The 144,179-nt window shown below is 37.5% G+C and overlaps 1 protein-coding gene across 3 annotated transcripts; it reads right to left on the bottom strand.

Moving 5' to 3' along the window:
• Positions 1-50,155: 50,155 nt before the first annotated feature.
• LOC122791719 (ATP-sensitive inward rectifier potassium channel 11-like) lies at positions 50,156-141,001 on the bottom strand. 3 transcript variants are annotated; one of them, XM_044059617.1, is made up of 2 exons: positions 140,576-141,001; positions 50,156-52,655 (listed from the first exon to the last, which is right to left on the bottom strand). In XM_044059617.1, the coding sequence occupies exon 2, from the start codon at positions 52,639-52,641 to the stop codon at positions 51,442-51,444; it is 1,200 nt and encodes a 399-aa protein (XP_043915552.1). In that variant the 5' UTR covers positions 52,642-52,655; positions 140,576-141,001; the 3' UTR covers positions 50,156-51,441. The 3 variants fall into 3 exon arrangements, with proteins under 3 accessions (XP_043915552.1, XP_043915550.1, XP_043915553.1); XM_044059615.1 differs by having other exon boundaries at positions 140,506-141,000; XM_044059618.1 differs by lacking the exon at positions 140,576-141,001 and adding an exon at positions 117,987-118,146.
• Between the last annotated feature and the right edge of the window lie 3,178 nt (positions 141,002-144,179).

Raw genomic sequence — 144,179 nt, 5'->3', positions numbered from 1 at the left:
AGAAGCACCGCCTTTGTGGAGTGGGACCACAGTTGCCGTACGCCATTCTTTGGGTACGTATCCTGTAGTAAGGCTAAGATTAAACAGCAGCCTTATGTGTGGGTTTAGTTCCTCATTGAGTTCGTGTAGCACACAGCCGGGGACACCGTCCGGTCCCATTGATGCTGTGTTTTTTGCTTTAGAGAGAGCAGCTCTCACCTGGGCATCTGAGATATTTGGGAGGCTAGACACTGGTGGGATAGATATTTCTCCTTTTGGGGGGGAGGGAGGGGAGAAATTTGCACTGAACCTGTCTGCCAGTATGTTGGCAATGTCTGTGGGTTCAGTGATTTTTTTTATCATTTTGGACTAATTCTGAGCATATCTGGGAGTTTCCACCCAGGTTTCTAACATAGCTAAAGAATGCTTTATGATTGTCTTTTGTGTCATTAGCGATTTTTCAAAGTTGGCCTTGGATGATTTTATGAGTGATCATAGTTTTTTGCTAGTATTGATCAGAGATGCCTTCCCATTTAGGGATTTTGCTCTGTCATGTAGTAGCTTTCTCCTCTTGTTGTAGAGTTTGTTTATGGCTGGAGTCCACCAGACCGGGCGCCTGCCTTTGGTGGAAAAGGTCTTGATTTTATTAGGGATTGCTTGATCCATACATTCCTGGAGGTGCTCGTAGAAGGCATTTGTAAGGGTTTCAGCAGCGTGGGTTGTGGTTTCCACTGGCTCGGGGCCTTGAAGGATACCACTCCAGTCTTAAGAAGTGTGAAGTTTGCTTTTGAGAAGTTCTTCACTGTGGTCTTTTTGCTGGGGTGGGGCGGGATGTGGATCTCCAGTGAGATTAATTTATGGTCTGATCTCACCAATGAGGGATATACTTCTGGTGTGGAGCATTTTGTCCCCATGTTTGTGATGATCAGGTCTAGTATATTTTCTCCTCTTGTGGGAATGGTGACTAGTTGTTCCATAGCATTTGAGGTTATGAACTCAAGGAACCTTTGGGCTAGGGTGTTGGGGCTTGAGTAATGTTCCCAGTCTATGTTTGGGTAGTTGAAGTCACCCAATATGATGGTGTTTGGAGAGACATTTATACTCTCCAGTGTCTTCAGGAAGGCTGTGTGGGTTTCCTGAGTTTGAGAAGGTGGAATGTAGCATGTTACAAACTGTAGGGCAGTTTTACCTATGGTTAATTGCACCTGGATGGTCTCCGATGCTTCGGGCATTGCCACTAACCTGGAGGTGTGGTATCCTTTATGAATATGGATACTCCCCCTCCTTTTGTAGTTCGGTCCGGATTTTGGGGCCGGAACGCATGATATGAGGTATAACCTGATAGTGCTGGGGTGCTCTCAGGAGCCTTAAACCAGGTTTCAGTCACAGCACAAACATCGATGTTCACCATACTGAGGAGGGCTTCGAGGGCGTGCATCTTGAGGTTTAGACTTCTGGCATTGAGCAGTATTACCCTTAGTTTTTCTCCATTTTTGTTTTCTAGGGCGGTAGGTTTATCATTTGAGCCTTGCCTAAAAAAGGCACTATGGGGGTGGCAAGAGCCTTTGCCAATATCCGGAAGCCCAGGGTGACAGGTGCAAGCCGTCCCTTGTAAGCAGCGTGGCTTGTCAAGCATGTCATCCCAGGCAGACAGACATTGGATCCCCTTAGAATGACACCAGTAATTAAGCCAATTATTAAAGCTGATCATTTTGTCTCTGTATTGTGGCATCATTCTTGGTGAGGGTAGGATACTGCTCAGGGTCAGGGTCATACCGGCCTGGGCTACATAATCTGAGAGCTCCTCTATGTCTCTTTTCATGTAGTCCAGGGAGGTACGTCTCAGGTCGCTCACACCGGCATGGACAATGACTGAGTCATACTTGTACTTGCTGTGGAGTGACCTGAGTGCTTGTGTTATGTGGCAGATTCTAGCGCCTGACAGGCAGCTAACTGTGATCTTTTCCTTGTTCAGTCTGGTGAGTGGGACGTCAGTGTGTCTGACTATGGAGTCACCTATAACAAGTGTGTCTGGCATTGTGTTTGGCCTTAAGGGCTGTGACTGTTTAGCACACTGACTTTGAGAACTATGTGTTGCATGTCTTATGTCTTGAGGTGGCAGTTGCTTGGGTGTCTGCTTTGGAGGCCTCTGTAGTTTTGGTAGATTTTTGATCAGTGCCTCCGAGTATGTCTTTGTGTGTTTATGTGTTTGTTTTGCAGTTGTGATAGTTCTATGTGAAACTGGGTTTGTGGTGTGCGTGGTTTCCTTCTCCTCCTGTCTGGTCTTGCCAGTCCTGAGTTGAGAGAGCTCAGCCTCCAGTTTGGCTATATAGTTGCATCTCTCACATGTATTTGTGTTTTGTGGGAGAAGGAGTGGGTTGTCTGTGTACATGAGGCAATTGTAACATTGCCTCAAGATGCCCAGATTCACCAGCTGAACAGGAGAGGACGCTAGCAACTGACCCTTCGACATGCTAGAAAAAGTGAAAAAGTTTGCTGTGTAACTGAGTCAGAAGGGACCTATAGGGAAATGGGTACTCAAGGGGATTCTAGGCTAATGTAGTACTTTGTTTAGTATACAAGTACTTTACCTATATAAAAATGCTTTAGGAGCAAGTGCTGAGCTATTGAGATAGAGAATAGACTGTTTAGATTGCAAGTAGAGAAGTTCTAAGGGAAAAATTGAAGAGCAGACTTTACGGAGCCAGAAATAGTTTAACCTTGTTTAACAGGCGCTGCCCGATGGTGCTCTATGGGCATCTCCGGTGTAAATCACGCCAAAGCGCCGCTAAAGCGGGCTTTATAGCAAGGGTTGAAAAGAGCTAGGAATTGACCCAAAATGGCCAATAGACTACAAGTTTCTGGCTGGATCCACTCCTCTAGGGACAAATAGGCTGCTCAGTGCTCCCCACTCCCACTGGTGAACAAAGAAGCTTCCCTTTATCCAAATAAGGATATGGAATAGCACAGGAACCAAGACAACGCCCAGAGATCAGCAAACTCTGAAGACTGGTCTATTCTAGTTCAGTAAGGTGGGAAAACTAGATTTTTTTTTTTTTTTTACTGAAAACAGAGGAAAAACAGACAGTAAATGCTATAAATGCTTTTAAAAGGCTAGCGCACTTGAGTGTGTTAGCCTACAGGTAAAATTAAGCAACAAATAACTTTTTAAAAGTGCAAAACAGTTAATCAACACAAAAACAGTTTAAATTAAACACCTTTAAGGTATTTGACATTATAGCAAACATATTCCAATATTTAAAAATAATGTCCTTGATTTTTATGGTGTCCTGAAATGAAATATAAGTCTTTGTCACTGGAAACATTAGGGGAAGCCACACTGGTTACTCCATTGACCCCAGGCGGTACTGTGTTTGAATCAAATTCCTTAGCATTAATCAGCGGAATATAATTGGTACTCCATCCATCAAAATCTCTTTTTTAATTGGGTTAATGAGTATTTTAGGGTATTCTCTTAATATAAATAGATTCTCAATAAAGTCTAACTCATCAATCAGATCTTCTCTAAGGGATGTCATTCAGGCAGCTCAAGCCATCTGGTCCTTAATAATATTGTTCTTTTGAAAATGGGGATGGTTGCTATGATAGTGCAAGTATGAATTGGAAAACTGTTCCTAAAACTTCTTGACACATATTTTAGATTGACCACATCTTTTGTGATCTGCACATCCAGGTATTGAATACCCAACAAACCAACTTGGTGGTAAAAGGCAAAAATTTAGTAGTCTCACCTATATAATTCATACAATTTGCCAGATCAACTGGTCCCTGTCAAACCAATAATATGTCATCCAGAACGTGATAATAAGCTTTTATATATTTATAATACTCCGAATTGAACACCATATAATGTTGAAATAAACTGAAGCACATAAAGCACCTGTAACCAACCCATCTAGCTGTTTATAATATTCACCCTGAAAATAAATAAAATTGTTCTTCAGTATGATTTCCATATTCTCTATAATTAGTCTTAAGTCCTTCTGTGAGAAAAATAAAACTCAATAAGTGTTTCTTCAAACCAAGATAGCCCTATATATTGGGGAATGACTCAAAAGAGATATTTTACATCTATGGTAACAAAAACCAAATTTGCATCAAAGGCTAGGTTTCCTACCTTAGTTAAAAAATCCCAGGAATCTACCAAACTATAATTGTATAAACTGTAAAATGGTTTTAATTTTATATCAATATAAATTGCTAAAGGTTGAGTTTTGGAACCTGCAGATACACAATCAGTCTCAACTGGGAGTTGTTAACATCCTTATGTACTTTTGGAATTCCAAATATCCCGGGAATAACAGTTTTTTTTAACTTTCAAGTAACTATAGAATTGTTGGTCTATCGCCCCCTGTAAAAATTATCCTCCAAAATTAAATCTATCTTCCTATATGCAACCTCAATCTCATTGCAGGAAATTTGGGAATATCTTCCATTTGTATTCAGTATGTCTAATATTTTTCCAGTGTAGTTCCATTGTTCCACTTTAACTACCCCACGCCCTTATCAGGTTTCATAATCCTTAAGTCACAATTTTTACTCAAATCCTGCAACATATTCCTTTCCTCTCGAGTCAAGTTAACTTTGTACTATCTCTTAGTTTTAAAAAAAGTTTTTACCTCATTTTCCACCAAGGTTCCAAAATTATTTAATACATTGTGAAGAGGTGGATTAAAAGTACTTTTATATTTAACTTGATAATAGAAAGCATGGGGAATGACTCTGCTAATAGTTCTTCCAAATTCAACTTTCTGGTAAACATCTTTATATCTATTAAGGTTTCTGATAAATTTTCCTTTCTAGCAGGGATGAAGGTGAACCCCTTATCAAAAAGTTTAAAGTGGGAAACAGTTAATACCATGTCACTATAATTGAAAACATGAATATTATCATGAATGTACATACAACCCTCCTTCCGAATGAAATCTTGATTGAATGATTCATTCATATAATCCCCCATTAGGTAACCCTCCTTCTGTTCCGCTGTTCCCTGTTGTAATTGTTGGGTCACCAATTATGAGTCACATGGGCATAAGAAGGTTGAGTTAAGTTCTGAATTCTAACAGATCTCCTTGGAGTGGGTTTCCCTAAAGGGTCACTTCCATGACTGGATTCACCCTCCTTACTATTCACATTTCCATCAGCCTCTGTATAATTGCCCCCCTCTTTATTGAAAGATTTACCCTTAGTCTTAGGTAAAAACATAGAATAGGCTTTCCCCTCTTGGTATTCTTTCTCATCCCTCTCTAACTTGGATATTTTTCTTATTCTTATCTACAGCCAAATCTACATCCTGAAAAGTGCACAAATATTTATTTTTATATTCACTTATAGAAAATAACAAATCTTGCTGAATATGTTGGCTTAATTCCAAAATTTCATTATGTAAAATGCCCAGGTCTTTTTCATTATCTAATACAATGACCCACATAATTACTAGCCCACTCTCATTTAACATATTCACAATTTCATTAAACATTTGTGATCCTTCTTATACATTATTGGGAATGTCTCAGACCCCTTGGTACACATTTGCATGAAATGCACTCCTTATGGAACCAATTGTCCAACACCAAAGATTTATATTTCAGTAAACAGTCCTTGAGTTTATAAACATACCTTGGTATGACGCAGCTTTGTCCATGTTCTTGTTATCAAGTTTAACCTCTGTGCATGTCAGCCATTCATTTATATCCAAGTTTGTATAGTTATTCATTGTATCATAACCAGAACAAGCCGTAGTTGCAGGAATATTCAGCAAAACTGGTCTAACCCTCTTGGAAACCTCCGAGGATGATGGAGACACCATAAACAACCTCCAGACATTCCGGGTTCTGAAAACAGAAGTGACATCACATCACTTTGCGTTGCTGGAAAGCAGGGAATAGAAGCTTCTGCATCAACACTGTTGGAAATCAGTTGAGAAAACATTTGAACAAGCCTGGTTAATTCCCCAAGCAGTGACACATTTTTTGAATTAACCGAGATACTACCTCAGACATCCTGTGCTGCCATAATCACCAAATCCAAACAAAACAGCCAGTAACCCAGTTTGATCTATTAATAAATTACATTTTGGACTATTTATTGGAGTGGCTTGTTGTTACCGGAGACTGGGGTGCATCTTTCATTGGCTCTAAGTGCTGCCCTTATGTGTATTTTGCTATATTAGTGGACTTTTACTCATCTTTTCACCATGTTACTGGTTGTTTTGTTTGGATTTGGTGATTATGGCAGAGCAGGATGTCCGCGGTAGTAGCATAGCTTTAGTTAAAAATTCCACATTTTTACTCCACTGGTGCAGATTATGGGGTTAAAATCAGATTGTGGGGTGTATGCAACTTTTCTAGTGCTCTGCTGTAGGTGCAGCCTATGTGATTGGCTAACTATGATGCAATCCACCTGCCAGGTACTTCATATCAGTGTTTTAATGGCCCAGTTTGAGTGGTACAGGGGTCATCAGTAATTGTTATATGATTGGCTTTCCCAGGCAATTTTTTTTAAACAGCCCACCCTGATAAGAACTGTGGCATGGTGCTCAAACCTGTGTTGCAGATATAAACAATACATAGCACACAGTGGACACACCCCCATAGACAGGTATGCTCAGCACAGTGGCACACGACACAAACATACTCAACTAGCTAAAACATGTGCTGCAAAGTTAAAGAAAGCTTAGCAGGCACTGGACACACACCTCTTCTCGGCTCAGTTGCATGGCACACCAAAAGGTGCTGTTGAGCTTGAATGTGCTTAAAGAAATACATGAACACCCCCTTTTGATGTCAGCTATTTCTTCTCTGGACACCAACATGGTTCTGGGGCTACACAGATGTGATCTTCAGCCACAGATACATATTTTTGCTATTCAGTAACCCCTGCTCATTTGCATATAGATCTATGCACACAATCAGGAAACTACACTATTCCAGACCCTGCCTCCTTAGCAACCACAGAAATCTACCATTGTAGATAATACATTATAAGGCCTTGCATGGAGTGTCACATATTTAATTTTTTAGTTTTTACACCTTTAAATATTTTATTTTTGCATAACGGCATGTTTGCACACTGCTGCACACTGGGCAAACATAATAGGAGTATTAAAAAATTATTATACATTGTTTTCCATTACTTTCTGGACACACAGGGCATAGTTTTACACATATCTGTGTCTGCTATGCTATTTCTGTCCTTCTAACTGGGCTTTTACAGCCCATGTTCAATTTTTTATCCTCTGTACACAGAAATTTTCTGTGTACACTTTGGACACCAGCACAGGGTCTGCAGGGCTGCTTATTAGCTTGCTGGATCACTCCAACACCTTAATTTGCATGCATTTCACCTGCTTTATGAGGTGATTTGCATGCCACTGACACTTCGTTGTTTGCACACTTGTGCACTCCCCTCAGCTTTGTTTATTGGGTTGCATGGCTGCTTACTTCTGTGTAAGCTCCATGCCACTATGCATACATGGAAAATTAATCCATGTAGGCTTTATTGAATTCCCCCTACATTTCATACAAGTTATTTCACTTCTTCTTTCTAAGTAATGTATAACACAGTTTAATACATTGATGTTGAACTTTTTATGTTTTACTAATAAACCTAGATTAGCACTAAGCCATCACCTAAAGAATTGGACTTTAGGCGGTATTGGACTTCCAGATATAAAAATACATGCATTGTCAACAGTTATTAAGACACTATGTTTATAGTTAAACTCTAAAAATTCTCAATGAAAAGAAAATACAAGAAATAATTTGATTAGTGTTAAATTACTCAAAATTAGTACAATTTAGTGATATATTACCTAATATTTTTTGCTGCTTCTTAGGAGAATATATTCTGGGGACCAAAAACAAATCAGTATATTCTTGATATATAGCTAATACAGTAAATATACTTAAACATTTTATAAATAAAAACCCAGGATTAAAAGCACTGCCATTTTTATTATTTCCTATAACTTGTATGCAAAATGAACTTAGACCCTATAATATCCCATATATGACTGAGCTCAGGGAAAAAAATCTACCATATTGGCATCAACAAATGGATTCCGGGAAAGTACATTGTATGGATTATAGTATGGTTAAATATGACATAAATAGAGAAAAGTGGTTAGAAATGGAATCTCTTAGACAATTTATTATTAATAAACTTGAACTAATGAAATCAACTATTAAAGAATCTGTTCCAAATTTAAAGAATGCATGATTATTTTAGGAGATCAATGTATTACAGGGAAATTGTACTTATCTAAAATATATAAAATAGTTAGAATTATGAAATTATATTATAAAGAAATTTTTGGGGATTATTACAGATTAATTAATAATCAACTGCCTACTTAAGAAGATAAAACATTAATGTTAATATCTTCAAAACAGACTGCCTTTCTTTGCAATGGAGATTATTTTCATGGAAATTTTACATACTCATCATAACATGGTATTAATGTTAAAAATATATATTGGTTGTTTGAGATGTAAATTACAGTTAAACGCAGATTGGCAGCATATGTTTTATTAATATATATATTACTCAAGTAATTTTGGGTAAATTGAACTTGTTTTCAGGCTATTTTTAATGACAAATTTAATTTAATTAAATCATTGGTTTTATTAAATGTACCCATATGTAAATGGGTTCCCAGCTCAAAATATTCTCTTGTGTAGTTTATTAGCTATTACATATAAAGTCATTATCAAGAACTGGAAACATGAGAAAACACCTTCATTCAAAGAGTTCCAAAATATTCTTACTAATGTTTCTCACTTGCAGTTATCTGCAATCAAGATGAAAACAGATAGAATCACTTCATATTATAATTCTTGGTTGAAAGTTATAGATGTATTAGGGAAAATTAAAGCTAATATGACTTAAAATAATATTATAAGTTGAATGATACATAATTGCCTTGTTTAAATAGACACCTTTTGTCAATAGTTTTTTATATACTTGGTGTTGTGAAATTTTTTGCATTATATAAGTTAAGTCTTGTTCTAAAAAATAGTTTTATGTTTAGAATTATTACATATTTTAAACTTTAATAAAACAAGATTTGGAAGAAGAGGATGATGCTAAGTTTATTTAAGGATCAGTTTGGCTCCTGAAAATGGAACGCATTTAACTGGAAGATGTTATACTACAAATTACTACTGCTTCCATATAGCACTAAAACTTTCACACACTGACCTCATTTCTGATTTTGTGGTGGTGTGAAGACAATAACCTAGATGACATCTTTTTTTTTTTTTTTTTGCAGATCATTGTATCTTTTTGTGAGGAGGTCGGAAAGGAAAACATTGACTACTTCTTCTAAGAATAACACATTTGGTTGGAATAGAGAAATTATGCCCAATTATGCCCTTTAGAACAATGTTTTCTTCAATTATCCATAACTATGAACTTGTGATGTAAAATTTCTCTTCACAGTGGGTCAGAAATGCATATCCTGCAAGGAGAATTCATCAAGTCCACTATCAAATCTTAATGGATCTAAAGATCCCTGAAGGAACTTTTACTAGGGGCTGAAGCTTGAATCAGTTTGGTAAGAAGGCATAAAAGCTGTTAATTATTGACTAAAATGTCTGATGGTGTTGGAGGAAAGTAACTAAAATTCCCCTTGCCTAGTTTCAGTTAATGGATTTTAGAAGGAAAGTTCAGTGCATGTTAAACTGAAAAGTAAAGAATATACAATGTGTTCTTGGTGCTCTACCCTGAGGATGGCAGCAGTTCTAACATTACTATGTCAAGGGGTTCTTGGAATGTCTAGCCTTAAGACAGTGATTAGAACATTCTGTTTTATAACTTTTATATAAATATGCTATCTGACAAAGATATTAGTGTGCTGTAATTATTAAAGTGGGTTTTTGCATTTATAAAATACAGCAAAATTTGTTCTGGCCTTTTTGCTAACTAAAACTATAGACTCGATCTATATATTCCAGTACATGGATTATATATAAAGTTAACAATGTAGACATTACATTCGTTAGCCATTTAGAACCTTTAGACGAACAAGACCAAACAAACGATGCTCAGCATGACGATCTGTCCTTTTCCTTTTTCTTATCTTATACGGTTTACCTGAATGGTCTACAGGCTAGCACTTTACTGCTTAATTGTTACATTTTCTACCAAATACTGAGACAATGGTATACCAAACTACTATCAATAATAATTGTGAATAAGGACTGGGTGGCTTTGATCCCTTATCCTTCTTTTATGCCTACAATTATGGCACATTGCCTTGAATTAAAAGATTCAAATTCTCTATTTTTAACATCAGTCAATAATTTGGAAGTGGGTTGGGTGGGGTGAAACATTGTATAGGATCCATCAAACACATTTTTTAATTGAATTTCCAAAACTAAAGGCTTTCATAAATCCAGCAATGTTTTTGTCTGTTCCATAGCTAACAAACTGGATGCCCCTATAGAAACAAATCCAAGTCTAAATGCATAAGTGCATGAATTAGATTTTGCTACAGTTATATATGTAAGCTTTGCTGATCAAAGTACATTTCATTAGAGTAGCAATCAATCAATAATACCTAACAGGGTGGGTGTTACTGGGAAAATAATGCCCAACCAGGGAGGAAGAGTGTCTCTACATACCCGGAATGCTGCTATTTCCCCCAAAACACCCACCATAGATGCCATTTTTATGCCTAGACCATGGACTATCTGTTAAACATTTTCATATTTGCTGTTGTATAACAATATACTTTTTTTAAATATGTTTGATGGAAAATAGTTCCTCCACCTAGTATTTCAAAGTTGTTATGGCATACGTAATTGTTGGTGGTGAAAGTATTTTACATCCAAAATATAAATTATGTAAGTATTTAATGTCAGCACACAATCACACAAGCACATACACACAGAAAGTAAGACACACAAGTATACACATAAACACACTCTTATGCACGCACGCACACAAACACACACACACACACACACACACACACACACACACACACACACACACTCACACAAATGTGCTTGGCAATTGTAACTACTTTCTTGAATGAAAACAAACACTCTTGTCATTGTGATGAAATGAATAAAAAAACTCAAAGTGCAAAATATTATAAATTCCACCAAATGTCCCTGATGCTGAAAAACATCCTTGATTTGCCTCCTTGCCTTTGCTGAGGATTACAGTTAGTCAATAAAGGAAGCCATCCTAGTTTTGTACTTCTTATTGTTCAGATAATGCATGTTGATGAAAAGCCTCTTGGGATCCAAATTCTTGAACATGGAAGTCAACAGGTATGCACATTCTCACTCTCCCGCTCTCTCACTCTCTCTTCCTATAACAAGCGCACACACACACACACACACACACACACACACACACACACACACACACACACACACACACACACACACACACTGCACAAAATCATGGTCAAATTAAATTTTAAATATTGCTCATATAGAATAATAGGTTTTGTGTTAGCAGATGTTTTCTGATGGATTTGAATTATCAAACTCGCATGTCTTGTCATTATTTAGTGACTTTAGCCCTCGGTTATTTGCCAGAAAACCATACATTTTTTGAGGAACAAGCCAAAATTATAAGAGCAAACTCTGGACATGCTGTGAAAATCTGGACAGTTGAGAAGCATGGTCAACAGACTGCGAACTGGGCACTATTTCTTAAGGTTGTTAAGCACTACAAGCTAGGTAGAGTTTAAAAAGGCAGAGGTGGTTTCACTAAATTAGTTATCCAAGGCATGCAAGCTGGTAACAAAACCCATAATTAAGATATTTATATACCTTGAAGTTCTGCCCATAATATGCAGTGAAGACCAGGTTGGGTTGTCAAGTGGCTCACAAATTATGCACACACTATCAAAGTGGGTGACTCAACATCAACCAGCAGACCTGTTAGCGGAAGGGTGCCACAGGGGTCAGTGCCTGGCCCCCCACTGTTTGCTATATACTTCTCAAAAGTTCAGGTCAAAACTAAGGGGTTGTGGCTGACCAAGTTTGCAGACAACTACGAACTAGGTACAATCAGTGAAGCCCCAAATGATGTCAGTATACTCCAGGAGGATCTCACACATACCAATGGCTGTTGTATTAGTCACAGTCTCAAACTTGAATGCAAAGAAATACATCATCATTCCCTTCGGCACAAACACTGTCTCTTCACACTATCAAATCAACAACAAAAGCATAAGTACCCATGAAGTGGTAAGGGACCTGGGATCACAAGTTGACTGCAACCTTAACTTTGACCGCCATGTGTCTACTGTAGTAAAGAAGGCTTTCTATGTAGACACTTGATTAGTAAAGGCATCTCCTCAAGAGCAGAAGAGGTTATAACCTCTCTATACACAGCACTAATCTGGCCCATAATTGAGCATAACACCCTGTTCTGCATGTATAGTACAAAGCCCCTGCAGCAACTGGGGAGACCTCAAAGCTTTCAAACAAAGAAGATAAAGGTGTTACAGCATGTGCCTTATACAAACCAACTATAGCCCCTGTCACTACTCAGTGTCATGTAGACTTCTTAGGGGAGATTTATGCTTTGCCTACAGAGCAATCCAAGACCCAACCTAATGAACTTTCTGCATATCAATAAATCAAACAGGACTAGGGCTACCCATTCTAGGAACCTAAATATGATCTGTGACTTAAATAAGACATGCTGGAGGCACAGATTTATCTCCCAGTGACTGCTGCATATTTGAAACAGGCTACCAATTTATGTGAAACAGAATACCACTGTGCCATTGTTCAAGAGGAACCTGGATGAGTGAATGGTGCACCATGAATTCTTCCCTGGACTAAAACTGTATGCCAAAAAGTGTATAATCATATCATTTGACATGTATGACTTCCCTTGTAACTATCACATCAACAACACACAACTGAAAATTGATCCTGTAGTTAGGGATCTGAAAACTTGTGTTGATAAGGAAATGTTCTTTGAGCATAATTTATCCAGTGTTGTAAGGAAATCTTTTTTCATCACACAGCTTATATCTAAAAGAACTGTGTCCACCCATGGATGTAGTCATTCACCTGTACTTGGAACTCATTAGGCTGATCATCAAGTGTAATGCACATTTTGGTATGTACCTTTTCAAACGGTTATTATAAGTGGCATGACCATAATGTTTCTCACTAAAAAAAAAAATCAATAAATACAAACATATATACATACATACAAATATTTCAAGCATAGGCAATAACGCCCTTCTACAAACCAAGATTTAAAATACAACAAGCCAGTGACAAAACAAACTACACTGAAAAATAATAAAATATAAAATTTGTCAGTAGAAGAACAATTCACCTCTCTAGCAGTTTGTTTGAGGAAGTCTGGTGAATCGACCAGATGAAAAGCGCTTTACATTACCTTTTGTGCTGTTTGGAGTTTATTAAAACTTTTATTGGATTCATTACCTCTGGGTGTGTTCTTATCCAGTTTGAGCCTTCTGGAAGTTAACAGATATAAAAAAATACACCATTAAAAAGTCAGATCAATTAACATTTAAAGCAATTATCCAATAAAATAACTAAATTACAAAATAGCTTTCCAGGTACATTCTCTGTTTAAACCCTTAGGTGTCAGTGTGCCAAACTTCAAGAAAAAATAGTCTTTTTAAATAATTTACTTTTCAGCTAAGAAATATTTTCAGCAAAAACTTGTTCCAATATACATCCCCTTAGACAAGCAAAATTCCCTCCATGAACCATATTATAGTGGGCAGCTACAGGATTTTTCCCATTTTTTGTTCTTAATATCCCTAATATGTTCCTGCAATCTTACCTTAAAAGATCTTTTTGTTTCCCCATTGTAAAAAGGACTGCAGGAATATTTCAAAACATGCACTACCCCTTCAGAATTGCAAGTATACTGCACTATGGGATTATATCTAACACTTGGCCATTTTTGAAAAAGTTGGTGAAATGGACATAAGAGCCTTGCTATCAAAGAGTGTTAACATAAGTATGCAAAGGAATATTACTGCTGATGAACTTGCTTTTATTAATCTCCTTAATGTTTGTAATGTCTGAGTCATGAAGCTCTATAAGGGCAGAGGGCTTGTCTTTATGGATCAATTTGAACATGTGAATAGGATGCAAGCATATTTGGATAGCGATGTATATGAACATGTAAGCCTAAATGAAATTAATGGGGCTTATAAACATATCAATAACATGTTTAATGATTTATTTACTTGAAAGGAGGATTGATATGGATATACTTCAATATCTAACCATGTCAGCACTCGTGACACCTATGTTATTTTGGGCCCCAAAGTTACATAAAGACGTAAGGAATCCCCCATTCAGACCAATAGTGGATGGGAGGGGCTCTATTACTTACACAAGTGTGAAGTACATAGACCATAAACTAAAAACCTTTTGTTAAATCAGAACCACAGATATGCCATGATTCGTGGAGTTTCCTTGATGGTATTAATAACTTAGAGTATGATGATAATTTTGTCTTTCTCACAGTTGATATTAAGGATCTCTACACTGTCATTTTGCCCAGCTTAGGAATGGAGTGGGTTAGATATTTTTTACATATGAAAAGGATGGATGACAAAGAGATTTATGTTATTGAAACTCTTTTGGAGATAGTGCTGACTAACAACATAAGTTTTAATGGGCAAATATTTTTACAAAAAGCTGGCATAGCAATGAGCTCACCCTGTGGCAGTAGTTTTGCCAACCATGTAATGGCCTATTGGGAAAGAGTGTTGTTGTTCAATAACCCAATGTTTAAGGAGCATGTTGCCTGGTACATAAGGTACCAGGACAACATGTGCTTCATTTGGAAAGGGGATGTGTTGATTCAACCATTTATTACAGCTATTACAGCCCTAACAACATTTTTGGAATTTACTTTCCAAGTAGGCCTTGATGCCATTAATTTTTTGGATGTACACTTATGTAAAGATAGCCCTAACTATAGGTGGAGAACTACTATTTTTCGAAAACCAACTTATTCAAATGCCTTCCTGCATTTTCCGAGTAGCCACCCATACCATCAGAAGAAGGCAGTAGTAAAAGGGCAGGAAGTTAGGGCAGCCAGAATGGTTTCAAGCTATGATGATTTCCTAAGTGAATGTGTTTTGCTTAAAACCATGTTCCTTAAAATAGGTTATCCTACAGGATTCCTTTAACATATTTTTGAGGAAGTGAATAGCAAAAGGTTAGTAGGCTATTTTTGCTCCATAGTGCATAAAGGATATGAGACAGAGGTAACATTATTGGATGTACTACCATCACAAAGAAGAACAGACCCTAGTTTGGACACGAATATTAGATTTTTGACAACATATTCTTTAGATTCTAAACTTATTAGGGACACCCTTACAAAAAAAATGAGCCTTCATATTGGAAGATAATGGGCTCAACAAATCTTTAGGACAGTCACTGCAGCTACATTTTAGAAGGGGCCCTAATTTGAAATGTCTGGTTGAGGAAAAGTAAAAGAACCATTAAGGGCTGTCTCAGAATGTCTAAGTGTGGTAGATGTCCCCAATGTAAATACATTAGAATAACTAATAAAATAAAGATTAGGGACAGGTTATATACAATTGATGGGAAGTTCAACTGTGACACTCAGGGGGTGGTCTATGTTGCTTTATGTGAGGACTGTGATGCATACTATATTGGCAAAACCGAGAGGAAGATTAAACAAAGAGTTTATGAGCATCAATATAGTATTCATAAAAAATTTAACCACTAATGCCCTAGCTAAGCACATTCTGGGGCATCCTAATCATAAATTCTCTTTTGTGGTGTTACAACAGGTTGAACATAACTTAAGAGGAGGTCCATGGGACCTTAGGCTTGAGGAGTGTGAACTGAGGTGACAAAATCACACATCAGCCCACATCCCACCAGGATTAAATGAATCTATATCTATTAAATGCTTGCTTAAAATAAAAGCACTTATCAGGTAGTCATTAGTTAGTAACCTTTGGTTTCTTGGGTATTTGTACATTTACACACATATGATGTAATATTTATTATACCTTACATATGGCAATGAAGGTTTCTATTTATTTATATATATATATATATATATATATATATATATATATATATATATATATATAAAATTAAGAAATTGATAGAAATAATAAACCCAGTAGTTTTTATTTATTGTTATATATTTTTATATTTAATAGGGGCTTGGCTTTTACTTATTTGCCTTATTTATTTATTAATTTATTTGTTTTGGATTTGACCCTTTTAGATAGAATAGTTTTATACTTTTCTTTTTTTCATGCATGTTTAATATTTTATCATGGACTTGCAGATAAATATTTCTTTTAGTAACATTATTTGTGTATATTTAACTAAACCTATCTTATTCATGTTTTTATGGGCCCACAACTTGTTTTATAATGAACAATTTAAGGTAGTGAGCATATATTGTTAATGCACTCATTATATATGTGGTAAACATCAATTAGGGATGGGGCCTAACTGATTTATTGGTGTTTTCAACACTATATAAAGTGTTTTTTGTTGTCTTAGATTTTGTCTGAAGAAGTTGGAGCATTTTCTCTAACGAAAGCGCTCACATTAATAAATAGTGTTTTTGTGTTCCTGGAGCCTGCTCGTTTTTTTTCTTTTACCAAGTTCTTTTTGTTTGGGAAGTTTTCATTGTATCTAACACTGTTAATCTTAACAAAAACCTTATCTACATACTTACATACTGAATAGCTTCCACAGGCATAAGTACCCAGAGTCCCTATTATTTTCCCAAGACCCTCTTTCAGTATACAAAATAAACTATGAACTACTATACCTTTAATACTCCTACCTTTCTTACAAGATACTAGAGGGGTTCTATATACATTTTTAATATGACTTCTACACTACAAAGGAAATGACCAATAATACTTAATAATATTAACTACTTCCTGAGTTAACACATTAAAAACAGCAACAAAATACACTCTCCTCCCTTCCCCAGACTAATATCTATCTAAATTACTATTATAACATTTACCTAAATAACTACCAATCCTATCATTACCATCTTCCAACTGAAACAATTATATATATATATATATATATATATATATATATATATATATATATATATATTAGTTAAACTAAAAAACACTAAATCAATCACATAACTAGCCGAAGGACACTCTCCTAAAAAATGTAAAGCTTTAAGGCCTACAGAGTGTTTAATATTAGTATATAAACTTTTCACATCAATCACTACCCAGAAAAAAAATATCCCCCTACACTACTGACTTGATCTTCTCTAAAAATCTAAAGTGTCTTTAATATATGAATCCAATGTTACTACAAGCTTCACTAAAAATGAATGTAATATCACTCGAATATTATGTAAAAAAAATACATATCAGCTGCCACTATTGTTGGTCTGGTGGAGGAACTAAACTTTTATGAATCCTGAGTAAATGATAAAACCTTGCCAAAGTACATCATTCTGCATTAAACTTTACTTCAATATCCAGTTTTGATAGGTAACGTAACCTATACTCCTTCCCCAATAACTATTAAAATTTTTAATAGCTTCTTGATATTCAAACATACTAGATATTTTATAAACCTTTTCATCAGATAAATGATCCATACACATCTTCAAATACTGAAAAAAGTGTAAAACTATTTTTGTGGCCTTTATCTTAGGACTTTATAACCAGTTCCTGCCTCCTACTTAGTTTTTGTAGGGCCTTCCATTCTTGCTTCATTAAATTAAAGCCCTCTCTTCTCTTTCCTTCTTAAAAATTCCTGAACGCTATTATCTACTGCAAAATTAATCATAGAAGAGAACTGTTCTATCTCTTCATGCATAAAGGGTGGGTAAACTTGATCTTATAAGGAACAACAGAAGTATCAAATAGGAAATGTGCATTAACATCATTTGAATTAAAAGAATATTCTAAAGAGGAATCACAAGAATCATATCCCCTTCATCACTTCCCCCCTCCTCAACATCAAAAAAAGCATCAGAATGAAAATCATATTTAGTATTAAAAAATTCTAACAGATGCAATTTCCTAACCAACTGGAAACATTCCATTTGTAAAATACATTTTCTGGGTAGTACCATGGGTCACATTTCAAACCAGATTGTAAAGCAGACAATTCAGCATCAGAAAGTATCATACCAGACAAATTAACAACAAAGTTATCACAATTAACAGCAATAACTTTTCTAATCCAAGAAAAAAAACAATGTAACATCAATATCAAACCCTTTTATTATCATACTTTTGTCCATCTCTATTTCCTTCTTAGCAACCTCTTTTTCTGCCAAAGTCATCGTTATTTCCATAACTCCAAAAATTCTCTCTTAAATAACCAGGCTGTTTAAGTGTAGGTAATGGGGGATATGCATTTTCTTTACCTTCAGACTCCCCCATAGTGTTAGTCATTTCAGAAGAAGCAAATGAAACACTTGCCTTCAAATTCTTCTTACCGGAAGAGAATTTACCACTTCCTCGATGATCCTGATTGGCCAGTTTTTTTAATGCTTTTCCGGTATTATAGTCCTGAATGCCTCTCTCCAGTTTATTAATTTTCCTCTTTATAATCTCATTAGATGCTTCCTCCAATTTATTATTAAAACTGCAAAGAACTTGTTCAAAACAAGCAGCATCCAAATGTCCAGACAGAGAGGAACAAGCAGCAGCGATATCATCTTTCAACTTACGATGCTTAACTACATCTCTTTCAATAACAATATGTAGCCATTTACTTACACATCTATGTGCTGCAGAAATACATCTATTTTCAAACTGCAAATCCATCGGATCAGAAGAATCAAAGGGTGCAGTAGGATTTTTTATAAACCTTAGACCTCGAAGTGTAACGTCCAGGTAACATTTTAGGCTTAAGATGATAAAATGTACCACATTTTCTTTCAATAACAATTTCTCCAAAGACTCAATATTACCACAAACATCAGAAGGAACCTGTACCATCTCAATTCGACCCACCCAATGGACTGGTTTACCCGATCTTTTATGTCTACCTTTCTTCAGTAACCTTTCTCAATAATGCCCTTCTATCCTGCCAATATACCAAAACAGTGCTTCCCATGATGTGCCCATGTTGTTCTTAAAAATCTTTAAACTAGTGCTTGCTTTAATGTAATTTGGTAATCTGTTCTATGCATCAGAACTCTGTCATAGAACCAATTAGTACACTTCTCATTCCTATAGAATCTTCTACATAGATTGTCTGATGATTCTCTACTATGTTTTGATAACCCCAAACATTACCAGAAGTAGTTGTCTTTAAATGCCCTATATACCTAAATAAGGTCTCTTCTTATATCTCTATATGAGACACTGTATCAGTTCAAATATTTCAGTCTTTCATAATAACTTACATTTTCTCACCCATGGATACCCTTGGTATATTTCTGCTATGCACTTTCCAGTTTACTCATGCTAGTTTTCTCATAAGATCTCCATATTGTTATACCACAGTCAAGTCTGTGCCTAATATAACTAACAATGACTTCATAATTTCTGATTCCCTAGACTTTATGAATCTTTTTTATATATCCTATAGTTCTATAATTATCATTAACCAATTGGTTGACATGATTAGAAAAATTCAAAGGTGGATCTCCCTATATACCCTGGTCCTCAAATGAATCTATAGTTTCAATCAGTGTGTTCTGTATTAAGTATTCATCTTTAAATTTACATCTCCTAAATCTCATATGCTTAGTTTTTGATGTATTTATCAGAATATTATTCTCCTGTGCTTAAATAGCCAATTTAGTGAGCTATTTTTGCAGACATGCCCTATTTGTAACACACATAATGAGTTTACCCTTTTTCAAGTAATTTATATACTGACTGTAGAACATCTTAGATGAAATAGATAGATTTAAAACAATCTAAACAAGTAGAAGAAGCTCTGTGGGCCTTCCTGACAATAACCTGGAATTTCACCTGTCCAGTTACTGTATGACACTTGTCATGTCCTGCTTATAGGCCATGTAGCTAAGTATTTTATCAAAAATGCACCAATACCTAGTTGTTCTAATTTATTCATCAGCATTTGTGAGAATGACCTTATCAAACGCTGAAGTTAAATCTATATAAATTAATTCACAGCACAATTTTTCATTCATAGTTGTTATTATATTGTTATAGAACATCATGTTTACAGGTGGTAATAGATCTCTATTCAACATATACATGCTGATGTATGATTTCAAGTCCCAGTCTTTCCAATTCTGACAATTTATCCGATAAAACTTTCTCCATTATTGTTCCACAACATGAAAGCAAACTTATGGATCTGTATGACTATGTTTTTGTCCTACTTCCCATTCCCTTAAAGATAAATTTAACAAATGCATATCTCCAGTCATAAGGAATCTTTCCATATTTATATAACCTAGAAAATAACAGATATAACCGTACTGTAAGTTCATGCCGAAGTGTTCTTAGGTCATTATTACTAATTCTGTCTCCTCCCTGTGCTTTGTTTTTATCCAGTTTGTGCAGTTCTTTTTCAGTATAATCTAATTTATTTTCAGTATCTGAGGTTACCTGGATTTCAGTAGGATAATTTATCATCCCCTTTGTGAAGACAAACTTCTTTGTATAAGATTTTGTAAATATATTTATAATCTGTGGTGTCTGAGAATATTTCTTATAATCTACACACAGTTTATCAACTTTTATGTCTTTACTCCTACCACATCTTATGTATATATAAAATGGTTTCCTATTAAGCCCATTTTCTTTCTATAAATTTTCTTTAATTTTTTCTTGATCTTGTTTCACACTATGTTTAATTTGTCTATCCAGCTTGTTTATTTCAGTTTTCAAACTCGAAGTTTGACATCTTTTTTCATTTCTTATCATTTTTTGTTTCTCACTACATTCAAGTATCTAGTTCTTACGGAAATATATTCTCCTGATGTTGTGTCCCTATATGTTGATGTTAAACTTTTTTTTCTGATTTTTTTGCATTGAAACAATTTCTCTTTCAGAACTTTCTACATTCCTTCTGCAGTTTTTCCACTGAACACATCACTCCAATTAGTTTTACATGACTGTTTTGCTTCCATATAATCTGTTTGTGATGCCCGTGCCCTGGCCCAGCAATCAAGGAGCCTCAAAATCCTCACCACTAACACCAGAGAGGGCATTTCATATATGAGAAAAGGATAACAAATACACACAGTAAAGTGCAATTTCCCTTAAGAGCACACAGAGATCACAGTCAGTCCAGGGCTGTTCACTCGCTCTCCAGGTCACCAATAAGATTCCCCACTGGTACAGCTATAGGGTCCAGATCTCAGCCCAGTGGGCAAGCTAAAACCTCTAGCACACTCTCTGTCCAAACAGTGCTTCGTGTCCCTGCCCAAGTAGCTGACACACACACATGCACTTAGAGATAAGAGTTTATATAACCACATAGACACCCCTGGGGAAGGCTGGCATGGGTTCTCCAACTGTGTCCCTTTCTCCCAGACTATATGGTAGTTCCACTTGCCACCACCCACTAATACTTATCAGCTACTCAAAGGCCCTCAAAAGGGTGTCCAGTTATTACTGTGCAATATTATTATCCAATATGTAGTATAGCCCAGGGCTAAAGCATTAGAGTGGCCTTGTACAGTTTTACTAAAGGCATGCAAGTACTCCTAAGAGATTAAATAATTTCTACACAAATGAGCCACAGTTAAAAGGTTTTAAAATATTTAATAATAAATAATTAAAACCACAAGAAAATACTTTCTATTATACAGTCAGTGATAGTCAAGAGTTCAGAGATCACACAGAAATACTTAAAATAAATCAGTAGTAAAGTTCTGACATCACAGAAAAACACAGTCTAATCTTTCTAATTTTCTAGCTATTGCTAAAAGAAAACACACTTCTAAAATAACTAATTACATAGAGCATAAGGTAGTGCTGAGTTGGATGTTCAAGACAAAACATGTTTAATGCATTCTGGTTCTCTCTGTTTAAATTGAAACTGCAGTTCTGATAAAACATTACATCATTTCACACTTTCCTTGTGTTCCCAGACTGACAAACTGCATTTACATTCTTTTACACTTTGAGCAATAAAGGACATTCCAGATGTAAATTCTGGTCATTAACTTTAGCCTTAAAACAACAGGCAGGAAGCCTTCATCTAGCTGGACTGGAGCCGACTTAAAAAAACAAGCTTGTAGTTCAACATTCATATTTACAAATGATAGAATTATCTGCAAAATTTTATCTGGCTAGGCTGGCATCTCTACCAGTCTTCACACTGTTATTAATCTTCTGTGCATTGGTTAAGATTTCACTTTGAAATAATTATCTAGAACCAAATTAACCTTTATAACTGCATGATCACTGCATGTCAGCGGTGGTAAAATTTTACATGAAGTAACAGTAATTTCTTTAGGAATACAGACAATGTCTAGTATGTTCCTTTCTCTTGTAGGCTTTTTTACAGTCTGAATTAATTGTTGTTCCTGAACATACTTTGTAAATAATTTATTTCTAATCCTGTTGAATTAATTTTATTCCAGTCTGTTTCAGGTAAATGTAAGTCCCCAGCCACTATTATTCTTCCTTCCTGTGTTTCATGCAAGAAATATATAAATTCCTCTAGGTCAGCAGCACTTGACTTTGTGGCCTGTACACTCCCACAATTGTTATATGTTCCAGGGTTGTCATTATTGTCACAGTTATACAATCTACAGTATCAGTGTTATCATTGAACATGTAATAATCACAGGTCTGATAATGTTTTTATCCCTATCATAACACCTCCACCTGATTTTCTGTTTGAATGTTTGTTACAGTAAAAACACTCATACTTTGACAGAACTGGCTTCTAGTCATTGTTCTTTAAACATGTTTCACAATTAAAAATATCATCAATCTTATTATAACATAGCAAATTTTCTAATAAAAAGCTTTATTATTAAAGCTCCTAACATTAACAACCATCAGAGATGCATCAGATGTTGCTATCTTTGAAATGTTAAATTTTCAAGTTGGCAAAAATCCTGCATGTGTTTGTGAAATATTATAAAATATCTACTGCAGAAATTATCTTCCCTGATTTTGACAAGTGCAAGTCACCCTGTCTAAACTTGTGTGCCCAAGATTAGGCTTGGATGCATTACACATTTCCATTTTATAAAATGGGACATTTTTTCATGTAGGTGTTCCCCCCAAAAATCTCTTCATTCATGGTGACTTGACTGTCATTTCTATATGTGATTTATGAAAAATACATCTTAAGACCTGTACAATGTATGCCACCTAACAGAGCTGTAAGCTCCCAAGTAACAGACAGCCCTCGCAGATGAGATAATTTTTACCAACATAAATAAAAACAGATCTATGCTTCCTTACTTTAAGGTATTCTAAGGTCTTTCTCAAGTCTATAGTGGAACATTGAATGTTTAACAGTTCGAATCACTAAAGGTTGACCCTTAGTGATCGAACTGTTAAAACATTGAACGTTCCATAAAAAAAAAATTAAAACAAAACAAACAAAAAAAAACTAAATGGTGTAGGCAGGGGTCAAGCCCCCCTCCACCCCCACCCCTGCTACTTAAATATACCAACTCCGAGGCCACACTACATTGAAGCAAATGGAAATCTCCCCTTATGGAGATTTCCATTTACTTCTTTGACATTCTGCAGTTTCGCTATTCTCATGTCGACAATGTCAGATTCGACATTGTCGGCTTTTGAGAATTCAATATAGACCCGTCTTTCTCACATCCTTTATTTAATGCTCCTGGCAAGCATAACACTATTTAATGTTCATTATCTTCTCTGTAAATGTAAGTATCAGTTCCTCAATTAATTGAATCTCCAAGTGCAAGAATATCTTTTTTCACCAAATCGGAAGTATCTTCAACTTCTAATTCAGTAATATCTGCTTTGTCAATTGTTAGAAACTATCTTCATCACCATTGGTTTTATTAATCCTACTGTTTTCATTGCTTACTACATTTGCCAACATACAACTATCATCCGGCTGGCTTTGTACCTGCACAGGTTGAGCCATGTTGCCAACTTCTGTCTTTCTCCTCTTTTTTCTTACAACAATGTTCTTCAATAATTCCACATTCAGTTCTGATTTCTTCCTTTTCAGCTGCCCTTTGCCTGTTTTCTCTACTTTCTCTTTTGAAAAAAAAAATGATGCCTTTTTTGTGTAGATAGAAGGTATTTGGTAGAAAAAAATGTTATTTCATAGGTAGGTACTAGGCTATTCATCCTAGGGCCTATATAAGCCTAGCCAAAAAGGTACCCTGGCTTTCACCTCCCAAGAAAATAATTTTGTTGTGCCTCTGCCGAGCAGAGCCACAGAGGTGATCTCCGTTGTGAATTTCCTACTTCCTAACCAATCATCAAGATTTTCCTTGAAGAGTGCTAATGAGGAGCTTTGTTTGTTATAGATAGGTAGTTTGTTCCAGAGTATGAGAAGTCTCTGGGACAGGAATCTATCCTCCAGCTTTTTTCTATAATCTGTGTATTACATAACAAAACAATGTCCTCTTACTACGCATTCTCTTTGCCCTTATTTGCTGTGAACTTCTTCCTTCCTTTTTTTTTTTTTTTATTTTCTCCTACATACTCTGAAACCTCAGACTGCAGAATACTTGTATCCAGAACTCCAAAGTTGTCAGTGGCATTATCTTTTTCAATAGGGGTTGAGTGATCTTTACTAACTATAGACAATTACATTCCTAAATCTGTTCTATTTGCTATTTGCCTAACATTATTTATCTCATCCATCCAGTCATTAATATATGGAGCAACAGGACTCCAAACTGTGCCAATTGCACAAGTGAAATCATCATCAGTAAGTCTAGATTTACTTCTAATGTTGTTGTCTTTCAGCTTTTCCTGGTTATGGGTCGCCACAGCGGAACACCGGTCCGCTAATGATTGGCAGTAGATTTTTACAAATGCTGAGGTGCCAGCTTGATGTCCAACCTTCAATGAAGGCATGCCCATTTACGCATGTCTTTCAAATGCCCATCCAACTGCGGGGAGGACATGCAGACTCCAAACAGAAGGCACTCCCTGCACTCCAGCCAAGAATCGAACGGGAGAACCTCTTGCTGTGAGGCAACAACACTAATGGTAAGCAAATCACCCAATGTTTGGCAAGAGGAACACTGATTACCAGTGTTATCAAGTGTTACCTGTAAATAAACATAGCATTTAGTACATTGTAAAAGATCATTGTGCTTTAGCAAATCATTAATGGCATACTCATTTAAGGAATCCATTTTCAGCTGCAAATGAAAAATGAACTCAAAAAGAAAAGGAGGTACTTATGTATTATCCCAAACACGTTCCAAATGTGTCATAATTCTTCAAAGTATGGAGAAATGAGTCATTGTATTTTTGCAGGGGTGGGTAAGCTACTAACTAGGTATCTCTCAGACTGGGAAATCAGGAAGAGGAACAACTTTCAAATTAATTTTCAAGGATGGAGATAATACACAAGTATGCAAAGCTCCCAAAAAAACAACACAGGATGATTATGTTAAGGTCACGGGATTTACTGTAGTGACTGTACACTTACAAGTTGGGACTTCAGTAACATATAGCAGTCTCTTTCTTGTTATAGACTGAGTGGGAGGATTATGGGGAACAGTTGAACACAGTCTCCAAAAATATGAGTGCTCCCTTTACAAGATCGGGGCCCTACTACAATCAAACAGGAGTCATGCAGTCTATATGTTTCTAAAGATGAGTATGATTCTAAGCCTTTTTTTTAATAATAATTCACCCTTACAGTTTACTCTAACCATGTGCAATTCAATAACTGATACAGAAAAGTTTGTGAAGTATACACTGCCTGCAACCAGCTTTCCACATGACACATGCCTCAAATGTGATCAATTTTCTTCAGAAACATATACTCAAAACACAGCTGCTGACATTTAGAAAATTGACACTTCACCCCGGCAGCAAAAGTTGGACTTCTAAAGTATACAGTGGGCACACGTAACACCACTTCTGTAGTATGACAGTCTCTGTTAACAGCAACTAAGAACGGAAATGACCCGCAACTGAACGTCGATCACGATGTATTTTATCACACACATCACGTCATTCAGGGGTTGTGGTCCAAAAACAAATTTTGCACTTCTTTTAAGTATTCATACCTGTCAGATCTAGAAATAGCCAAGCCCTCATTCTCAACAGTTCCTCCTTCTCGTTTGGATTCCAAAAACGGCACACTTCCCATTACCTGCCATTCGAACTTGGTTGCGATAATATGTAAATACCGAAAATGATAATCAAAATCACTTACCACAGAATTCATTTAGATTTTAAACTAACTTCTAAGAGAAAAATCACACAAACAATATACAACCAAATATTAAATTAAGTTTAATGCAGTCACTTCTTTGACAGTACCAGTTGTGAAAGTTACACAAAATCTGAAATTTTTTTCACTATTGTTCACAGCTGCACCTCTTTTTAGCAATTTAGATCAATAAATTACAAAGCAAGAAATGAATAATTTAAGTAATGTTGCTTAGGTTATATGACATATAGCTATATATGTGAAGCATAATGTTTGTTATGTTAATATAGTTTGATTACTTTTACATGAATGTAAATTTGGCTATGTCACAAGTGATAATTCAATAAAGGTGTTTGAAAAAAATAAATTACAAACCATCATTCTGGTAAATCTTCTTGTCTATGAACTATCCCTTTCTTCTTACAAAGAGTGAAAACTGGTAAAAAAATAAAATATAAATCAAAACAAATCTTCTGTTATAAGGTAACTGCAGAATAACAAACTAACACAGAATTGTTTAGACAAACTATAGATTTTTCTTTTTGCAGTCTGTGTGAATTTACAGCTGACTAAACATCTTGGTATGGCTAGAGTTTGCCTGTCTAAAACCTATCCCTTTCTAACAACAAACAGTAAAAATCAGAGGTAAAGCAACACAGTATAAATCATAGTAAATCTTCTTTTCTAGAAGCTATCCATTTCTTCCTACACAGTGAAAATAAATTGGTAAAAAAAATAAAATATAAATCAGAATAAATCTTCTCTTACCGGGCAACTGCACAATCAATCACAAACCAACACAAGATTGCTTAGATAAGCTCAATTAATAGCCTAACTCATGAAAGCTATGCAGACAATCTTAAAGCCTTGTCCATCTTCACAGTATCATGCAGAGTGAGAGGCAATCTGTGCCTCATGCAACTTCTGTTATGTAATAATTCCTTGTAGATTTTATTGATATTTCTGTATACCTTGTTGTGGACCTTTGTGGATTTAGATTCTGGTTAGAACATGCCCAGGGTGGCTTTAATTAGTTTGCATACGGTATATTAAAAACAAAACATAACTCATAAGTTGCATACGTTAAATTCATTACTGATTAAAGAAAGTTAAAGATTAATTAAAGAAAGAAACCTTATGTGCACTGCTAGCAGGATACGTCTGATTTGACTGAAAAGTACGAACAAGTCAAGAAGGCAGCACCTGTTGCAGTCAGTAATGTGAAAGCTTGGATGGGGGGGGGGGGGGTTGAAAGTGCTATGGAAAATAACTTTCAAATTACCTTAAAGAGGTTTCATAAAACCTTACAGAGAATCAGAAGTGAGGAGTAGGGCTTTGCCTATGCTATCTCAGCAAGGGCAAAGAAATGCTGACCTTACTTAGAGACATGGATTGATGGTTAAAGTAATACTCTGAGGAGCTTCTGAATCTAGTGGTCATACCCTCCTTTGAGAGAGCTCTGCCTGAAGCAACTGGTAGAACTGGTTTCATTTTGTAAATGAGATCCTCTTGTCAAGGCTGCAGGAGAGGATGCAATCTAGCCAGACATACTGAAGGCACTGGATGTTAAGATTTGTGGTTAATACATCTTTTCAGTGTTTCATGGAAGAAGGGAATAATACCTCCAGTATGGCAAAATGGGTCAATGGCTAATCCTTTTAAAAATGGTACAGAAAGGTACGTCTTCCAAGAGTTGACCCTCTGATTTAGGATCAGTTTGAATTCTGCCCTAATTGTTGAGAGGTGGACCAGCTCTTTGTCCTTCCATATATATACTGGAATGTTTGTAGGAGTTAACTAGTATTCCTTATGTGTGCTTCGTGGGCTTAGTGAAGACATATGACTGTATACCCTGGAATGTTTTGTGAGAGATTCTAAACAAGGGTGCCATGACTACTGCTGCTGCTGCTGTATTCTGTTGTTCCACATGTTAGTACAGCAAGAGCTACATACATGTTCTTGGTTTAAGTCATGCATATATATTTATGATGATCAAAGGACTTTACTAAGCCTTTGTCTTTTGTCCCCTCCTACATGTGTTCTTTATGACTAGGGTATCAAAGCACAGCCAAATTTGAAGAACTTGCAGTTCAGGACCTGTGGGTTGGAGCCTTATCATTTACATCCAATGTTGTTCTTTTGGCCTCAAATTACTGAACTCTAACATACACTGGTGCAGTTTGCTGAAGAGCTTGAAGTATGTGAGATGGAAAAATCATATCCTCAATCATAATGCTCTTGCAGAAGAGAAAAACTACTCATTGCAAGTGAGGAAGAAGCAACTACCTCAGATGAAGAAGTGCAAGTATTTTGGGGTCACGCTCATCAGTGAGGGCAGAATGGATAACAAGAGTGACCAGTGGATCCATGCCATTGAAGAAGTATTTCAGCTGTTACACAGCACAATGGTGGCAAAACAAGAGCTAAGGTATAATTTGAGGATATCCGTTTACAGATCAGGCACAACTGACCTGATGTTTGCAGTGACACAAACTGTTGAGAAGAAGCTACAGATGAGGAAAGAGTCAAATAGGGAATACCTTGTCTTGGAGAAAACATATGATGAGGTTCAAGGAAAGCTGATTTGGGTAGTCCTACAATAGTTTTAAATCTAGAAACATTTCTAGAATTAGTGCATGTACAAGGACCCTGTGACACAAATATGAACAGTATTCCGACTCACAGATGGGTTGCCAGTGGGAGTGGGTATGTATCAGTGTTCATCTCTTAGCCCACCACTTTTCATATTAGTGATGGACTACATTAGCAAACAGGTCAGAGGAGATGGATCAACAGAGCTCCATGATGTGGCATTATTGACAGACTCTAAACAAGAACTTCAGCAAAAGATAGGGGAATGGAATGCACAACTAAAGGCACATGGGACAAAGCTGAGTACAGATAAGATGCATGTAATGGCAGCAAATGGGGGAAACCAGAAGAAGGTAAGAATAAGACAGAAGGGAAAACAGTGGAACAAATTAACAGCTTCAAGTATATGGGAGTTTTTTTTCAGGAGAGGATAATCTGAATGAGGAGACCAAAGCTAGAATCAGAGAGGGTGCAGCCAACTTGCACATAGTGTCAGCAGTACTGTGTGACAGATAAATACCAAAGAAGCTGAAAAGTAAAGTATACAAAATGATGGTATAATTAGTACTACTGTATGGTACAGGAACCTGGACATGAAGGTAGAGCAATTGAGGAAGCTAAAGGTGATGGAGATGAAGTGTCTGAGATGGGTGGTAGAATGCACACTATAGGACAGATGAAGAAATGGGGACATCACAGTAAAAGTCCAAGTGGATCCAATTGCGGAGAAGATCAAAGTGAACAAATGATGGTGGCTCAGGAAGATGTACAGGAAAGCAGAAAACAAGATAATCTGGTGAAGAAGAAGATTTGATGCAGACTGGAAGAAAGCAATAAAAAAATGTGGGAATCCAGAAAAGTGATGGATGGAATCTGAAAGAGAAGATCTGCAACAGTCGGACATAACTGCTGAAGAAGCTAAGGCTGTGGCACCGAATCAAGAGATTCAATCCAGTGTAGTCATGCGCTAATGATGATGATGTGTTTAATGGTCAGTCTGTGCCCACTTCCTCAGCTATAGCCACTGGCTTAGGGTAGTGATCAAAAGATTGAGATCATGGATACAAATAGAATAAATGTTTCTTTACAGGGTTGTTAGGCTCACTTTTTGCGATAGAGTGGGAAGCACAGCATTTACAAGGATCTCATAATATGGCTAGAGCTTGTGTTGGTTAAAAGGAATCACTTGAGCTGATTTGGGCACCTAGTGAGGATGGAACTGTCTGCCAGGGATGGCTCTGAAGTAGGCCCAGGGGACAGTGGAGAAGTTTTGACTTATACCTGGTCTTGCCCTGCATGGACATCTGCAGGATGAGCTGTAAACTGTTGCTGTGGAAAAAGGAAATCTGGTCAGCCTTACTCATCTTGCTACCAAAACAGCCGTCATCAAAACAATTAGTTTAGAAACAGATTAATTATTTTTATAGGAAGAAATACCCTGATCTGTATGCTCTCCAAATGGACTATGAATTGCCATAATTAGGGGGTGGTGAAGGGGTCTGCTGCCTCTGGTGTATTCTGTTAGGAGGCAAAATCAGCAGGTGATAATATATTTATTTTTAGAGACTATATATAACACATGACTGGAATAGCTTCCCTACAGGAGCATGAAAGAAAAAAATGTCCATAAACATTAAACGCCAAAGTTAAGCAGACTAGGTAAGTCTGAATTAATTTTCCAAACACATTAATGTATCTGTAAAATTTCTTACATTTTCTAGATGTATTTAGAATTTGTCAACCATATTTACACATTTGTACAATGCATTACTAACGCATTTATCTTCCAGCCATATCATTTTTTATGTAATGTCTCCTTCCTTGTTATTTTTCTAAACTAAACTCTTAATATGAGAGATGCATCTCCATTGGCTAGAAACAGTTTACATTTTCGGAACAATCTAGCACTAGCTTCTATGGGAAATGACTATTGGATACTTACATGCACATTAATGGAAGACTCCCAAGACTTTATTTGCACTACTTTATGCATCAAGCACATTCCTTTCGGGAATCCCTGTGGTAGATTTTAACTCTTATTAATAACCCAAAGACAACCCATAGAGCAAAAAAACTCAGAGGCAATGTATTATTTTAATTAGAAAGACTGCAGAGGAAACAGAGTTGTGACTACTCAGGGTATAACCCGTGTAAGTCGTTTTGAAGTAAATCTACTCCCCTGTATCAAGTAAAAATTTGAAAAAGGGAGCTGTGACTGTGGTGGTGGGAGGAGGAGATGAAGCAATGTGTTGTTGTCTTTTTTTTTTCTTATGGATGAAACAGCAGGTCACTACTATTTTGCTGACCTTATGGTGCCTGACAGATATCAGTGAAACAAGACTCAGTAAATGTGCACCCACCGCATGAGCTGCAGAATTACAAGCAGGTGAGTTTGGCGATGTGCTTACTTACCATGGCACTATTACAGACTTAAGGGGATGTGGTCCTCATCAGAGTGATGATGTTATGAAAATCTCCCCACAGTCAGGGTTTAAGCCTTCAAAGGTTAAGGTTTTGATGTAAGTGTATCAGATGGTCAATGAGGAGGCTAGAAAAGCTGGTGTGGAGGTAGTGTGATATTTAAAAAAAAATACTTAAAAAAGTTCAAACTAGCCCCTTAAAGGAATCTTCACTTAATAGTAAAACTTCAATACTTGCTAAAGTCATATTGTCACCTGGGAAAAAAATGTCAGTTCATAACTTGGAGCTACACACCTAAATGGCAAAAGAACACAGACTCTATACAAAGTGAAGAGAGAAAGTGAAATATTAATCTTCTCAGAATGCAATGGCTCGCACAGTCATTTAACATGCCCTGTTTGTCTCATGAGTCATGTTTCAAAACTAACAATGACCACTGTGATATAATACCAGTTCACAATTATAATGAGAAAGAACTTAGCCCAAATGAAAAATGACCTCAGGCCCTCAGAGCACTGGTCTGCTAGTATGCATCGAGTTTCATTGTTTCTACTGTAAGACATGAGATGCAGACAAACCCCTGGAAATGTCAGGCTAAAACCAATATGAGACTTGATATTAATGAAAGGAAGGTTAATGTGGTTATTCTGGAAGCCTGCATTCAAATCCTTGTCAGTCACATAATGGTTTTCTCCCCCTCACTGTAGTCTAAAATGATATTTTTAAGGCTGCCTCCGCATTTAATAAATATCTGCCACACTAATTCCTTTAAGCTTTGTTTAATGTTAGCTGTTGTAGTTGCAAGGCATGCAGTCTCTGGAAACAAAATGTATTTGAAAGATTCCAGTTGAAAGCTACATTAAGCCATAGCTTCAATGGATCAGCACTTACAAGATGGTATTTCTGTGGCCTGGTTTCAGTTCTAATTTGATTATATAGCTTCCTTCCCATTCAGCTGTGTCACCTAAAGGCTGAATCAGCAGATATATCATGTTACACAGTCTCATGAGTTATTACACATTGTACATATACTAATAAAATTCTCTAGAGACAATGATGTTTTAGTAAACAACACACAAATTCCTCACACATCAGTTATAGGCCCCATATCAGCCAAAACGTTGAATTATGTCATATGTATTAAATATTGTACGAAAAGTAGTGTCTGATCACATAAGAAAAAGAAACATGGAAATTGCATGCATGGTATAGTTTACCTTTTTAAATTGCAGATATTGTCTTTTGCATATATTCTGTTTAGTCTAGGTCACCACTAAAAATGGACCAGAATTCTCTCAGTAGGCCAACCCCATCATTAAAACTTAAAGAGTATTCATTAGCAGCTTAGTGTATTCCTCTGTCTGTCTACGTTTGTCTTGCACTGTATTTGCAGTCGGTATGACAAATCACTTGTCCTGTAACAAGCAGTTTAAACAGTTAGAAAACAAAAGATCAGACATGCAAAGACATTACTGAATTGTCCACAGTGTTCTGAGTGTTCTGTTACTTTAATGTCATCTGAAGGCAAATCTGGAGACTGGAACTAATTATTACACACATAAAATGATATGAAAATATTAGTAACCCCTCTGCCTCCACTTTGCTCCTGCCCTCTTCCATTTTGATTTGCCCCAGGCATCTTTAAATATATGTAGTGACTTGCATTCTACTTCAGTTCTTGGCCAAGTACTCTCATTCGCCATCACACTACCTGTAAAACTGCTTCACTCAGCACTAACCCATCACTCTTTCATCTGCCACTCTTGTCCCTTTGTTAACCTTTATCCTCTCAACTAAACCTCTGCTACTCACTCCTGGTAGCCTGATAATGTACTGAAATATTCATATTTTTGTAGGCAATAAATTAATTGTTTACTATAGCTTAAACATTTAACTCTGCACTTCACATACTTAACTTTGCTTTTCATAATGCTGCATAAGTGATGACACTACATGTAACTGCATTTAATAGTAGCCCACAACTATATCACTATATACATTTGAGCTCGCCAACAAGCAATGGTATCACATGTCCTCTTCATTTTGCTGCATCCACAATACCTTGCCTAATTATTCTAAAATAAAGTTCATTATGCATCTGGTAAACTGTAACTGATGGTTCACTGTAATAGATATCAACATGTTTACATTTCACAGTATACATACCAGCACACTTTCTGCCCATCGACAGCCACGGCCATCTTTGAAATGTGTTTCTTACAGTGCTTATTAAAATAACCTTGTTGACCGAACTTCATACTTTCATTGAAACAAACAGTCTATTTGTCTAAGTCAGATCTGCACAGAAGAGATAAGATATCACTTAGTGACAATGATATGTACATAAAGCTCCTGGCAGCTTTGTTTTGGACTTGATCAAAACATCAAAAAGAATCCATAAATTCTGATGCCAGAGATATCAGTATATGATATGTGCAGAAACACGGATCCAGTGTATATATTTTAGTGGTTTAACTTAAATATTAAGACTGCACCCAATATTGGTATTAGTTTGATACACTGGAATTAATCAAACTATAAAAGAATGATAAAACAATTGTTTTCTTGCTCTTTGGCATTCCAGTTTGCAGAAGTGCTTCTTCTATTTCTGTAATTTAGTGTAGTCTTTTCTTGTATGGCAAAATGCAGTACATGAATATTGTGGAATACTATTTGAATGGACATAATGATTAGCTCCCTATCAATGTTGAGAATCATAATAGTGAATCCTGAAATAAAAGAAAGACAGAAAACACAGCAGAAGAGTAAATGTCAAACACCATTTTTCCCTTTGAAGTTGTTTTTTGTAGGGGGAAGAAAGCTGACCTGCATCTCCAGTGGAAGGGCAAGCACCCCATATCCCATGAACTTATATAACTCTTGAGATTGCCATACCTCTGAGAAAAGGGAAATATTTTGAGAAATGGTAATCTCAGACTTAGTATATGTAAATCCACAATGTTCATCATTAAGATCACTGTGACAGTAATGTTGGCTAAATGGGTTGTATCCTACACCTTCTACTCTCCCAAGCCATTATTTAGCCTGAGCTGAGATGAAGAAAAAGAGTGGTTTGGGTGCCAAGCCCTTCAGAGCTATGCTATCACTGAAGAGTGGCCCTCTTGTGGGCTTTTGAGGATCGATAGTCAGCTGATGCTTTCCATTGCTGAGCATATAAATTTCCTTCAGACAAAATAACTTCCATTCTTGCTTTTTATGACAAAAGCGAGATTTTTCCTGTGAAAATATATATTTTAAGTTAATAAAAGACATTTAGGAACTTTTAAACAAGAGTGTTACCTTTTATACTTTTTTGGAAAAAATGTGTTAAAACTAATTTAAAACTACTTTTTCTTTGAGGGGCTGTGGTAAGTGTTTAAAGTATTTTTTACCATAGTTTTGGTGGAAAAAGTGACTTTTACTACTTATCTGTTTTACTGACTACTGCTGCCAGGCTTTCCTAGGAATCAGGCACCTTTTTTGGTTTTACCATGCTATAACCTACCCATTCATTGCTTCTTCCTTGTTCCAGCCACAAAAAAGGATTAATAAATAGTATGCTGCTGAGCCACCTCAGCTGAAGATGAGTGACTCCACAATGGCTGTTTCTGGTTTCTCAAACAATTCATCTTTTTTCTTGGCTCCCTCTGGTGTATTCCCAACAGTCACCAAAGACTGGGGTTAGACATGTCCTCTACAGTGGTTGGAGTGCCCTTGTTAGCAGCAGTGAACCATTCTTCTTGGTCCTAGAAAAAGAATTGGGGAATTCCTCTCTGCATAGCCAAAATGGTTTACTTGTCCCAAAGGAGGCTTTGCTTCCCAAAAGTGTGTGTGCTTCTTTAGAAATTCCTGTCAAACAGAAGCAAAAACTTAAACGTATACCTTCTCCTGTTTAATTAACTTGGGTCAGGAGTAATTTATTGGACTTACCTCATGGTTTAGTTTAGGCTCTTGACCCTTAACATTCAGGTGTTTCTGGTAAGAGAAAATGGCATTCTTTATTTTCTGAAGAGGTTCATGATTTTGAACTACAAATGGTGGTAAAGGGTCAAATGCTATTCTGTCACCTCAGGTTTTTGATTCAGATTCTGAGCAGATTGTGGCCTCTGTTAGTCCCTTTGAAGGATTTACTTTTTCTGAAATGATTTCTGAGATGAATCATTCATTTCAGTTGGAAAATAATGACATTCCATTGTGTCTGAAGAAGTATTATAATTTATTGCATCTGGATTGTCTTGAACCTACTCCTGTTTCTTTAGCACTGGAAGATGTTTTTGTCACTGCCTGTAACTTTCCTGACAGTCAGACTGCTGCCCCCAAGAAGGCAAATAGATTTATTAAAGTTCCTCAGTCTTTTAAGATTTTATATTCTAGCCTCAGATCAGATCTAGCAGCTATTGCTCTAGTGAACACCATTGCTGCTAAACATCTGGTTAATATTAATCCCTCACTTTCTGACAAGAATGGGAACGCTTTTGATAAATTTGGGGAAAAGTGTATTCTTCTGCAACACTTTGAATTTTCAACTATCAAACTCATATATTAAAGTGTATGCTTGTCTCCTTTGAGAAGATGAATATTATGGCATCTGTTTCCTCTTCTGAGGAAAAATTTTATTTGTTGAACCATATTGCTTCTGTGTCTCAAGCAGCCACCCACTGTTTGAAATGTGCTTATCATTACGTTGATGCCACGTCCAAGGCTGCAGCCACTGAAACTGTCATGAGGAAATTTGCCTAAGTGATAATTTAATACAAGTGTTACAAAAACTTCCAGAAGATGTTAAAGCTGAAATGTTGAATTCTGCCTCAGATAGAGAGGTAGTTTTGGGATCATCTGCTGCAGAACTCCTTAAAAAGTGTGATGAGAGAAGTAAGCTGAGTCAAGAAACTCTTCAGATTTTTCAGCCCTCAATCTCCATGTTTACTATGGGGTCCAATGGTATTCATGCAACCTTTTTCAAAAAAAAAAAACAAAAAAAAAAAAAAAACAAAACAAAAATAGATGGGTCTATGTTAAATGTTCGAACATTGCATGGTCGAGACCATATGTTCGACATTTGGATGTTCGAACATAAAAAAAAAAAGAAAACACAGAAAAAAACACTAACAGTGTAGGCTAGGGTGGCAAGTCCCCTGCACCCCCCACACCCCCCTACTTAAATATACCAACTCTGAGATCGTACTTTAGTACAGAAAAGGGAAATTTTCCCTATCTGCACTGTACGGTGACGTTGAAAGTCTATCTTCGAGCACTCAAAATTTCAAACGTTTGGTCTCGACCATGTAACATTCGAAATTTTGAGCGTTCAAAGATTTGACAGGTACCCAAATAAATAAACAAAACACGGTACTGGCAAGCAAGCATTTAGAAAACAATGAACCAAGGTTCCAAAAAGAAAGGAGGGCCCACCTCACCCAGAGAAGAAGACAGTCCAATATGTTTGCGTGACAAATTGTAAGACTGCCACCCCATCTCACCCTGAAAGTCTAAACCTTCATTTCTCTCTTTAGCAACAAATAGTTTCAGACAGATGGGGTCTGAAAACAATCCATGAATGTTATAGATGGCAGTGGGAGTCTCTCCTTACTTTTCAAGGGATTCTCCCCCATCTGCCAAATCAAAATCCTCTTTTTCCTCCAGTCACTCACATCTGCTGTCTCAGGGAATGAAAGAAGTCTCAGTTAGGAGAAGGGTTTTACTCATGAATGCTTCTGGTGCCAAAGAAAGAAGATTTATGGAGTCCATTTCTGGATATTTCCTTTCTAAACCAGTTTGTGATAGTACCCACGTTTAAAGTGGTATCCCTTCACAACTTGTTAAATGTTATCCCTTCACAAATGATCTCTTATTCTCCATGAGTTTTCTAGTGACCTTAGATTTAAAAGATGCAGATCATCACACACCTACAGATCCAGAATTCATATGCTTATGGTTTTCTGTGTCTGATCCAGTGGCGGCTGGTGACTTTAAATCAAAAGGTGGCTGCAGGAGATAGCTGAATGGGTGGGGTCAATGGGAAGGGGTGCGGCCAACCAGAAAGGGGAGGAGCTACACTCAAAACCACAAAAATTTACTTTAATTATATATGCTGCCCTGGGTGCCAAACCCTCATTATGAGAGTCCAATCAAGACAAATGAAGTATAAAAGAATAAAAATAGTTCAATGCATTGGCTGCATGACAGCTTACTTAATATCTAGATGGAAACAAAAAGGTTGTGAGGCATGAAAAAATAAATTACTTTTTAAATACATTACTGGAATGCCAGTCAAAATCAAGTATAAGAAAAACAAGCAGCACTCAACTCAAACCGCTTCTCCTTGTACTGCAGTTCTAATTATAATTTATATTCAGCTTTATTAAAGTACCAAGTAACATGCTGAAAGTAACAATCTATGTGATGCCCTCACTTGTAAAAATGTTTCTTATCCAAAAAAGACCTGCTGCCTGATAACTATCTACTTGTTTCATGGGGAAAACATGATCAAAGTAAAAAATGAAAAGCAAACAAGAAACAAGCTCAAGATACATTGCTTAAAGGAATACTGTACAGGTTATGGACCACACATGAATGGCATTCTGTTTAGTTTACAGGTAAAGCCCTCAGAGATCACTGGAAGTCTCCAACAAGTGTAATAAGCTTCTTAAAATAATGTAATCCTGCCCTTTATTACAAATACTGTCATATGCATTTCAATACCCAACACTTATACATTATCTAGTTAAGTATTCTCTGCATGGCAACAACAGAAAGGCTTTCAATGTTGGCAATTCTTTAACAGTATGCTTATTAAAGCTTACTTGCATGTTATGATCTCAGACAAGCTTACTTGATGTCATTAAAGCATTGCTACTTAAAACACAGAGCAACAGGCACTTTCTGAGTTGTTGTGTCTTTTGGCTTTTCCTGGTTAGGGGCCGCAACAGCGAAACTCTGGTCCGCTAAGGATTGGCAGTAGATTTTTGCGTGCTGAGTTGCCAGCTCTGATGCACAACCTTCAACGAGGGTACGCCCATTCATGCATGTCTCCACACTGAGAATCGAACAGGACAACATCTTACTGTGAGGTGACAATGCTACCGCAGCACCACCACTGCAGTTAGCAACAGGCACTTTGAGTAATAAGCATAAATCAACAGTACAAAGATATGACAGAAACCAGACCATTCTGCAAAATCAAGAACAGATGAAAAGCCGCTGTAGTACTTGTGTCTACCTTGGATGGGGGCATACCCTGCACATTAACACCCTGCACATTTAGACTGCATAACTGCTCCTTGCCTTGCTTGGACACATCCAGAGTCACTACATGGGGGAGTGGGGTGCAACAGGTATGTCACAATTTGAAATGTCTCTGGCTGACTGTGATGGCCCTGACACATTTGTCATACCTCTCAACCTCAGAGCAAGAAAACTGGACAAAGCCATACATAGAAGTGGGATAAAGGCCCAAAAATAAGGACAATTTTTAAATATTGCTCTTATAAACTTAGAAAGATAATAGAATAGTAGGTCTTGCATTAGTATGAATTTTCTGAAGGATATGAAATCTGAAACTCAAATGTCTCATTATTTTCTAACTTCAGTCTTTAATGATTTTTACTAATTTGCCAAAAAAAAAAAAACTAAATTTTATGAAAAATGGACCAAAAATGTGATGCAAAAATATAAAATAGCCACACAATACAGCTGGGAACCTGTCAAAGAAGGGACACTTTTTTAATATTAGTACTGCTAACCTGAGCAGCTGACAAAATAAAAGAATCTACATGCATTTCTGAAATAAAAGTAATCTATAACTCTGATTATTTCAGTTATTTCTTAATTGTAAACCCTCCATGTTCTCTTCCAAAATTGTTATTTTGCGGAGGGATTACTAGGGGAAGAGCAACATTTTGAGCCAAATTTGGGGACAGTTGAGAGGTTTGGCTATGCCTAATTCTATAAAGCAATTTACTTGCATGTACCTCTCAACCTGTTAATGCAATAAATCTGGACAAGGCCAAATATATTGGGGGAACATATAAACAGTACTAAAAATTGCTCTTGTATAAACTAAGACAGTTGATAGAATAACAGGTCTTACTTTAGCATGCATTTTTCTGAAGGTTATGAAGTCTGAAACTCAGTGTGTCATTATATAGTGACTTAATTCCTAAATGATTTTCCAGAAAACCAAATTTTATGAGGAACAAACCAAAAATAAGAAGCAAAAATCTATTCATTCTGTGAAAATCTGGACAGTTGGGAGGTAGAGCAGCTGGGGCTGTCTGAGTTTGCTGCCCTTCCCCCTCACAAAATCATGGTTGAATGGAGCCCTCCCCCGTGCAGCCATTCCAATGATCCATTACTTGGCTATTTCACTTCATTTACCATAAACAATAATGTGCATACTGCTTTACTTCTATGATGATTTGGATTTAATTTGAAAGTTTTATTTTGTGTTTTACAGCACAAACACTAAGACATCTGCTAAACAAAGCAATGCAGTCTCACAATGAAAACAGGCTTAGCATTGCAACTTCTCTGCCCTTGAAACTCACATTCAATGAAACAGTACTGAAACCCACATTCAAAGAAAATGCATTTTGCCAGTGGCAGATAAGATTAACTTTGGGCTGTTTTCAAATCATAGGCCCCTTGCACATGAAACATACATGTGCTCTTTGATACACCTTCCTGATTGTACTAAATTATATTCCTTGTACAATACAGTACAGTTGTTAGATGGCATTTTAAATTTATTGTTTTGAACATTTTTCCAGTAAACAATAAAAGAAAATGCATGCACCAATGACAAAACTACCAAATTCAGAACATTTCCATCATAAAAGTCTACTCAACCTTCTACAGTCCACCAGTATCAGTAAATATGCACAATCTCTGAAGTAGTAAAAGTCATCTAAATAATTCCACATTAAAGAAATCTGTAACAATGAAGAGGTTGCTGCTAGCAAACAACTTTATATGTCATTGTTTATTCATCTACAACTAAAGTGCCTGTTGCCCTTGAGGAATAAATTGCCTATGTTGCATGCATAAAAAAAAATGATAAGCTAGTAATATCACAATAGGGACTGTATGGCAAACTGATAACAGGTTCATAGTTACTACTCTAGGTATCTTTGCCAAAAAGGACTGCAGCATCCACCCACTTTACAACACAGTACAGTATCAGCAATGCATCTATCTACTGTGGGAGTAGAACCCACAGCCTTCTGCATCAAAAGCAAGTACACTACTTGTTGTGCTATTAACAATGCAAGCAGACTCAGAATAAGCAGCACTAAAGTTTTGTTCCCCTGCAGCTCTCAGCTCCTTGTAAAATCTACTTGACACGCAGTTGTATCTCTGAACTTTGCAGCACAAGAAATCTGGAAAAAGCAGACATTTATTGGGGGGGGGGGCAAAAGCCCAAAAAGCAGGGACACATTTTAAACATTGCTTGTATAATGTTGGAAAGTTGCTAGAATAAAATGCTGTGTTACCACCATACATTTCACTGCCACGTCTTTAACCCAGGGGACCCTGTGCAAAACAGTCAGAGAAACATACCACTATGCCAAATCAGCTGTTTTGTGAAAGACAGGAAGACGAACTTAAATGGCTACCATTTAGTGAATTCAGTTCTCACCATAGCTGTCAACCTCTTGGCACAAAACACCTGAACAAAGCCAATAATGGGGGACTACAGCCCCCCAAAATATTCAGTGAATTCAGTTCTCACTATAGCTCTCAACCTCTTAGCAAAAAAACATGTGGACAAAGCAAGTAATGGGGGGAATACAGCCCCCAAACATTCAATGAATTCAGTTCTCATCATAGATAACTCAACCTTAGCACAAAATACCTGGACGAAGCCAATAATGGGGGAATACAGTCCCAAAAATAGGGGCAAATTTCAAATATCCATGTTATAAACTTAGACAACTGCTAGAATAAACAGTTGTGTGTTACCATGTACTTTCTGAAGAATACGAAGTCTGAAATTCAAATGCTGTTATTTTTAAACATTTAACCAGGAAACTAGTCTGACTTGGAACAAAAGACCATTTTCAGCAGAGCAGGGAGAAATGCCAGACACATCTTTGTAAGATGGGAGGACATGCAGACACCACACAGAAGGCACCACAGCCAAGAATCAAACCAGAGAACCTGTAGCTGTTAGGCAGCAATGTTACCAGTGCACCACTGCACTACAGACTTTGCAAGGAAAAATGTAGATACAGAAACCACAGATTTTATGAGGAACAGAACAAATATGAGGCAAAAACCTGCAATTCTTTTTAGAAATGGTGGTGGATAGGGACTTCATTTCCTTGCCACCTGCATTCAAGGTACAGGGTTCAAGCCTGAGTATCTCTACCCACTACCATTTGTTCTCTCTAGCCACCAGTACATACTAATTGGGGCATTTCACACACACACACACACACACACACACACACACACACACACACACACACACACACACACACACACACACACACTTTGTCCAGGAGTATGAAAGCCCAAAATACAGCCAGTGACTGAACGAACACCTACCTGGTTTCATGAAGCAATCCAAATCCAGCCAGTGACTGAATGAAGCAAGCCCACAATCCAGACACCTACCTGAAGCCTTTGTCCAGCAGTAATCCATGAATGAAACTTGTGCAATGAAAGTCCTGCGAGAGCAGCTCAGTCCTCCTCATTAGTTCTGCCTGCAGCTGAAGCAGTCTGGAGCTCCTCTGTTCTGTGTGGTTGTCACCGCACAGATTCCTGGGTATGTCACAGCAATGATTGCTGGGTACCTGTTTGTCCATATCCGGTCTGTTGATAAAGGCAGTCTGAGTTCTCTCATGCGCAGAGGAGTCGGGACTCGTGATTTTTTTTTTTATTTTATTTTTGTTTTTTTTTGTTTTACAGATTTTTCTTTTGTTTCTTTTCTATGTGGGAGGGCTGCAATCCGGCAGTCCGATAGCATGAGCTGCCCCTGGTCTGATCATATTATCAGTTCTCTGCATTACCCTTTGGTCTTTCCACTGCTCCAATAGTACTGACAAAGTAATTAGCTCTGGTGATTGCCTATCGTAGACTGAAAGGTATTCAGATTTTCCTTATGCAGATGACTTGCTTTTGTTTGGACAGCCTTTTTAAAAGTGTCAGAAATCGCTCAGTTGGGTGACAGACCTACTACAAAATGTGTGTTTATTAAAGGGTGAAGAAAAGCAATAATCACTTTCATCTTAGATCACTTCATTCTTAACTTCTTTAGGCTGCAGTTGGAAAAAGTCAAGTATTAATTAATCTATGATGAAATCACTTACTGCCTGGTTTTGATTTTTCAATAAGCATACTTTTTGTACTTCACTTCAGTTGCACAGTTTGGTGGCTTTCTACTAGCATTTTACATATAATTTAAGATGTCTGGTTTGCCTCTATTTTGGTGATTTTTTTTACTGCTTGCATTGTCATATGACCTAATGGAGATACCCCAGCCACTAAAATGCCAAGATGCCAGTCATGTATAAGTGTCTGTTATCTGTTGAATTACGGAGCAAATACTTAGTACAGTAATGAACATTATCTAAATCTTACATGCTGGCAGTCCGATGCCCACCCCCCCTCGAAGCCATGGGTCCCAAGTGGCAGCACAAAACAACCCTATTATAATCTGACTCTGGCAATAGCTCTACTTCTTGTCAGAATAATTAAATCTGGTCAGGATATTTTGAAGCATTTCAGTGAACTAAATGTATAGGGTTCTGTTTTAAGGCTCTGCTTCACAGATATGCATTGCATTTGTGGATACATTAATTAAAATATCTAAATCTTTTGCAAAATTGAGCATAATTTAAACAATCAGATTATATTAAAGTCTTCTTTACACCCTAAATACTTGTTATATTTTATTTACTGTGATGCTTTTCCTGCTTCTGATGGTGTTTTTAAATAGTGCTTGTTTTGACTGATGTACAACTTTAAAACATAAGCCTGCTGTCAAAATAACCACAATTGCATGCCGATCTTCAGTGATGCATGTAAGACAATAAAATTAGTATGTCAGAGTGCCAGAGCAGCATTGGTAACATAGCAGTTCTACATATGGGGATGCTGCAAATGTTCCAGAGTCTGAAACTGCAAACTAGTTGGGTGAGGTCCATTACATGAATGATACTTAACCTTCCTTTTCCTAAAAATAAATACAAATAAATAAATAAAATCAAATAAATCTTTCAGTGAAAAACAAACCTGATATCATCAAAGAAACCATTCATTAAGTTTCAGTCTATAAACTAAAAAGTAAAGCTGCATTCCATCCCATCCAGTAAGCTTGCTGCCTGAAGCTAGAGCAGATCTCCTTGAATAAAAGATACTGATTCTGTTCCAAATCCCAGCCCTTGTGGCCAGATAATTTCAAATTAACCAAACATTTAATCTTATTCAATGGACTAAATCTCACCTTTTATAATCCCAAGAAATCATCAAAAAAAAAAAACACCTTCCTTCTTTGAAATTTTAAGTACAATCGTGATTGTGTTGCTTATTAATGCAAAACTGACACCATCAAACTAAGAGATAAGCACAAATCAATGAACTGCAAATTTTGGTTTAAACTCATTTTGCTGTCACTTTTGGGAAAATACAATTCAGCCATTCTGTAATATGATAAGTTCAACACACTTTAAATATACTGTTAACTTAAGAATAATTTTAGTGGCAACTAACATACAGTGGTCATAGAGAAAAAAACTTTGGTTAATTTTACTAAAGTTTTGTTTCGTGAGCAGTTTGATGGAGTATTCTTAGATTACAATAATAATGACTACATGCATAAGGTGTGAAAATATATTAATATTTTTTAATTCAAATTTTTGATGAAAAGTATTTTGGGAAAGAAACACTGCCATTGAGGGATAATTGTAGTGGGATACAATTGTGCCGCAAGAGCTTGGAAATATACAACTTCGTTTGATTTGACACAGAGACAGGATATGATACAGAAATTACTTTCTAGGACTGTGAGGGGGATAATGCTGGTTAGTGGAGTTAAGAAAGCTGTACTATGGTGAAGATTAACCAATGGCATTTAAATATTAATGACAACTCTGACATGTCATATTTATTAAGATGATCAGTGACAGCTTTGACATGTCATATGTATTAAAATGATCAATGACCGCTCCAACATGTTATGTGTATTAAGATGGTTGAGTGTTTGATAGGACTTAACATTTCAAGTCTTAATTCTCTTGTTAAATGATCAAACTGCTTCTATGTGCAGTGAGATTAAGATAAACTGCCTGACTGGGGTTCTTAAATTCCACTGCACATTCCATATTTAGCCTTCGTCTTCCCACCCTTTCTTTTTTTTTTTTTTTTTGGAAATGGCAATAAACACACTTCTTGGCTGCTAAGATTTAAGCACAGTGCTATGGTTTTTGCCCTCAGATTTTGCTTTGCTCTTCCTAGAGTTACTGATGTATTTCATGCAGTTTGAACTGTTTTAGTATATACACCTTATTAAATAACTAAACTGTTATAGACATTAATTTTCATTAATTACAAAGAGTATGGTATTTGATTATTGCTTATACTGAAAAATAAGAAAATTTGCCTCTTTCTGACTCCCAAGGTTAAGACGTATGAGAACAAACGCTTTAAAAATACATGCTTACAGCTGGGAGAATCACTTTCCTCAAAGCAAAGCACTGGATGCCTCTGGATACCCCTGAGTAGCAAAATGAGTGAGAAGAAAAAGGCCACTGGGTAGCTGTGTACCAGGAAGTACTATAAACATAGGTTCATAGGTAGGTACTAGGCTATCGGCCCAAGGGCCTAAGTAAGCCTAGCCAACAAGGTTCCCTGGCTTATGCCACCCAAGAAAGATAATTTCCTGTGCCCCTGTTGAGCAAAGCCACAGAAATGATCCCTGGAGTGTATTTCCTATTTCCCATCCACTCATCAAGATTTTTCTTGAAGAGTGCTAATGAGGAACTTTGCTTGATATGGATGGGTAGCTTGTTCCAGAGAATAGGAAGTCTCTGGGACAGGAATCTATCCCTCCAGCATGTCCTGTTTATTTTGTTGACAAGGTTTAGGTCACTAGAGTGTGTAGCTCGGAGGGATTGCGATTTATTTAGGTGTAGCATGTCTAACAGCTGGGTTTAACATAGCTTTATATGTTAGGCAGAGATCTCCTTGGAGTAGGCAATATGCTACAGAGTAAAGCTGGAGTTTTTTGAGACGGTCAGTGTAGGGCATCTGAGGCCAGTAATCCTTTTTGTGAGATACTTCTGTGGCCTTTCCAGCTGCTGCAGATGTCTTGTGAGGTACATTCCAAAAGGGGAGTTGTACTCTGGTCTAATGAGTGCCGAGCAGAGGGGAACAATGACCTCTTTTTTCCTGGATGAGAACCCTTTTGTGATGATGTGTGCCACATAGAATGATTTCCTGACTACTGTGGTGATGTGATTATCAAAGGGGAGACTACTGTCAACCTGGGTCCCAAGGTCTCATCACACATTTGGAGTTAAGTAGACTGCCATTTATGTGGTAGTTCATGGGTACAGAGTTTTTACCAAAGGGGTGACAATGCACTTTTTGGCACTGAGCTTGAGGCCTTGCCTCTGACACCAGGCATCTGTCTCAGTGAGGCCCCTCTGTAGGATGTCCACATCATTTGGGGACTCGACTATGGCTCCTAGTTTGCAGTCATCTGTGAACTTCATTAGCCAGAGGCCTTCTGTGTTAGCCTGTACTTCAGAGAAGTAGATACCAAACAGGAGAGGTCCCAGGACTGAACCCTGTTGTACTCCACTTGTCACTGGTTTGAAGTCAGATTTGGAGTCTGCAACTTTTACAGTGTGGGTTCTGTCAGTGAGCCAGTTTGCAACTCATCTTGTGATGCAGGGATTTATACCTAGTTTAGTGAGTTTAGCTATAATTCCAGAATGGGGGATGGTATTGAAAGCCTTGGCTAGGTCAAGATAGGCTGTGTGAACCACCTTACTCTGGTCTACGGCTTTGGTGACTGCCTCAAAGAAGTCGATCTGGTTCAGAAGGCATGATCTGCCTTTCACAATCCTGAAATGGGTGAGGTCCGGAGTTTGGAGGTTACCAATGTCTTTGTTTATGAGTTTCTTGATGATACACTCCATGGCCTTGCAGACCAGGCTCGTCAGGCTAATAGGGCAATAGTTCCCAGGATCAGTGGTGGCTCCCCCTTTGTGGAGTGGGATAACTGTTGCTGTGTGCCATTCAGTGGGCACAAAGCCTGACATGAGACTATGACTGAACATGGTGCTTTGGTGGGAGAGTCAGTTTGTTCTGAAGTTAGTGTAAAACACAACCTGGGATGTTGTCCGGTCCAATGGATGCTGTGTTTTTGGTTTTGGAGAGTGCAGCTTTTACCTGCATAGATGTGATTACAGGGACTCTGCATTCTTCCTGTATAGATATGGGCCCTTTAGGGGGTGAGAGGGGGTAAAGTTAGCACTGAACCTATCTGCCAGGATGTTGTCAATATCAGTTGGCTCTGCAATTTCCATGCCGTTGTGCTGTAACTCAGAGCAGATCTGGGTGTTGCCATTGAGATTCTTGACATAGCTATAGAATGCTTTGTGGTTGCCCTTAGAATCAGTGGTGATTTTGTTTTCATTGCTAGCTTTGGAGGATCTTATAAGGGAACTCAGCTTCTTACTGAGGTTGACCAGGGAGCTCCTCCATGGGATTTTACTCTCTTTTGCAAGTCAAATTATGCACTTTTGCCCACTGGATTGTTGGTTGTGCTTTTTTAACATTCCAGTTAGGAATCTTGAGTCAGTTTTGAAAACAAGATTCCACTTTTTCAGATGTTCATATTTTTGTAACAGTGCTTTAAAGATGGACTGTGTTGCTTCTCTCTGTGGTGATGTATTTATTACAGGTCATGCCGCAGAAAATCACAGGACAAAATCCCCTGAAGAACAGGCTTATGCCCAGCAAACAAGTCATGCTGCCATCCTAGTTCTTCTCAACTGAGCAGCTTGTCCAATAGCCTTTTGAACTTGTTATGTATGCACTTAAACTCATTCCACTGCCATACTCAGGTAAGCGTATAATGCTAAATGCTAAACAAATCTGCCTGATTCATTTTTAAACAGGTACTATTACCTGTTCAGTCTGTCAAAACACTGAACTAATTCACTGGGTAGAAACTTGTTGCTGGATGCATGGATGAATAATTATAAAACAAGAAAATTAAAATCCAAATTACTAATACAGATTCTACTACAGATTCTGTTGAAGTGTGTAGCTTTCCATTTTACAGTTTCAGTTAATGCTTCATTTCGCGTCTATATTAGATCACCGACCGCTGAAAGAAGCGAATGGTCATTAATCGACCCTACGTAAGTGAAAGCTTACAATCTCAAACTGTCAGAACAGCGACTTTTTTCCTAGGGAAAAAAATCGCTGTTCCAAAACACATACACACAACACAACCACACCAAACAAACAGTAATCCACACACATACACCTACAATCTTACAACTAACCCTACACTAAATTATACACACACCACTAACTATCCACTTACCTTAACCCAAACCCTAACATTAAGGTCCATCACTATCGCACACTCGCCTCACCTGCTCCCTAACCCTAACTCACCTAACCCGCCCTAACCCTCACATCCACACAATCATACACATACCTAACCCGCACCCTAAGCCTAACTCACCTAACCCGCCCTAACCCCCACATCCACACAATCGCACAGTTACCTGATCCCGACCCGTAACTTTCCACCACAGTGCTGAAAATACCGAAGCAACAGAAACGGACAACCAAATTCTTTCCCTAGGAAAGAATTTGGGTTTCTGTTCCTTCAACATTTTCAGCTTTCGTTCCGTAGGGTTCAATGTTAGAACATTCAAAGGTTTTAAACCTCGATGTTCTAATATAGACCCTTCATTTTATGGCCTGGCCCTTTGTAAAACATTGTCACTTTGTTCATTTACTGGCAAGCATCACTTCTGCTATGGATAGCTTTTAATACAATAGATTTGTATACTCTTAAACAAAATCATCAAAATCAAGGCTATACAGAACTTAATATAGCAGGTGTGATGCAGCACAACTGTCTACACAAAGATAACAAAAAAGATAACAGATTGTTTTCCTTCTTAGCATCACCCGACAGAAGAAGCAGCAGCACTGTGCATGCATTTAGCATCACCTGACAGAAGAAGCAGCAGCACTGTGCATGCATTTGGATCACCTGACAGAAGAAGCAGCAGCACTGTGCATGCATTTAGCATCACCTGACAGAAGAAGCAGCAGCACTGTGCATGTATTTGTATCACCTGACAGAAGCAGCAGCACTGTGCATGCATTTAGCATCACCTGACAGAAGAAGCAACAGCACTGTGCATGCATTTGTATCACCTGACAGAAGAAGCAGCAGCACTGTGCATGCATTTAGCATCACCTGACAGAAGCAGCAGTACTGTGCATGCATTTGGCATCACCTGACAGAAGCAGCAGCAGCACTGTGCATGCATTTGGATCACCTGACAGAAGCAGCAGCAGCACTGTGCATGCATTTGGATCACCGGACAGAAGCAGCAACAGTACTGTGCATGCATTTAGCATCACCTGACAGAAGAAGCAGCAGCACTGTGCATGCATTTAGCATCACCTGACAGAAGAAGCAGCAGCACTGTGCATGCATTTAGCATCACCTGACAGAAGAAGCAGCAGCACTGTGCATGCATTTGTATCACCTGACAGAAGAAGCAGCAGTACTGTGCATGCATTTAGCATCACCTGACAGAAGAAGCAGCAGTACTGTGCATGCATTTAGCATCACCTGACAGAAGAAGCAGCAGCACTGTGCATGCATTTGGATCACCTGACAGAAGAAGCAGCAGCACTGTGCATGCATTTAGCATCACCTGACAGAAGAAGCAGCAGCACTGTGCATGCATTTAGCATCACCTGACAGAAGAAGCAGCGGCACTGTGCATGCTTTTGTATCACTTCTTATTTCTGTGTTTAATCCTTAAAGACAAAGAGAAGCAAATGCCTCTAGAACAAATATATGTATTAAGAGGGAGGAACGTTCCTGAATGAGCTTCTTACACAGGTCCCAGAAATCCTATGTCCTCATCAGATTGCTATCACACTGTCACCCATTCCATGGAGAACAGAGACTTTCTAAATGTTACATCACCTTTTCCTAAATTCTAGCGATATCTCTGATGCACAGTGGTCTGCTTTACCTGAGAAAAGTCAGAGTAAGCCATGCAACTTCCCTGCTGTCACTGTTGCCAAATAAACTCCTCAATTCAAGGGCCCTCTCCCCAGTTTAAAAGCATCACTCTTTCACTGACATCTGACTCTTTGTGAACTGATGTGATAGACTGTGGTATGAAAAGGGATGTCTCCAACAAGCAAATGACTTTGTGTTACTGGTAAGAATGAAAGATTAAAAGGAGCTGCAACAAGGTAAACGTGAGAGGATGAGACAGAATCGTAGTGGCAGCAGTAAAACCAATGATCTCAGAGATGTGAAGTTATTTTTCACAAGGGAATAAAAGGGTTCTCAGGACAATATATTTTTACAAGGGGATAATGGGATCAAAAGGAAATCACAGAATAAAGTATAATAACAACTACAATGGGATGAGGGATGTAATACAACAAACACACCAGCATAATGAGTAAAGCTTAGAAAGCAGAAAAGAATTGAGCAAACCTGGAACAACTGGCCCAGAAGCCAGTAATAAGTACATCACTGGCTAACAAAATGTATCTGTCCAATTAAATCAGCATGCCAATAATACATGAGACAGAGATACACTAGCAGGTGGGTAACATAGATTTATTAGTACCTTGCTGTCAGTTATGTGCACTACAGAAACTTGGTCATTATGGCTTGCAAAGAATGTCACAGAGAATTGCTAATCTGTTAAGGCATGAAAAATTTTTCTGCAGTCATTTGCCTGATCAAGGATACACAACACATAACGATCTGTTCATTGGGCTTACTTCAAGATGTGCTAGTCTTCCCCACACACGAAGATTCTTCAACTGAACAGAGCCCTACATTACTCTACAAAGAAAAGGGTTTACTCTGTCTTTAGAATTCTATATATATTTTCACACAATGTTTTTATTATTGGACATAAGTACTTAACACAGTCATATTTTTTGAACCATCTTTTAAGAAAATACTTAGTAGCAGATTTTATAGCCTGTTTTATAAAAACATTTCATTGAGAGTGTAACCAAGGCTTATGGAATTGCATAACCACTTCCATAATGTAACCTTCCACACACCAGAAACACACAAGTGTAGTCCCATTCCCACAAACGCAGGGAGCATGTTTCTGGATGGTATGCTTTATCAATACTAAAAAAAAATTCTGAAATGACAGATGTAAACAAAGAAGTCCATTCAACAAAACAGATATTCTTAAAAACAAAAAGGCCACTAAAATGTTTACCATAGCATATGTGATACGTGATTTACACTTTGCTAAGCATTTACAATTCACAATGCATTTAGCTAAATTACATTATAGTGCATGGTATAGTAATGAACAAATAAACAGTTTTGTCAGGTCTGATAAAAATGAATCAAGAAAATATTATAGTGATATGGACAACTAACTAGCAGGGTGATACAGTGCCTGTGAATATTAGTATTTTATTTTACGTACTAGTCTACCGTCTTTGTTTTAGTTACAAAATACAATTGGGACTCAGATTCCTTTGGTGCCTTGTTGATGCAATTTATTTAATAAATGGAATGAAAACGATTAAAATTATTTGCAGGTTCCCTCAACATTTCATTTCTAAAGCCATGTGACATATTATGGCAGGAAATATGGTATTTTGTGCAGAAGAAGATTGTTTTAACACTGTGGTGATGATAATTTTGAAGTTCTTCATTGTGGTAAAAACAGTTTGTTTTACCTGTTTACCTTATGATTTAAGGGTCATCTGATTCTGACTGAGAGTTAAGTAAAAGAATCCTTGAAATTCCAAGATCAAGAGTCAATGATTAAGTTTTCACATGGCTAAAAATTCCATTTAAATCCATATTATTTTAATCTTTCATCAAACATACAAAAAAAACTGTTTTGGAATGTCATAAATCTAAAGACTCAGCCGAGGCAAACAGAACAGCATGCTCCTCATACATTTCCGAATTGTTCACCACATTATTATTGTTATTATATTTATGTTTCTTAACACAGCCATTTTGTGAAACCCATTGTGGAAGATGGGATGTCCTCTTAATGTCTAAGTCTTGAGCGCTACACAGTGGTGTGGACACTTTCACTGCATTGCCAAACTTTGAGTAGTCCACAGAGTACCTTCCATCTTCCTCAGATACAATAGGAACAAACCTATAACCCCAGAGAATTTCATCTGGCAGGTAGGAAGTCCGTGCCTGGGTGGTTATCCCAGTAGTCTCCACTACCCCTTCCAATATGGCAACCACTTCTAGGTCTAAGCTGTGAAGCTCAGATGCTGACACCTCATAGAGAGGGCTGTTCTTGTCAATAGTGTGGCTAATGATAAGGGGAGACACCAGGAAGATGGAGTTAGTTCCTACTTGATTCTCTGCTAGAATATCTATTTGGGATAGTGGTACCACCTCACCTTCAGCAGTGACAGCCTTCTTGATAATCTGCATCTTGATGGAGGCACTGATGATCATACTTTTCCGAAGATCACCCACCCGAAACATAAGGCAGTACTTGCCATTCCTGCAGGCTATAACAGCATGTTTGCTAAAGATGATCGTCTCTGCCCTCCTGTTTGCCTGGGCCGTCTTCATGAAGATGCATCCCAGCATAACAGCATTGATAATTAAACCAGAGATGTTCTGGACGATAAGAACTGTGATAGCTTGGGGACATTCCTCTGTTACCATCCGTCCCCCAAACCCAATAGTAACTTGGACTTCAATGGAAAATAGGAATGCTGAGGTGAAGGAGTGAATGCTGGTCACACAGGGTATAAAAGGCTCCTCCTTTGGTTCAAGGTCACCATGTGCAAAGGCAATAAGCCACCATGCCATTGCAAAGAGCATCCAGCTACAGATGAAGGACATTGAAAAGATAAGGAGAGTGTGGTGCCACTTAAGATCAACCAAGGTAGTGAAGACATCCTGGAGGAAACGACCTTGCTCACGGATGTTCTTGTGAGCGACATTGCAGGCTCCATTTTTAGCAACAAAACGTGCCTTCCTAGGTTTTGTGCGATATGTTGGCTGGTTGTTGTCTTCTGCTAATCTTGTTATGAGATATTCTTCTGGGATGATACCTTTTCGGGCAAGCATTTTATTATTTCACCCTGAAAAAGAAAATAATTTTAGTTAGGGACATACATAAAACCTTCAGAATTAATTTATGTTCCATGAGTTCTGTTTCTGCTTACTTCCTTCTTACAGTATTGTTAATTCAGCATTCACTTACAGTGGCCATTGTGCAACATTCTTTCCCACGATGTAAACACAATTAGATTGTAGCTATAATTAATTCACAGGACTGAAACAAAGAAGTGTGAACTCTAATATCAATACAGCTGTATTTATGCAGTCTGTCCATGGTTCAGTTTACTTGCTGAAATATACTGCTCCTAGCCAATCTACAATCTGCCAATAACTGTCTTTCACTCCATAGCACTGCTGCTTGTCTTTCTAGCTAGTAAACTGATTAAAGCTGCACTCAAAGAAAGAAATATAAACATGGAAGAAAAACAGCATACTGCTCATCTCAGCCTGTCATGATGACTTATAAACTCATGCATCTCCAGAGATAACTTCTGCACAGTGCCATTTTCATGGATTACCAAATAATTTATATTAATGTTCTAAAACATCTCCTTTTCCCATTATGATGTACATCAGCTTTACTCATTTCTGCATGCATGTATACATCAGTTTTACTCATTTCTGCATGCATGAATACATACATCAGCTTTTCACATTTCTGCATGCATGAATACATACATCAGCTTTTCTCATTTCCGCATGCATGCATGCATGCATGCAAGTAAACCACCATTGAACTTCCTAGATAAGCTAATGCAGTGCTGTGTAGTTTGCTTATCTTCCGCACTCACAGTGTCCACAGAGCAGTGGTTTTAAACATCAGTCAGGTCTATTTAAACCTTCTTCTCTCAGGATGAATGTATTTTGCTCATTTGCTTGGGTAGGAAAATCAATTTTTCATTAATATATGTCTTTTTTTAGCTCCGTTTTTAAGCTGCCAGCAGCTGACCATAAGCTGCCACTAGCTTCTCTCCTCTTGTCTCCTCATTCATCAGGTCTACCAGACCCACCTTAGTTTCCCCCAGGTTCTAACTGACGTACATCCAGGGCCAGTGAGGTGATTAAGGAGGCTGGTGCAATGTCATACTTGGGAGTATGCCCTAATCTCATCACCCTGTGGTAGTCTGGCATGCTCCACTATGGTTGCCTTTGAGAGGTGCATGCTCACTCCTGCACATGTGCAACCTCCCAGCCAAGGAGCACACTGCTTGTAGTCTGGAGATCATCAGGCTCTTCCTGCTGCTATTGCAGCAAGCCAAGCTATCTCCATTTTCCAAGGATAGCCAATCTGGTATTAACCAATCACTCCCATCCTTCACAATCCAGTCTGTCCAGTGTACATGCCGCTAGTCAAACAAAGATTTCCTGGGGTACAGTCAGGGCTTTATCCGTCTGAGCCATGGGGCTGGATTTATTAAAATGTCTTTCCCCTTATGCTTACTGTCTCATGTTATCACACTAAAACTTTTATTTCCTGGTATTTATTTTCCCAAGCTCTGGAGAAATTTTAACTTTTGTTTATCCTTAGTTTGAATTATCACAGTGATTTCAAATGCATATCTAAGGGACAGATAAAACTAAAAGCTTTTCTGCAAGGTATTCCAAAAAAGTTCATAAACGTATTGGCAAGTACATTGGACAACAAACACAGAACTGTAAAAATACAAAACAAGACTGTACACAGGACATACGTCAGTTCCATGGAATCCCTCCTCTGTTAAAAGCAGCAGGTGCCGTATGTTCTCATGTTATACTCAGTCCTTCAGATAATATCCCAGAGGGACCAATTATTTCTACTGTTTTTTCTATCCCTTCAGTTCCAGCCTTCATGACCGACACTATATATTTAACTTTTATTTGTAATATGCATAACTTTTATTCAGACCTATGTGCCAGACTTTTTCTAGTCCTAATCAAAGAGTGTGAACATTACCTTAGAATATACTGCCCCTATGAAGAGAAATTCCTGTGTTTTTGTTTATACTCTGCCAATTTAAGTAAAGGTTGCAATGTCAGTGGCACATTTACCATTGGTGCTGGAAGGTTAGCAGGCTGTAGGTTCTGTTCTAACACTAGGTATTTGGATTAAATTCCCAGTACTGACACTGAAGTGCAGCATAATGGGGGCACTGCCTTTTGGGTCATTTGGATGTTAAACTGAAGTTCATATCTGCCTGAGTTGGTCGTATCTCAGGATGATGTAAAAAAAACAACGGCTATAACAGATTACATTTTGGTGTTGGGGTCTAATATACAAATGTAGGATGAAAAGCTGGATACTGTGCTTCACCTCATCAAGAATGAGTACAAAAATGAAAGCCTATAGCAGGAATATAGACATGTGAACATGGTCCAGAAAACTCTACAAATCTTTCTCATGGAACCTAAGAATAGTCACAAGCCACATAAATTCTCAATACCTTTAGAATAAAACTCCAGAGCACTGCAGATGCTTTCTCTTCTCAGGCACATACTCTTTTGCAAACTCTCTTCATCAAAATAAAGGAAATCAACACTCTAAATTAAAAATGCAAGAACAATTTTTAAGATACAAAAACTCATCTTGACTTTTCCTTTGAAAGCACACCGCATCACTGAATGGTTACAAGTTATGCTAAGGTGCTATCAACTTTTCAGTGTTTTCATTTAAGACAATATCTTTTCCCCATCTGGGATCTTACAAAGTTAATGGTATTTCTCTCTCACCTTTCAGTGACTTGACACCAGAAGAGAGAAAGATGGTATGGAATTTGGAAGGACAGGAGGTCTAGACATGGATGGCTAAGGCTGTGAAGGTAGGACAGAATCAATGGATCTGGGATGAAGTTAAGGTATTCCTGGGTACAAAAAGACACTTTTGTATACTCTGGCCTCTGTGGTTGGAGTTTAGAATCATCTTCTTCGTTAGGTTTTATCAGGGAAATAATAGTTTGGTTATACTCTTTGCAGATTTGAAGACCATAGTAGAAGTAGGAGAACAGCTCAGATAGTGACAATACTTATAGCTAAGGGATGTGGATAAACCAGATGGGTTTGTGTCAGGCAAGGCTAATCTGATCATCTTTGTTTAAAGCAACTGACTATAAACATTTATTTTACAACTGAACAAGCTTACATATCAGTAAGATGTCCAGATCTTTAAAGAGGGCTATATAAAATGGGAAAGCTTTCTTAAGTGTCCCTTTTCTAGGGCTGAATGGGAGCAAACTTTAAGATTACATGTATATCTTGGATTTGAACCAGCCTTAGCAAGTATTTCCCCTCACCTTTTATAGAGAATGGAGCCCAATTACATAGGATAAAAAGAGTTCCATCCCCACAAATAGACTTATGTGTCTGTTACTAGATTTCTAAAAGTACAAATGTAATTCTGGGCCTGACTGTGTTATTCTGCTTCTCAGATCAGGGCCAGCCTTAGGTAAATTGCCACTCTATGCAAAAAGGCTTCATGGTACCTACCCCCCCACCATATGGTATTCCCATCCTAGCCTACTCATACTCTCCAGATTACATTTTCATTCCACACAGTTTATCTTATTTTTAATTTTTCCTGTATTCATTCATCCAACATGTTCTATCTACACAAGACTGAACTCTGATAACTACGGAGGAAACAACTACATTAAGTTGAGGGCTACATGGCCCCCAGAAGTCATGGGGTTTCTAGATAGTCAGAGGTGCATTTTAGAATTTTCAAACAATCTTTACATCTGGCGATTGCCTGAAAAAAATAAAAACATTATCAAAGAAAGAAATTAAGTATTATTCAAGTTTTTTTTCCCCTACATCCTTTCACAACATCCTAACTGAGCAAGAGCCACAAGGATTCTAGATGCTCTAAGATGCATTTTAGAGTTTTTAAACACCCTTTTCATCAAATGATAACCTGAACAAAATCCATGATTAAGGAACGAAATTCAGTGTTACCCTTTAACTTTGCTTTTCCCTGCATCCTTTCAACACATTCTAATGGAACAAAACTACCCTATAATAATTAAATTAAGAAGGGGCCTGTGGGGCTGCTAAGCACTCAGGGGGCTATGTGGATAACGATGCTCAGAGGTACACTTTAGAGCATTTTTCCAACCTTTTGATCCAGTGATAGCCTGAACAAAATTATGCATACAGAAAAGAAAGTCAATATTACTCTTGTATTTCAAGGAAGTAATACATTGTGTCCAAGTTTTTGTGTTCATATCTGACCAAACAGTAGTTCACAATAGGCTAAAAAATCAAATGCTTGTCAGGATACATTTATCATATCTAGGTATAGTACCTGCCCATACCGTCTCTCCAACTCAAAATAGGTAGCCACTTTCAAACTGGGATTAAAATTAAGGCACAAATCCCCACAAATATATTTCAAGTTGCTGCTGCTGTCATATTTATGTACAGCATGAGTACTTACCCCCTACCCCCCCAAAAAGAACAAAAAACAATGGCCTTCTGTGTACACCTCTGATGGTGGACTGAGATAAAACTGAAAAATAAAGCAAATAGAATATTTGCTGTCAGACATATATAAACAGCATGCTTACTCTTACTCCAAAAGATAGCCACATGTATATGTATAAGATGTTTGTGATGAAAATAAAAAAATATATATTACAATGTTTCCATGTTGTTAATTCTAGAAACAGTACAGTGTTCATAAATAAGCTAGAGTGACCCTTTGTGCATTCCTGTGAAATTTGTGAAGAAAGTTGCAAAACAATGACCACACTGTCCTTAGCCTAACACAAGATATAGTGACCTCTGCGATTTGGGAGGAATGTTAAAGAAATAGTGACAATGTCACCGGCACCCCACCCCCTACACATATATACAAGTACAGTGACCTTCTTTGCACACGCATGAGCAGGCTGGTTTTAGAATAGGTGGGGTTTAGGGCAGTAGCAATTATTTAGTCCATGTCAAAATCCAGTTATAGAGCCTTGGTGTGTGTGGGATCACCAGACCTCAGAGATCTGAAGGTCTGAATATTCTGTGATGCATTTATTCCTTATATTTATGAGCGATAATTGTTAAACTGGGAAAGTGACAACAGGATTAGTTACGTTCATCCAGACAACTTCCTCTAAGCAGTTATAGCTATTTTTATTTACAGTTTAGATGTCTGATTGAGATAAAAGCAGATGATCATGTAATATATTTCACCTTTATTATAAGAACAGTTGCCACACATTAAAATATTGCATGGTGCTTCACATAATCACATTGGTCCTGAAAAGCCAAAATAATAAGCAAGCAGCAGCAGGCAGCTAGTCATTTTCTCCAACATAAGACAACCACAGCAAGTATACCTACTCTGTGCATATTAGACATCCAATCATGCAGTCCATCTTCTCATAGAAGCACACTATTCCTTCAAACCCATATTGTAATTAATTAAACCGAATAAAAACAAGAAATGTTCATGGACAAGTACTAGGCTAACTGCTCTTGTGGGCCATTTGAAGCTTAGCCAGTTTCCCTTGGTGGGGATCAAACTCTGTACCTCTTGTTTGTGAGGTAAACACCTTAACCATTATGCCAACCCCCTCTAAATTATTTTCACCCAGCCAAAACCAACCCCCATCCTACAGTTAATACCGCAACATCTGATGGCTATGTAATATCATTTCACCTCCACAGTCCACACAAATAATTTGCAACAAATTAAAATATTCCTATCCAAGTTGCTTCACACAAATCGCAAAGCCAGAAAAATATTGCCAAAAATATCTGGTTGATCACTGCCACTATCATTGTAAAAACAGTAATGACACATCTCATTGCACCACTGTACACATCTCTACAATCCACACAAATCACACAGCTAGACAAAAAAATGCCTAAAATATCTGTTTGATCACTGCCAGTGACATTATTGTAAAATACTAACAACATTAATGGCCCTGACACCACAACATTCCTCTCATCTCTGTCTAAAATGCATATACCTACAAATATTTCACGCATGGGCAATAATGCCTATCTAACCTGCCAATATACAAAAACAGTTATTCCCACAATAAGTGTCCAGGTTCTTAAAAATACCTAAACTAGTACTTGCTTTAATGTAATTTGGTAGTCTGTTCCATACATTATCTATTCTCTCAGAAACTTAATTAGTACATTTCTCATTCTTATAGAATCTTATACATAGGTTGTCTGATGATTCTCTACCACCTTTTGATAACCAGAAGCATTACTAGAAGAAGTTGTCATTAAATGCCCTATATACCTGAATAAGGTCTCTTCTTAAATCTCTGTATGATCCACTGTGTCAGTTCATATATTTTAGTCTTTCATAATAACTTAAATTTTCACACCCATGGATACACTTGATATATTTTCACTCTACTCTTTCCAGTTAACTTATGCTTGTTTTCTTATAAGATTTCCATATCATTGTTCTACACTCAGGTTTGAGTCTAATGTAACTAATAAACAAGGACTTCATCATTTTAGATTTCCTAGACTTTATATATGTTTTTTATAAAATCCATAGTTCCATAACTCTCATTAACCAATTGGTTCACAGGATTAGAAAAAGTTAACGCTGGATCTACCCATATACCCAGGTCTTTAAATGAATCCACAGTTTCAGTCACTGTGTGCTGTATTAAATAAATAATTACCTTCAATTTAGGTCTCCCAAATCTCAAATACATCAAAAAGAAAGCATATATCAGCATGTTATTCCACTGTGCCCAAATAGTCAATTTAGTAAAGTTATTTTGCAGACATACCCTATCTGTAACACATGTAATCAGTTTACCCATTTTCAAATCATCTGCATACAGACCATAGAACATCTCAGATCAAAAACATAGCTCTGAAAGATACAATTTAAATAATTATGGGCCCATGACAAAGGCCTGTGGGCCATCTTGACTATAACCTTGAATTTCACCTGCCCGATTGCTGTATGATACTTACCATGTCCTATTTGTAAGCCACACAGCTATCCATCATATCAAGTGTACATCGATATCTAGTAGTTCTTACTGTTCAGTGTTTTATGTATGACCCTATCAAATGCCGAAGTTAAATCTATATAAACTACATCACAACACATTTTTTCATTTATAGCTGTTATTATATTTTTATAGAACATCATTTACAGGTGGCAATAGATCTGTTTTCACCATATGCATGTTGATATATGGTTTCCAGTCCCAACCTTTTCAATTCTAACAGTAACTTATCAAATAAAACCTTCTCCATTAGTTTTGCACAGCAAGAAGGTAAACTTATGGATCTGTATGACTCTGGGTTTGTCCTACTTCTCTCCTCCTTAAAGACTGGTTTAACAAGGAATCTCGCCATATTTATATCCTAGTGAATAACAAATATAATGATACTGCAAGTTTATGCCAAAGTGTTCTCAGGTCATTATTACTAATTGTCTCCTCCCTGTGATTTGTTTGGGACAAGTTTGCATAGTTCTTTTTCAATATAATCTACTGATTTCAGTATCTGAGGTGACCTGGCTGTTACCTGGACAATTTATCACCCCCTTTCTTGAGCTAAACTGCTCCACATAATAGTTTGTAAATATAATCAATAATCTGTGTCTGAGAACAACGTTTAGAATTTACACACAGTTTATCCGTTTGTATGTCTTTACTCCTACCACAGCTTATGTATCTAGAAAGTGATTTTCTATTATGCCCAATATCTTTATATTAATTTTAATCAAACTTTTCTTGATCTTGTCTCACATTATGATTAATTTCTCTGTCCAACTTGTTTGCTTCAGTTTTCAAATTCGTACTGCGACCTTTTTTCCATTTCTTATAGTTTTTGTCTTTTTCCTTAATCAATGTCCCTTATTTTGAGAACTGTCCTTCAATGAAACTCTTTCAGGCAACTTTGCACTTATATTTGAATGTTGTGAGGTCTCTGTTCCCATGACCTCACAATGTTTAAACTAGCATAATGTGACTTGTCTGGAGTACCACCATCTGGAGTGCCCAGTGTTCCACAAGTACATTCTCTTTTAGCAGGGGCATATTTAACATTGCTCTAATAAATAAATAAATATATATATAAAGAGAACCCTTACAAACATGGTACCCTAGGTGGTTGCTTAGTGCACCTATGCATAAGTCAGCTTTGTCTCACACATTGTAGTGTTTGATTTCTACAGCAACGCATAAAACATGAATGACACCTACATCTGCTCTTTACCTAATATTTTAATTTATTTTATAATATTGTGTTTATCACTTCTGATCTCAGTCTGAAGAGCTTGGTTCCTTCTTTCTGCACCCATATATTGCTGCAGTGAGATAGCAAACATATTTGTTACGTCCAGCACAGTAATAGCAAATTGGTATACATGAACTAATTGCAAGCAACAATTTTGTGCATACAAAGCTAGCAAAATAAATAGTATATCACAGGCAAAGGTCTTGTCCAGTCATGAGAAAAATCCCTGATATTCATGTTAATGTTGCAAAAGTACTGTTATTTGTTTATGATATGAAAACAACCACTTATGTTCATTTGGTATATTACAGAATGTTGGCATTACATTCAGGAATATTTGTAGTAGTCACAAAGATAAAACAGACAGTAACAACATTATGGTTGCCTTCGGCAAAGTATAATAGCCTGATATTTTTATATTTTTAAAATTACTAATATATTTTCTTTTGTAGATGTTCAGTTTCAGTCACCTTTTTAATTAATTGGTTGCTACAGTTTCTGTTCACTTTGCGTCAGTAATATAATTCCAGAGCATTATGTGACTAGAAGATGTGGAATAGCTAATGAAATAGAATCTGCTGTTGCTATAAAGGCAAAGGATATTGGATGCTCAGGAATGTGACGGCAGATGTTAATCAGGTGCCAAATTATTTATTAACAAATAGTCAAAGAGTAACAAACTACATGGGTACCCGGATGACTAAAAGACAAATGCAGTGCCAGGTAACCTTACAATACTGCTGCTTCCAAGAACCTGAGTTTGTTTTTGCAGAAAGTAACAGTGTAACCAGCTTTTAAAACAGTCATACCCAAAAACTGAGTCACTGATGCAACAGTTTTTTAATCCCTGTATTCACACATCCTTTCTTAATAGAATTGTTAAGTCAATTTCTTTCTATAAAAAGAAACAACTCTGTAAGTCTTCCATTTCTCCAGATGTGCTAATGTGCCCTAGCCTGGGGTTAACTGAGGCCTGCATGGCTTTTGAAATCCAGTATTTGGTCAATGGCAATCCTGGGATGCAGAAAGTAATGGAAGGAAAGTTCCTTGCATCTGTCACACACACACACACACACACACACACACACACACACACACACACACACACACACAAAGACACACAAACATACAGAGAAACACACCACATACCTGCCCTGTTGTCAGAACTTTCACAGTGTCTCCTTATTTCCCTGCCCCAGTAATTGATGGATGTTACAGTCAGTCCATAATGCCAGACACTTGGTATCCCTCTTCACATCATTCAATAAATGTATCCTAGTGCTAGTATGAGGTTCAGAGGTATGCTAAACATTCCCCTGTTCTTTTCCCTTGTTGTTGCAAATTTTTGCAGGCATTGCATAATTCAATATAAAACTAGTTGGCATAATGGTTAAGGTCTTTGCCTCACATGCACAAGGTACAGTGTTCGATCCTGACCTCTGGTCAATGCCTGTATGGAGTTTGCATAATTTCCATGTGTCTCTGTGGGGTTCCTCCCAAAAACATGCTGAGTGTTTCCATCTCAAACTCACCAAAGAATGGAGTTGTGGGCAGCAACATAGTCTCTAGATGGTGCATTATAGAGGGAAGGTTTGTATAGACCAACTGCTTTGGGTGTCTACAGTCCTGCACTGTATCCTCAACATAGGAGAACATGGATCACAGACTATGTGCCATGGCAAGACTAGTCACTCAGCAGTGTAAAATATGGTTCTATGTGATTCGGTCATGTTGACTAATGTTGCCAAAAGGCATGGGTATTTGCCAGTGATAAGTGGGTTGAGGACCTGGCAGGGACCCATGCTAATGGTGGGAGGGGTATATATGCCTCTGTTGGCCAGTGTGTGCGATCTCCATAAAGCTCAGCAGCCCTGGGTCAATAAGTTACTGGCCAGCCAGTTTGGGTTACCTGGTATAGCTCTGTTGAGCGAAAGCTGGAGATAAAAGAAATCAACCTGCCAAACATGAACTAAGAATTGCATAGGTTCACTGACAGGATACAACTTGGAAGTGGATGATATGATGGTAAGGAGAAGGCTGGATATCCTATGTATCCAGGAAACACAGTGGAAGAACAGTGCAGCAAAGCCACTTGGTTTGGGATCCAGAGTCTACTACTCAGGAAAAGGGACAGACTAAACATGTTGTGGGAATTGTGAGGGAGAGACTCCAGAAGAAAGTGAGAGATGTCATCAGAGTAAGTGACAGACTCATTGCACTCAGATTCCAGCATGAGGAGTGGGCACTATTCATAATTTCATCCTATGCCCCACAGCAGGGTTGTAATACTGAGGGAAAAAAGTGCATTCAGACAGCAGTTGCAGGACCTACTAGATAAAACAGGATAACATGAACTGGTGTTGATAATGGGTGACCTGAATGCATGTATTGGAACAGGTATAACAGAATATGATGTCTGTCTGGGTCCACATGGGTGTTGCAACAGGAATAAATGAGAGGTAATTCTAGACTTCTGTCTGGCAAATGGCGTGACAGTGGCCAACACATGAGTCAACAAGAGAGGCACTTACAAGATCACATAGAAGAGTGGTCAACACACAGCTCAGGCAGACTTCCTCCTAGTAACAAAAGAGCACTGGAGTAGAATCAGTGATTGCAAAGTCATCCACAGTGAAACAGTTGGCCCACAGCATAAGCCACCGATAGTCAAAGAAGGATTTAAGATCAACAGATGCCAAGCTGAAGACCTGGAAGTTGGCTGGACAGAAAGCAAAATAGTTCAAGGCATTACTGAGGAGTCTAGCACATCAAGAAGAAGAGGAAATAGGTGGAGTTGAGGAATAATGGCAGTGCCTCAAAGCAGCATGTGCTGGGACCACAGAACAGAGTTACAGCTGTCAGGTATGTAAATAAGGTACATAAAAGCTAGTGATGGAATGCAGAAATCCAGAAAGTTATCAAAAGAAAGGAGTGCATGAATAAGTGGGAGATAAAAAAGACTAGGAAGGAATGTTGGTTTTCTAACAAAGAGGCTAAGACAGGAGTTGTAGTGCAAAAAAGGTATCAGAGGCACTCTATCAACTTTTGGAAAGTGATTCAGTAGATGGCAAGAAATTATTGGAAAGTAAAGACAGCAAGATAAAGAAGATAGTCAGACACCTTTCATAAGGGATGTCAGCAGCAACCTGCTCCCTAGTCTACAGGACATCAAAAGCAGATGAAAGAAGCACTTCCAGCAGCTTCTGAATGAAGAAAACCCCACAAAAGCTGTACTGCATCAGAGATGCAGCCTACAATGGAAGAAGAGGAGGAGCCCACACTAGAAGAATTAAGAACAACACAAAGGAAAATGAAGTCAGGGAAAGCAGCTGGCTCAGATGAGGTCACAGCAGATGTCAAAGATGTTGGGTGAGCTAGGGGAGAAATGGATCCTGTTGGTACTCGTAGAAGTATGGAGAGAAAGGCATATCTCAGATGACTGGAGAATAAGCATACTACTGCCAGTGTTCAAGAACAAAGGGGATGTTCAAAACTGTTGACAGTATTGAGGTATCAAGTTCCTATCACACAGCATGAACGATCTGGAGACGGTTACTGACAAACAAATATGCATAGTAGTAGAATGTAAGATGGGAGATGAGCAGTTCAGATTCAAATCAGGATTCAGCACAACTTACCCAATGTTTGCACTGAGACAGATAGCTGAGAAGAAGCTAGAGATGAGGAAAGAGTCCAACTGGACATTCCTAGACTTTGTCAAAAGCATATAACAAGGTCCCAAGAAAGCTGATTTGGGTAGTACTGTGGTGATTTGAAGTCCCAGAAACGATGGTGGAATTAGTTTAGGCTATGTTGAAGGACCCAATGACTCAAGTACGAACAATGTTTGGTCTTACAGAGGGGTTCCCATTGGGAGTGGGGGTGCATTATGGTTTAGCTCTTTGCCTACTGCTTTTCAGACTGGTAATGGACTACATTAGCAAATAGGCTGGAGGGGACAATCAACAAAGTTGCTGTATGCAGATGCCATGGCATTACAGGCAGACCTGAGCAGGAACTTCAGCAAAGAATAGGGGAGTGGAATGCAAAACTGAAGGCACATAGGATTAAACAGAGTACGGATAAGACAGTTGTAATGGCAGAAAATGGAGGAAATCAGAAGAAGCTGAGAACCAAGACAGAATGGAAGATAGTAGAGCAGGTTAACAGCTTCAAGCATCTGGAAGGGATGGCTGAGGAAAAGAGAAGTCTGAATGAGGAGGTTACGGCCAGTACTAGAATAGTTTCAGCCAAATGATACAAAGTGTCAGGGGTACTGTATGACAGAAGAAAGCCAAAGAAGCTGAGTAAGGAGTAGAAAACAGTGGTGCATCCAATACTACTGCATGGTACAGAAACCTGGGCAGTAAAGGCAGAGCAGCTGAGGAAGCTAGAGGTAACGGACATGAAGTGCATGAGATGAGTGGTAGGATGCACACTGTGGGACCGATGAAGCAATAAGGACATCAGAGCAGAAGCCAAAGTATCCCCACTTGCAGAAAAAGTCAAAGAGAAGAGATTACGGTGGTTTGGGCACGTGTATTAAGGCAGAAGACAATCTGGTAAAGAAGATTTGGGACAGACAGGAAGAAAGCAAGAGGAAATAAAGGCATCCAACAAAGAGGTGCATGGCTTGTGTGAGAGACTACCTGTGACAGTCGGGAACAAGTGTTGAAGAAGGTAGGAGAATGGCATTATGTAGAGGCAGATGGTGACATCTGACACAACACTCCAACCCAATGTGGAAAAATGAGAAAATGATAATGCTGCTGTATAATTACAGAGATCCATAATGTATGTTAAAAAAAAAACAAACTGCTGCACTATATTATCAGTTACAGGCTTCAAACCTTACCTGTTTATTTTATACATGATACCTGTGGTGTCTAGTGGTGGCAGAAAGAATTAATATCTTCTGTGGGAGACAGGAAGAAATAGGATTGGAATCCATTTTAGTGGTTTTTACGGCATACTGCTTATCCTTGGTGTCTAGTTGTTCTCCACACTATGTTTGTTTTATTTTAATGCATGTCTTTAACAACACTATATAGATTATTCCTCGTGACTAATGTCTCTCCTCAACAAATGCACATCTTTCTAGTTATGCCTGGTAGCTATTGGTTCCCCCTCCTTGAGCAATGTCAAGTTTTCGATGCTGTTAAGCAATTAGATACCACAGTAATTCCCTGGTGTCTAGTACTCCCTCCGACCTGTGTTGTGTTTAAGTGCCTTTCAGTCATGTTATCCAGACTAGTCCCTGGTGTTTAATGTACTCCCCAATCCTATGTCCCCTAAGGGCAGATGGTTAAAAACGCATTTGTGGTGGCTTGTGGTTACCCATAAACGAACATTTCAGGCTGTGCTCTTTAGTCTTTGGGTGTGTGAGGGCATGATAGCCCCATCCAACCTACCCACTCACAGAATTACTCTCACAAAACAGAACCCTCTTATCCAATCAAACTAACAAACACACACACACACACACACACATACACAAACACCTACTTAAACTACCCACTCACTACCTTTCCAACTACAACTTCCCAGGGAAACACACACACTCACGCAAACAATCACACATGCGACACCTTGCATACACTCATGCACATACCTCCTAGCACTACATGACTGCTGAACTCCCCACCACTTATCTCCAATGCAATGGATGAACGGAGTGTTTTGGCCATGGTTTTTACTATGAGCAGCCAGGAGATACAATGCTACTTTAAGCAGTCAAGTTAGTCTATGAATTACTTAGATGAGTAAATGCCCTACCATGGGCAGTTCTGGGGTAGAGCACATGGCTAATTAGCATGCCCTCATTAAAATATTGCACAGCTGTGGAAACAGCCTGTGATGTCCCTCCTCTGGGCCAGTAATCAAAGAGCCTCAATCCTCACCACTGACACTGATGCAGGACATTCACTTTGAACAAAAAAGGGATGCATACAGTATTTTCTGATGCAGCTCTCTGCACCAAGCACAATTTCCCTTAAGAGCACACAGGGAGTACACTCCAGACCTGGGGATAGACTTCCTGTCCAGGCCCTAATTAAGACTCCACCATTCTCCCTGTAGAAACTAATGCTCTGTGTGCCTGTTCCAAGTGGCTGTCATGCACACTCTATGAGATTTGATTTTCATATACACACACACACACACACACACACACACACACACACACACACACACACACACACACACACACACACACACACACGGGAAAGGCTAGCACAGATTAACTAGCTATGCCACCTCCACCCAGACTGTGAGGTAGATTCACCGCCACCTGCTAGCTACATTAAGGCTCTTACCATTGATATTTATACAAATGGTAGTGTTTCCAAGGGGCAAGACTTTCAGAAGCATGAAGGCACAGTGTCACCAAATGAATGCAATTACTCTCTAAGGTTAAACTATTTTCTAAAAGACAGGCCTTAATGAAAGGTATAGATATATTTAATAATAAATAAAATAGAAAACATGAAAATACTGAATATCTATTTACAATAAACACAATATATTGATATATGTTCCATCATTAAGAAAAACTGGAGAATTATAGAAGGCAATACAGAACTGAGTAAAGTAGTATGACTTACCCCTAAAGTTGTATTTATTTACAATTATAACATCAAAAGGTTTTTGCAGAATGAGTCTAACAAAGTTCAACCTCTGGGTATAATACCTAATAAAAATAAAGGAGATGTATAAATATGGATCTTGTACTGTTTGTAGATTTATATTAGGAGGTCCCCTTGTACAGTTAAGACATTTAAACAGGTCTATTGCTATTACTGGGGTATTTAATTTCACCTCTGAGGGGATTATTTACATTGCAGTATGTATACACTGTGATTGTTTTTATATAGGTATGACTGTTAGAACTTTAGATAAGAGGATTGAAGGACATCTTTATTCAATAAAGAAAAAAGATACAAATAATGCTTTATATAAACATAAAATGACAAGAAAATAAAAACATTCTTATTTGCTGTTCTAGAACAGGCACCAAAAGACCTGAAAGGTGGAGACTATAGAGCTAAAGTTGAACACAGAGAAACCCTTTGGCAATTAAAATTGGGGGTAGACACTTTTCCAGGCCTAAATGTTTTAAAATATTTTTTTTAAATGACAAAGACTGAGAATATAATATTAGGAATGTATTTTTGTTATAGGTGTTTTATTTTTTTTAAGATAAATAGTGGGTGACTTGATCATTAAATTGTTAATGAGAAATTTTAATTATTTAATTGTTTAATGGTTTATTTATTTCTCTGTATATAAAGATGGTTGCTTATTTTGTTTGATTGTTCTGACGAAGTCAGTTGAGATGAAAGTGAATAAAAGCCTTTTATGCTAATTCACTGGTTCCAGTTAGACCATAAAATAAATTTTCGGCTGTTGGTGGATCGTATTATCTGAGCCACCTAAATGGATATTGTGTTTTGAGTGTTGTGTTATTTTTCCATTTTCTTGTGGCATTTTTTGTTTGTGAAGATTTTGTAGTTGGAGTTATGGCATTTGAGATTGTAGTTAAATCAATGGGTTTTGCTTGAGTTTACTAGGCCTACATTCAGTGAAATGTTCATCAGTATAAAGCTGTTTCTCATTATGTTACTGACCTGTAACACTCATACTACTAACAGGGAAGCCAGTAATAATGGTATTGTGATTGTAACACTTATGACAGACACTGGGTTTTGAGCATTCTCAACAGTGTGACTGAAACCCTCCACTATTATAGTACACAGGAAAACCAGCTATGACATTGATGTGAGTGTAACCGTCATATGTTGATATCCTCTAGGAAACCGGAAACCAAGTGAATGTGATACACATATACTAATATAGACTGAGAAACAGGAATGGCAGTGATGCGAATGTAGCACTTAAAGCATTAATATAATTCTTTATCCAGCAATGACAGCAATTTGAAGCACACGCAACAAACTAAAACAAGCAGTAGTATACATATAACATTCATACTAATATACATAATAACCTGCCAATATTTTAGTAACCATAAGGTGTGCATGTACAGCAGAAAACAGAAATGACAGAAGTGCTGTTATAGAAAACTTAATAGTAATGAAATGTACTTTTTCTGTGTAAATTAAGTCTTTCTGCTAGTACTAAAACTGAACTACCTTTGTAAGATGTGGTTAGCATTAACTGTACAAATTTTCTTGTTGCCATTACAAAACTGGAGTGTGAGACAGCTGAACACATAAAACCATATACTCCATGCTTACACTGAAAAATGATTCAAAAATATATATTCACTGAGACTACTAAAATACAAACATTTACAAACCATGCTAAAACACAAATTATAAGATAATAGATCATTGCCATTCAAAAATGATGGGACAACCTAACTAGCATGCCCTTTGTAAATAGAGCATATACCAATACAAAAAAGTCGGATAAAGTTCCATTGAGTGGCCCAATATTCTTAGAGGACTGAGCAGAATACAAGAAAAATTAGGTGAGTTCTTCAAAAGTAAAGACAGAAATGTACCTAATTTTCCTTGTTATTTCTCTGCTGTTCAACCTAAAGTCTCAGCAGACTGCATTACCTCTCAACTGTCTAATAAAGGACATTTCAGATTTACACTCTCGGGCTTCACCATCATGGTTAAACTACACCAACCGGGGGTTAATCCTGTGACACTGACAACCAGCCATGGGTTATTGCTTAAAAGACGCCTATTCTGTGTGGCAGAGACCTGCCACTTGCACTTTTTAGTTTATTTATTGATAAAAGTGTTGTTGCTGTTGTTACAGAAAGCTAAATTTCTGACTAGAGCAACCTCCAGCAAAAAAAGGTATTTAGCATTTATCAATCCTATGACCTTATCAGTGTGTGTTTCAGTGACCCAGTGTTTGGCTGGTATTGCTACTATCAGTAAATAAAACTAAAATGGGCGGCCACGGTGGTGCAGCAGTTAGCATTGCCGTCTCACAGCAAGAGGTTCACTGGTTCGATTCTCGGCTGGGGTGCCTTCTGTGCGGAGTCTACATGTCCTCCCTTTGGTCACGTGGGTTTCCTCTGGGTGCTCCGGTTTTCTCCCACATCCCAAAGACATGCTGTAGGTGGATTGGACACTCTAAAATTGGCCCTAGGTGTGAGTGTGTGTATGTGTGTGCCTTCTGAGGAAGGTTGGGCACCGGGCTGGCAACTCAACACCGTAAAACTCTACTGACAATCAAGAGCAGACAGATGATCCGCTGTGGCGACCCCTAACTGGGAAAAGCTGAAAGAAGAAGTAAATAACACTAAAATAAAGACACATTAAATGTCCTCGTTTTACAACAGTTCACCTACCATAAAAGAGTGTAAAAAAGAGAATCATGAATGTAAGACATTTCTGTGGCATAAGCAGTTTCCTTCTGTACTATATACTGTAAGCATGTATCATGATGTACAGTTGCACAGTACAACAGTACAGCTAGAAAAAGCATCTATTAATATTAATAAACAAAAAACACATAGGGAGAATCAGGTCCAAACAAATAATAGGATTGCTTAAAAGGGAAGGAAACATTTTTGGAAAGTCTAGCATAATAGCAGTAACCTGTGGTATCCTGTAGGTAAAACTAAGTTTACCAGCTCTGGTAAAATTTGCCCACTCAGGTTTCACTATCATGGGTGCACAGCACCATTCATGGATAGAAACAGCCCAGCCAATACATCACTGCAAGTTAATGATATAATGTAATTAGGGAAGCTTGCTGTGACAAGTGTACACTTGTGTATACTCTAATATACATAGAGAAATCAGCAATGACAGCAATGTGGCTGTAAGTCATCATGTGCTGACATACACAAAGAAATCATCAATGGATGTGGCATGGTTGTAACCCTCATGTACTAATAAACACACATTGGGGAAAACAGTCATGATGTGGTGCCACTGTAACTCTGTAACTCTCATGTATTAACATGCACAAGGAAACAAGTGATGACAGCAATACTACTCTGACATTCATGTTAACATACACTGGTAAACCACAAATAAGAAAAATGAACTAACAGGCACACACAAAAGCAGCAATTATGGCAAGTGTATCTTTAATAGTGACAGTGGTGGGGCTGTAGCAACACATGCACAAACATGAAAAAGAAACCCAGTAGTGAAAGCAGTAGAACTACAACACAAGGAGTAACACACACAGTGATCAGCTCTGTCAGTGGTAGGGCTCTAAAACACATATTATACTGCCATTATTAATTAAACGTGCGATTTTATAAGCAAAAAAAGCAACGCTGGACTTTTCCATTAGTATAATCACTTTTTTACCTGTTTGCTTTATCAGTGCGGAATGGTTTACCTGACAGTTTTAAAATAAGCTCTGTACTGCGGCGCAGAGCGGCCACACTCAGATGCAGAAGGGCTCGATGCCAGACACTGCAGAAGGGCAGTAAATGCCAATTAGATAGTTTCTTTTCTTTTTCTTAAATAATGTCATATATAAATGTCATGTATAATAGTGGGTAACACTGTTTGGTGTGGGTAATGCTGTGTTACTTTATTTTGGTCCTTTGGTCGACCAAAACCAAACCAACCGTATGAAATCCAGCATTACCCACACCCAGGCATCGGTTATTGCTATATTAACATATGCTGGCAATGACAGCGATGCAGAATAAACATTCATACCATGCAGTATACATGGAAACCACCCTTGACAGGGTTGTTATAGTAACACCTGTAATAATTTACACAGGACATTTATTGCTGGAACTGTAACACACAAATACCAATGACAATGGTGAAACTGTAACAAAAACAGCAATGAAAGCAGCGTCACTCTAATCCTTTGCATGGACATATGCAAAGAACAAGTAATGATAGCAGATATGTGGTTGTCAAATAACTGCTTGCAGTACTACTGCTACGACTATTACTACAGTAAGCTATTAACTTATCATATTAGTCCTCCTGGTAGTATTGGAGACCACAGAGACCTGAGGCACATTATTCGGTGCTCTCCCAGAGCTTTCACACATAGTTGCAGTAACAAACTGCCTATAATCTGATTTCTGGTTTAGCAACTAAGAACATGCAGGCACAGTCATTTGGTAGACAGAACAACACATTTATAAACCAGCAGTAAATAATCAACATGCTCTAACAATGTATTAATTCAATTTTTAATAGTTTACCAGGACAGACTCAACAGTGCCTATGTTCACAGGACACCCAGGGGGAAAAAGCTTCACTGACATAGGGAGAGTACGTATATAACACCAAAAACAGACTGACAGTAGCATGTGTAATATAATCATACAGTTTATTGTTAAAGTTGCACCAAAATATGGACTTCATCTCATTGGATTATTGCTCTTGCAGCATGTGCAGGTTACAGATATTAAATAAATTTTGCCAGAAGCAATAATACTTGAGTTTTACATGAGAGGTCTTTTGCTGAGATAGCTGTGTTGGGAATATTTTGTTGGTGCTACTCTTTTATATGTAGAGAGAGAGTCTATACTAGTTCATTAAAACTCCTGTTCCTCAAATACCTATACATCAACCCCTATTCAGCAAACGTCCTTTTAAGAATGTTCAGATCAGCAAACTTTTTTCCCAGGTCAGTGACTTAATTGCCCAACATGTGGAAATTTACAATTTCCCACACTGTAGTGTGATCTTGGAGTTGGTATATATTAAGTAGGTGGTGTGGGGGTGCGCAGCCCCCATTTTGGTGGGTTTGCTGTACTGTGGTATGTATCGCTTGGTATGTTTGCCTACTAAATTAGTTACCTGGGAAGACGTTTCCTGATTTGTGTATTCAATAAAAGGGTAGTTTGATGACTAGGGGTTGATCAATAGGAATTTGGGGAATTGTTGTTTCAATGAAATAATATAGACCCTAGAGAGACTTTGCAGTAATTTTTTACTTTCATCAGGCTGCATAGAGAGATATAGCCTAAGATCTGGTGGCTGATAGTGTGATGTCCTCACTCTGGGCCAGTAATCAAGGAGCCTGAATCCTCACCATGACACTGGAGAGGGACTTTCACTTGGAATACAAAGAATACACTCAGTATTTCCAGATGCAGATTCTCTGCATCAAGCACAATTTCCCTTAACAGCATACAGGGAAGACAGTTAGCCCAGGGACTGGATTTCTGAACATTTGTCTCCCTCCAGGGCCCCAGCAGGGTTACCCACTAACACAGCTATAGGGGTAAGTTCTCAGCTGAGTGTCCAAGTCAAGTCCTCCAGCACCCTGTCTGTGAAACCAGTGTTTTATGTCCCTGCTCCAAGTAACTGACACACACACACACACACACACACACACACACACACACACACACACACACACACACACACACACACACACACACCTGGGAAAGGCTGGCACAGATTTACCCAGTGTGCCCCCTTCTGCCCAGACTATAAGGTAGTTATCACTGCCACCAGACATTACAAAGCCAGCTAGCTAAAGCTCTTGCAATGATACCTAATTATACTGAGTGAAATTAATATCAATACAAATGGCAATGTTGACCAAACAGCCAGGTTTCAGCAGTGGCCACAGTGTCACCAATAGCTATAAGTACTCTCAAAGGTTAAAATATCCTCTAAGGGACCAGCCACAATGAAAAGTTTAAATATATTTAATAATCAATGATAAAAGAACATGCAATTATACCTAATTATACTGAGTGAAATTAATATTAATACAAATGGCAATGTTGACCAAACAGCCAGGTTTCAGCAGGGGCCACAGTGTCACCAATAGCTATAAGTACTCTCAAAGTTTAAAATGTTCTCTAAGGGACCAGCCACAATGAAAAGTTTAAATATATTTAATAATCAATGATAAAAGAACATGAAAATATGAAATGTCTATTTACAGTAAACACCAGAGTTTTAACTACAGGAAATATTAAAATAGTACAGATGAACTGATTCACACAGATACAGAAAAACAGTATATAATCTCACTATATTTTCTGACTACTCTAAAGAATTATTATTCCCTAGTCACTTATTAGCACAAGGCAGAATGAGGTGGGTGAGAGATCCTTCTATGTCAGGTTCCAAGAAACAGACTTCTCTGAGACTTCTGTCTTACCTAATTTTACAACATTATTTCTGTACAGAATGACATCACGCACATCTGGTCATCTGACTTCTGGTTCCCATGCAACTCCCTCCTTGCAAGAAGCAGCCAGAATTTAGGACCTACATGTCAATAATGCACACACAAAAGCATTGCTCAATTCTGGTGCAGCTTCTGGAAGTAATAAAACAATTACAAACATCTACTCCTCCTACAGAGACTAACAACCAATGATTCTTACAGACATTATGTCTCTGGCTTCTTTCAAAACTGTGAGATAACATCTTTATGGCATAGGCCCAGTAATTTAATATTCTTACTATTTCTCAAAGCCAGGTGGATTGAGATTATCCTCTTCTCTTCCAGTATCCTCTGTTACAATGTATTCATTTAAACAGTTACAATAATGCATGTACATTTCTTTTCTGCCCAGTAGGGCAGCCACGTTGTTGATGCATTTTAATACAATCTTGAGTACAAATCAAATCTTGTGTACAAATCAGTTTGATATACAAATGACTTATAATTCTTTACAAAATTCCAGCTACCTGTGCTGGCATATGTAACGCATCTACTGCCCTACTTCTCCAGGCATAGCTGGCAATACCTCACATTGTCACATCTCTCCCCCTTTGAAGATTCAAACTAGTTTTTCAAGTGACCCTTGAGAAATGTTGCTTGAGAGAAATGAGCCTGCTTGGGAATACATTAACCCATACCCTGTCTTAAGAGCCCATCTGCATTTGCATTGCTACACTGTCATATCATATGCTTGTAACCCTATTGTCCACCATAGTAACTTGGCATTTTGCTGGCTGGCTCACTGTACCCATAGCAGATTCCTCCTGCCTCCTACTGCAAATACTTAACACAGGGGCCTCCCTATCATGGTAAGGTTTCATCATGTTAACATGGTACAATTTGTGCACCTGCCTCCTGCCTAGCAGTTCTACCACGTAGTTAACATCACTGACCTTCCTTACCACTTAGTGCTCCTCCCAAGCTGTCTGCAGCTTGTTGTGTCTGACAGGAATGAGAAACAGCACCTGCTATCCCACAGCATACTCTCAGGCTTGAGCATTCCTGTCATACCAGGCATTTTTCTGCTGTTGGGCTCCTGACAGCCTCATCTGGGTCATGCTTATAAGCTCCACAAGCCTTGTCCTGTGGTTTAGGACAATAGACTCCATGTGGGATTCACACTCACCCTCCTATTCTTCACTCTTCTAAAGGCCCCCTCACCTGATGCCCATACTCATACAGCAAATCAAAGTTGAAAAACCTGTGGATTCCTGTGGTACCTCTCTTTATGCAAATAGCAGATGGGGCAAATATTTGTCCTGCTCTCTTTGAAAATGGTCTGCAAATGCCTATAGCATGGTCTTTAGTGAAGATTTTAACCTCTTCACAAGTCCATTAGTCTGGGGATGGTAGGGGGTGGTCTTGAGGTACTTCACCCAACAGCACTTCCTCAGACAAACCAGTAGGTCTTACATGAAATTGATACGTCTGTCAATCACTATTTCATTTGGGAAACCTACCAAGCTGAAAATCTAACAAAACATTTGCCCCCTTCTCTTCCTCAATTGAGGACAGAGCTACCGCCTCAGGGTATCTAGTAGCATAATCTACTAACACCAAGATATAATTCTTCCCTGTGTACTCAGAGGCCCCATGATATCCATAGCTACACTCTGAAATGGCTCCTCAAGCACAAGCAAAGGCATCAGAGGAGTTTTAACCTTGTCTCTTGCCTTGCCTCCTTTTTGACACTGCTCACAGGTTACCCTGTTACATCCATTTCAATCCCAGGCCAGAAAAAACTTCTGCATAATACATCTCTTGGTGCACTTAATGCCCATATGATCTGCAAAAGGAATGTTATGGGCTATGGCTAAAAGTACCAGACAGTAAGCTCTAGGCACTATCAACTGCTGTATTACCTCACCCTCTAGCCCTCCCTCAGGGGGTCCACTCTCTTACAGTAACCCTTTTTTCAAGAATAGAGAGTACCCCTTTCTTTGAGAATCAGGTGCCTCCTTAGCTACTTCCCTCAAGCCTTGTAATGTAGGGTCTGAGAGCTGAGCCTGTCTCAGCTCTTCTTTTGACACTCCCTCCAGCTCCAATTCAACAGGAAGTTGGTATCCTCTGAAAGGAATGCCTCACTGTCAGCCTGGGTACTACCACACACCTCTGCCCTTGCAGTCACTTTGTCCAAGGGAACATCGGTACCTACCAGCAGCTGTTGGTCACCTTCAGGATGACTGCAGTAGGGTAGCTCCCTCCCTTAAATAGTCACCTCACCAGCCCTGGCTTCAGGTGTTGTGTCTGTCTGGGTCTACCCAAGGCTACCAGACCCACATGCCTGTCTCCAAGCCTGTGGGTAACTGCATGCACACAAGATGATGCATTATCTAAATCATTCCCTGTCAGGACAGCTGCAGGGATATTCTCAAACATACCTACTTGCTTGCTTCTTTTTCCACCCTCCCAGTCAAAGTGAACCTTGGCCAAAAGCATTTGGAATGGGTCACTCCTAAAGCTCTCACTGGAGTTGGCTGTCTAGGCAACTACTGCTCCTCTTTAACCACTGCAAGCTTCACAATGGTTATGTCAGAAGCTGTCTCTCTCTTATCAGTGGCCTGTTTACCATCCACTAAAATAAGATATAACCTCTTGTGATAGTTTGGTACCCCTGTTGCCTCCAGACAACTTAACACTGGCATACTGTATTCCCACTTGCTGGTTCCCCACCTTGCCTCCACAGACATCTGTATGATACATGGCTCCACTGGTTACATTTTAAAAAATTAACCTTTGATCCTAGCTGTGTACCTAAAATAGTGGCTTCCCCTGTTACTGGTGGACTGTTGGTGTGGTGTAGGCCACCCAACATGGCTTCCATTATATCTGTATGCAGCACTGTGTATCCCTTTCCTGTGCAGTGATGCCCTGCTTGCTAAGCAGAGATCCCCCTTTTTCCTCAGCTCATCTGCAGAGCTGCACTTTACGTCTGCCAACCAGATTCTCATGTCCTCAGGCAAAGTGCTAAGCACTTTTTCCCTCATCAAAAGGTCTGCCAACCCTTCAAAAGTGGTGACCTGACACCCAGTCACCCACCTATGAAAATAAGTGCTTAACTCAGCAATACAATCACGCACACACACTTTCATCTACCTTGCGTCTATGCTCACAAAACTTTTTTTCTGTAATCTTTAGGTGTTAACTTAAAACATTGAAGTAAACATTTCTTTACATTTATTTTCATAGAGTAAACAATCAATATCAGACAAGTTAGAAACATCAGTTACAGATTTAGCATGGAGTAAGGGGGTCAGCAACCATACACAGAGCTCTTGGTCAACAATATACTATTTACATACTCTTTCAAATGTATGAATAAAACTTTAAAAATGATCACCCTCTGTAAATTTTGGAAGAAATTTACTGACATTTATTGCCTCTATGGTTCAGTTATTCCCTTCCCCATTACATCCATGACCCTGGCAAAGAGTCAGCATATCCCTCTCATGTTGACGCTGCTTCTCATTTTCTTTGGTCTCCAAATGCCACAGTCTCTTATTTTCTTCTGCTTCCAAACACCACAGCCTCTCTGCTAATTTAATTCCAAACATTTGGCCTCCAGTTCAAGTCTCTAACTCCAGATGGGTTTTTAAGTTATCTGAGTAAAACATGAACTGTTCTGTTTCTGAGGGCTACAAATTCCCATAATCAGATTGGTTATCTTCCTGGTTGCTGATCTGAGCTGTGACTAAGGCTGAAATTACTCTTTAGTCAGATTGGCATACACCAGTCCTTTGGCTTCACACACCTTGGCCAACTGGTTCTTTGTCAGCTTGCCATAATGCTCTGCTGACATCTTTGCATTTTTACTCCAAAGAAGAACCAGATCAGCTCGATACCAGGAACTACAAGTCCACCATAAAATGCACAAATTACACTAATGATAGTTTACCTAGGTTTCGTCTTTATTAAACAGACTTCTTCAAACCTAGGTAAACTATTGTTAGTGTCATTCGTGCATTTTATGGTGGACTTGTAGTTCCTGGTATCAAGCTGGTTTGGTTCTTCTTTGGAGTAATAGTTCATGTACAGTACATTTCTATCTTTGCTTTTTTCCCTGACTAAACTAAAGTTACAGAAAAAAAATAAAACTGTTGTGAAATGAAACTCTGAACGTTTACCTTGTGGCTGCTGAGAGAACACACTTTTAGTGACAACTGCATACAGGCTACAGAAGTTCAAATAAATATCCACACCACTGCTCACCAATATGTGATGCTCTCACTCTGGGCCAATAATCAAGGAGCCTGAATCCTCACCACTGACACTCTCTCAATCTAGGAGCCTGAAACCTCACCACTGACACTGGAGAGGGATGTTCACTTGGAATACAAATGGATATACTCAGTACTTCCAGATGCATACCTCTCTGCATCAAGCACAATTTCCCTTAAGAGTACACAGGGTACATAGTCACTCCGGGATCTGTATTTATTTATATGTGTCTCCATCCAGGGCCCCAGTAAGGCTCCCAGTAGCACAGCTATAGGGCTAAGTCCTCAGCTGAGTGTCCAAGCCAAGTCTTCCAGCACCATGTCTGTGAAACCAGTGCTTTATGTCCCTGTTCCAAGTAGCTGACACAGACACACTGTGAGATTTGATTTTCACACACACACACACACACACACACACACACACACACACACACACACACACACCTGGAAAAGGCTAGCACAGATTGGCCCACTGTACCCCATTCTGCACAGATTATAAGGTAGTTATTATTGTCACCAGACACTACAAAGCTAGCTACCTAAGGTTATTGCAAGGGTACCCAGTTATACTGAGTGAAATTAATATTAATTCAAATGGTAATGTTGGTCAAACAGCCAGGCTTCAGGAGTTGCCACAATGTCGCCAATGGGAATAAGTACTCTCAAAGGTTAAAATATTCTCTAAGGGACCAGCCACAATGAAAAGTTTAAATATATTTAATAATAAATAGTAAAAGAACATGAAAATACAAAATACTTCTTTACAGTAAATACCAGAGTTTCAACCACAGGAAATATTAAATTAACACAGATTAATCGATTCACACAGGTATAGAAAAACAGTACTTAACTACTCTCACTATATATTCCTGATTAACCTAAAGAAGTTTTATTCCCTAGTCACTTACTAGCGCAAGGCAAGATGAAGTCTGTGAGAGATCCTTCTATGTCAGGTTCCACTAAAGAGACTTCCCTGAGACTTCTGCCTCACCTAATATTAAAACATTAATTTCTGTAGAGAATTACATCACACACATCTGGACATCTGACTTCCGGTTTCCTTGCAACCTCTCATTGCTAGAAACGGTCAGGATTTAGCACCTACTTCTTAATAATATACACACAAGAACATTGCTTAGATCTGGTGCAGCTTCTAGAAGTCCTAAAACAGTTAAAAACTTATACTACTCCTACAGAGACTAACAAACCATGCTTCTTACAGACATTGCATCTCTGACTTCATTTAAGACAGTGAGATAACATCTTTATGGCCTAGGCCCAGTAGTTAAATTTTCTTAATATTTCTCAAAGTCAGGTGGATTGAGATTAACCTGTTACCTTCCAGTATCCTCTGATACAATATATACATTTAACCAGTTACAATAATGCATGTGCATTTCTTTTCTGCCCAGCAGGCACACTGTTGATACATTTTTAGCACAAGCAGTTTTACAAATATATTTTTCAATACAAGGATCTGTACAAATAAGATTGATATACAAATGACATATAATTCGTTACAACATTCCAGCTATCTGTGCTGGCATATGTTACACATCCATTACCCCACTTCTTCTGTTATATTTATTTTATTTTATTTTACATTTGTTGACCGGGCTGGTCCAACTGAATATATGTCCATTTTCAGCTGGCAATACCTCACATCATCACAGATAGACACATTTTTGTGGTCTGTAATATAAAGGTTTGATAAGGAAGCAGTATTTACTCAACATACTACATTTGACTTGGTTTTGTCATCCAGCACATCTGGGGAATTTTATTTATTTTTTATTTACTTAAATTCCATTTATTATTGTTTATATCCATATTTCACCTGGATGGAGATCCATTCATTATTTCTTCTTTAATTTTCATTGATTTTCCTGCCTACCACCTCTGTTGACTCTTTTTGGAGTCAGTCTTGCAACCGAACTTCTTAATGTTACATTGATTACTATAGCTCACAGTCTATGCTTTGACATAGTTCTAGGGCTGCATTCATAAAAGTTACTGTGAGATGTACATACATTTTTGGAATGCAGAGACTGATAGATATGTGCAGCACCACAATGTGCTGTGTGATGATGTGAGGTATTGCCAACTATGCCAGAGAGAGTAGGGCAGTGCATATGTAACATATGGCAGTATAGCTAACTGGAGTTTTGTAAAGAATTTTATGTTATTTGTATATCAAACTGATACTTGTGTTACAAATATATTTCTAAAGCTGCTTGTGTTAAAAAATGTATCAAGAGTAGGTCATGCAGGACAGTATAGAAATATATATTTACATTAGACTGTACTGTTGTAACTGAGGAAATGTAATCAGTTAACAGAAGATGCTGGAAGGGAAGGTGTTAAGCTCAGCTTACCTTAAGAAAAATAGCCAGAAATTAAGTGGCTTGGTTTAGGCCATGAAGTTTTTATCTCACAGGCCTGAATGCAGCCCAAGATGCAATGTCTGGAAAGCCTGGGCTCTTATTTTCCTTAGTGGTGAACTAATTGCTACCCTGGGGAGACAGAGAATGGCTAGTTAGTGTCTACAGGAGGGATGAAAGGTTGAAATTGTTTTACAGACTCCAGATGCTAGGAAGAAGCAGTAGCAAAGCCCTGGGTGTGTATTGTGACACATCTGTGCTAGATACTGGTTCATCCTCTAGTCAGGGGGGTAGTGTGGGAACCACAGAGTCAGGTGACCATATGTGATGTTATTCTATAGTCAGTACTGACATATTATTTAGATATTAGTAAGAGATGTGATAGTGGCACTCAGCATTCTGTTATTGGAACTAACAACAAAGACGCTCATCCACTTCATCTTGCTTTGCTCTAGCAAGTAAGTAGAGAACAGTAATTGTTCAGTCAGTTAGGAAAACAGTGAGACTACTTAATACTGTTTTTTTGGATCTGTCTGAGTCATTCCATCTGTGTTATTTTTTTAATATTTCCTGTGAACTAAAACTCTTGTGTTTATTGTAAATAGATATTCAGTATTTTCTTGTTTTCTATTTTATTATTTATTGTTAAATATATCTATACCTTGCATTTGTATCACATTTCAGGACTTTCAGTACCTGTTCTGGAACAACAAATAAAACTTTTTTTATTTTCTTGACAAATCGTTTAATGTTTATATAAAGCATAATTTGCATCTTTTTTTCTCTATTGAATAAAGATGTTCTTCAATCCTCTTATCTAAAGTTCTAACAGTTATACCTATATAAAAACAATCACAGCGTATACACACTGCAGTCTAAATAATCCCCTCAGAGGTGAAATTAAATACCCCAGTAACAGCAATAGACCTGTTTAAATGTCTTAACTGTACAAAGGGACCTTCTAATATAAATCTACAAACAGTACAAGATCCATATTTATACATTTCCTTTATTTTTATTAGATATTATACCCAGAGGTTGAACTGCAAAAGTCTTTTGATGTTATAACTGTAAATAAATACGACTTTAGGGTTAATTCCTACTACTTTACTCAATTCTGTATTGCCTTCTATAATTCTCCAGTTTTTCCTAATGATGGAACATATATCAATATTATCCACTATCATATCTATATAACATGCAATGTAAAAGTCTGCACTCTTAGCCCTTTTCCCTATATTCACTGTTACACTGGTCAAAATAGTTGGAAAATAAAAATGCCTTTTTGATTTTAGCTCTAAAGGTAACTTATTTAAATATCACTTATTGTAAACCCTATCTACAAACATAGAGGTTATAAATTCAATTTCTCTGTGAAAATCAAGATCACTTGTAATCCTTCTTGAAGCCTTTAAAAATTGTCCTCTGTGAATGTTTTTCTTACTAAAAGAAGGATGGTTACTATTGAAATGAAGATAATGGTTACAAAAGTATCTTTCCTATAAATACTACTACCAATTTTTTTTTTATTTAAAACATTCCAATAAATGTGAACACCTAAACATTTCACTTGTACCCCCAAATCCCCCAGGGTAAACTTAAAAAAAACCTGACAATATTAACTCATATAAAAAAGCAGTGACTTTCTCTCTACAGAATTTAAGAACAATTCAACTATCTTAGAGAAACTATCAAAAAGATATCAGACATTGGTTATTGAAAATAAGTACTTTGAGAAATGTTTAAACTTGCAAATAGTTCCAAAAGGGTTGTGTTTTTCAATGTCCTAATGGCATTACCCAACAGGACCCCCCCCCCTTTTAAGACCATAGAACAGTTTTTTAATAATGCAGGGTTGGAATTAATTAAGATATTAATGGAGATAAAAGACAACAGCCATATTGCAGCAGTCCATCAAGATAGTCTTAAGATGGCCCAATTGTTACATCAGCATTTGACCAAGGTACTTATGCAGAATATTGACTACCATAATATGTTACAAACAGTTGAAGAATTTGAGCAGTTGGTGGTCAATCAGAAAACTAAGAAATTATTGAGAGATATTGAAGTGTACAAAAATAACACTGCTTATACTTATTTCCTACCTAAGAATAAGAACAGATATAATGGAGTATCGTTAAGACAAACTACCTTAAACAAGGGTTCTAATACCCATGTCCTTAATCCAATCAGTGATGTCAGAGGTTCAAGAAGAACAAAATGATGAGAGTGAGGAAATGGAGACAGCGGTGATTGCGTATGGAGCCTGTACAGCTATTGCTGGAAAATCTTCGGACCTTGATGAGTTACCACAGTATTCTCCCAAACAAACTAGTATTTAGGGGCTCCCTTTAGGGGCAAGACCAAAGGAGCTAAAAGGTTCCAAGGGAGAAATGAATGAGACTACACAAAAAATTACTAGAGCCAGAAACAAAATAAATTCTGTTACTGAAGCTTAGTAAGTAAGGACATTGAATTTTTCAACCTGACTACTAAGATTTTCACCGATCCTCAGTTGAATGTCTTAAAATTAGGACTGATCTTTGTACCTACTCAAAAGTTTGATTTAAGTAGAACATTGCTGCAGTTAAAAATGCTTAATCATAAATTAAACCTTCGGTATATTTTTAGTAATGTTAATATGAGAACTGAATTTAAGAAACCTAGCACTTTTAATCCAGTTCTAAATAATATGTTAAAAGTTTTTGAGAGAGCCTGTGAAAATGATTTATGGGTTTTGAACAATAATAAATCTAATAAAAAGTATTTTAATTCATGTATAAGTGAACAAAAAGCTTAAGAATTATGAAAGATGACCGGCGTCAGGTTTATGAAGACCGACAAGGGAGGGGAATTGGTTATAATGTTTAATGATGATTACTTGTTCTGTATGAAAAAAATATTACATAATGATAATACCAAATGGTCTCTTCTTTACAGGTTAATAGAAGTTTTCAACAAGTGTATTGGTTGCTATACACATTTTTAATGGATGATTTAATCACTTTAGATGTTTATCATTTCATGAAAATAGATCAGCCTCTTCTTGGAGTACTTTTCGGTATACCAAAAATACACAAAGACCCAGTACACCCCCCATTTTGATCGATAGTTTCTGCCACCAATTACATAACAGAAGGGATTTCTCTTTTTTTCGACTATAGATTAAATCCAGTTGTACAAAAGATGAGATGCTACATTGGGGACTCTTGGGACTTTTTGGATAAAGTAAGAGATTTTGAAAGAACATATTCATTCCAAATGGATGTGAACATAATTTTTACAAGTGATGTTTGTTCTTTATTCACCTGCATTCCCCAAGTGATGTTTGTTCTTTATTCACCTGTATTCCCTATGAACAAGGTATTGAAAATGTCAGGAATTTTTTAAGGAAAGAAGTATCTTTTTGTTAATGAGGATATTTATTTTAATGCAGTCTTTTTGATATTTTGTTAACAAAAAAATATTTTCTGTTTAACAAGAAGATTTATAAGCAACTTGAAAGGGTGGCTATGGGGCCAGCAGCAGCCCCATTGTTTGCCAATCTTGTATTAGAATGGTGGGAACAAGTAGTTTTAGAACCTTTATTTAAATTATATAATATTGTATTCTATTATAGGTTTGTGGATGATTTGATTTTTATTATGGAAGGCAGTAGAGAGAAAGTCACTGCTTTTTTATATGAGTTAAATGTTAAAATCTACAGTTTATCCTGGGGAATATGGGCTACAAGTGAATTTTTTAGATGTTCATATTTATTGGAATGTTTCAGATTAAAACTTTGGTAGTAGTATTTATAGGAAAGATACTTTTGTTAACCACTATCTTCATTCCAATAGTGACCATCCTTCTTTTATTAAGAAAAACATTCCCAGAGAACAATTTATAAGGGCTTCAAGAATGATTATAAGTGATCTTGATTTTGATAGAGAAATTGAATTTATAACCTCTATGTTTGTAGATAGGGGTTACAATAAGGAATATTTAAATAAGGTAAGCTTTACAGATAAAATCAAAAAGACATTTTTATTTTACACCTATTTTGACTAGTGTAATTATGAATATAGGGAAAAGGGCTAAGACTACAGATTTTTCCATTGCATGTTGTTTAGAGATGACAGTGGATAGTATTGATATATATTTCATCATTGAAAAAACTGAAGAATTATAGAAGGCAATACAGAATTTAATAAAGTAGTAGGAACTACCCCTAAATTTGTATTTAAGACTTTTGCAGAATAATTCTAACAAAGTTCAACCTCTGGGTATAATACATAATAAAAATAAGGAGAATGTATAAATGTGGCTCTTGTACTGTTTATAGATTTATATTAGAAGGTTCCTTTGTACAGTTAAGACATTTAGACAAGTATATTATTACTTGGGTATTTAATTTCACATTAAAAATGTTACTGAAAAAGCAGAGCAAAGGTGGATCATTACGCTTCAAGCTGATAAGCATCATGGATTGAATGAATCAGTTTCCCTTAAACCATTTTTAAAAGACAAAAAATTATCCCATTAGTTAAATAACATCACTAGAGTATGTAATATATATATTAATGGTTATACTATTTAATAAGCCCCCAGAATATAATTATGTATTTGGTCCTATAGTAATGGAATTTATGTAAATAGAATGACTTTGTTTTATGTGAGAGTGTAAACTCTCACTTTGAGATTGATTGTATAAGCCTACATTTTTTGAGTTTTGATCCTACTGTTTTATTGGACAATTAAATGATTCCAACATATAAAGGGCTGCTAGAATTTAGTTTTGTAGCTGGTGGCATAGCAAGGGAGTATCTACGAGCAGAATGAACTAGTTCCCGTGAGATTTAGAGGTACTGCCTCAGATACATATACATTTTTGTAGGTTAAAAGATATTTTTGGTAAGTGATCATTAAAAAAAAAATCATACTAAAAACACTAAGTGTTTGTAGCTTTGTATATGTTTAAAGTGCTACTCACTATAGTAATATTTTTTGAGTGTTGATCTCACATTTTTTGGACATTTAAATGATTCTAGCATGTAATGAGTTGCTAGAATTTAGTTTTACAGCTGGCTGCACTGCAGTGGAGTTCATGCAATCAGAATTAACTTGTTCTCTTGGGATTTAGAGGTATTGTTTTGAAGGTCAAAAGATATCTTTGGTAAGTGATCATCTTTTCAGTGTTTTTGTATATATGTATTTGAATCTACATGCACAATCAAGATAATTCTTGGCCAATTCTATAATAAATAAGCTCTTGTGAGAGAAACAATCACGTCTCTCCATGATAAGAATTTCAGCTTTCAATAATGAGCTTTAATGAACCATGCATTATTTTTATTAAGTTATGCTGCTTCTTATAGATAGGTGTATATGTATTAAGGTTTATATGGTGGTATTCCTCATGATGAGATTTCTATTAATCTTTTATCAAACATATAAAGTGATTTTTATTATATTAAAATATGGCAATATAATTGGTTGTGTAGCAATAAAGTTCATATGGAGAGAACAGTTTTGTTCTCGTGAGATTTGAAATCAGTGCTGTAGAGATGTATTTTCTATGAACAAATGATATGGTAAGCATATTTTATATCGCTTTTTATTTTTTATGGACCACTTCTCAAGATTATGTGTTGATTTTATAGGGCAAGATGAGTTTTAAGTTTTAAGTCTTCTCTCTTAAGCCTTTTTTTAAAAGCTAGACCTCTCAAACACTAAGTATAGGACTGTATGTATACATTTTTTATGCTTTGTATATGTTTAATTTGCCTGTTTTCCAGTTGTGACATTTTTCTTTTAGATAATTGTTTTGATTAGTCTCTTAATTGACTGATTAACTTATGCTATTTAAGTGCTTTTGTTACTAGTTGAGAACAGTCTGATGAAGCGGTGAAAGCACACCATGAAAGCGCTCTCTTTTGTGTGCATTAAAGTTCTTTGTTTTACCTTCAGCTGCTGTGTTAGTTTTGGTACTTTTTTGTTTTTTAAAAGCAGGTACTTTGTATGTTTTTTGCTTTAGTTGCCATTGCACCAAATTATATCCTTTGATTACTTGTTCCTACATGAATAGTTTGCACCACTGTGTTTAGTTTATGAGCTTGTGGACTTTGGTGAATTAGTATGCCACTTTGGTGGGCACAGTATACATTTTTTGGTTCTAGTGTTTATGGAAAAAATACTGATTTTCTTTTCCCTGCCTGCACAACAGCAGACCATTTAGAGCCAACGTGTCCAGTGTGAAGAGAAAACATTCCTGTGCTGTTGCGAACTGGAAAGTCCAGATGTGTGTGTGCTCTGTTGTTGCTGAGTACAGGGTACCCATGTTGTACCTGCCTAAATCCCAGGATAACTACACTCAATAAACTTTTGCAAAGCATAGCCACTGCCACTTAGCCGGAATGATGTCAATCTCAATGACACTTCCAGCACTGAAAGAACTCACTGGGGAGGAAGATATTGAGGTATACTCTGCTGCCTTTCAAAGATATGCCCACCACCAGTGATGGGACCAAAGTGGCTTGGCTAGGATTGTTTTAAGTATTTATTCATTGCTTCACAGTTATAATGTTTTATCAGTAATTCCATCTATCGCAATGGCAGCAGATGTGTTTGTACAATGAGTATATTGTAAGTATGGCAGCTACTGGGTTTGTCTGATTAATTGCTTAATGCAGGTTGTTAATAGTTAACTGCAATGTATTTAAACAAGGAGTATGTGATGTGTTTTACAGTCTGATGAAGTGTAGTTGATTTACATGAAAGTGCTCACTTATTTACATTTTGTCAATAAAACATCTGAATTTTTATCTGCTGTGTTTGTTGGTTCTTCGTTTGCTTTACTGGGATTAATCTTTTGGTACTTGGAATGTGACTTAATTCAAAGCAGTGAATTTAGTTCATTGCATTTTTATTTTCCACAAACATATTTTTTCTTGGCAACATTTTATTTCTTCATTTATGCACTCTTTTTCTCTTTTACTCTTGGTTACCATGCTCCCAGAAGTATCATACTTATATTTATACAGTTTTACTACTAATCTCATCGTTTCTTTTAACCACCTTAGCACATTGTAGAAATTTAATGAAGCAGCATATACCACTGGGTTATTTTAACCCTAAACACCCTTCCTCTTTATTTATGTACAAATCTCCTCTTTTTACTGGGTTTAATCTAGAACTCCATGTGACTACCCTTCACCTCTGGGCCAGTAATCAAGGAGTCTCAATCCTTACCATTGACACCAGTGGGGGGCATTCGCTCAGAGCATAACAGGTACACACACAGTATCTTCAGATGCAGCTCAATCAAGCACAATCAAACACAATTTTCCTTAAGAACACACGGGGAACACAGTCCGTCCAAGGCTGGTTTCTCCCTCTTTCTCCAGATCCCCAATAAGACTCCCCACAGGCACAGCTATAAGACTTGAGATCTCAGCTGAATGTCCAAGCTGAGACATCCAGCACCGTCTCTGTCCAACCCCTGCTTTGTGATCCTGCCCAAGTAGCTGACACAAACACCCTAGGATGTTGTATTTACACACACACACACACACACACACACACACACACACACACACACACACACACACACACACACACACACACACACACACACACACCTGATAAAGGCTGGCACAGGTTTACTAGCTGTGCCCCCTTCTGCCCAGACTATAAGGCAGTTATAACTGCCACCAGACATTTCTGCCAGCTACCTTAAGGGTCTTCTTCCAAGGATGCCCGATATACTGGGTGAAATTAATATTAATACAAATGGGAGTTTGACCAAGAGCAAGAGCAAGGCTATTGAGTGGCCCGCACAGTGTCACCAAATAAATATGCAAATACTCTCAGACTGAAATATCTCTACAAAGATCAGCCACAGTGAAAGGTTTAAATATATTTAATAATAAATAATAAAAGAACAATAAAATATGAAGTATATATCCACAGTGACACCAGAGTTTAAAATCACAGGAAATATTTAAAATAACATTGAAGAACAGGCTCAGACAAATAAAGAAAAACAATATATAAACTAAGCTTCACTATATTCCTGACTAAATCTAACAGAATTATACTATTCCCTGCTTAATAGAGCAAGGCAGATGATGTGGTTAATGGTGCTTCTTGTTGTCAGTCCCAAGGCAGAATATAGAATGCTCTGTCTCATTAAGAGACTTCTCAAAATAATATCCAAGATATTACTTCTGAGATAGCTTGCAGAATGACATCACTTCTGGTCATCTGACTTCTAGTTCCCATGCAAACCTTCATTGCTGGAAACTGGCAGGATTTAGCATCTACCTGTAGAAATACACATACAAGGGCTTTTGCTCAGATCTGTGGCAGGTGGTGAAAGCCATAAAACAATTTTATACCTCCATGCTTTCAGAGTCCTGGCTGCAGTGTAACCTGTGAGATAGCATCTTTATGGCCTAGCCTGTAAAGTGATTTAATTTCATACATATTTTGAAGTGTGCTGGACTTAACCTTCCAGTTTCCTCTGTTAAAACATATACATTTAAGCAGTTACAATAGTGCATGTACATTTCTGTTCTCTCCAGTAGGGCACACTGTGGATACATTTCAAACACAAGCACTTTACAAATACCTTTTCAACACAAACATCTGTGCAAATCAGTTTGATATACATGTGGCATACAGTTCTAATACATTTGTAACACAAGTATCTTGTATAAATCAATTTGATATTCACAAATGACATATAATTATTTACAAAATTCCAGCTAGCTCTACTGGCAGTACCTCCTACAGTCACACCCCATATAAATGAAAAAAATATATATCTGCAATAACTTATTTTCAAATGCTGTTGACAACATAAATACACTTGCAAAGAATGTTATTCTCCCATCAGTACTGAGTTTATCAAATAAACCGTTTTTTCTGAATAATGTATATGTTCTCCAGAAAAGACAGTTTTGTTTTACTTCTTCTATTGTTTTCCCCATTGAATTATACGTATATCTTTATTCCCAAATTTTATACCAACACAGAAATTTCACTCATTGTAAAATATATACATCCTATCTTTATGACAATCACATAAACCTTTACTTTTCTCTTTATTTAAAGCCATACCCATCACCTTTATATACTCACATGTGCAAATTATTACTTTTTTATCCTCATTTTGTTGTTTGCAGTTATTATAATGTCATCTACATATGTAAAGAGAACTGGACTTCTTAACCCTTCAGGTGTTATATACCCTGCCTATTTCATTTTGTATTTTTTTCACATTCTATCACATTTATAACTAATGCAAAGAATATACAGCTCATTGGATATCCCTGTCTTACACCGCTCTTCATATGTACCTCTTAGCTTAACTAGCCATTTACAAATATATTTACCTTATTATTTCTATACACTGACATACGCAATTTCCTAACTTTCTCATTTATATTATATTCTTTATTACCCATTAGATTTCATGTCCAGTTGTAACAAATGCCTTATTAAGGTCTCCAATCACAATTTTTGCTTCTTATTTTCTGTTCATATCATCCACACTTTATCTGTCCTTAATCATTTTTGACAACACTTCCCCTTTATATACTATCTTCCACAATATTTTCCATTTTTGTATTGTATCTTATAATCATTATTATTCAATACTATCAATCTCCAGTTTTTTAATTACATTCTATCTTCCTTCTTCCTTCTTCCATATAAATTTAATATATATACATCCATTAGCATCTGCCAACATTCACTAAAATGAGGCAGGATTTCTAGTGTCTCATAATACACATTTTCGTCAGTAAGGGCATTGTTGATATGATTGCATTTGGGGTCCTCGGACAGGAGAGAGTACCATGCATTACTAAATTTTTCCTGTCTATAGATGTAATATGGTACATCCCTTCAACTGCATCACAGAACTAAGCAAGTCAAGGACAAGTCCAAATAACATGTTCACATGATAGACTACTCTGAGTGTTTGCAACTCCAACAACATAGGATGGAGTCAACAGTTTTGTTTGGCATAATGTATGTGGTTATAAAAGTTTATGGAGACATTTCAATGCAAAAAAAAATTCTGCACTGAGGAGAAGATGTGATTCTCCAAGGGACTGAAGAATATGCATAACTTTTTGCTCCACCTCACTTTGGGTGGACATTTTAGGGTTTCCCCGTAGACTATATTAAAACCATGTCATGATAAAGTTGTATGAGAGTGTTCATTATAACAGAGCTATAAGGATGATGCTATTTATAGATTATAGGTAGCCTTTAGATGGAAGCTATAAAAAGAAGAGGTAAAGGAGTGAGCTAGCTGGATATGGTCTAGTGTAGCTTTGTATATTGAGGGCAGCTGAGAGATAAAGTGTGTGTGCAGGGATAGAAAGTTAAGCTGTCTTCTTAACTCCTCTAGTGTCTTTAAAATGGTGTCAGAATATAGCTGAAGGGTTATTTTAAATGTTTTACTCCACATTTGCCACGGAAAAACCTGTCTCGGATCCTTAAATTTTGGTTGCGGTCCATAGGGAAACAGTAGGTCTATGGCTGCAGGGTGTTATTAATTCTCTTCAGGACTGCTGCTCTTATAAATTGCATTTACATTTTGGGAATGAACTAGTGTTAGCAATTTGGCATAGTACCTATAAGCAAATGCATATAGTAGCAATTGTGTGGAGTATTCCACCCCAAGAGATGAAATGGATAGCGTGGGGTGGATTTGTAAATGTAAACATCCAGCAACTGAAACAGCCCAAGGCAAAGGAAGGTCTGATGTATACAAATGTCCAAAAAGTCTGATGATACTGGCATAACACGTCATCAAGAGACTGTAAAGGCAAACACCCCATACGTATGTGACAAGTACTAGGCACCCAATTCTCTTCTGGGAAATTAAAGGGACCACAGAAATTATCTGAGCATCATCTCATTTCTGGAGGACACTACAGAGAATCCTCATTGGAAGACTTTGAAAATATAAAATGATGTAGGGTAGAGAACCATTTTAAGAAACAAGAGTTTAATTTCAAATGAGTTATCCTGTGATGCCCATCCCTGAAGGTGGTCAGCTATCTGTTGCATCATTGTCATAGTATTAACATCTCTAGTTTCTTCCTGCAATTCAGCCAGATTAACAGCTAAATATTTAAAGGTAGATGGATTCAATATAAAGTTATATAACAGTGTAGGATGGGGTCATTCCCCTAAATATTAATGTTAATTTTGGTGGATTAGGTTTGTATCTAGAAAGATGTGGCCAGGGCATCAAGCTCTCCCACCCCGTGTGTAGATCTTGTGAGTGGTTTGTCATAGAAATCAATAAATTATCTGCAAACAATTGCAACTGCAAACTGCAAACTGTTGACTACAGAGATGACCGTGACTGGATAGCAAAGGAGCAGACTTGAGGCTAGTTACTAAATTTTGGGAAACAGGCTTTGCGGCCAGAATAAATAATAATGGCACCAAGACGCAGCCTCGCCAGACTCCTTTGAAAATAGTGAAAGACTGAGAAATATAATGGCCAACCATCACCACTACCATAGAAGCTTGGTGGCATCGTACGATGCATCAGAAACCATCCAGGTGCAATTAACCATAGGCAAGACTGCACTCAGGAACCTCATATGGCCTTCCTGAAAACACTGGAGGATAAATGTATGCCCAAACACTCTAGCCCAAAAGTTCCTGGAATTCATAAACTCAAATGCCATGGAACAACTAGTCACCATCCCCACAAGAGGAGAAAACATACTTGATCTCATCATCACGAACATGGGAGCACAATGTTCAATGTCACTGGTGAGATCTGATCACAAACAAATGAAAAGACCACAGTAAAGAACTTTAACATTACTCAAACAGTCTGGTGGACCCCAGCCATAAACAAACTCTACAACAAAAGGAGAAAGCTACTACAAGATAGAGCAAAATCCTTAAAAGGTAATGATCACTATAAGTAATCATCCAAAGCTAATTTTGAGAAAAAATAGCTAAGGACTCTAAAGACAACCATAAGGCATTCTTTAGCTATGTCAGAAACCTAGGAGGAAACTCCCAGATATGCTCAGAATTAGTTCAAAATGATGTGAAGATTACTGATCCTACAGACATTGCCAACATACTGGCTGAAAGGTTCTATCTATACCAAATGATTGTAGCCCCCAAATATCTCTAAAGGCACAGAACACAGCATCCATGGAACCTGATGGTGTCCCCGGCTGTGTGGTCCATGAACTCAACGAGGAATTAAACCCACAGTTAGGACAGCTGTTTAATCTTAGTCTCACCTTATCTGCAAAGCCATGGAGAGGATCATAATGGATCTCATAAATAAAGACATAGGGAACTTGCAGACTTTGGATCCAACCCAGTTTGGCTTTGTCAAAGGCAGATCATGCCTTCTAAACTTGGTTGACTTTTTCAAACAGTCACCAAGGCCATTGTGAGGAAAGGCAGTCCATACAGCCTACCTAGACCTATCATTGAAACACTCATCAACTTAAATGTAAACCCATACATTACAAGATGGGTTGCAAACTGGCTGAGTGACAGAACCCACAGGGTCAGAGTTGCTGGCGCCATGTCAGACTCAAAGCCTGTCACAAGTGGTGTCCCACAGGGCTCAGTCCTGGGCCCACTCTTGTTTGGCATCTACTTTTCTGAAGTACAAGCAAACACAGGAGGGACAAAGTTTGCAGATGACTGCAAAAAACACATCCGACACAGATATCCTTCAGAAGGGTCTCACAGAAATGGATAACTGGTGCCAGAGCCATGGCCTAAAGTTAAATGCCAAGAAATTAGCTACCATATAGGTGGCAATCCCTGAACACAGAAGATTGCCCACCTTATCATGAAGGTATACTCATCACTCATCAGACCAATGATTACAATGCCCCATTCGAATGTATCTGACCCGACACTTGCAGCAGCTGGAGGGATAAAGGTATCTGTCTTATGCTGCCCGACTGAAAGAACTCCAGTTATATTCAGTTGCTTACCGCTTGCTCAGAGGTGACCTATGCCTGACATACAAGGCCATGTCAAACCCAGATTTGATGAACATGCTTCATCTCAAAATCTAGATCCATAGATTCATCACCCAAAGACTCCCTATGCTGTGGAACAAAATTACCTCAGTGTCACTGCTCGACAGAGGCACAGCAAATATGAACCCATGAACCTATGTGCCAGTATTGCTTTAACAAAGGCGGTGGGGAAGTGAAAAAAACTCATATTTTAGAACCTTAAATAGATAGCTCCACTTAACACTGTCAAATGCTTTCTCCTCATTGACTGCTAACAGTGCCATATGAGAGAGATGCAAGTGAGTCTGCTCAAGCCACAAAGCTGCTTGCAGGATATGGGCCCAGGATGTGCGATGTTTAACAAATCCAGCTTGAAAAGGATCAATAAAGGACAGAAGCAAGGGAGATACTCAGGCTACCTATATCCCCATGTACTTTTTGCTTAAATTAAGGAGCGAGATTAGCCTGTAATTTACTACTAGAGCTGCATCTTTACCTTATTTAGGTATCAGGACTAGAAAGGACTGCTCCCATGAGTGGGGGATGGGTAGCTGAGATGACACAAATTGACACATGTCCAGGAAAAGTTTAATGGCTACTGGTGGAATCTGTTTAAAGACTTTGGCAGGAGGCCATCACTACTCTTTTGCTTTATTTGCTTTTAATCTTTTAATGATGGACGTTACCTCCACTCTTGCAATAGGAATACGGAGCAATTTTGCTTGTTCCTGAGTTATGGTAGACAATTACATGAAAATGGTTGCCAATCTAGAATATTGCAACAGACAGTCTGGATGTTGGTCTAAGTTCTCATACATCTTCTCATAATACACCCTAAATTTGTTCAGTATGGTGTTAAGAGTTATAACTTCCTTACTCCTGCTTTCAGAGCACACCACTAGGGGTATAATAAGTTGTATTAAATTTCTTCTGCATCTCTTAGTGAAGTCTGAATTAGCTGAGACTTTATTAAACTACAAACAAAGTCTATCCATGACTATTTTCTTCTACTGATGATGTCCTGGACTTTGCTATTTATATCACAGAGTCCATCTAAAGGGTAGGGGTTATATTTTTGCACAGAATCTGCAAAGCAAAAATGGATTCTGTCTCTTAAAGCTGATAAGACACCAGGTCTTAATGAAGTTCTCTCACTTAAGCCTTTTTTTAAAAAGCTATACCTCTCAAATACTAAGTATAGGATCGTTTTTTATATATTTTTTATGCTTTCTATATGTTTTATTTGCCTTTTTTCCAGTTGTGACATTTTTCTTTTAGATAATTGTTTCGATTAGTCCCTTAATTGACTGATTAACGTATGCTATTTAAGTGCTTTTGTTACTAGCTGAGAACAGTCTGATGAAGCAGTGAAAGCACACTGTGAAAGTGCTTAGTCTCTTTTGTGTGCTTTAAAGTTCTTTGTTTTACCTTCAGCGGTGTTAGTTTCAATACTTTTTTGTTTTTTAAAAGCAGGCACTTTGTATGTTTTTTGCTTTAGTTGCCATTACACCAAATTATACCCTTTGATTACTTGTTCCTACATGAAGAATTTGCACCACTGTGTTTATTTCATGAGCTTGTGGACTTTGGTCAATTAGTATGCCACTTTGGAGGGCACAGTATACATTTTTTGGTTCTAGTGTTTATGTAAAAAAATACTGATTTTGTTTTCCCTGCCTGCACAACCGCAGACCATTTAGAGCCAATTTGCCCAGTGTGAAAAGAAAACATTCCTGTGCTGTTGCCAATTGGAAAGTCCAGATGTGTGTGCTCTATTGTTGCTGAGTACAGGGTACCTATGTTGTACCTGCCTAAATGCCAGGATAACTACACTCAAGCAACTTTTGCAAAGCATAGCCACTGCCACTTAGCCGGAGTGAAGTCAATCTCAATGACACTTCCAGCACTGAAATAAGTGACTGGGGAGGAAGATCTCTAGGCATACTCTGTTGCCTTTCAAAGATATGCCACCACCAGTGATGGGACCAGAGTGACTTGGCTAGGATTGTCTCAGCTCAGCTTACTGGAAAGCCTTAACAGAAATGAAGACAGGCTGATTATCAGGACATGAAAAAGTAAACAAGATATTGCTAGCCTGAGCTGGTGTTAATTCTGTGACACAAGCTCAAATGTTTCATAGCAGGATGTTTTATATTAACAAAATAGTAAGATCTCAGGTATGTGATTAACACATTTAAGCCATGGTTACATCCTGAGAGTCAACATGCAAAAAATAAAAATGACAGAAATCTTAGCCACTGATAACTGTAAAAGGGCTTTACTTGCTAGTTTACAAACGTGGGTCTTTCAAAGTGACTTTAAGGATGAAAAAAAATATTGTACTAGTAGGGAGACTGTTATGCAATAAAACTGTATTTGAAACTAAGCGGTCTAGAACTTTGGTAAAGCATCTGCCAAATTCTGGTAACAACATAAGTATCAACTATAGAAATTCTCTGCTGGAAATTCTGCACTAGTAATAAGACTGTTATAAATGTCAAAACTGTAACCAGTAGAAACCATGCAACTAATGATGCTATGCCTACTGAAAGTGACAAATTAGCTACAAGAAGAGTACAGTCATTCTTTTGCTACTGTGACACAGCAAAGCTAATTAATTGCAGCATCTTAAGTAATAGCAGGAATTTGTAACAATTATAATATTTATAAGGTCATACGTTCAGAGCTGTGGTGGTGATGCTGCGGTAGTGTTATCGCCTCACAGTAAGACGTTGTCCTGTTCAATTCTCAGCTAAAGCGTCTTCTGTGTGGAGACATGTGTGAATGGGCATCCCTTCGTTGAAGGTTGTGCATCAGGCCTGGCAAGTCGGTACATAAAAATCTACTGCCAATCATTAGTGGACTGGAGTTCCACTGTGGCGACCCCTAACCGGGAAAAGCCGAAAGATACAACAACAACATAAGGTCATACGTTCATAGGAAATTATTAGGCTAATGGCCCAAGAACCCTTACAAACCTAGCCAATTTTATCCAGATTTTATCCAAATTTTTATCCCTAAGGGAACAATAACAAGGGTCAGCATGTGCATCAGGCCTGGCAAGTCGGTACATAAAAATCTACTGCCAATCATTAGTGGACTGGAGTTCCACTGTGGCGACCCCTAACCGGGAAAAGCAGAAAGATACAACAACAACATAAGGTCATACGTTCATAGGAAATGATTAGGCTAATGGCCCAAGAACCCTTACAAACCTAGCCAATTTTATCCAGATTTTATCCAAATTTCTATCCCTAAGGGAACAATAACAAGGGTCAGCATGTAGGGTTTTTACAGTTTCTACATACTGCCTCTGTCCATAAGGGACATGGGCACCACTCAAGGAGTGAATATGTGATTTCCCATTTATTGGTTCAGATTGCTCATGAAGATGGTCAGGGAAGGGCTCTGCTTCACTTGAATAGGAAGCCTATTCGACAGGATGGGCAATCTCAAGGACACACATCTGTCTGCCCATCATAATCTGTTTGTGCCAGAGATCAGGTTTAGATCCTTGGAACAGCTAAGCCTCATGCAGTTAGTTTTGTAAATATGCAGCATTATCATCAGGGCTTGGTCTGAAATTGCCTTTTAGGCCAGGCACAGATCACCCCTTCAGTAATTGGTAGGAAACTGAATATGGTGGTAGGGCTTTTAATCAGTCTGCATACAATATTTTGGTTATACCCTTTATTTTTCTGATGATAAACCTCTGAGGATGCTCCAACTGTTGCAGGTGCCTATCAAGGTACATGTCAAAGGGTGCACTGTACTCTATCAATGGTCTCATGATAGCTGAGTACAATGGTACTATGGCATCCTTAGATCTGGCTTCCATGCCCTTACTTATAAGCTGAGCCACATAGAAAGAATTCCTTACGACCATGGAAAAATTGCGCAAAAATTTTAAATTACTATATATCTAACAACACAGATCTCTCATCACTGAGTCCACACTTGGGGAGACCTATCAATGTTGCAATTTGCAGAGGTATTTAATTTCGCAAAGGGTGTTATTATGCATTTCTTCACATTTAGTTTGAGGCCATGGCTCTGACACCAATCATTACTCTGCATCAGTCCTTTCAGCAGGATACCAACATTGTTTGGAGAGTCAATGATTGCCCTCAATTTGCAGTCATCAGCAAACTTGGTCAGCCAAAGGTCATTTACATTTGCCTTGGCATCTGTCAGTATGATCACATGTATAAAATCACAATGTGTGTGTATAGGTATGATCCTTACATAGAAAACATTTGAAGAAGTTTGCATTCATAGAGACAGGAAACAATACACCATTACACAGTTAGAAGCACAAACTGTGCTTGGAAAGATTGTTCATCTTGCTTCTGTAATTCTCTACTTAACACATGCTATGACAATAGGGAAAGACTTTCTGAACTCAAAGGACTTATGCAGACACTGGGGAGCGGGTATAGGATTTTACAGGCAAATTTATCAGTGTAGGACAGGTGCCAACATGTGAATAAGTTTACATATATACCTCTAAAAGATCTGGAAAGGGGAGAGCAATCACCAGTCACATTCATAAGTATATATATGTGTGTGTGTGTGTGTTTGTTTGTGTATATATATATATATATATATATATATATATATATATATATACATATATAAAAATAAATATATATACGTATTTGTAGGCAATGCATTTCTTAGAACAGCTAGACAATGAAACCTCAGTGTAATTTTGATAAGGGAAGATGCAGTGTCTTATACCTCATGACAGTCTAATCCTAGAGAAACCTCAGATTTGGCTGATCTCCACGCAAGTCACATAAACTTTAAAAGACTGCAAAGGGAAGCTGACACCTTGAGCAAAGCAAAGAAAATATAGCTAGAATAGTCGGAGAAGAAGCTGAACAAAATGTTTCCACTTTCTTCCTAAATTTTGAATTACAAAATTATTTCTTGAACAAAATAATTTCATAAAATAAGTAGTTTATCAAATATTAGTGCAAAACCATTTAAGAAACCTAATGATAAGGTTAATACATAATCATGTACTAGGAGGGCATCTGTGAATGAACAGGACTAAATCATGGATTCTTTCAAAGTTTTACTGAGCAGGAATAATGAAAGATATTAAGATGCACTAAATACCAGAAGGCAGGCCTTAACACAGGCTTCAAAAATTCTTAGATTCAATTACCTGTCATAGAGATACTATTTGAACATATCATTAATGACATTATTGGGCCACTGGTAAATTTCTGTAATGGGTTTCAATGCAGTTTGGTAATTTACGACTGTCCAACTAAGTGCACCAAGACTATTTCCCAAAGTCTAGTGCTGTCTCTACAGTTAGGAACATAGTGTTGCTATTGTCTAGAGTCGGGATACCTAAGGAAATACTAACGGACCAGGGAACTCAATTTATTTCAAGAATAATGGAATGACTCTACTAGCACTTGAAGGTCAAGCGATTCAAAAGTAAAGTGTAGCATCCCCACAGAAATGTATTAGCGGAGCATTTTAACTGAACATTAAAATTAATTCTGGCAAACATTTTGCAGGAAGGCACCAAAATGAGGCAAGTTAATACCAGACCTCCAATTAGCCATCAGAAAAGTGTTACAAGTTTCAAGAGGATTCAATCCTTTTAAGGTATTACATGGCAGGCTACATTCTGTGCTGCTATCAGTTGCCACAGAAACTTGGGAAAAAGAGAAAACCATCATTTAAAAGTGTCACAGAATACTCTACAAACTTACAAGATAATCATCATATAGGCCCAGACCACACAACAAGAGGTGTGTAACAGAAATGCAAGGAGCAGTGATTGGGGAATCAAAGCTGGAGAGCAGGTGATACTTATGCTGCCCCCTGCAGAAAACAATATTTTAAATGAATTTCAGGGGACCATAAGAAAAAACAGTAAATGATATAAATAAGAAGGCTAAACTAAATGGTAAGAGAAAACCAGAGGAAATATAATATAGTAATACCGCAAAACCATGGAAAGAAGAACAGATGTCTATAGTTAGGTTAGTAGCATAGATTAACAGACGTTAAAGAAAACTGACCTTTATGCCCGCTGTTCAGTTACACAACACAGTTGCTTGACCCAGAAACAAGAGATATGGGAGTTTGTGTTAAGAAACAAAAATGTGTTTTCAGAACTACCTGGCAGTGCAGACCAGATTCAGCATCAGTGCCACACTGAGTCTGTTTCTAGGGAAAAAGGCTAACTTAAAATCTTACAGAACACCAGAGTCACAGAGAAAGACGTGCACCAGAAAGTACAAAACTGCTTAAATTGTGTGTGTGTGTGTGTGTGTGTGTGTGTGTGTGTGTGTGTGTGTGTGTGTGTGTGTTACTATGGTCAAAAAGTGAATGGAACAGGTCCAACATGTTAGTCCCAAAGTCTTTTGGAACAACCAGGTTCTGTAATGATTTAAGGATGCTGAACAGCACTTCAAAGTTTTGACAGCTACCCAATGACTAAGGTTGATAAAATAATTAAAAGGCTAGGAAAGGCAAGATTACTGACCATGTTAGATCTAAAAAAGGCATATTAGCAGATCCCTCTAATGGCAAAAGGTACACAAAGGACATCTTTTTCAGCAAGAGAGAGAACTTATCCTAGTATTCTGCCCTTCCTTTCAGGCTACATGGTACACAGTGATCTTTCAAACATTGATTGACAGAGTCATAAAACAAGATGTCAAGCACACTGCTGCTTACTTAGGTTATGTGGTAATACATTTAGAGGACTGGGACTCCCATCTAGCTACGATAGAGTCTGTATAAGACTCATTTGAGCCAACCAAGGTTAATTGTCAGCGCTTCTAAGGACAAGTTAGGTTTGGCAGCGGTAAAATATTTAGGCTATCTCATTGACAGGGAGCTTGTTAGACCCCAGAAAGAAAGACTGGAATTGGTCAGAATCTGGCCTTTTCCTTGCTCCAATAAAGCAAGTAAAGCTAGATGCAACACAGATTCACAAACCCCACTAAAACAATAAAAAGTCAGTTTTATATAAAACAAACAATTGAGCAGTAATGTTGTACAGTATATAAACATAGTAACAAGTAAAGAAACTTTGAGCAGTACATTAAATTGGAATAAAATAACTGAAACACATTTAAACAGACAAAGTTCTACTTAAAGTAAAAGGGAAGCAAAGCCTATTTAACCAATAACAAATGCATCGTTTTTATGTCTGGCCATTCTTCATAGGCCCTGTTAATGACAAAACTAGCAGGATACATACCCAGAGCGATGAGATGCTAATGCTGTCATGAACTCACATAGACTCTTGATTAGCTAACAATGACCTCAAGAGTATATCTGAGCCAGCAAGGTTAGCATACTTTTTAAATTACAGAAATTTTAAAGTGGAAAGGGGAATCTCCATATGGCGGCAATATACAGTCTAGTTACCACAGACAGCTGAAGGAGACAGAGTTTTTGAGAGGGAAATAATGTTAATCCTCGTGGGTAGTCATCCAGTTGCCACAATGCAGCCATGAAAGGACGCGTGAGGCAAAGGTTATTACAGTCTGGATAACTGAAACCATTCTTGGTATTAGGTGGGTACTAGCTGCATGCTCCTTGCCATCTTCGTACTCTTTTCTATTTCCTTCTATTCCACTCTTAACAGACTTTCTTCATATATTCTACTTCTCTTCCTGTATTATCTACTTTCTAGCCTCACTTCTCTTTAATGTATTAACCTTCTAATGTCCTTTCTTTATATTCTTACACTAACGTTTATCTATCCCAGAATTTATGACTGAAATTTACTACCTAGTTCTCCTGCCATAACCGTATATGGCTTTTACACCCGATTACTTATTCTGTTATACATTTTTTCATGCATCATTATGTAACATGCATATTGGGAACTCTCTTCTATCTTGTATGTAATGTGTGGTCAACTTTATTGCTTGCCTTATGTTTTGCTTATTTTCTTTTATTGTATTCACAAATTGTACTACTTTGTTATTGTCTTAATATTTGTAACCATTGCTAGATTTTTTTTTTAATTCTGTTAAATGTGTACTGTGGAGCTTTTCTCCCTAGGCCTCAGCTTAAAATGGGCTCATACCCAGTTGGACTTTCTCAGTAAACAAATGTTAAATAAATAAATAAAAATATTTGTTCCCCTTTTTACACAAAGTCTCTTACATATTTGAATAAAGGAAATATTTTCCTTGACGTGATGCAGACTTTTGAGAAGATAATGCTTTTAATCAACTGAAAAGAATACTTTGTTCACAGCCTGTACTAACCACTCCAGATTGTAATAGTTTTTTTTATAATATAAACTGTTGTATCAAAGACTGACCCAAGGGCAGTGTTGTCAAAGACCTTTGATGGGGAAGAACATACCAATATGGTTTTTTGAGTTGAAAACTGAGTAGAGCCGAAACAAAGATTGCACTATTGAGAGAGTATGCTTAACACTGAAGTGGGCAGTAACTTAACTGAAGTACTACCTACCTGACTGAGAATTTAGACTGGATACAGACCACTCCTGCTGTTGTGGTTGAATAGAGATCATGATGAGAAAGTAAAACTATGGAGATGTGCATATTCCTAGTGGGTCTATATTACATCATCAAAACCTTAGGTTATCGAATACCTAAGGGCTGATCACTAAATGTCGAACTCTGAAAATTGCAAATGGCCGTTTCCACACAGGAAAACAAAGCAGATGGCCAAATTAAAAAAAAAAAGGTCAGAAACAGAAATGGGGGGCTTTGCTCCTTCCCGATGTGTGGGGCTGTGCCCCCCACACCCCCCAACTAAATATACTCTGAGAACTCTACATCAGAACAAGGGCTAAATCTGCGTAACAGCCAAATGACTTGTTTCCCTGTGTGTAAACTGCCATTCATGATTTTCAGAGTTCGACTTTTAGTGATCGACCTTTAGGTATTCGATAACCTAAGGTTTCGATCTGTAACATAGACCCATTCTTAGTAGCTTTTTAAGTTCTCAGTGAAATACAAATCAAGCATGACTCACCATGATGCAGATGGCCTGTCAAGGGCTCACAGCCAATCTATTGAGCATGTAATTGAGGGTTTCAAACTATGAATGGTGAGTGTAATATAGCATGGTGGTTCTCACCAGAGTAGTGTTTCAAAATGGTGTAAAAGTATAAATAGTGTGAATGAATGCTGCAAGTAGAATGATTTCTTTAAAAATTATGTACTTATATAAAGGTCATTAAATGCTTTAAATAGTGTGATACAATGTGTATTATCCTGACAGGATTTCTGCATGGTTCATTTAACAAACAAAAATGCCATAAATAAATGATATACAAGTAAGGGGTTGTATCTCCTTAATTCAAGGAGAAGATGGCATCTCACTAAGTGGGATTATGTGCTTGGGATATTGGTTCTGGATAATGTGCTACAGTATGAAAAATTACCATGGAATTATACTACAGGAAACATTGATATGTTCCTGCAAAAGAATCCAGAGAGAAGACAGCTATGTGGAAGCACCAGTATGCTGTGGAATATTAATTCTTGCCCAGAAGTGAATTGCTATACTTTGTCTGAGAGGCTGTTACCTTTGTCTATGGAAGTACTTTTGAAAGAAAGAAGATATTTTTGTTATGTATTTGTTTTGGTTGCCACTACAACAATGATTTCCTTTGGTACAGCTGTATACATGAAAATTTCTTGCACCACTGGCTTTTTCCCGACTTTTCAGCAAAACTGTTTTTATGTTCTGAACTTGGATTTCTGTGCATTAATATGCCATGCATGTATGTATACAGACAGCCTACATCTGCTGGCAAAATTTGTCACTTTTTTGTAGTGATGTATTGGTCTGAAACCCATCTCAGATGCAAGTTCTTGCCCTGTCAGCCAATTTGCTCTCATGGAAGGAAGTATTTTCTAAGTGAAGTGCCAAGATTTATTTCTGAAGTTTTGACCCCTTTTCCCATAATATTCTTATAAGATATTTTCAAACAAGACAGTACCAACACACAGCTGTCCCTCAAATTATCATATTTATAACATGACAAGCAACACAGGATGCACCTTTGATGCACCAGCTTTGAAATACTTATACAGCACAGAAGAGATGTAGGTATGTAGTGATACTGCACTTTTAAAATACACATTAGGATATGACAGGGATTTTCCAAAATTCAAATTGCTGCAGTAAAAATATAGACAGTAATATCATGAATCAAAACCACATTACTGTGTGCTAGGAATGACAATGCTTAAAGTTTCCTACTCAGGATCTTGGGTGCTTTCCTCTGAGAATAGGAAAGACTGGTAAAGTATTGTCCTGTACTTAACAACTTAACAATAAAGAAAATCTGCATCACTTGACACAGAACATTAGCAAATGTGTAACCTATTTGCAATGTCATGTATTTATAAAGTGGAAATCTTTCAGTTTAAAGGTAATTTAAGATGAAAAAAGCACATTGCTATGAGCTTTACTTGTATACAGTGGAACCATTTTTTCTCATTTAAAATCATAACTCATCCTGCTATTTTCCATTTCTTCATGTTTTTCAGTGCTGCCCAGAGAAAATCCAAATGTGAGATAATCTATCTGCTTTGGCATGGTCTAGAAGGCACTCACAGCCCTACCAGGTCCTATCACCATTGGTAGCACAGTGTTTTCAGTTTACTTCACAGGAAAACCAAGATGTGAAATAACCCATTTGTCTATCATGGTTTAAAAGATGCTCAATGTAATTATTTCACTAAGTTACTAAAAAATGCTTTAAGAAGCTTTAAAAAGAAATCAGACAATTAAATATGATGCAAGAGATTTGTCAGAGAATGAATTTCATTTTTGAACCGTCTCTCTTGCCTGGCAACAGATGGAACTTTACTCATGAGCCAGCATCATAAAGAAAAAACATATCTGTCCATTTATAAGTTTTAGCAATTTATATAGAAACTGAGCCTACATAAAAAAGTTATACTGAAAAAAATAAAAGTAACAAAGCTGCTCTATTTTTCCCATTGGATGGAATTTCTCAGCAATGAAAGAAAGTAATTTGGGAGGTTGACAGAATGGTTAAGGTATTTACCTTACAGGCACAAAGTGAAATGTTTGATTCTCACATGTGTAACTGGCTAGGCTTAAAATACCCCCATGTTAGCCTAGTATGAATCTATGACTTTATATAGCAGTATGAATCCCTGTGCAGATGTCCTAGGTTTTATTACTCACTATGGACTTTGAAGGATTGAGACTGTGGAGGGTGGGATAAAGCAACTGATGCTACTCTTCCATTCATGGGAAAAGGAGGCAGAGTAGCCCACTATACATCCACTCCACAAGACGTGCCAAGGGATTGCAGATAGTAGCCATTTACCCAGAGAGCTCACACTGCAAAACATTTGAGTTGAGATATTATAACTGTGAAGAAGCATACATGGGAATTTCACAGGCAGTAGCATTAATGAAATTACCAGCTGTAGTTGATCTCTTAGTTTGAGTCACAGTGATGCTGAATGAGTAGAGAGAACATGCTTGGTAATACCAGATGATGACACTCCAAAGAGATGGACATTAGGCTAAGTAGAAAATATTTCATATTGTTAGCATTTCCCTGTTATGTAACCAAAGCTTTAGTTGCATGATAGCTGAAACATAAAATGTGTACCACCCACAGGTGCAGAAGGGGATGGTAGTGATGCCACTAGCAGGGAAAGTCTGAGTCAAACTTTTCTAAGTCTTTATTACAAGATAAGTGAAGTTTATTTATTAGGAAGCCTGTTAAAGGTCTACAGATGCATGGGAGGTATACAGCAATCTCAGATGGAGCAATGTTTTGACAGATTTTTATCTGAGCATATGGGGCCACAACAGCCATAACTTCTTGCTTCTGTTACAGCCAACAATAAAAGACATTTTCTAGACCTATTATTTTAGTAATATGGAGATTATGAACCACAGTACTGATGGCTTTGGAAATGTTGAGGAACAGGCCTCTAACATAAGTGAAATCTTTCTATTCTTGTTCATCTTTTCAAGAATATAATTAGTGACTTTCTTGCCATGCTGGTTTTGCATAAGAAGTCCATATTTTACAAGACAACACCCCCTGGCTATCCCTTTTTGATTTCTAGCTATTTGAAGCCATGTTCTTTTCAGACTTTTTGAGAGCAGTTACTTAGTGCTGCATAGAATGGTGGAGGAAAGGTAAAACAGATGAAATGCACCATTTTATGCAATACCAAGTAACTCCTCTCAAGTCAAAGAACATGACTGTCACAGAACCGAAAAGAACATGGCTTTATGTCTTATGAACATGTGCTTTCTTTGGACAGGTGAAGCCTGAGTACCTTAATTGTAAGGAGAGGTGGATGCAGGTAATGTGAGGACAGAGCAGCACAATTCAGTGAAACAGGCTAGCATATTATCAACTACAATAAGGAAGAGTTTTTACTACAAATTAATCAAAATAGGTCAGATCAGTAAGAAAATCAACAGCTGCATCCCAGACATAATTTATGAAACTGTTGAGTTGCCATTATGGGTGTTTTCACTGACAGAAGGGGAGATGAGATGATAGCACTCTCTGATGTGTAACTGCACAGATGGCTACCTTGCTTGACTGTGACAGTCAACATAAAGCCCCCTCCTAAAAGAAAATGTGAAGAATGGATATGGGGACTTCCAGACAGTTTGTAAAAAATGAGAGAACAGCCTATGCAAAAACAGTCAGTAATTTGTCTGTCTGATTAGCTACCCATTACTTTTGCATTTATTTATTTATTTTGATAGCCAGCTTAGCCACACTAGGCTAATTACACACACCTAGTAATAATGTAAAATATTTATTTAAAGTAGCAAATCACCTTAGAATATATACATATAGTTGAGGAAACCATCAAGTCAAGATAAAACACACAAGGACACAGAACATGACAGTTCCACACAGACAGCATACCTTGACAGAAACTAAGCTTTAGGACGGAGTGCCATTAGCTCTAACTACTGTGGCACCATGCTTCTCATCATGATTAAGGAAAGCCCATGCAGTAATAAACACAAGAAACTATGAAGCCTGTAAGGCTTAGCAAAGCTAAATATGGCAGAAAGCAAAGCAAGATACAAAGGAATCCAAAGAAAAGGGCCAGGAAGATGAAAAACAGCCAAAATGTGCATGAAAAACAGGCATAATTGGGGCTAATGGCAAATTCAACAATACCAACAGAAGAAACTTATGTTCCAGGAATTTCATTCAAAGGAAAAATGCTACAGTGAGAAAAAATAGAAGCAGGTTCACATGATCAGAGGAGGCAATAGCAAGCATGGATCAAGAAAGAAGGAACCAGAGAGTATTTGTGTGTATGCTGAGGGATGGATTGGGAAATCTTTTTAAAGAAAGTATTACAAAATACATATTGTGAAACTCATCACTTATGCTGCTTACTAGAAGATGGGAAGATATTAATAAAATGGTTTCGATAGCAAGATAAAGTGCTTTTTACTAGGAATAGGGTGGCCTAATGGTTAAGGTATTTGCCTTACAAACACAAGGTGCAGGGTTTGAGTCTCACAAAGGATAATTGTCTAGGCTTAAAATGGCTCACAAGGGAAGTTGGCTTAGTACTAATCTATGAATACTTCCCTGTCCATTGCTCTTGTATGACTTGTTCATACCTTTCAATCTGTTAATGCAAAAAATATGGACAGAGCTTGACAATTATTGCTCTTATAAACTTATTAGAAAGTTGCTAGAGTAACATGATTTGTTTTAATATACATTTTATGGAGGATTTGAAGTCTGAAACTCAAATGTATGTCATTATTTAGTGACTTCATTCCAGTGATTTGCTAGGAAAAGAGGAACAGGCCAAAAATCTGGACATTATGCGAAAATCTGTACAGTTGAGAGGTATGGTATTGTTCCTGTATGGCACGTACAGTACTGTACATCTATAACCATATGAGTAACAAGTATAAAATCCCAATCCATATAAATAACACATAGCATATGTACTGCCTGCAATAAAACACCACAATGAGAAAATAAAGAAGGAGACTTACAATTGTTGGGGATTACTCTAAGGTAATGCAGCTCTGTGCTAAACTTGTTCTTAGATTTACTGTTACCACCACACACACACACACACACACACACACACACACACACACACACACACACACACACACACACACAGACACACACACACACAGACACACACACACACAGACACACACACAGACACACACACAGAGACACACACAGAGACACACACAGAGACACACACAGAGACACACACACACACACACAGAGACACAATAATAATGGTCATTACATAAGCCGCGGTGGTACAGCGGTAGCATTGTTGCCTCACAGCAAGAGGTTCTCCTGTTAGATTCTTGGCTGGAGTGCCTTCTGTGTGGAGTCTGCATGCGTTGGGCTGGCAACTCGGCACCATAAAAATCTACTGCCAATCATTAGCGGACCGGAGTTCCGCTGTGGTGACCCCTAACTGGGAAAAGCCGAAAAGACAAACAACAACATACAGATTTTAATAAACACTAATGCTATTGTTATATGACACTGCTCCTGTCAAGCCAGATCAGTGTTAAGTGTGATCAAAAAATAGCAGGGGAGTGTCAATTAGCCACTTTTATCCAAAATGTCCTTCTGCAACCATCATTATTGCCACTTTTTGACTGCACATGTCTCACATGTCTGGCTGTGATCAAAAAGATGGCCTTAGTGATCTATTCCAAAAAGTTTTCACACAAGTGCACACTAGCCATACAAAGGCTGGTTAATGACTGTTCATCTTTATCAGATTACAACAGTCAGTCATTTTTGTCACAGTTATTGGACCCACCAATTATAGCAACGTCTCAGATATCTGATTTAATTTTGAAACAAAATTGTCATAGTTATTTACTTCAACTTTGTTTCACATGAATTCCCAAAAGCCTAAATTCTAATTGAAATCAAATTCCAGTTTAATTCACTTAACTATATATCAGTCCTGCAAGGTCAGAAAAAATACCTGCTTAACTTGATCAAACCCTAGCAGGTCAGTCACTTTCATTGACTTAGACAATCCCATACTCAAAAATTCTAGTTACTTTACTAATTGCAGTAACTTCAGATACACTAACACCTCCATATCTTAGCAGATAGTAATGGCTAACATCAAAAGAAGCTCTCACTTTAATGATACCAGACTACTAATGTATGCTCTTCTACCTCTCCAGCTGACACTTAGTACAATTTATTTTCCTCTCTCGTTTCCTTCCATAACATTCTCATCTTTCTAATAATAATCATCTCTCTCTCTACCTATGTCCTTAATTTTCCCTCCTGCTCATTACACCTCCTCATCTCATTCTATTCCTCTGTCTATTTTGGCAGCAGAATACTTTATTATTACTCACCTCCATACATTACTTGAAACAGTCAATATTTTGAATAACTATATTAGTTTACTTGACATAGGCTATCCATTTCTGAAAGTATCTTGCTACTTAGAGTACATATTGTATACCTGATCACAATTTATCCTAGTAATATTCTATAAATGTATTTCAATCTGCCTGTGTTTCACCTCTTGTGGAGATTTTCTTCCCTGATATACATTTACTTATTAGCTACTGTAAAATTGTTTTCTGTGTGTGTTTTACGGTGTCTTTCACCCTAACTCATTGTAACTTATTTAATCTGTTGTGGGTCTTTTCTCCCCATGTATATAATTACTTATCAACTACTGTTTAAATGTTTTTGAATCTGTTGTGGAGCATTTCTCCCTGGGCCTTCACTGGAAATGGGCCATTGACTCAATCTGACTTTCCCTGTTATCACAGAATAAATAAAACAAAATAAAAACAATCATATGTCTGATTATGATGAAAAAATGAAAACAGTAATGTATTTAACTGTTTTTTTTTTTTGGAAATGCTTAGTATTCCTGTGAGCTTAGCCTTACCTAACAAAACCACAGCAATGTACTTCAACTTTGTTTCTCAAAATCCCACAGTAGCAAATATTTTATAGCCATCCATAATGAACACCGTGTTCAAACATGACTGGTCATAAATACATTGGTACCAAAACACTGTAGGCTAAGGTGAATAATCAACATTTTAGATCTATCATAAGATGTGAGGCCATATATTCATACACCCAGGACAAGAAACAGATTGATCTTTAAAGTGATCACCAATTAGTGATGAAATATCTCAGGATGGATGCACCCAGAAAACTAAAACATTTACTAAGGGTGTCTTGAAAATGGCTAGCAGGTGTTTCTATGCAGCAGATATTTAATTCTAACTTCCGAAAACTTTAACCATATATTGGGTGACACAGGATAAGGCACCAAAATGAACCTTAAATGCCTCAGTAATAAAAAGCAAGCAAGAAACTGTGGCTAAAGAGAGATTTGTGTTTTCCATACTGGCAACTGCAGGACCTAGTGTTGTAAACCAGCAGTGAGGGGAAACCCAATTAAAGTAAAAGGTCAGTCATGCAATTTTAACAGAGCAATCTTCAGATGCAACTCAGAGGTACAAAAAGGCCAGTAAGGCAACATCAGCTGCAGTTAAAGAAGGGAAAACCTGTATGGTGGAGGAGTTTGATGAGGCCACAGAGAATTAATTTTAGATGACATGAAAGTTGTTCTTGAAAATGACTCAGTAACTCACCATCAGATGGGATATTGTTTATGCTGTTCTTGGCAAAGTCAGAGAATACTGACCTCAAATAACAACAAGTGAAAGGAACTCTTGGAGGAACTCCTGAACACACTGAATATGCCCTCCTTTGAGGAGAAAGTGCAAAAATGAACTGGGGACACTGGATTTAATTCTTTAGATGAGTTCTGCACTGGGAAGTCTATTAAGATGAATTAAATCTGGGTGGAAATGGAATTGTTGGATAGTGCATGAGAGGAGGAATTATCAATATACATTTTCAGTGTTGCATTTTGCAAGGTGGAGATAGCATCCCTGTACTGGCAAGTTGGATGGGGTTTCTCATTTTCAAAAATAAAGGAGGAGGATTTGCTCAAAATACAAGAGATATCACTCATCAGTCTGCCTGACAAAACCCATAGCAGAGTGCTGGGAAACACTATTCATTCAACAGCTGTGACCCTGATTCACCTTTTGTTGTAGTCATGGAACTCTGCATTAACTCTTCTTCTTTGTTTGAATACTGGAAGGATTGTGGGACTTTGTCAGTATTATATACATTTGTTGTGTTGACCTAAGAAAATATATGCCCATGTATCTTAGAATACTTTGTGGGAGGTACTACAATAGTTCAGGTTAGTCAAGATGCTGCTGCATGTCATTTTGCCATTGCATTCATAGGTTCATAGGTTCATAGGTTCATACTAGGCTATCTGCCCTAGGGCATTTATAAGCCTAGCCAGAGTGTGTTTGGCTTTCGCCACCCATTTTAAATTAATTTTGCTATGCCCTTTTTTGAGGTTAGTATACTGTTCCTCTGTCTAACAGTGACACAGAAGTGATACCTTGGGTAAACCTACGATCTCCCATCCACTCATCAAGATTCCTCTTGAAGAGAGTCAATGAGGGACTCTGCCTAACCTGGACTGGGATTTTATTCCAGAGTGAAGGGAGCCTCTGGGTTATGAATCTGTCCCTCCAGCATGTCCTATTTATTTCAGTGCTGAGGTTCAAGTCTCGAGCGTAGCTTAATGGGATTTGGATTTTCTGAGGTGCAGCATGTCCATTAATTCTGGGTTGGACATGGCTTTATACATCAGGCACAGATCGCTTCTGAGCAGGCGGTATGCCACTGAGTAGATCTGGAGTTTCTTTAACCGGGCAGCATATGGCATTTGTTTGAGCCCTTTCATCCTCTTGGTGAGGTACTTTTGGGGTCTTTCCAGTTGCTGCAGGTGTCTGGTAAGGTACATCCCAAAAGGGGCATTGTACTCAATTATGGGCCTGATGAGGGATGAGTAAAGAGGCACGATGACCTCCCCTGATCTAGATGTGAATCCCTTCATGATTAGGTGGGCTATATAAAATGTTTTTCTAACCACTTTGGCCACGTGGTTGTCAAATGAGAGATTGCTATCAACTTGGGTCCCCAGGTCCCTAATTACTTCTTCTGTACTTAATGGATTACCACCTATGTGGTAATTTGTGGGCACTTTGTTTTTGCCAAAGGGATAACTATACACTTTATGGCGTTTAGCTTGAGGCCATGGCTCTGGCACCAGTTGTCTGTTTCTATGAGGCCCTTTTGGAGGATGCTTGTGTCGGCTGGAGAGTTGATTATGGTGCCCAGTTTGCAGTCATCTCCGAACTTGGTCAGCCACAGTCCTTCCGTGTTGGCCTGTACCTCCGAGAAATATATACCGAACAAGAGAGGTCCCAGGACTGAACCTTGTGGGATGCCACTTGTAACTGGTTTGGAGTCTGACATGGCTCCAGCAATTCTAACCATGTGGGCTCTGTCCTTGAACCAGTTTGCAACCCATCTAGTGACATAGGGGTTTATATTTAAACTGGTGAGCTTATCTATAATGCCCAAGTGGGGCATTGTATCGAAGGCTTTTGCGAAGTCCAGGTAGGCTGTGTGGACCACCTTCCCCTTGTCAATGGCCTTGGTGACTGTTTCAAAGAAATCGACCAGGTTTAAGAGGCAGGATCTGCCCTTAACAAAGCCGAACTGGGTAGGATCCAGTGTCTGTAGGTCCCCAATATCTTTATTTATGAGGTCCATGATGATCCTTTCCATTGCTTTGCAGACCAAGCTAGTCAGGCTTATGGGGCAATAGTTTCCAGGATCCGTTGAGGCACCACCTTTGTGGAGAGGGACCACTGTTGGTGTACGCCACTCTTTGGGTACATATCCTGTAGTAAGGCTGAGATTGAACAGTAGTTTTATGTTTGTGTTTAGCTCTTCTTGGATTCATGTAGGGCGCAGCCCGGGACACTGTCTGGTCCCACTGATGCTGTGTTTTTTGCTTTGGAGAGGGCGGCTCTTACCTGAGCATCTGAGATGTCAGGGGGGCAGCACTCTGGTGGGATAGATATTTGCCCTTTTGGTGGGGGGGGGACATTTGTGCTGAACCTGTCAGCTAGGATGTTGGCAATGTCTGTGGGTTTGGTGTATTTTTTGTCATTTTGGACTAATTCTGAGCATATCTGGGAATTCCCACCCAGGTTCCTAACATAACTAAAGAAAGCCTTGTGATTATCCTTAGTGTCCTGTGCAATTTTTCTCTCGAAGCTGGCCTTAGACGATTTTATGAGTGCCCGTAGTTTTTTGCTAATACTGATCAGAGATGCCTTCTCTTTTTCGGATTTTGCTCTATCATGTAGTAGCTTCCTCCTTCTATTGTATAGTTTGTTTATGGCTGCGGTCCACCAGACAGGACGTCTGCCTTTGGAGGATTGGGTCTTGGTTTTATTTGGGATTGCATGATCCATGCATTCCTGAAGGTGTTCATAGAATGCATTTATAAAGGATTCTGCAGTCTGGGCCAAATTTTCCACAGGCCCTGGGGCTTTGAAGGATTCCACCTCGGTTTTGAGGAGTGTGAAATTTGCTTTAGAGAAGGTTTTCACTGTGGTTTTCTGAGCAGGGGGTGGGGTAGGGATTCAAGTGGCAAGACCACATTTTTTACACTGAATGCATTTAAGGTGGGTAGAGGAATATGCCAAAGTTATATCTTGTCTATATTGTCTTTTAAAGATGAATACCAAGTTATAAAGGAGATTTGGAAAGTATCCACCTAGCACAAGTAAGGGTTGCATCACTAATACTTGCAGATGATGTTATCTTCTTAGCCTCAAATGAACATGATCTCTTACTTGAAAGTGGAGTAGTTTATTGCAGATTGTAAAGTGACTGGGATAAAAGTCAACACCTTCAGACCAGTTGCCTTAGTTTTTTGATGGGAAAGGGTGGAGTGATCACTGCAGGTGAAGGACAGCAGTAACCTCAAATGGAGGACTTTAATTATCTTGAGGTCTTCTTCAAAAATGACAGAAGAGAGGATGAGGTGAGTGACCACAACAGAGTGCAGCAGCACTACAGGCTTACATCAGACTGTGACGATGAAGTGAAATAGGAGTCAGAGAAAGATATCAGTTTAACAGATAATTTATGCTCTCATTCTTAACTAGGGTCACAAGCTTTGGGTAGTGACAGAAAGGAAGAAACCACTAAAAGAAGTAGAAGAAATTAATTTTCTTCAAAAGGTTGCTGGTTCCAGTCTACATTACAAAGGGGGATATTTAATAATCCACAGAGTAGAATCACTGCTCCTCTAGGTTGAGAGAAATCAGATCAGGTTGTTAGGGCTCCAGCTCAGTTTGCTCTCAATGCATGTCATACAGAATGTATACCAGGTGTGGCACATTGGGATGATGCCTTGTAACTTATTCAGAACAGGACACTCAGGAGATACTACATCTCTTAACTTGTCTAGATATACCTGCGAAGTCCTTAGGATAAACTGGACACCGTTGGTATGACTAGGGAATAATGACATGCATTACTTAGTTTACTACCACTTTGACATTTATCAGGGTAAATAATTTAGAAAATAGATGAATGGATCAATGGATTAATGGATGATGGCAGGATGTGCTTAGCTAACAACTCATCAAAACAGGTTACTATGTCAAAATTACCAAAAAAAGAGAGATGAAATATGTGGATAAATGTTAAAACCAGAACATCATAAAACTATGTATAGCAACATGAAAATGACATTAAGATATGCTTATAATGATTTCAACAGCTATTCCAAAGAATATTTGATGCAAAACACAGCAACTCAAAATCAGTGGAGATAGGACACTGAAGGGAAAGGAACAGTGAGACATAATAAAAATAATAATAAATAAAATAATAACAATAATAATAACAATAATAACAATAACAATAATAATAATAATATCCAGTTGGTAATTAGGTAGGCCCACTGGTCCTATAGTCCCTTTTCAGTGATGATCCAGGAGCAATGTCCAGTTTAATGACTTGCGCAAGGTCACACAGTAGACAAGTGGGGACTTAGGGAATCAAACCATGTACCACAGTTCACAGCCTTCATTCTTTGTGCCAACTACTAGACACATGTTTGGAGGATGCAAAGACCATTATATTATGACAGCTAGGGTGAAAAGCAAAATGATTGTAACACAGGTCCCATCAAGTCATTTTAGGAATAGGAAAAAAATAGATAATAAGATTTACCGCTCTAAGTAATGTAGGGCCATTAGAGCAAAGAAAATTAAAAAGTGGTGAAAAATATTCCCATACAAATAAATACACACACACACATACACACAAACACATACCCACTGAGGCATACACACATGTACATACACATGCAGGCCTGCATACTCGTGTGCACAATCTGATATACACACACACACACACACACACACACACACACACACACACACACACACACACACACTCATGTCTGTGTACATTCGCATGTTACCAGAAAGAGTGTGTGTGTATTCCCTTCATCCAGTGCATGAGGACAAAACTGATTTTTATTCTTAAAAGCTGTGGTGTAAATGTAACATATTTGCCTTTAAAATCAACACCTTTGACAAATACAAAAATGGTGGCATCTGTGTTTAAAATGCTGAGCTTAAACACTAAGTTGTACAAGCCTACATGCATGTTACTGTCATTTTATCAGCACAGCTGGAGGCAGCCAGTCAAGCTACTGAAGAAACAGACATCTATATTTAATGCCAGATTATCCCAGTGTTTGACAAAAATGAGCTTTTAGCAGATGAAGCTGAATGGACCTATTTCCAAGATGTGTAATTTCAATACACTTTTAGGCAGGTTATTATAGAATCTTGAGGCTACATTTTGGATCTCTTCAGCTCCTGAAATTTCCCAAAGAGTAGCAGCAGCAACTACATTTGAAGGATTAGCTGGAGTGGTCAACATAATCCACAACATCATAGTCTGTAGTGCTACAAAGCAGGAGAAAGACAGGCAATAAATAAAGTTGTTGGACAGATTGCAGACTCAATGACTCAAGGTCTGAAAATCAGTAAAGCCATATCCCAGATATGTGGTGCTTTGCTGACGCACAGTAGCATGCATATAATCAGCACATTCTTCAAGCTGACCTGGACAAATTCAGTGCAGATGTGAATATGCAGAAGTTTACTAAAGATAGATCAATTGTGAGTATGCATAAATGTACTGACAAATCTCTTACGTGACTATCAGGCATGCCAAAGTATATGCCCATGTTGATACCACTCTTACAGAAATGATAGTACCTATAAAATACTGTTATAATATGATGCAGTATGGTGTCTGTCAGCAGCTAAGATAAAAAGTTTTGAGCTGCGGAAGTGTTTAGTAACTACTGTACCAACTACTAAGTAGCAAGTATTGATACTAATTACTACATTGCAAGCTGATCAAGTTAATGCTAATCAACAACAATTAGATGCAGTTCTGCTAAATGGTAGTACATCTGTATTGTATACATTTAGGATACCCATGAATGCTCACACGTTATGCAAAAAAAAGAAGGAAATAAAAGCTACAGTCATTGGCTGCCAGACGTTCCAAGGTTGAAATCTTGGTAAGAGCAATATGTTTTGTAGTGATATGTGCTGTGTGTTAGTTACTAGTTATAGCAGAAAATTTACAAGAGCTAAAACTTTAGAGATGTCATTGTGACAGGACAGCCTAATGTGATGAAGTCACTACATTCTTTCATTACACCATAATTTCCATTCTTAAATAAACTATTGCATGCTTAGCAGCTGATACTCAAATGCAACAATAACGTCAGTGGTACACAGTTGCATGACAACATATTAAAAAAAAATGCATGTATTATAACTTGGCATAACAAAATGCAAGGATTGAACATGTGATGTCATGTACTGGCCAAATATGTTTATGCAGATAGAGCAGCTAATACTCAGTGTGGGATATGTTGCTTGCACAAAACCCAGAAGCAGAAAGATAAATTCATACTACATGATATTCCTTGTATTTCAGTACAGAAATATATATTTTCTAGGTTCATAGGAGGCTATGAGGCTATTGGCACTAGGGCCTTTATAAGCCTAATAACAATAAATAAATAAATAAATAAATAAATAAAAACCCAAAACTGGCACCACAACTCTCACTAACGGATTTTATTTAATGTTGCTAGTAAAACAAAAACTTTCACCTTCAAAGGCTTCTTTAGGGCCTTTTTTCCTGAAGAAGCCTTTGAAAATGAAAGTTTTTGTTTTACTAGCAATGTTTAGTAAAGTCCGTTAGTGAGACTTGTAGTGCAGGTATTGTTTTTTTGTTTTTTTTTTTATTTTATTTATTGTTATTCGGTTTTGTTTGTGATACTGGCTTTGTCTGCATTGGTGGAATTTTGCTTTCTACTATTTACCTTTATAAGCCTAGCCATGTTATACCCTTGTTCCCTTACTGACCATGTTGTATGGTCTATATAGCAGCATGAGTCTGTGATCAGCACCGACTGCCCTTATCCAAGAAGGAGATAGGGGACACCCCTGGGGTAAATTTATGGTATCCCATCCAATTGTCTAGGTTACTCAATTATGTTTTGAATATTACTCAAAGTTTCCAGAAGTAGAGCAGATAGAAGATACTACCATGCAATCAATTACTGTCCTAAATTCTGCATTTTTCTGGCATTTAAGTATAGAACAAGCCACAGCCATCAATGCCCTGAAGATTTTTAGTCAAAATGTTCAGGATTTTGCAAAGCAAAGGAAAATGATCCCTATCACTTCAAGTTAAAAGGCATCAACATTTAAATAAGCAGGTTGAAATGATTGTCAACACAGTAAAGAAGAGTGAATATTCAGAAAAGAAAGACTGATACATGTCACTTCTGAATACAAAACCACTCCATGACTGCTTCTTGGAATATGTACGACTCATCTTCCTGTAATGCATAAATTAACAGCTTTTAGATCACTTCATTTGTCAACTTCTGAAAACAAGCTGGCACAGACAGAGCTGCTGCAATTCCCACAAGAGAAACAATCATTTGTCTATATCAAAACTATAATAAATCTCTACTGTAAAAGAAGAGGAAAGACAACAAATGCAGATTAATCTAATAAAGTCAATGTCCCTCACACAGTTCTTATGCAAGCTACAGCTTTTGCATATATGTATAAAACAACAATTCTAGCTAAGCCATACACACATTTAAGCAGCCCTGCTGAAAAGTTTTTGTCACCCTTTAAAACAAGCAGGGCTGTACGTGATAACCCTGGTGCAAATTTTTGTCCACCCATTCAATTATCAAGACTAGCTTAAAAGGTAGCAAAAGCAGTACTTTGTTTGACCTGTAGTGGTAACATACTGATAGGCTGGGAACACAGGTCAGAATCTTCCCCCAATGAGCCTTGTTTACCTGCTGGTGTAGATTCAGGTCCATAGTGTGGGTGCTGGAAGAGCTACCAGTTTTGTGATGAAACAGGAGATTAAATAGGATCGGGTTACTCATAGCTCGAAAAATGAGACAGGTCACCTCAGAGCAGCCAGTATGCTCTTGAGTTTAAGGAGAGCTGAGCTAATCTATTGGGATAAAATAAATACAAAAACACAGTTAACCCCAAAGGAGTAAACGTCCCATGGATGCTGTAGTAAATAATAAAAGAATAAGATACAAAACAGTCTGTAGCATCGACAGGACAATCACGGCAGTAAAATAGTATCATGAACAGTAAAAAGTATATAGCTGTCCGTGTAAAATACTAAAAAGCGTGTAAAAAAGGAGCTTGAAACGTCCAGCTGACAAAACGTACAATTTTATTAACAAAAGTAAGCGCTTTAACCACAAGGGCTTCATCAATCTTACAAACTTCATCCAAATAGACATTTAAATACCAGATGCTTAATTAAAAACATGGCATCACTTCCTTAATTGATCTGTAGATACAGATTAATAAAATGTGTTTCTTAAAAGTTTTAAACATGTATAAACACATTTTTTAAAAACATGTATAAATACATTTTTAAAAACAAAATAAAATAAATACCAATAATTAACTTATTAATAAATGTATCGTCTTATAAAAAAAATATACAAAAAATGTATATCTCTATTGTTAAAACCTAGTAAATATAAAGTAAGTAAGTGCATGTACATTAAAGAACCCCCAAATCCTATTGTAGTATAAATAAATTTCTACTATAGAATTAAATACATTTCATATAATCATATATAATAAAGTTCATGAATTTATCAGAGGACTTATAATCTATCAAGAAGAATCTTATAAAAAATATATATATATAGCGAAAGCAGTCCTTAGTTTAACCTAAACTAAACAATTTATATAAAAATATTAGTATTTGTAATAAATCACTTAAATAATCGTAGTTAATTTAAAAACCAGGTCAAAAACGAGTCAAAAATAATTATTGTTGTAATAAAATCTAAAGATTTCAAACTACCAATTCCTATACGCTTATATATGATTATATGAAATGTCTAGTTTGTGTCTGAGTGTCTTGTCTAGTGGCGATGTTAAGGGAAGTGTTTTTCACAGATTAGAGAGGGGGCAGGGTTAAGGTTAGGATTAGGGTGGGTACACATTTCTAAGAATTGGCGGGAGGGGGAGGTGATCCCCAGCCCAACCTTACTGATGTATACTAACCCTATTCCTTCCCTTGTTCTTAACCCCAACCCTACACTTTACCTTATAAAAAATGCTTTCTGCATCACTATCACTGGTTAGACAAATTTGGTCTGATTTTAAGTTACGATTTTGGTTAAGTAATTGCAAAGCAAGCTATTTGTTTTCCTTTTTTCTTTGTAAGCTTGATGCTTTTCTCACTTTGGTAAATGTGTTTTCAAAGTGCCAGTATTGATGTACTGGGTTTCAGTGATTGTACACTGTCATAGAATCATATATATTTATGCCTATTTCTATATATATATATATATATAGGAGAGAGAGAGAGAGAGTATTTATGCCTATTGATATATATATATATATATATATATATATATATATATATATATAGAGAGAGAGAGAGTATTTATGCCTATTTATATGTATATGTATATATATATATATATATATATATATATATATATAGTAGAAACCACCAAGCCCCAAATTATGTAGAATCCACAAAGTGAGCCGCCGTAGGGTAGTGCGTTCCAAGAATAAATGTGTGTACCAATCCAGGCAAAGATGAAGTGCTTACAAAGTCCTGCCAATGCACTCATCAAAGGCTACAAGCTCATTACCAACCACTTGTGAATAAAGATAGATATAGTAGCTGCAACAGTCTGTTTAGACCAACCTCAGTGTACCTTGTGTTTAGGCTGTAGTCCACTATCAAACCATGAATACTTCTAGGCTTAGCTGTTTCCTTATACACATCCAATCTCCATAAGAGACAAACACCATTCGGTTCCTTAAACTCTGTTATACCATATAAACTGTTAGCAGACTGCTTCCTTGTACAAATCCAGCATCAGTAAAAGAAAACCATTCGGTTCAACCTTCTTTATTCATGTGTGGCTTTCCACGGCAATACAGAGCCGCTTCATCAGACAAACAACAATGCTCTGTACATTGGAGGAAGTCACTCCTACTAACTTCCTGGTAAAAGCATTTAAAGTGACAGTGCAATAATAAAATCAAATGATAATATAAAATCAAATAATTCATAATAGCAATGTTATAAATACAAATAGGACTCAAAGAAACTTCATTTTAACAACACATAACACCATTGTTACGAAGCCAACGTGTTGTACAGATCACACTTAGATTAAAACTTCTTACGAATAACATACTCAAGCTAACATAATGTCTACATCGAGATAAGCACATCGAAATAGCTCTTCTCATATACAAATCCAAAAGGTCAAAATTGAATAATGTACAAGACACATGCAAAAAAGCAACGTCCATATTAGCGGCAGAACCAACTGCATGTTCAAAATGCTGATATAAAACCATTATGGAGGGGGGGGGGGAGGGGAGAAAGAAATAGACAATCTATCTTTATTCCGACAAGTGGTTGGTAATGAGCTTGTAGCCTTTGATGTACGAAAGTGCATTGGCAGGACTTTGTAAGCACTTCATCTTTGCCTGGATTGGTACACACATTTATTCTTGGAACGCGCACTACCACGGCTCGTCACTTTGTGGATTCTACATATATATATATATATATATATATATATATATATATATATAGAGAGAGAGAGTTCTGTGATTTTGTTTGTTTGAAAAGCCAAAATGTTAAAATTCAAAATGTCTAAAACACAAAATGCTGAAACACATTTAATGCAGGGAAGTAAGCCCAGGATCACACAAAAGTGGGGATCATATACATACATATGCATATATAAGTACAGCCTAATATAATATTTCAAAATATGTAAGTTAACTGAACTTATACAGGGTATGCACCATGCCAAATACATTAGATTTCTTTTTCTTTTTTTTTTTTTAGTACCGTTAGATGATTGCTTTCATTTTTTTCCCATGGGTTATTTTTATTTCTTGTGGATTTGCACAAGAAAGGACCATGGTGTTTAATGATATGACCTTACCTTAAATGACTGTTTCCTTTTTACTGCATTTCTAAACAGATGGGATGTAGTTCTGAGCATTTTTTTTTTGGTGGGAGTGGGATTTTATTATTTTGTTTGTTTTCATGTAGTGTTTGGACTGGTATCTCGTGAGTTTAGGGACTATTTTGAGTGGTAACATCCCTAGAGGTGGGGGAGGCAGCAGATGGTTCTGCTATTTTCTGGTCAGATAATTTAATGGTTTCATTCTTCAAGATAGCTGTTGATACCACATTGTGAGATATGGTTTAAACATGAAAGCTACATTTATGAGGCAAAAGCAACATGATCATGTAGGAAGTATTTAAATTCATTATACTTAGTTTAGCGGTGGTGGTGCTGCGGTAGCGTTGTCGCCTTACAGTTAGACGTTGCACATTCGATTCTCAGTTAGAGCGTCTTCTGTGTGTTGACATGCGTGAATGGGTGTTCCTTCGTTGAAGGTTGTGCGTTATGCCCGGCAAGCCAGCATGTAAAAATCTACTGCCAATCATTAGTGGACCGGAGTTCCGCTGTGGCGACCCCTAACCGGGAAAAGCCGAAAGACTTGGTTTAGCATTTATTGCACTTGCTGGGACAGGATGGGTATGAGTAGTTGATTTAACCATATTTTTAGAATGCTTTTTATTTATTATGTATTATCATCAGAATGTTTTTTATTGACATTGGCTTTGTGACACTCTCTCTCTCTCTGTGGTTCTGTCACACTCCTCAATGCAGTGAGCTATCCAGGGTGCTGAAGTACAGTCTATTGCATAAGGATTGCTTCCCATTGGATGTTGCATTGCTGACTTCCCACCTTTTTTAGTTTTTATGTAAAAATATAAGTAAAAATAGATTTAATAAAGTATGCTTTTTATTCAGTTGCTCTAAAAAAATAAAAAATAAGGAAGAAGAGTGAAAACTTTGCAAAAGAAACATAGACAACCTGATTTCAGAAAAGCATTCAACGTTGATTTTCCTGATTCTGGTAATGAGGTACCAGAAGAAACAGCTAGAATAAGCAAAATCAACCTTGAATGCTTTTCTGAAATCAGCTTCTCTATATTCCTTTTGCAAAGTTTTAACTCTTTTTCCTTATTTTGTACTTTTTAGAGCGACTGAATGAAAAGTACGCTTTATTAAAAAAAATCTTTTTTTTACTTATATTTTATTGTATGACTACAAATGTTGATGCATTTTTGGTTTCTAACTTTTCTTTTAGGATTTCAGTTCCACTTTGCAGTACATGCATGGGCTGTTCTTTTCATTTTGGGACCAAGATCATCTTTATTTTTTTCCCTACTTATTATTTTAAGAACTTTCTTATTTAGGAAGGTCTGCTATTTTCTTTAAGGGATGGAATTTATTCCAGGTTTGAGGTATAATATGCATGAATTGCATCACTTTTTAAGGGAAATGGGCGAGTACTTTAAAATTTATTTTTTAAATGTGAATGCTTATGCAAATCTGCCTTTTATGGAAAGTGATTTCACTGTCTTTCATTCACTTCCATTGTTTGAAAGCTATTGAAACAATTACTACTTTGATGCTGTAGTTGCATTAATGTTATTTACAATTCAGTTTAAATGTACAGTACTTACTGAAATTTTTTTTGGATTTATGTTCAGAGTAAGTTATGTAAATAGTTACATGTACAATGTTTGTTAGATATGGAAGCTAAGGGTTGCCTAATTAGAGTAAACTAGGTATAGGTCTTGATATTGGTGGAGTGGTAATCGAACGACACAGATAAAGTGTTGATTAAATAGTTGGAAATCATTCATCCACAACCACTTTTCCCATCTTGCACATAGGGTTGGGGTGTCACTTCAACAGTGACAACCTTGAGCCAAGGTTTACACCACAGGGTGGCAAGCCCTGCAGCAGTATTTCATCCATACCACTCACACACACACACACACACACACTCACACCTAAGACCAATTTAGAGTGTCCAATCCACCTACTAAATGTCTTTGGAATGTGGGAGGAAACCAGAGGACCCAGAGGAAACTCACGCAATTGCAGGGAGGACATGCAGACTCCACAAATAAGGTACCTCAGCAGAGAACTGAATCAGAGAACCTCTTGCTGTGAGTGACAACACTAACTGATGCAAAACCATTGCTACCCCAACTAGCTCATAACTCTGTTTTTTACCACCTTGGTAGGGGGAACTTAAAATTGAGGTGTATATATATATATATATATATGTGTGTGTGTGTGTGTATGTGCATGCGTGCATACAAATGTGTGTGAGTAAATTTACTCTCTTGACTAACTGATTCTTCCAAATATACAGTTGGGTAAGTGCTTGCCCACCAATGATAAGGGAAAAAAACAGCAACCCAAAACTTGGAACTACACACAAAGCAAGGTTTTTTTGAAGAGGGGCAACCCCCCCCCCCCATTCATTGTCAACCCACGTATTTGTATATATGGTCACTATAAAATTGTGCATACATTTTTTCCAAAACGTATATAATTTATATCATTACTTTTTGACTACAATTACTACTTTGAATATTTACATATTCAAGTAATCTGATAATTTTATTTTATAATATCATGACCAGGTAGGTGTGCTAGTGCACAGATACTTTCTGCCACAACCCAGGACTAGGTGTACAGAAACAATACAGTAAGTAACACTATTAATACAGAAGAAAACTTTCAGTATATCCTGCATGCAGTTATAATTAGCACAGCTTAAGAGCTGAATTATTCACATATGTCCAAAAGTGGAGATCAGAGTGTATGTGCTGTGTCTTTAAGAAGCATATCACGGACTTAGTGTGCATATAAATACCAGGCACATGCTATCCCTAGCGCCATTTTGAGAGTGCAGCGAGATAGTGAGCATGTGTGATTGCAGTAGTTTGTATATAAATTACTGAAGTTAAAGTCGGTAAACTTCTATTGTGCTGTGTTTGTATAACATAAAGCTGCTAGAACAAAACGAAGACTCTTCTATTGTGTCCAAAGTAGGAGAGCATCATGGTGTCAGAACCAGGATCGCAGAGAATATTTGGAGCCATGAGGTACAGAGATGAAAGTGAAGGTAAACTAAGAAATGAGCACAAAAGGTAGCCACAGAAGAATCCGAGGTAATGAGAATTCACACAACCTGCTTATTTTATAAAAAAAAGAGAGAAAATGGGGCATTACAAGGGCACAAACTGCATTATTAAACAAGTGGGAGGCACAAAAGGTTAATTAACTAAGGGAAATGTTAAAGATATTTGACAAAATGATTAACAGAGAAAGAAAACACACGTTTAAAGCAAAATTAGTATGTTTAAGGCAAAACGGGTGTGTTTGAGGCAAAATGGGCATGTTTAGAGTAAAACAAGCACAAGAAGAGTACAACAGGCATGAAGAGAGGTTAAACAAGCAAAATGAATATAATAAGGGCAAAAAAGGGCACATTAAGCAAAAATAAAGCAAGGCAACTGCATGTTTTTAGCAAAGTGCTGTGTTTTGGCATAACTACAGCTTTGTATTGCATCAAGGGCATAACTAAAATTATTCGAAGTATCTCAAAGTGTGTAAAAGTGCTTACTGTGTGTGCTTATTACTGTGTATGTATTCTAAAGAGTTTGTGTGTGTGCAAAGTGCAACTATTTTGTAAAGGACAGTCAAAGTATAGCCATTTTGAAAAGTTCATTGTGCTGGGTGTGTCTATTCGCAGAGTGTCACCATTACTGAGTGTTTCTTGCACTGTAAAGAATTGCCTGGCAAGGTACCACCATTTTGGAGAAATTTCAGTGTGCTGTGTACAGTTTATCTGCCAAGTGCAATTATTTCAAAATGTTATTGACTCTGAGCTTCTCTTGCTCAGTTCATTCACATCGTGCAGTTATTTGAAATGTTTCTTAAAATTATGGTAAATTACTTTTGCAATACAGTAATTTCAAGAGTATTACAGTGCCTGAGAGACTTACTTCACAAAGTTCAGTTATACAGTCTTGTTGTGCTATTGGGCAAAGTTACAAATACTGGCATACATTTCTGGCATATGTGTATGTGTTCTTCCTTAATTTGCAAAACCCTTCACTGGTACGTGTTAATATGGCAGATGGATTTTGAAAGCCCTTACCTCTTGTATTTGAACAGAATATTGCAGAGAATTGTAGAATATTTGAGCAAGAATACAATATTTTATACAAGCAGTTTATTCAGATAAAGATGCACATACCAGGGCATTCATTTTGCTAAACTTAGCTGGTTCAGAGGCCATAGAAAGACAGCGCTCATTTGTGTATGCACCAGCACTATATGAAGGAGAAGGTGAAAAACGTCATATTGTTGTAGAGGCTGAATCAAGGAAAAACCCCCGAGTGTTTGAAGCGCAAGTTTAGAAAAATGTGTAACCCCCAGACAAATATTACATTAGAGAGGCATTTGTTTTACACGAGAGATCAGAAACCAAGGGAAACTTTTGCAGCTTATATAACTGACCTGAGAAACAAAGCTAAATTGTCGGTTTGGTGACATAAAAGATGAGTTAATAAAGGACAAGCTTGTATGTGGTATTAATAATGCTGCTGTGAGAAAGATTTTGCTTTATGACAGTGATTTAACATTGAGTAAAACCATAAAGATTCGTCAGATCCGTGAACTGACAGAGAAACACACAAGTGTGCTTGCAAGTGATAAGAGCATGGTTTCAGCAGGCTGCAGAGCAAATGTGGATAGCCTGCAACAAGTGGCAAACAGAAGAAGGCCTAAGCACATGGCAATCACCTCCTGCTGGCTCACCAGGGAAACCATGTAGCTAAGACTAGTTCAGTTAAAGGACCATGTTCCTCAGTGTAGTACAAGCGTGAATCAGCAAAACCAGAGTCTAGCTTTATTGTTAACTACTACAATTGTGGTCCAAATCATGAGTCTAAAAGACAGAAATGCTTACCATTCGGTCAGCAATGTCACAAATGTAAAAAAAATGGAACCATTTCCAAAAGTTTTGCAAAACAAGTTAACCTCACACAGTTGTAAAGAAAGGTCACACAAAAAAGCAAGTTGATAAAGTAGAGCCACAACAGTCAGCTTTCTATGTGGATGGTGTATCAGAGCCGATGCAGTGAGTTTATTGGCAAAGAGCAAAATGTTTTGTACAGTCTGGATCAATGGTAAATCCACAGAGCTTAAAGTTGACACTGGTTCAAAGTGTAACGTTATATCAGCAGACACATTTGCTGAAGACAGAACTAATGAACAACTCAATGTTGCTAGTAGTGTGAAACTTGCTGCTTATGGAGGTGAAGAAATCCAAACAGAAGGCTCAGTGATGCTTTCATGTTATTTGGCCAAGAACTGTTACAACTTGTTATTCTATGTAGTCCAAAGACCAGTACAGTCTTTACTGGGTCTCAAGGATATTATGAAAATGAATCTGCTTTCAAGAAGTTCATCATCACATAAATGCATCTCTTAGTTCCAATTTTTCTGAATCCATTTTCCTCAGAGTATGCTGATGTTTTTCATGACAAGTTGGGCAAATGTCCAGTTGTGTATTCCATGAAGTTAGACCCAGAGGTCACTCCAGTAGTCAGACCAGCAAAAAGAGTTCTGATAGCTATGCAGGATAAAGTTAAGGCTCAGTTGGATAATATGGTGCAGCAAGGTGTAATTTGTCCAGTTACAGAACCAACTGAATGGGTGTCATCTATGATAGCAGCTCACAAAAAAGGTTCAGACAAAATCAGAATATGTATTGACCCAAGATATTTGAACAAAGCATTGAAGAAACCATATCATCCAATGTACAGTCAAAGAGGTCGCACACCTAATACTGAATGCCACAGTTTTTTTTCTGTCTTGGATGCAAAAAGTTCATTTTGTCAAGTGATGCTTGATCACAAATCCTCATTACTCACCACTTTTGGTACCCTGTTTGGCAGATACGGATTCCTAAGGATGCCATTTGGAATAAATTCTGCACGTGAAGACTTCCAAAACAATTTGCTCCATTGCACACTGGGTTATCTTTGTGTCATAACAGTACATGATTTATTGGTTAGAGGCAATGGTGAAGCAGAGCATGACAGAAACCTAAAGTTCTAGACAGAGCACATGAAGTAAACTTGAAGCTCAATCCTTGGAAGTGCAAATTCAGACTTCCAGAAGTTACATATGTGGCTCATCTATTTACCAGTACTGACATGAGACCAGACCCAACCAAACAAGAAGCTATTCTTGAGATGTCAACACCAGACAATATTCAAGCTCTACAGCATTTCCTAGGCATGGTCAACTATTTAGGCAAGTTTATACCAGACTTCAGTGAGTTGACAGCACCTATAAAGAGAGCTGATGCACAAAAATGTTGCATGGTCATGGTTAGAACAGCACCAGAAGGCATTTGAAGACCTTAAGCAGAAAATTGCCACCTCATCTACATTAAGATACTATGATGTGAACAAACCAGTATCTCTTTCCTGTGATGTTTCAAATTTTGATCTTGATGCAGTTATACTTCAAGAGGGTAGACCAATAGCCTATACATCTAGAACACTTACCCAAATGGAGATGCAGTATGCTCAAACTGAGAAAGAACTTTTGGCAATAGTATTTGTATGTTCCAAGTTTCATGATTATATTTATGGTCGAGCTATTCATATTGAAACTGACCACTAACCTCTAGTTACTATTGTAAAGAAGCCTATGTATTCAGCTCCAGTGAGGATTACAAAGAATGATGCTCAAATTGCAAAAGTGCAGCTTCAAAATGGTCTACACGAAAGGCAAATTGCCCTATCTGGCTGATAACTTATCTAGATCACCCAGAAATACGATGGAACAGCTTGATGCAGATAATTCTGACTTTGATGTGATGGCAGTGAGTAATTTTTATACCACTAGACTTGATGAGTTAAGAGATCACACAAAGATTGATCCAATTTTGCAAAAGCTGAAATCACTACATTAATGTTGGATGGCCGTCAAAGCAATCTAGTGTACCTCCTGAAGTGCAAACCTATTTTCCTTATAGAGATGAAATGTTGATGGAAGATGGCATTATTTTCAAAGGTTCTAAAATTGTTGTTCCTGTTTCCTTTCACCACGAATATATCCAGATGTTGCATCGTGGTCACCCAGGTCCCGCATCCAGTAAGAGAAGAGCAAGATAATTAGTATTTTGGCCTTCATTACCGAAAGACACTAATAAAGTACTTTCTTCTTGCTCAGTATGCAATAGTACTAGACTGTATTTGCAAAGAGAAACGCTTCAGCTAAGTCCAGTTCCTGAACTACCTTGGTCAACAGTAGCCACTGATATCTTTGAGTGGAACAATCAACACTACTTAGTAATGGTAGACTCTTATTCAAATTGCTTGGGAATGATCTGCTACCTAACCTAACATCCACTGCTGTTATTACTAAGTGGAAACATCATTTTTCAGTCCATGATAGTGCACACAAAGTTATTTCTGACAATGTTACTCAATTTACTAGTCATTTGTTTCAGAAATTTACAAGAGAATGGGACTTTGTACATGTTACTAGTAGTCCTGAATATCCGCAGTCAAATGGACTAGCTGAATGTGCAGTACAGAGTGCAAAGCAATTACTCGAAAGGTCAAAGCATGACAATACTGATGTCTTTTTGAATTTGCTTAATCTCAGAAACATACCCCATGATGCTACTCTTGGATCACCTGGTCAAAGACTTCTAGCCAGGCAACCCAGAACTATGCTAACTATTAGTTCCTGCCTATTGAGGCCTAAAGCTAAGAATAACAGAACCATCAAGGCTCAATTATTCAAGAAGTGTTCTGTCCAGAAGTCCAGTTATGATAAATGAAGCAGATTACTTCATCTGCTGAGAGAAGGAGAGCGAGTGAGAATACAAAAAGTAAAAGGTTTCGACCGGACTGGTTAAGTTACAGGTATATGTGCCAAGCCAAGATCCTACCTTGCAGAATCTGAGGATGTGTAGTACAGGAGAAACCACAGACATCTTCTTCCTGTACCAGAATCATCATTGCAGCATTGTTCCTGTGATACAGACTCTATATCTCAGAGCAAACCAAACAATCCCAACCCAGAGTGTCAAGACAGCACCGGTTGCTAAACCCAATTCCCAGTTTCATGTCACACAATATGGTCGAATATCCAGGCCCATTGTGAAATATGCAGTAACATGGACTTTATCTGTGTATGTGTATATATATATATATATATATATGTATATATATATATATTTATGTACCTAGTCTTGTATAAATGCATGACATAGAACTACCTGTGATATCTGCATGCCAAATACATTCATAACGTTGCATGATCTATTTCTCAAAGAGGGAGGATGTAGATCAGCGTGCATGTGCTGTGTCTTTAAGAAGCATATCAAGGACTGAACGTGCACATATAAATACTGGGCACATGCTATTCCCAGTGCCAATTTAAGAGTGCAGCCAGAGAGTGAGCATGTATGACTGCAGTATAGAAGTTACTTAAGTCAAAGTCAGTAAACTTCTATTTTGATGTGTTTGTATAAAATAAAGCTGCTTGAACAGAACCCACAAAGACTCTTCCATTGTGTCCAAAGTAGGAGAGTGTCAAATAGTATTACTTCACATTTGCATACCTTCTATTATAGCCAGTGTCACAGAAGTAGTTGCACATAGATTCATCTTATAAGTGCTTTCTAATTTTTTAGAAAGTTGGAAGCGTTTCCATATTTTTACATCTGAAGGTTCCAAGAGGCTGCAGATCATGGATGGCAGCAATTTATAAATGTGTTTCAGTATACAGAAAATATTTTAACTAAATTTAATGAAGAATATTAATACTTTTATCAAAATGTGGCAATAATATAGTAAATACCCAATAAATCTAATGATGGATGGCACATTGTATTATATGGCAATGCAGATTGTAATGCCATTTTATAAGTGATTTATATTAAGCATTATTTCATTGTTCTTAGCTGTGTAAGAACTGTTGACTACATGAATCTTGATTTAAAACAGTCTGTCAAAGAAGTTTTCAGTGACAAATGGAATTAAGTAATAGTTGCGAGAGGAGGCGAAGATGTCCTCATTTACTCTGAAGAGGCAGAGAACAAAGACTTGCTGTAAAGACTGACAGTTTCCTTTTTAAATACTTAATTCTATATTACAATCTAAATATATAAGAAGTTTAGATGATTTCAGTGATTACAACAAAGAAGATGAATTTAGTGATTCCATATAAACTGAAGTGACCTGACAGCATTCTCAAAAACACAAAGACGCACACATTCTCAACTTTAATAATGACCACTTTCATGGAGGTTGTGTTCTTTTAAATTTTCAGGTAATTAACATTCTTTTCTGTTAAAACTGTTTGTAATAAATTTTACTGCTAATTATGTTGACTGGAAAACAACTGGTAACAGTTCTGTAACTGATTTATAATTTCCCTTTTTAATAAATCAGACAAAAGCAATTTCGATAAAAAAAATCCTGTTTTCTACTGACCCTGCTTATATCTACAAACTTCATCATTGCAAAACTGCAGAGAAAGAAGAAACACCCTGAAAGGACATGCACAGTTGCTCATTAACTACAATCTCACAATCACACTATGACATAATGGAGAAAAATTTGGGGATAAGTAGATATGAGAATTCAGATATAAGGAAGAAACTATTTGTGGATGTGTTTTGGATGTTTGGATCAGTGTTGGTTTGTGTGTGTGTGTGTGTGTGTGTGTGTGTGTGTGTGTGTGTGTGTGTGTGTGTGTGTGTGAGAGAGTGTGTGAATCCATGCCTGCAACACTGTATATAATAAATGTATATCCATACATTCTACTTGGAATCTGCCAATCATACTTCTTAAGTTCTGAACCTTAACAATACATGCACCAATCTTGAAAAATCATAGCGTTTGGTCAAAAAGGGGATACTTTGTATTTTTCAACATAGAAAGTTTTCAGATAATAGACGACATTAGTTACTGATTAAAATGTTTAGGTAGAGATCATAGAAGCACACCTATGTTGACAGGTCCATAATTTAAAAAATAGACAGTTAACACATCCTTTCAATACCTACTAAATATTTGCTGCAGAGCTCACATTTGCACATGCGTACAGACACATGTACATAAAAGAATGCATGCACATATACATACAATCAAACACAACGCACCCACCAGCACTGATCCAAACATCTGAAACACATCCACAGCTGGTTTGCTTCTAAGGTGCTGCCCTAAATGTCATTGCAGCTGAGACCATGATCTTTGATAGAGCAAATGACTTTCACTTGTACCTGTTTTTTGGCTTGTACAGTAACTGAACTTCTAAACACATACAGAGGCAATCTGTTCTAAATGTAAATCCATGTAGGCAACCTACCACAGAATATTCATCTACAATCTCCTCAGGTCATCTCTTCAGCTGCAAAAAGAGTGCTTATCCCTGTCTTCAATAAAGCCTTTTACTAGTAACAGCAGGCTCTATTATTAGCTGTAAAAAATGTGAGTTTTATTTAACAGTATTTGTGGACTTAAGGTTAAGCAGCATATTTGCAACATTGGCATATCATTTGTGTCACAGAAACTATATTTTATTAAATGATTGCCTCCCTTGGTACCCTGCACAGGGTCAGATCCTTGGCCCATAATATGTCATCAAATTCTAGATATTTACCCTTAGACACTCCCCTTGTTATTTTATAAAATGCGCCACCAAACACTTTTCTTTTTGGAGTCCTAAAATCCGGAGTCTTCTTACATTAGTTATAATCTCTTGAACACTGCATTCTGCTGTGTGAGTATGTGAATCAGCTTCTCAAAACATAAAATTTAAGTAAAAACTGTACACTTGGTAGGAATATTGAAAGAAATCCATGCACCATGTATCTCTTTAATTAAGACTTATTACACATGTATTGCATATGCCACTGTAATACGGACTTAACCTTCCACTTATCATGTATATGAAAGTTCAGCAAGTTGTTGCTGAACTTTGTATGTATTTATTATATTGTCATCAGTAATTTAAATCTAAAGCTTTGAGCTCATTTTATAGCTTGATTTGGTACATGTAAAAAAATCAGCTATTACTGCAGAGGAAACTAAAGAAATCAGGTTCCTTCCAGGTTTAACTGTATTATTAAAATAAAAAAATGACAAATCAGTTAATGCTTTCATTTTTACTTCGTATTTCATATAAAGTGATGTGCATCAAGATACAGAAATGTGCGCACGCACACGCAGACACATGCACACACACGCACATTATTTATACATTACAAAATGAGTCACATGATTGGAAAAACATGATTGAAGAGTATGGCAAAAATGACAGTACGCTACAAATAATTTACTTAAAAATGTTCATCTACTAAGTGTGCTAATTAAAACCATTCAAGTTCAATGTTATGACCTAGTGATCATATGCACTCTGCGTTACCTTCTGTTACTATTCTAAATATTCCAAAGTGTCATCCATACTGCCACCTCTACAATCTTCTTTGCCAACATTGACAGCATGAAATTGATATCATTTAAACTTTTTATATGCATTTGTGGGCCTATGGACTGTTACTTCTGAATAATGCTCATACATTTTGTTCCTTAATTTCCTTGTTGTCTTCCCTGTATAACATGCATCATATGTACTGCATACTGCTGCATATGCTACATATTCTGAATTTCATGTAAAACACCTGGTGACTTATAAGGTAGCATTTACTGAGACACGAAATACAGATGGGGAAGTTAAATGAATGTACTGAACAGGTACTTTCATATAATTCATGTTCGATCAAAAATATTTCCAACAGTTAAGAGTACTAGTGATTGGGGTTAAATTGACCCACTAATTATGTTAATGTAGTCATGGATTATTAGGAAGAAACATAAAATATACACATCATTGCTTAAAAAAAATAAAGTTTACATAAGATTTGTAGAGTATATTTCTGCAGTTTTTTTTCTACCTAAGTAGTGTGGGTAGTTGTAGCATTGCCCATATTCAGGCTTGTTTTTTGGGCTTAGTTGTTTGTTTGTAGAGGCTGTGTGTCTGAGCACATGTCCCAGACCATCTTAGTTTAGCCAAAGCCATTCTTGCATTTCAGTGTGAGGGAAGTGTTTATGGTCATTGGCTGATTGGGGGTACCTGGACTACAGCTTGGAGTAAGCACCTCATTGATTCTTTTGAGCTTTTTTTAAAGTTGTTTCAGGTTTCAACTTTCTGTTACTTAAGAAGTTAACTTGTGAGTATTTCTGCTATTTCACACTGAGCTAATCGGAGTAACGGCACTGAGCAAACTGATCTGTGATATATAACATTAAGTATCCTGTTTTTTGCTAATTTCTATGAGTTATTTTATAGCACTTTTATTGTCTGCTGCATACTTTTCTAGCTAGTTTCAGTGTGTGTGTTTGAGGTATTAACTGGAAATTTTCTACATTTGTTAAGCATCTGTTCGGGTTTGTTTGTTCTGATTTTTGTTTCACCTCCCTCCCTATTGGTATCTTGTTCTGATACTTGGTGGCTTTGCAGTTGCCTACCCCTACTCTAAATTTGATCTGGGACACTCCTCCCAGTCAAGTGTCATTACCTCATTCTACCAAATAGTGGGAGAACATTTGAGAAGGCCAACCCACTTAGTTTCTTAACCTTGAATTAGCTTCTGCTCGTCCTTTCTCCCTTAGCTTCTGCTCGTCCTTTCTCCCTTTCCACTTTACAAAATAAAAAAAAAAATACTAAGCTTGGTTCATGCCTTTCCTGTAAGTAGTCTAGTCCAGATACAGATTTGCTGTATCCAGGACTGTTTGTAAGTTTCAGAGCCCTCAAGCATTTCTGTGTTGGAGGGAAGACTTTTATCTTATCAGTGGGAGTGGTAACTACTAGGTAGCTTATCTAAAAAAAAAAATAACACTTTATGCATCGCCGCTTAGCTATGGTTAAACTATTCCCAGTGCCAAAAAGTCTGCTCTTCAAATTTTCCCTTAGGACTAGACAGTTTTTTAGTTTTAGCAATCAAATCTGTTTCGAGCTCAGCACTTGTTCAGAACTCGTTGTAAGCACTAAATAAGCTACAAATTACTACAGCACTCAACTTTCCTCACATGTCTAAAGGAAAACAGTTTTTAGTACTTAATAAATAAGCACCTATCCAGGCATGTCTAAGGGTCAGCTCCCTGTGTTTTCTCCTGTCTATCTGATGAATCTGGGCATCTTGGGGCAATGCAGCAATTGCCTCATGTACATAGACAACCCTCTCCTCCTACCACCCAACACTACAACCCGTGAGAGATGCACTTATATAGCCAAACTGGAAGCAAAGCTCTCTTCACCCAAGACTGGACTAGACAGTCAAGAGGAGAAGGTAAACACTTGCACCACACCACACTCATCACATAGTCCCTCAAAACCTACACCAGCAAAATACACACATAGAAACAAAACACACTTACAATCACTGAGGCTCTCAATAAAAATCTGTCCAAGCAACAGGGACCTCCAAAGCAGAAATGCTAGCAACGTCTACCCTCCAACACAACCCAAATGACACATAGCCCACAAAATCTGTGTGCCACTCAACCACAGCCCATAAGGCATAACCAACATACCCAATACTCTAGTTATAGGTGACTCTATAGTCAGGCACATTGATGTTCCACTCACCAGGCTAAACAAGGAGAAAAGTACTGTCAGCTGCCTGTCGGATACCAGGATCTGCCACATAACCCATGCACTCAGGTCACTCCACAACAAGTACAAATATGACTTTGTCATTGTCCATGTTGGTGTGAATGACCTGAGACGTACCTCCCTGGACTACATGAAAAGGGACATGAAGGAGCTCACTGATCTACGTGACCCTGGCCCTGAGTAGCATCCTACCATCACCCAGAATGATGCCACAGTATAAGGACAAAATGATTGAATTCAACAATTGCCTAAGCTTCTGGTGTAATTCTAAGGGGATCCAGTATCTGTCTGCCTGGGATGACATGATCGATAGACCACGATGCTTTGCCAGATATAGTCTGCACCTGTCACCTTTGGGATTCCAGATACTGACTAAGGCTCTTGCCACTCCTATAGTGCCTTTTTTAAGTAAGGTTCAAATGTTAAATTCACCACCGTAACAGGTACAAGCAAGCAAAACCTGAGGCTAATGCTACTCAATGCTAGACGTGTAAATCTCAAAATGCACTCACTTGAGGCCTTGTTTAAAATGGAGAACATTGACATCTGTGCAGTGACAGATACCTGGTTTAAGGCTCCAGAGAGCACCACTGCATTACCAGGCTATAATTCATACCACACCTTTCGGCCATCTAACCTGGACCGAAACACTAAATGCGGAGGCGTGTCCATATTCATTAAGGACATCCACACCTCCAGGCTAGTTGCTCAGCATAATGCATCCAAGATTATCCAAGTGCAACTAACTTTGGGCAAGACTGCAATTCAAATTGTAGCTTGCTACAGATCCCCCACCATGCCCCAGGATTCCCACTCCTAATTTCTTGATACTCTGGAAAATATTAGGGTACAACCCAACACCCTTATAATGGGTGATTTCAACTATCCCACCATTAACTGGGAAAACTACTCATGTACCAACTCGTTTGCTCAACATTTTCTGGAATTCATAAATTCCAATGGCTTGGATCAACTTACCACACCCCCACCAAGGGCAGCAATATCCTAGACCTGGTCATTACCAACATGGGCAACTGGTGCTCCACACCAGAGGTCAATTCCTCATTGGTCAGATCTGACCACAAGCTAATCACCCTAGACAGCCACATCATGCCCCACCCCCCATTTGGGAAACCACCATAAAAAATTTCTCCAAAGCCAACTTCACGCTTCTTATGATAGAAGTGGCAAACTTCATGACACCCATGCAGACGGACAATAGAGGTACATCTGCTGAAGCCTACACAAATGCACTTTATAAGCACTTACATGAGTGCATGGATCATATAATCCCTAACAGAACCAAGATGCTATCCTCCAAAAAAAAGAAAGCCAATCGGGTGGTCCCCTGCCATAAACAAACTCTACAACAGAAGAACAAAACTGTTGCAAAAAAGAGTAAAATCCCATGATTGGAGGAACTCCATGGTCAGCCTCAATAAGAAGCTGAGATACCTCATAAAATCCCCCAAAGCTAGTTACAAAAACAAAATTGCCACTGATTCCAAGGACAACCACAAAGTATTCTATAGCTATGTCAAGAATCTCAATGGAAACACTCAGATCTGCTCTGCGTTACAGCACAAAGGCACTAAATATACAGAACCAACTGATATTGCCAACACCCTGGCAGATAGGTTCAGTGCTAACTTTACCCCCTCTCACCCCATAAAGGGCCCATCTCTATACAGAAATAATGCAAAGTTCCTGTAATCATGGCTGCAAAGGTAAAAGCCACACTCTCCAAAGTTCCTGTAATCATGGCTGCAAAGGTAAAAGCCACACTCTCCAAAGCCAAGAACACAGCATCCATGGGACCTGACAACATCCCGGGCTGCGTTCTGCACTAACTACAGAACGAACTGGCACCCCACCTAAGTACCGTGTTCAGTCATAGCCTCACCTCAGGCTTTGGGCCCATTGAATGGCACACAGTGATGGTTATCCCACTCCACAAAGGGGGAGCCACCACGGACCCCGGGAACTACTGCCCCATTAGCCTGATGAGCCTGGTCTGCAAGGCTATGGAACGTATCATCATGGAACTTATAAACAATGACATTGGTAATCTCCAAACTCTGGACCCCACCCAGTTCAGGTTTGTAAAAGGCAGATCATGCCTCCTAAACCTGATAGACTTCTTTGATGTGATCAACAAAGCCATAGATGAGGGTAAAGTGGTTCACACGGCCTATCTAGATCTCACCAAGGCTTTTGACACCATCCCCCACTCTGGAATTATAGATAAACTCACTAAACTAGGTATAAATCCCTATGTCACAAGATGGGTTGCCAACTGGCTCACTGACAGAACCCGCACTGTGAAAGTAGCAGACTCCAACTCCGACTTCAGACAAGTGACAAGTGGAGTACCACAGGGCTCAGTCCTAGGACCTCTCCTGTTTGGTATCTACTTCTCTGAAGTACAGGATAACACAGAAGTTATTTGGCTAATGACGTTCGCAGATGACTACTAACTAGGAGCCATACTCGGAACTCCTAACAATATGGACATCCTACAAATGGGCCTCACTGAGACAGATGCCTAGTGTCAAAGCCATGACCTCAAACTCAATACCAAAAAGTGCATTGTCATCCCTTTTGGTAAAAACTCTGTACCCATGAACTACCACATAGGCGGTAGTCTACTTAACACCAAAAGTGTAATAAGAGACCTTGAGACACAGGTGGACAGTACTATCTCCTTTGATGATCACATCGCCACAGTATTCAGGAAATCCTTCTACATGGCACACCTCATCACAAAAGATTTCTCATCCAGGAAAAAAGAGGTCATTGTTCCCCTCTACTCATCACTCATTAGACCCATTATAGAATACAGCGCTCCTTTTGGTATGTGCCTCACAAGACATCTACAACTGGAAAGGCTGCAGAAATACCTCACAAAGAGGATTACCAGCCTCAAACAGATGCCCTTCACAGACAGTCTCAAAAAACTCCAGCTTTACTCCGTTGCCAATTGCCTACTCAGAGGCAATCTCTTGCTAACATACAAAGCTATGTCAAACTCAAAGCTGCTGGACATGCTCCACTTAAAGAAATCCCAATCCCTCTGAGCTACACACTCTAGGGACCTAAACCTTGTCACCACAATAAACAGAACATGCTGGAGGGATAGATTCCTGTCCCAGAGTCTTCCCATACTCTGGAACAAACTACCTATCTATATCAAACAAAGCTCCTCATTAGCACTCTTCAAGAAAAATCTTGATGATTGGACGGGAGATAAGAAATTCACCCCGGGAATCACTTCTGTGGCTCTGCTCGACAGGAGCACAAGAAAATAATTTTCTTGGGTGGCGATAAAGGATCCTTGGGGATTTTCACAAAAATCATGAAACAAGTACTGAATTTTTGCATTTTACAGAATTCTGTAATGTGAACAGCATAATTTTTGGACATTGTGGTATTTACAAAAGTGGATGGTTCACACTTAAAATGAACTATTAGTAACAGGAATGCCAGAAGTAATTTATTTCTACATTGTATGAGTATGCATCCAGGTTATTTAAAACAACATAGTTAAAATGCAATGTACTGGAATGAGTTAGCTTACCTCTGGTGAGAAAATTGTAGGGGAAATAGTAATTGATATGCATAAAAAATTAGTGAATAGGGGTTATCATGATTCTTTGTAACCTAAGAGTGTGAAACTGTGAATGAGAAAATTAACAATTTAGATAGTGTTTAAAATTATACCAGAACTGAGACTAAGAAAAGATTACAGTGGAACATGGAGATGCCACTGATGTAATCTCTAGACAGTCATCAAATTAAGAATACAATATCTAACACACATTTTCTGCATGTTTAGAAGTCAAGAATGTAGTGCTGTCACCTCCATTATTTAGTAGCAAAGAGCAGTCATTTGAAACAGTTGCTGTAACAAGTCATCACTTTTAAATGGTATTCATATAGTATGTTCAAACGTGTTTATGACAGTCCCAGTCTTAATTCAGGCTCAACAACAGGTGTTTTTACATGCAATGCAGAGCATGTGGTAAATGCACCATTATTCAGTACATGTAATATGTGATGTGTAGGGAAAACAGACAGGAAACTGAGAAACACAATGTATGAGCATTACTATGCCATCATATCTAAGACAATTAAAATGTTGTACAGATGTATCCTGGATGTTGCTAAAAATGTTCGAGGTGCAGTAGAGTTGACAGTTGGGAATATTGAGAATACCAAAGGCAGGTAATGCTAAATTCATAAGAGGCACTATGTTTTAATGTTGCAATTTAAATTATTTTAAGGAACATGAAAATAAGAATGAAGCAATTACATTATTGTAACCAATACATTTAGCTTCTGAATATTTTTCGATAAGTTATTATAGTTTTCCAGCATTTTTTGCAGTGTTTTTTCTGATGATTTTTCTCAGTCATGTGATTTACTATGTAACATAAAATATTATGTATGTGGTGAAACAAATCACTGTGATGTAGTCTTTGATAGAGATCACAGTACTAACTGGTTGGTCATTTATTTAAATAAAAACAAAATTTAGATGAAGTTTTTGGGAGACCATTATTTTATTTTCTGCCACAACAATGGACACATTTATTTTGTATGTTCACTTTATAATCTTTACACATCTAGAGGTTAACAACTTTATGGACAGTGTTTAAGTCTTCATTTGCTATCTAGAAAGGGCACAGCTGTAAATTGCTCCTGTATATCCAACCTACTTAATGTGAATAAATGAATCAGTATTTTTCATTATTACATTGTATTAAACTCATAATTCCCAGGCCTGTGTATTGCAACACTTACTGTTGCAATACATTTAGCTACTATACTCACCATTTTTTCTGCATTCCCGTATTTTATAGCTCCACTGTTTATTTATATTGCATACACTGTGTTTTGTGTACTGTAGATCACTGGCACTCACAATGTGATGCTTCAATTCAATTTTTTTTTGTATTAGCTAACACCGTAATGTTAACTAATAAAAACAAACTACGATACCATGTAATAAAAAAAATGCTGCATTCTGGAATTCTACTGGGTTAAAATGCAGCAGGAAGAAATGTATGTTTTCAGTACATCTCCAGACGTTTTCAATTATTTCAATAAAGCCAAGAGCAGCCAGTGCATAATAAAATATAAATCAAATGAAACAATGTGGCACCCCAAAATGATTCTTAGCTTCTAGCCCAGTCGTTAAAGCAAACAAAGCAGCCTTTTAGTCCCACAAGCGTCTGGCTAAAATAAAATGGTCTGTTTTGTGCAAACACGGAACAGAATTTGAAGCCTGTTATCCTCAGGGCAAGTAAATGGTTGCGTCTAGTCAAATAATCTTCTAAAAACAGCTTTAAGTCCTACATCTCCCAAGGACGGCATAACGGGGTTGGGTGAAAGGTAGTAAAATAACAACAAAACGGTCAAGCATCAATAAAGCATTTATCATCCCAAACCAGGCCGGCATATGACAAATAAATTAATGCATACATAAAATTAAACATCCAGGTAGCTGCTGCCACGAGTGACTAAGTGGGGCATATATAATAAATAATTACAATATCACCCCAAGGCGCATCCCTAGGCAGCTCTGTCTCACAGCTGCACGAAGACACTTGGGGAGAAACAAGGTTGTCCGGAGCTCGCGAGGGAGGTACCTGGAAGAAGCAGGAATGGCAGGCAGTCACCTGGTGTTAATTACCTTGTGCACGTCTTCCATTAGCCAAATGGAAGGGATCGTCTCAGTGGTGTTAAAATATGATGGCACAAACCTGTCCAGGTGCGGCAGGAGCAATAAAACGGCGCAAGGCTGCGGCCAAACATATTCTCTTCTCCTTTCTGACTGTGGGAAAAACTGTACTAATTTCCATGATGCTACATCATCTCTGCACAGCTTGCAGCCGGTTCGATACCTTGAATGATGTAAGAGGAAAACAGAAACCCTCTGACGTGCTGCCAGTACACAAAGCGATAGCCTCCTCCCAGCTGTTAACAGACAGTCCAGTACGTGTCCCCACGGTGAATGCAAGGACAGCAGAGTCAGTAATCAGTACGCATAACGCAAGATAATAATGCTGCTAAAGTGGCACGTATGAAATTATACTTCAGCTCTATCCTTTCGTTTAATATTAAAGACTTTGAGTATATGGCGGATTGGCCTATATTTTGCGTTGTAGACTGTGCGCTTTTTCCAGGTTTTATGAGGTTGGGATGATGTAGTCACGTGGATCACATTAAGGTTATGAACATCTCAGCAGTATTAACAGAAAACAGCAGAAAACTACATAATAATGCAGAAATATTTTGCAAAAACAGTGAAAAATTATAGGCTTCTGTTATGTACCTCCCCCAGTCCTACTACCCTTAAGAATGCTTTATGTTATATGCTGCACCTTCCCTTTATCACAGATATTACTACAATAACGTTTTTCTTAAGAGCTTTAACATATTGTCTTCTAGGGCAAGGCTTATAAATAACAATGCAAAGCTGCATACCTCTCAACCTCTCGGAGCAAGAAATCTGGGCAAGCACATAATAATGGAAGGATAAAGGCCCAAAAATAGGGCCACTTTTTAAATATTGCTCTTTTAAACTTAGAAAGTTGCTAGAATAACAGGTATTGAATTAATATGCATTCTTAGACGGGTATGACGTTTGAAAGTAAAATGCCTGTCTTTATTTTCTGACTTCAACCCTCAAACATTTGCCAGTAATTTGCTAGAAAACCACACTTTTATGAGAAATAGACCAAAAATGTGAGGCAAAAATCTGGATATTCTGCGAAAATGTGTACAGCTGAGAAATATGGAGCGAGGTAAATACATATAAACCACTCATGATTCAGATTTTCTAAGGTGTACATACTACATCTGAAATATAACAATTACATGTGCCTGTTTTACTGAAAAGTTAATTTATTAATATGCATGACATCGTGTTGCCTATGCAATATATTTAGCAGAAATACTGGATTCCAGAATCATTTAAATGCAAATGGCAATGGGCATGGGATCACCAGTGATACTGATATAGCCATTTTGAAAGTGAGCATTAGTAAAGCTTTTTGTGCTGATACCTATCTCTGTAATGATTACAGCCCAACCACTTAAATATATAATCACTGTCTCCAGCTCTGTTGAAAATGTAACATTTTAAACAGGTAAGGCATCTGAAGTTCACAAACCACATAGAACAAAACTGGTTACTGCCTCTTCAGTTGAATGGTGATGTTTTCTCCTCTTCCCACAACAACTGTTCAATTCATTTGCTAATAATAAAAAAAAAATGTCTGTTTTCTTATCTTTATGTGAGTGTAACATTCCACCCCCCCTTTCTCTATGTATGTATGTGTGTGTATCTATCTATCTATCTATATATATATATATATATATATATCTATACACATATATCCATATATATACACACATATATCCATATATATACACACATATATCCATATATATATATACACACATATATCCATATATATATATATATATATATATATATATATATACATATATATATATATATATATATATATATATATATATATATATATATATATATATCTATATAAATGTGTGTGTGTGTGTATATATATATATATATATATATATATATATATATATATATATATATATATATATATATATATATATATATATATATATATATATATATATATATATCTATCTATGGGATCAGGACACATGCTTGACTAGCATATATCCGAATCATAAAACATCGAACACACATACATGAAAGCATTTAACACTGACAAACGCTTCCATATATTTGTGCCTGTTTTGTAGATCAGACTACAGTGCGAGTAAGGGAAAATATATATATATATATATATATATATATATATATATATGTATATATATGTATATGATTGTAAAAGTAATATAACCCATAGGGACTGAGTCTCAAAAGTGTGTGATTTTTAATTGTTTTTGATGTTTAATTATTTGCAAGGCTTGATTAATATAGTTCTATACACCATAAGTATTTTAATAATGATTAATCTTTCATGTTTATAATGAATTTGTATTAAGTATTTTAACATGATATACACTGGATGTGACATATATAAAGGGTTTGTTTGAATGTTGAGATTACGTCTGATGAAGCGGAACCTGAATGTCCGTGAAAGCGCTAATGTTTTTTGTGACTGAATAAACCACTGTTTTTATCTGCTGTGGTGCTACATGGTGATTTATGGAAGAAACATTTGTTGAAATCTGAAGGAATTTACTTGTTTGTAAACTTCGAGGATTATTTTATGATAACGTTCTATATACTGGTGACTGTTGAACTTTTTTCCTGAGAGATACAATTGCAACGCTGTTTTTGTTACGCATCTTTGAGAGTTCTCTCAGACACCCTGTTTCTGCTACATATTTGGGTTGTTTAATCATTTTAGTTTTCTGTTTTTGGGTCACCTTCAATTATCTTCTTCTTGGGAGATTACTGTGATGGAAGAAACAGCTAACAATCGGAGCGTTGAACAAGGAAACGCTTATGTGGACTCCACCTCTTTTGGACGGTTATGAGGTGTTCTAACCGAAGGGTCAAATCCATTGCTCTTGATGGACAGTTCAATCACCTGTAAAGGTAATGTGGTTAACATTCAAAATGAAATATTAGTAAAGCAAGTGAAAAGGGATATTGAGAACAATATGTTTAAGTTTAAACGTCTCCAATGCCAACATTATCACCTGGAGGCGAGTATGCAATGCAAGGTTATTCCGAGGGGTCTTAGGATCCTGAACATGCCAACTTATGGCAATACATACCCCAATTTACTTATAAAATGGCAACAGATTAATTTGAAAGCCAGTACAGCATATTTGCAATTACTATTGCATTACTTTCATCTGATAGAAACTGATTTAAGAAATAGTGTTATTGAACAACAGCAAAAACTGGCAGGGTTATGTGGTACTGACTTAGCCGAAATCTTTATGCATGAGCTTATAGATAGGGTCATGCATTATGAAAGCAATTTGCTTTCACAGAAAAAGAAAAAATTGATGAGGGATAAGGATGAATTTGCCAAAAATCATGTGTTTATGTGGCTGAAAGTTTTTAATAGTGTTGGCCACATACCCTCTAACAAAAGAAAGCCCAGTGTTGTCAGTGAACGAGGTTCAAAGAAGCATATGGCTGATCTAATTAATGAAAGCAGGGCCCAGGCTTCTGATGAACAACGACATTCTAGGTCTGAAGAGACAGAATCTCATGAGTTAGGTGCAATAGAGGAGCCCAAACAATGTGACAAAATGCTTGATGGTGTAACTTCACCTAATTTAGTGACCTCAGTATATTTTACACCAGCTGAGGCTCCTTTAAATCAACCATTTAATGAG

The sequence above is a fragment of the Protopterus annectens genome, chromosome 17.part0 (assembly GCF_019279795.1).
Source record: "Protopterus annectens isolate FY-2018-M chromosome 17.part0, PAN1.0, whole genome shotgun sequence".
NCBI lineage: Eukaryota > Metazoa > Chordata > Ceratodontiformes > Protopteridae > Protopterus > Protopterus annectens.
This window is presented reverse-complemented; position numbering and strand designations above follow the sequence as displayed.

Coding starts and splice junctions, on each gene's coding strand:
- LOC122791719 (XM_044059617.1), bottom strand. CDS start 52,641: ATGCTTGCCCGAAAAGGTATCATCCCAGAAGAATATCTCATAACAAGA.